Consider the following 144,179-nt stretch of genomic DNA (forward strand, 5'->3'; position numbering starts at 1 on the left):
ATGTATCATTGCCAAATATGTTCTTCCATACAGTGGGCTCCCTTTCCATTTTGTTGATGGTTTCTTTTGCTGTGAAGAAGCTTTTTATTTTGATGTAGTCCCATTTTTTTTTTATTTTCTCCTTAGTTTCCATTGTCCTAGGAGATGCATCCATAAACATTTTGCTAGGAGAGATGTCTGAGATTTTGCTGCCTACGGCTTCTTCTAGGACTTTTATGGTTTCATGACTTACATTTAAGTCTTTTATCCATTTGAGTTTATTCTTATGTATGGTGTAAGTTGGTGGTCTAGTTTCATTTTTTTTCATGTATCTGTCCAATTTTCTCAACACCATTTATTAAAGAGACTCTCTTGACTCCATTGTATGTTCTTGCCTCCTTTGCCAAATATTAATTGAGCGTAATGTCTTGGATTGATTTCTGGGATCTCTGTTCTGATCCATTGGTCTATATGCCTGTTCTTGTGCCAGTAAGTACTATGCTGTTTTGATTACGGTGGCTTTGGAGTATAACATGGTATCTGGTTTTGTGATTCCTCCAACTTTGTTTTTCTTTCTCAAGATTGCTGAAGCTATTCAGGGTCTTTTTTGATTCCATATAAATTTTTGGAGTCTTTGTTCTAGCTCTGTGAAGTATGCTATCGGTATTTTAATAAGGATTGCATTGAATCTGTAAATTGGGTTGGGTAGTAAGAACTTTTTATTGATATTGATTCTACCAATCCATGAACATGGTATATTCTTCCTCTTGTTTATATCTTCTCCTATGTCTTATTTCAATGTCCTGTAGATTTCTAAGAACAGGTCTTTTGTCTCCTTGGTTAAGTTTATTCCTAAGTATCTTAATTTTTTTGTTGCAATGGTAAATGAGATTATTTTTTTAGTTTCTCTTTCTGAGAATTCATTATTGGTATATAAAAAAGCCATTGATTTTGGGGTGTTGATTTTGTATCCTGCTACATGCTAACTTCATTTATTAAATCTAGTAATTTTTTAGTGGAGTCTTTAGGGTTTTCTATGTACAAAATCATGTCATCTGTAGCTAATGAGTTTTACTTCCTCCTTTCCAATTTGGGTGCCTTTTCTTCTTCTTGTCTGATGACTGTGGCTAGGACTTCCAGTACTGTGTTGAATAAGAGTGGTGAAAGCAGGCATCTCTCTCTTGCTGACGTTCTTAGGGGAAACGGTTTTAGTTTTTGCCCATTGAGTATAATATTGGCTATAGTTTTGTCATTATGGCCTTTATCATGTTGACATATGCTCCCTCTATTCCCACTTTGCTGAGGGTTTTTATAAAAAATAAAAAAATGGGTGCTGGATTTTGTAGAATGCTTTTTCTGCATCTATTGATATGATCATGTGATTTTTGTCTTTCAATTTATGTGATGTATCACATTTATTGGTTTATGAATATTGTACCAGCCTTGCATCCCTGGAATAAATCCCACTTGGTCATAGTGTATGATCTTTTTAATATATTGCTGGACGTGATTAGCTAATATTTTGTTGAGGATTTTAGCATCTATGTTCATCAGAAATATTGGCCTGTAATTCTCTTTCATTGTAGTGTCTTTATCTGGTTTTGGAATTAAGATAATGCTGCTTTCATAAAAAGAGCTTGGAAGTGTTCCTTGCTTGGGAATTTTTTGTAATAGTTTGAGGAGTATAGGTGTTAGTTCTTTGAATGTTTGGTAAAACTCCTCTGTGAAGCCATTCGGACTGGGGCTTTTGTTTGCTGGGAGTTTTTTATTACTACCTCTATTTCATCAGTTGATATTGGCCTATTCAGATTTTCTGCTTCTAACTGATTCAGTCTGGGGAGATTGTATTTTTCTAGAAATTTGTCCATTTCATCCTCATTGTCCAGCTTGTTGGCATATAGTTGTTCATAGTATTTTCTTATAATCTTTTGTATTTCTGTGGTGTCAGTAGTTACTTCTCCACTTTCGTTTCTGATTTTATTTATTTGGGTCCTCTCTCTTTGTTTCTTTATGAGTCTGGCTGATTCATCAATCTTGTTTATCCTTTCAAAGAATCAGCCCTTGGTTTCATTGATTTTTTTATATTGTCTTTTTTTTCTCTATGTCATTTATTTCTGCTCTAATTTTTATTAGTTCCTTCCTTTTACTTACTCTGGGCTTTATTGTTTTTCTCTTTCTAGTTCAAGTTGTAGGGTTAGTTTATTGTTGATTTTTCTTGTGTTTTGTTGTTGTTGTTGCTGTTGTTGTTTTGTGTGTGAGTGTGTGTGTTTTGGTTTTTTGTTGTTTTGGGGGGAGGTTTTGCTTGTTTGTTTGTTTTTTTGAGGTAAGCTTGTACCGCTATGAACTTCCCTCTCAGGACTGCTTTTGCTGTGTCCCAGAGATCTTGGGTTGTTGTGTGTTCATTTTCATTTGTTTCCAGTAAGTTTTTTATTTCTTTCTTGATCTTGTTGGTAACCCATTCATTGTTTAATAACAGGCTATTTAGCCTCCATGTTTTTGAATGTTTTTGGGTGTTTTTACTGTAGGTGATTCCGAATTTCATTCCTCTGTGATCTGAGAAGGTGCTTGATATGATTTAAATCTTCTAGAACTTGTAGAGACTTGTTTTGTGTCCTAATATGTGGTCTATCTTTGTGAATGATCCATGTGCACTTGAGAAGAATGTATATTCTGTAGCTTTGGGGTGAAGTGTTCTATAAATGTCAATTAAATCCATTTGATCCAGTGTGTCCTTTAGAGTCACAGTTTCCTTGTTAATTTTTTGTCTGGAAAATCTATCTAGTGAAGTCAGCAGGGTGTTAAAGTCCCCTACTATGATCTTATTGTTTTTAATCTCTACTCTAAAGTCCTCTAGAAGTTTTTTAATATATTTAGGTGCTCTTATGTTGGGTGCATACATGTTTACCAGGGTTATATCCTCTAGTTGGATTGACCCCTTTAGTATTATGTAGTGTCCTTTGTTGTCTCTTGTGATGGCCTTCATTTCAAAGTCTATTTTGTCAGATATGAGTGTTGCTACTCCAGTTTTTTTTCTTTTCCACTTGCATGGAAAATTTTTTTCCAACCCTTCACTGTCATCTTGTGTGTGTCTTTTGTTCTGTGGTGGGTCTCTTGTAGACAGCATATAGTTGTGTCATGTTTTTGTATCCATTCAGCATCCCTTTGTCTTTTGATTGGAGCATTTAATCCATTTACATTTAAGGTTATTATTGATAGGTATTTGTTTATTGCCATTTTAATTCTATACGTCTAGGTTTTTCTCTTGATTTCTTATTCTCATCACACCAGTCCCTTTAGCATTTCTTGGTGGTGATGTATTCACTTAGCCTTTTTTTTTTTTTTTTTTTTGGTCCGGGAAACTCTTTATTTGACTGTCTATTTTAATTATAGCCTTGCTGGATATTGTAATCTTGGTTTCACATCCTTGCTTTCCATTACCTTGAGTACTTCATGCCATTCCCTCTGACCTGTAGAGTTTCTGATGAGAAATCAGGTGTTAGCCTTATGGAAACTACTTTGTAGGTAACAGTGTGCTTTTCTCTTGCTATTTTTAAGATTATTTTTCTTTAATTTTTGGCATTTTAATTATGATGTGTCTGGGCATGGGCCTGTTTGGGTTCTTCTTGCTTGGGGTTCTCTGTGCCTCCTGAACTTGTGTGACTTTTTCCTCACCAGCTTAGGGAAGTTTTCTGCCATTATTTCTTCAAACACATTCTCTGTCCCTTTCTCCCTTTCTGCCTCTTCTGGAACACCTGCTATTCTGATATTGTTATGTTTCACATTGTCCCACAGCTCCCTTAAGCTGTCCTGTTTCTTGTTTTTTTTTTTTTTCTTTTTGGTTCTCTGATTTTTTTCAATCCTGTCTTATAACTCACTGATCTGATCCTCAGATTCCCCTAATCTGCTGTGTATTCATTCCAATGTATTTTTTTTATTTATGCTATATCAATCTTTATTCCCAACTGTTTTTCATAATTATTATATCCTTTCTCATGCTGTTGAACATGTTTACTATGATTATGCTGAAGTCTGTTTCATATAAGTTTCTTATCTCCATTCATTTATATCTTCTCAATAATTCTCTGGTTCTTTCATTTGTGGGTAGTTTCTTTGTTGCCTCATTTTGGCTACCTGTTTGGGTTTGTGACTATGTATTAGGTAGATCTGCTATGCCTCCCAATCTCTAGTGCAGGACAGTGTGAAACACTGTTTCTGACCAATTAGCTCAGGCAAGGACTCAAAGGCTCCAGAGACCACCTCTGGCTGAAGACTGATAGGATTCCTCTTGATCAGTGGTTCTCAACCTTGGCTGCACATTAGAATCACCTGGGAATCTTTTTAAAATCCTGATTTCTGGGCCTCATCCTCCGGAAATTCTGTTTCCTTGTTATGGTGTGGGGCCACAACATTAGTAACAAAGAAACAGAATTTTGGAGGATGAGGCCCAGAAATCAAAAAAAAAAAAAAAAAAAAAAAGATTCCCAGGTGATTCTAATGTGCAGCCAAGGTTGAAAACCACTGCTCTTGATCTACCCTCAGGCAATCATCCACAGATGTGGCAAGAGTTTTTTTTCAACAGGGTGGGTTAATTGTTTCTGGAGGCTGTTATTCTCAGTCTCTTAAGGGGCAAAGTATTTTCCAATAGGGTGTGTCAGCTTTCTTCCTTCCAGGCAATGGCAGCTGCATAGCAATTGTCTGCATGAGAAAGATTACCTCTTCAGCCTGAGGAAATGGCTCAGCACAGGAAACTGGGGTGTCTGCCTTCTGGGCTCTAACCCGAGAGCCCTCGATCCTGGCTTCTGCTCACCCAGCTCCAGTCCACTCTGCTGTTCCTCTGTCAGAGCACAAGATGGGTGGCTCCACAGGGAATTTTATGCATTGGCCCTTTAAGAGGATGCATGAATTTCCAGCCATCTCTCCCTGGCAGACAGCTACCCCACGGCTCTTCACAGCCAAATATTATGTGAGTACCCTTCTCAGTTCTGTTGCTCTCTGCTGGGGGGCCCAGCTTGGGAATTAGACCCCAGAGTTCTCGTTGGCAACCCCTTATAGCTGAGATATCTCTCTGGGACTTCAGTTGCTGTCTGTGGGGGCCCAGCCAGCCCTTTTGCACCTCTGCCCCTCCTACCAGCCTCTGTGTGGTCTCCACTTTTGGTCCTTGGTAATCAGGGTTCTCTCTAGTGAGTGTTCCATTGATTATTCAGTAAGTTTTCTCACCACAGTGAATTCTTAACAATACACACCTGTGAGAAGCACACAGAGCACAGTGTCTTCCGAGTCGAGGATCTCTGGTGAATGTGAAATGTGGAGGTAGCTCCTGATGGTAAGCCTCCCACCCCCTATGTCCCTGGTAGAAAGAGAAGAGAGAAGAGCCACAATAAACCCCTCATATTTTCATCCTTGGATGCTGTCAGATTGACGGGTCTCAAACTTAGCTTATCTTTTCTCTTACAGGATTGAAAGGACAGCAGAATGAGGTGGCAACGCAATCCACCCTCCTTAGTTTTTTCTCCCAAGGTACGATAGGCAGACTGACTGCTCTTTGTCACCAGACAAAAAAAATTCCTGCCCCGCTATTATTGCTCAGTGATTGAGTTATGACCTATGAACAAGGAGGTAACTGTTAGATTCCCAGTCAGGGCACATGCCTGGGTTGTGGGCTTGATCCCCAGTAGGGGACATGTAGGAGGCAGCCAATCAATGATTTTCATCATTGATGTTTCTATCTCTCCCTCACCCTTCCTCTCTGAAATCAATAAAAATACATTTTAAAAAGTTATCATTTCTAGGGAAGCTTTCACTTCTGACCACAGTTTGGCCAATCCACAGTTAGGGTCTGCCATTCTGAACACCCCACTCCTGGGATCGATCTGCATATGGGCTGTTCAGTGAGAAAAGGCAGCCACGGTTGGTTTACACAGAAGGCAGGTCATAGACTCCTGGAATCCAACCCCCAAAGGAAAACTAGTCTCTCTCCTGGGAACTGGAACCTTTTTATTTAGATTAGTTTATAACAGAGATGAGGACACAGAGTAAATATCTCTTTAGCATTATTCATGTGAGCGTGCACATGCAAATTCAGCTCTTTCAAAAAAACGGATGCCCAGAGGGGTCTGGGTAAGTATGAAAGCAGTCTGATCTGAGGGGAGGGAAGGAACCCTGGGAGGCCATGGCCCTTCCTGCCATTGTCTAAGGAAGGTTCAGCAGCAGTGCCCACAGCCCTCAACCCAGTTAGCCACAGAGGAGTCCGAGTCTGCAGGAAGGGCCTGCCTGTGTTTCTGGTTGACTTGGTGCCCAGCTGGGAACTTCCCATGGAAGTACAAGCTTACACATGGCAGAGGCTTTCCAAGCTTGGCAGGTGGGACCCATGGTCAGTTACACTCCCGTAGTTGGAGGTCTGCCAGGTGCATTCTTAGGGCATCCTATTTCTCCATGCAGGGTTGGTTGGACTCATCTATATGAGAGAAAAAACTCAGAAAAGAAAGTGAGTGGAGTGAGCCACAGCTTCTGTCACTGCATTGGACCAGAGGCAACCACTGGTACTCATCCTTTCCCTCCCTCACTATCAAAAGTGCCCTTGCCCTTAGTTATCACCTTATCAAGTATTGGGGACTCACCTGACAGTTTAACACAAATCTTCATTTTGAGTGATCTTTGGTAGCTTGGTATTTGACACCTTGACCATGGTGCTGGTCTGGGGCTGTGCACAGATCTGTTTACAGGTACAATGAGGCAAGAACACTTGAGATCATTTCAGTTCTCCTCGTACTCCTCCCTGCTCCCATTGTGTCCAGGCATCCCTGTCCCTTCTGCTGCCCAAGGGCAATTACTCCATCAGTATGGGGATCCATTCCTTACCTACTAGTCCAGAGAATCAGAAGATCTAAGAGCAACAGCCATTTGTGTCAGTTGGACTTTGCCATTTCCCCCAGGAAGATTGTGCCCCTTTAATGATTAGGACCTCCAACCCTGAACAGTCCAGAATTGCAGAGATAGGAAGAACAAAATAACTCAGTGGCCAGTGGGGTCATGACAAATGGGGCTACGCCTTTCATTCCTTGGATCCTAGTCAGCTTATCCTTCCTTTAGAACATATATGGGGTCTCAGATTTAATGGGGTGCATCCTACAGGATGGCACCCCATTGTTTTATAATGATTCCCTCAAGCCCATGTTTCACTCACCTTTAGAAAGCTGTTTACACGCTCTATGAGGCTGGCTGCCTCTGGGTCATGTAGTTTGTGCATGAACAGTAGGTCCCATGGTCATGGGCTAGTCTTTCAGCTGCTTCACTGTGGATCAGACCCAGATTGTACAGGATGTTAGAGGGTCAGACACTCTATAAGCCCTCAGAGAGTGCTTATATCCCAAGATGGAAGGGGGCCAACACAGTAGTTCCCTTGCTGCCAGTGGCCAGTGATGTACTTGGCTCAGTGTTCCTCCATTGCTGAGGCAGCAGCAGCCAGATCTGCTTTGGTAAGTTGGCATCCATGTTCTTGGGCCCATGTGTCACCCAAGCACTTTTCTTTTTTTTTTTTTTTTTAATATATTTTATTGATTTTTCACAGAGAGGAAGGGAGAGAGATAGAGAGCCAGAAACATCGATGAGAGAGAAATATCGATCAGCTGCCTCCGGCACATCTCCCACTGGGGATGTGCCCGCAACCCAGGCACATGCCCTTGACCGGAATCAAACCTGGGACCCCTCAGTCCGCAGGCCGACGCTCCATCCACTGAGCCAAACCGGTTTTGGCCCAAGCACTTTTCTTATGAGATCCCAATGCACTGTGATTCCAAAAGCTTTTTGGTAAAGTCCTAATGGAGCTACAGTTGGGTTGGGAGAATACAGAAATGCAATGGCTGATGGGATTAAGGTGAACATTTAGATGAGCAGTGGGATGTGTGAGCAGACGCCGTGGCTGTCTCCTTGACCAGAGTGCATCCTGAGATAGACATTGTGTCTGACTGGGGACGCTTACCTAGCCAGCTATAAAACAAGCCATTGATGTCTACCTCCAGGCAATAGTGATGGGGACTGGTGGACAAAACATGTTAGAAGACCAGCAACTGGTCAGTTTACTTGGGTTTTGAAGGACACATATCCCACATTTGGGAACACTGCTAGCTCCTATACATAAAACTGATCCAACAAAGCCTTGGAGTCCTCCCACAGACTCAGGCTTATGGCACAGCCTGCACATGCCACCCAGCAATACAGCCGCTAAAACTTGGGTTCAAAAATTTTCCATTGAGACAACTGGACATGGCCTCGACTGAGACTGCTCTTATGACTAAAAACCATACACTAGTCTTGAAACCTGAAATCCCCATCCTGTTGTGGGTGGTTTCAAGGAGGGCCAGTGAGTGTCGAGAAGAGCTCCGTGATAAAATGGACATGGTTTGTGCAGTAAGATACTACTAGGGCAGTGCTGGAAGGTACTCAGCATAATCACAAGCAAAGAGATGTGCTCCCTTCGACTGAGTCTGGAATCACCTGGGTCTGGAATCACCTCCTGCATGCCCCCTACTGGGGATTGAGCCCAAAATCCGGGCACTTGCCCTGACTGGAAATGGAACTGTGACCTCCTGGTTCATAGGTCAACACTCAACCATTGAACAACACCATCTGAAAGCTCTTGATTAACCAAAAGAGAGCTGCTTGGTTTATGGATGGCAGTTTCAAGGTGTATGGACAACATCCTGTTGGGAGGATGCCCCTCTGAGGGAAGCAGTAAAACAAGTCAGCAGAATAGGCTGGCTGCATGCCATTTGCCCAGTTTTTTTTTCATGGGTAGTGCCAATGGCATGGTCAGGAGAACAGCAATGAAAATGCGTCTATTAAAAGGGTGCCCATGTGGACCAGGCTCTATGGAAATCATTATGGGGACTTAAGGGTACATTAAAGTAGGGCATGATGATGCCCATCAGAAGAACTCCCTCCCAGGACCGGAAATAGACTGGAATTGGCAAGCAGGTGTACTAGTGTACACTGAGGTAGCCATCTGGGTTCACAAAACAAGGGAACCTATGGGGCTTCAGCAATGCAGGAACTGGTTAGAGATAGACACACTCCTCTTGTCCCTCTGACGCACAAAAAGTCAACAAGAATTGTCCTGTCAACTAGAGAGACAGAAATTGTAGATAGCTGTGGGGAAGATCTCCTGGGGAAAGTCTCGAGCACCGCTGGAGAATGGACTAATTCTGGAAGCCCCCGGATCTTGCAGAGGGATCCTGGCAGAAAGAGGTCTCTGGGCTGGGCCTCACATGGCAGCTAGTGGTAGAAGGAAATGCTTGATACACAGTAAGTTACTGGAACAACAGAGGTGCCTGTTTGGACCATCCATTCCCATTTCATCAGCCCAAGCAACACTCGTGACAGCTCAGTGTCCAACAATGAGCAGAGAGATCTTCCTTGGAGTAATGGCTAGATAGAGGATTAAAACCAGTTTTCTAAAACAAGGTGATGGAGATGCAGGCATGAAGGGCTGACTTACATGCTGTAGGCAGTGTGCTCACACTCACCATGAGGGGGCCAAGGGCGGGTGCCCCTGAATAGGCTCCTCTGCTTTTCTAGGTGATCTGGGGGGGCTGTTATGATGACACAATTCTTCCACAGAGGAAGGATGCTGGCATGACTATACTTTTCCCCTGCAACATCATCTCAACTTGATTTGTTCCTATCTGATGCTGTTGTCCCAGGAGCAAGGCTGCAACTATGGGTGCCAGAAGGAGGGAGAGAATTCCTAAGCAAGAAACGGTGACTGAACTTCTAATCATTGATGTCACAAATCCTAAGGGCCTAACAGGGTGGATACTGCTTTTACACCTACCTGGCAGGATCTATTCTAGACGGACAGTGAATGCGGCAGTGTGCCTGCTGGTGGAGCTGGCCCAGAAGGTCTGTATGACCACACCCTACCAGTGGAGGAGGGAGGCATTTGCTATTGCTGCTTGTAATCGAAACCAGCACAGGGGCCAAACCGAAGGCACCGTCCAAGGGTGGAAGAACTGGAGTGCGGGTGGAGAGAGCCGAGGGAAAAGGGGCAAATGGGTTATAAATGAGGGAAACCCAATAGAACATTGGGCCAGTATTATATTATCTAAGAGATTTGGAGAAAGAGGACACAGCCTCATCTCGATCATACCAGATACTTGAAAGGCAAAGCCAAGTCCACTCCTGCTTTTGAAACCTGACAAGGTCTAATGGAAGCGGCAAACCTGAGTGGCCTCAGGTGGGAGACCTTTTGATGGACTGGCTGAATGGCCGGTAACTGATTGGGCCCAGTCTCACTTTCCAGGTCACTTACCTGCTGCAGTGTGGAACAGCACTGGCATGGCTGGTGAGGTTATGCTTACACCACTGGCCACATGCTGGAGCACTGAGTTATGGCCTCCTCAGGATGGGAGATGTCTGGCCTGAGGAACCATTCACTCACTTCTATGCTAAATGGTTCTGCACATATTTATCATAAGGCACATTTAGCAGATCAAGAGAGGTAATAACAAGTAATACTAAGTGTAGATGCCTAAATACCATCATCCTATAAGAAAACCCACATCAGAGGCTAGAGGGGCTGGCCCTCTCTTCCCTGAAGTCTGGCTTTTGCCCTTGGTTCCTGGGAAGTGAGGTCTAGGCCCTTGGAAAGTCCTGACTGGAGTGTGTTTATCTGGGGTGGTTGGGCCCTGGATAGTCTAATACTGTGGCTTATGATAGGGGCTTTGGGACATGTGGCTCCAGGAGGGACTGGATACTGAAGGCCAGCCACGCTGACAGTATGTGACTGAGCTCCAATGAAAATGCTGGCACCAAAGGCTCCTGGGCTGGCAACACTAGGTGCATAGTCACCCATCCTGTAGTACAGTGACACATCCTGAGGCGAAAGCCCGATATTTGAAAGTGAGGGTGGTGGGGGAACCCTGCAGCTTCTGTCTGGCATCTGAAGCGAGGACACCCTTGTAGATTCTTGTTCTTCCAACTGTAGCTTGCCCAGCTCCTTGCAGCCTGGAATCCTGGAATCACCGAACCTTGGAAACTCTCATATCAGGAGAGCCTCAGATGAGCTGGTGCCAAGCTAGACTGTGTGTGCTGATTCCATGGGCACAACATCCCGGAGAGAAAAGTGGGGACTACCTGCTGAGGTAGACAAAACCCTGGGAAGTGATGTCAGTTGACCGTGGGCCCATGGGGAGCACTTGTCCCGTGGGCCCGGGACAGTGTGGGAGTCTGTTGCAGGCCTGTGGGGGCCTCTGCCAGGTAGTCAGTTGCTGCCCATCCCTTGCTGGTGTCCCCAATCTGCCTTTTGAGCGGAAGTCTGTTCCTCCCTGGTGAGTGAATGTGTCTGGCAGATTTGCCGGCTCTGGTTTCTAGAAGCAGAAGGAATGGAGGCAGCCAGCCAGTGAGAACGCGACCCTGGCTTCTGTGCAATGCCTCGGCCAGAGCCAGTGAAGAGCAGGGAGGGTCAAAGGGCACAAGGCAATGGGCCTTCCATGGCAGGCTCACACCTGCGGTTACAAAGTTTTAATTAATCACATCTTAAAATTGGGAGATTTTACATCAAAATGTACTTAGGGAACTTGCCCTGAAGAATGGGAACATTTGGCCTTCTGGGCCCAGATCTCCAGAAGGCGGCAGTTTCTGGAGCTGCAAAGTGCCACCATCCACATAGGGCATGAGCTCCCAGTTTGCCACAATCCCAATAGGCCACACACAGTAAGAAATAGTTTTACATCACAAGCCCAAGGCGGTGGCATTGGGGGTGTGACACACGCATTGCCATTTCCTGACCACGCCTTCTTCACCAGGGAAAGAGTACTGACAGTGTCCCATTCCATTTCTTCAACACCAGCTGCTGTCCACTACACATAGGCCCACGGAGCCACACACTGCTCACAGCTGGAATTCCTGCTTTAGAGAAAGAGCCAAGAGCAGTGGCAAGTGTGCACTTGGGGACCTCCCAACCTGAGGCATCCTCCTTACAGCAGCTCAAAGCCCCAGGTGCACAGTGGAGAAAAAATGAATTCTCTCATCTCTCAGGATCCTGCCCAAGGCCTCTGCCTGAGCTGATGTGTACAGGCCTTAGTGAGAGGGACCAGTACTGGAGTTTCTGGGCAATATCCAACGTGACATACTACCTGAGGGCCACACTTGGGGAGGTGGCACACCAGCCAAGGGCCACACTTGGGGAAGGGGGAGAAGAAGAGGGGAAAGGAGGGAGGAGAAGCATTGGTGAAAGAAGACAGGACCAGAATGCCAGCATGTTTACACCACAAACTTGTCATCTCAATGGGTCTCCTAGTTTGGAGTTACTCCTTTCATCAGACATCAAGGAGGTTCTTAATCAACTGACTCAACACCCAGGCTGGGACCCAGCGCCCTCAGATGCACCATCAGATTCAAACACTTGACAGAAGTAAGGGTTTTTCTTTTGTCACTTTTTACTTTATAACCTTTTTGTACTATTGGAAATTTTTTGCAGTGTTATGTGCACTACTTTTATAATTAAACAAAAACACTTAAGATGGTTTTTTAAAGTGGAGAAGTAATCACAGTGAAACATGAAATAGAATATCAACACTGGGGACAGGCTATCCAGTTGAGTCCAAAGCCCCACATGGTCTGTTTCCCGCCTTTAACCGTCATGTAGCCTTTAGTCCTCTTACTCTACCCACAGGCACCTGAAGTGCCTTGAGTTGCTTTCGACCTCCTGCTGCCAAGATCCCTCCCAGGAACCTGAGAGGAATCCATTCAGCAAAATTAGGCTATTTTCCAGTTGTAGCAAAAACCACCCAGATAACCAGGCCCCACTCACACGGTGCTGAGCACCCACAGAAAGAGTTGCACTGGAGGGTGGTGGTGTGGAGGGTGCCACAGGGACCATTAGGGGCACCCCAAGTGCTATGGCCCTGCACAGGCGCTCAGGCAGGCACTTCACAGGGCAAAGGTGGTAAAGAAGACGTGTATCTTGGCCAGGAAGGTGGTGACAGAGCCCTGCCGCCAGAGCTTCATCTCCACGTCCAGGGCGAAGTCCCGGGGCTCACGCACTGACTGCTGCAGGTAGACAACACCTGTGTAGGCATTGAGCCGGCGTGTGCCGAAGTAGCCCTCCTCGTTGCCTCTGGTGATGGTGAGGGCAATGGTGTCCCCTGCAAAGGCGGGCATCGGGCTGATGCGAAAGATGTGAGCCGGCACCAGGAGGCCAGTCTGGAAGTTGAGCTGATAGTACGTGATGTGAGCTGGCGAGCTCTGGCACTCCAAAAAGTCATGGCACGTGGTGCGCTCACATTTCCTGCAGGATGCACGGGGCTTGGTCAGAGGGCCAGGGCTCACGAACAACCATCCCGGGCTCTCCCACCCCTGCTGTCCACCATCCTGGACATGGTGGAGGCAGGCTCAAGGGCCAGCTGGCCCAGCTCTGCTCTAAATAGCCTTGTAGCATCTGCTAAGTCTCCTTACTATGCGGGTCTCAGCTTCCTCATCTGTAAGATATCTCCTTGGGAGGGTGGAGTGAGTTTATACAGCACCCACCACAGTGCCTGGCGCAGCTCTCGAGCAGCTCTGGTGCACCCTATGCTTCCTCCTCCCTGCCTTTTCTTTACTGGCACACTGATCATTGGAATAGATTCCCAGGCCAGAGTGTTTTTTATTATTGCAACCATTTTTCAAATTCCTTTTCTTCTATTAATTGACTGCTTCTGGGCCACTTCCTCCTCTGAGTTGGGATGCCCTGCCATTTTTCAGGTAGAAGCCTCAAGACCAACACTGCTGGATGAAGGTGGTGAGAAAGCCAAACCCTAGGGGGCCAAGGCCTCAATTTTTAAGCATAGCAACAATCTGACCTCATTTTGGACCTCTGAGCCACTGGCACCTCCATTGTTAAATCAATATAAAAGCTCACTACTTCCAAAATGGGATGCTATTTAGGCACCAGAGCTCAGCAACTCTAGAGATCTGAGCAGAATTCTCCAATTGGCCGCAGCACAAGGCTGGCACAGGAGCAACAGCCAGCAGCACAGATGCCGCATTTACGCCATGCCATCCACTGTGTGAAACTCGCATCTTCAGTCACCTGATGCTCACACCAACCCACAGTGCTGCTATCACTCCCATGCTGCAGATGCGGCAGCCAGGACCCAGAGAAGGGAGGTCACTTGCCCAGAGTCCGCTAGGCATACTCCCTAAATGTCCCAACACACATGCACATGGACATTTCCCATCTATAATAATAAAAGCATAATATGCTAATTAGACCAGGCGTCCTTCCAGACGACCTTCCAGACGAAGTGGGGCTGCGAGGGAAGCCTAGGTCCCGGGTGCCTGCCAGCGGCCGGAGGGAAGCCCAGGTCCCAGAGGGAAGCCGGTGCCGGCAGCTGGGGAAAGAAAGGCCTATTCTTGAACGAAGTTCCTGCATTGGGCCTCTAGTGTATAATAGTGGAAAATGTGAAACTGCCAGCAGGACAGTGGTAAATGAATTATGAACACATGCCTGCAGGAAACACCATTTGGGGCAGGCTACATGCAGACACAAGTGCTGCAAGGCAGAGAAAGCAAGATGAGAACGGCTGAATGCACCAGGGACAGGGCAGCTGTGTGCACTTTATGTTCAGACCAAAGAGAAGATGGACACACTCCAACCAGTCGGAGACTGTATGATTTGTTAGAGGGGCGGGACAAAAACTTTGGTTGGCACACTTTAATTGTTTGAAAAAATTTTTTTGCTTAATCCTCACCCGAGGATATTTTTTCCATTGATTTGTTTTTGGTTTTTTTTAGGGAGAGATGTGGGGAAAAGAGAAAAAGAAACCAACATGAGAGAGACACATGGATTGGTTGCCTCCCACAGGCACCCCAACTGGGGCTGGGGATTGAACCTGTAACCCAAGTACATGCCCTTGACTGGGAATCAAACCCAAAACCCTTTGGTCCACGGGCCACTGCTCTAACCACGAGCCACACTGGCCAGGGTCTATTATTTGAATGTTTTTATAAGCATGTGTCACTTTTGCAAAATGTCCCTCGCTCTCTCCCTGACCTGTGCTGGGGAAGGCATGTCCATGGACAGGCCCACATGGTGTGGAGCTGAGACCTCCTGTCCAGAGCCATGTGATTGGACGGCGGACTCTGCAGCCCATGAGACCCTGAGCCAGAACCATCCACCTAAGCTGTTCCTGGATTCCTGCCTTTCCAAAACTGTTTAAAGAATAACTGTTTGTCAGGTTAAGGTGCTAAGTGTTAGGATAACGTGTTACACAGCAATAGATGACGAATGTGGCATGTATGTGCGTGTGTGAGAAAGACAGGGAGGGAGAATTTCTATGCACCTTCTCTTCATTCTCTAGACTCTGAACTTTCTGCAAGGTGCTTTCATCTGTGCCATTTGTGGTCAATTTGACCACAGACTCAGCAGTGGGGGCAGGTGAAGAGCAGGAGGTGGTTAAGGCAGGGCCCACGGCCACTGGCCTCACCCCTGGGCAGCGTGGTGTCTGCAGGGTGACTGGGCCCAGGGCAGGGGGAGACACTCACGTTTCAGAGACTCGGATGTAGTTGGGAGGACACGTGAAGAGCAGGCAGCGGAAGCCGCCCTCAATGTTGTGGCAGGTCTCGGCCTCAGAACAGTTGTGCGTGCCCAGTGCACACTCGTCCACATCTGAGGGGAGGAGAGGAGAGTTATGGGAGGAATTCCCCCACAGTTGGGGACCCTTGTCTGAATCACCCAAGCTGGAGACCTGGGCCTCAGAGCAGCTCTTCCTGACTGCAAGACCACAGCTCACAGTTCCAGCCTGTGCCACTCACATCCCATCCAGTCCCCTCCATGCCCAGCAAGCAGCCAGAGGACCTGGCTTTAAAATGAAAAGTGTCTTTTGTCATGTTCGCTGAGGGCTTCCCATGCTCCCAGTATAAACACTCTGGCCCGCCTATTGACACCAAGCCCTACGGTACAACCCCTCTCCTTCCACTCGGGCTATAGTTCTGCTAGACCCCTCTGAGATTCCCCAATACTCTGACCTTTGTCCCACCTCAGGGCTTTGCACATGCTGTTCCCACTGCTGCAACACTTTCCCCACATCTTCCCGTGGTTGGTTCCTTCTCATCGTTCAGGTCTCAGCTCAGGGTCATACCCTAAGGATGTTCTCCCTGACTATCCTGCAGTGGCCCTCCTCCCCCACCACCCTCAATTTCAAGCCATTTTATTCTCCTTGTACTGCTTTTCCTGCTCTCAAACACACCTAGTTATTTTGTATGTCTGTTCAGTTTCCACCCTCCCTTTCCTCAGTGTGGGCTCCAGGAGGGCAGGGGGAGAGGGTCTTCCTCAGTCCTGTGGTGCCCCCAGCCCAGCAGAGGGCCAGGCACAGAGCATGTACTCTCCATGTATTGTTGGATGGGAGTTCAAGACTCATCACTTGTAAACAGACGCCGAATGCACAGACACAAATGTCCCATAAACTGCACAGACATGCTCATGCTTCCTGTGCACATGGTTGGGCACACACATGTGCTTAAGCACATCCACACAGATACACACACACACACCTGAAACACACACACACACACACATGAACACATGGGTAAATCTCTCTGAGGAACACTCAGAGAAGCAAGCAAGAGGTGTGTGTGTGTGTGTGTGTGTGTGTGTGTGTGTGTGTGTTCCACAGGCGACCCATGGGTCAAGTAAATGGGTTCCAGAGACCTTCCTGTAAAGATCAGCAGCTCAGCTCAAAGAGCACAGCTTCAACAGGCCCAAGGTTGTGCCGGGTGGGGGCATTGGGGGCTGCCAGGCACGTCTCTGGAGGACTGCAGATTTGTTCTCCAGTCCTCCACACTGACCCCATTTAGGGATTTCTCCTCACCCAATCCTCCTACCAGCCCATTGGGATAAGAGTCACTGGCCTACCAGAGGAGGAATTGGAAATCCGAGAGGGTATGACCTAGCTCAAGGTCACAAACAGTCAGCATGGCAGTGGGGGCTGAAGCCAGGTCCACCGAATGCCAAAATGTGGGCCCCAGTTATGATGCTAAGCTGACTCCTCACAATAGCAGCCACAGCATAAAAGCACTGACAGCAATAGCCAACTGGTACCCCAAGTTTACTCCAAGTCCTAATTTACCTATTATCTCTCAGAACCTTTTAATTTATTATTATTAATTTACATCAACCTACAGCAAGGAATCCTTTTGCATTGGAACTAAGGGCACACATGTGAACTGAAACAATTATTTAATGAAAATAATGTATTATTTTCCAGTCAATACTGAAGGCATGCCACCCTTAGTCACTCCTCTATCCTCAGACCCCATGAGGCAGGTGTGGGGTCACCTCCCATGCACAGACGTGCCCAGGGTCATACAGCTGCGGCAGGACAGGGCCATGGCTGGACTCCGGCCTGCTTCACTCTAGGCCAGTGATGGCGAACCTATGACACACGTGTCAGAGGTAACACGCAAACTCATTTTTTTGGTTGATTTTTCTTTGTTAAATGGCATTTAAATATATAAAATAAATACCAAAAATATAAGTCTTTGTTTTACTATGGTTGCAAATATCAAGAAATTTCTATATGTGACACAGCACCAGAGTTAAGTTAGGGTTTTTCAAAATGCTGACACGCCGAGCTCAAAAGGTTCGCCATCACTGCTTTAGGCCCTGCCTACCATGCTTCACAATGCAGACCAGCTCACACTATTCATCTCACCAAGCCCACTTTCCTCCTCTGCCAACTATGTCATGATCCCAATCTGGGAGAAAACAGTGGCAGGCGGCCAGAGCTGGTGGGGCCAGGATGGGTGTGGCTGCTGCCCTGATGGTTCAATAATTGAATGTACACGTAGGATGGCCTCCTCCTTTCCTCATTATATGCTGCTGGCCACCACAGAGGGAGCAGGAGGTGCTGACCCTGAAGCCGGGTGGGGTGGAGCAGGAACAGGGTGGGAGCAGTTTCTTATTGTCTGCCATGGCCCTATTGACAGATGTGTTCAGAAGGGACTTCCCCAGGACCCCAGGGTCCTTGCCCCTTGGTGCTGCCAGGCCCCTGGCATCTGTGGTGCTTTGACCCTGAAGCCTCTCCTGGAGAGCTGAAGCCAAAGGGAGAGCCAACAGGGCCGGACACCCAGGAGCGCCACTGTAGCCCCATCCGGGGTGATGATGCCACAGCAGACATGCAGAAATGGGGGACAGAGTCAGTGGGGAGACTAACAGCATTGCTAAAAGCTAGACCATATTGAGGGGAATGCTGGTAAGAGCTTCACATGCCCTAAGAAAGCAGGATTCCAGGTTATTTTCCCCATGATTTTAGCTAATATTATATTCTGTATATACAGGGTGGGGAAAAAAGTAGGTCTACAGTTGTGAGTAAACAATACAGAGTTTACTCTTGCATTATTATTAATTATTGTATTATTTTCCACAAAAACAACTGTAAACCTACTTTTGCTCTACCCTGTATATATGTATCTACACTAATAAAAGAGAAACATGCAAATTGGTGTCACTCCGCTAACCTTCCCATTGCCTAATCAGGGCGATATGTAAATTAACTGCCAGTCAAGATGGCGGCTGGCAGCCAGGCAGCTTGAAGGGAACATGAGGCTTGCTTGCTTCAGTGACAGAGGACTCCAACGTTCCCTGCCTGCCGCTGCCAGCCTCTGAGCTTGCAGTTTGAAACATTGTTACAAATACAGAAGCTAAACAAAACCCCAGAAACCTGCTTTCAGCCAGCCGGGATCTCAGAGCTGGAGTTGAAACAGTGTTTCGATTATAGAACCCAAACAAACCAGATACCTGCTTTCAGCAGCCGAGGTCTAAGAGATGGAGCCAAGCCTCAGAGCTAAAGCTGGCCCAGAATAAAAATAAAAAAAAAAAATAGATAAAAAGGAGCGGTTGGGAGCTTCAGTCACCTGCCAGCCTGAAAACAGCCCTCAGCCCCTCACCCAGACTGGCCAGGCACCCCAGTGGGGACCCCCACCCTGAAGGGTGTGTGACCAGCTGCAAACAGCCCTCAGCCCCTCACCCAGACTAGCCAGGCACCCCAGTGGAGACCCCCACCCTGATCCAGGACACCCTTCAGGGAAAACCAGCCGGCCCCCACCCGTGCACCAGGCCTCTATCCTATATAGTAAAAGGGTAATATGCCTCCCAGCACCGGGATCAGCGGAGCCGCGAGGCCTCCCAGCACCGGGATCAGCATGACAGGGGGCAGCGCCCAAACCCCCTGATCATCCCTGCTCTGTGCCTGATAGGGGGGAGCTCCCCAACCTCCTGATCGCCCTGCGGCTCTGTGTGTGACAGGGTGCAGCACCCCAAACCCCTGATCCGCCCTGCTCTGTGGGTGATAGAGGGCAGCGCCCCAACCGCCCCCCACGGGCCCTGCTCTGTGTGTGACGGCGTAGAGCCATAACCTCCCCATCGGCCCTGCCCTGAGTGTGACAGGGTGCGGCGCCCCAACTTCCCTATCGGCCCTACTCTGTGAGTGACAGGGGGGAGCTCCTCAACCCCCTGATGGGCCCTGCTCTGTGTGTGACAGGGGGCGGTGCCCCAACTTCCCTATCGGCCCTACTCTGTGAGTGACAGGGGGGAGCTCCTCAACCCCCTGATGGGCCCTGCTCTGTGCGTGGCAGGGTAAGGAGCCCCAACCCCCCTGATGGGCCCTGCTCTGTGAGTGACAGGGGGCAGCGCCCCAACCCCCTGATTGCCCCTGCTCTGTGCATGACGGGGTGGCGCCGCAACCTCCCCATCGACCCTGCCTTGAGTGTGACAGCGGGCGGTGCCTCACCCCCCAATCGGCCCTACCCTGAGCGTGACTGAGGGTGGCATCGCAACCTCCCGATCTGCCCTGCTCTGTGCATGACAGGGGGCGGTGCCCCAACTCCCCAATCAGCCCTGCTCTGAGTCCGACCAGGGGCTGCACCTAGGGATTGGGCCTGCCCTCTGCCACCCGGGAGCAGGCCTAAGCCAGCAGGTCGTTATCTCCCGAGGGGTCCCAGACTGTGAGAGGGCACAGGCCGGCCTGAGGGACCCCCCTCCGCCCCCCCGAGTGCACAAATTTTTGTGCACTGGGCCTCTAGTATATATATATTGGCAGAAAGAGAGACTGGAAAGAAAAACATCCAAATATCAGCAATAGTTGCCTCTCAGCTCAGTCGCATGGTGGAACATTCAATGAGCACCTATCATGTGCTAGGCACCACTCCACATGCTAGCAAATACAGTCAAGGCCCTTCCCTCAGCACATGTTCCAAGGACAGGCCGAGTCTCATGACCTAACCTTTTTCTTTCCAGTTTCTTATTCTGGAGAAGGACAGGTGCTGACATGGGACACTGGCCAGCACACACTGCTCCAGGAGCTTGTCCCACTGAAGCCCTAAGACTCAGTGCCTGGTCCAAGTCAGAACAGGACCAGGGAGCACAAAGGAGCATCTGCTCAGCTCGGAGGTCAGTGGCTTCAGACAGGGGCACCACAGGGACATGACCAGCATTCGAGCTCTGCCTTGTCCACCTGTGACACAGACTCTTCCAGCAAAACAGTTTGGACAGAAAATAAAAGTGGCATGTGTGGAGGACCTTTTGATGGTGGCTGATGATGCAGTTTGGACTACAGAGCAGACCTGCACCTCACCAGCTCTTTTGCATCTCAAAGAAGTGGGCCACTGGTTAGGTTGTGAGGGGACAAGAGGGCAAGACCAGCGCTGCAATCAGATGCGCCTATGGCCAGCACAGCCTGGGCCCAGTATGCCCTCTGGTATAGCACAGGCACCTTGGACGTCTGGGCAATCCTCTGACCCTGGCTAGCATGGGCCAGGGAGGAGGGGCCAGGGAGAGACAGTTTTGAATGTGACCAGGTTTTCTTGAAGTGCCATCAAGAGCAAAAGTCACTCGGTTCTGACAGCCTTCTTAGAAGTGACCACACTGTTCTTCCATCAAGGATAGAGCCTCGATCTCAAGAATGAAGTCATATTCTGGGAACATAAAGTATTTCCCATACAGCTCAGTTTATGGTGGGTAAAATCCCTACCTTTTATGAAGTCTATACCAATTATTTTTTTAAAATTAAAAAGCAGAGTGGTTTGCAGCTAGGGAGACCCAGGTCAGCTTCTGTGAGTGAGCCCAACAGGCCTCCAAGTCCTAATTTACCTGTTATCTCTCAGAACCTTTTAATTTATTATTACTAATTTACATCAACCTACAGTAAGGAATCCTTTTGCATTGGAACTAAGGGCACACATGTGAACTGAAACAAGCCTTATGGGCACAGTGCACTCTGACCTACATCATGTCTATTTCACCCTACCTGATCCTATATCCTACTCTACATTAAACACACACACACACACACACACACACACACACACACGGTTGGCTGTGACCTATGAATTTGATCTCAGGATTCACTTATAGGCAGCAACAATTGGTCTAGCTCTGTACCCTTCCAAGCCTCAACCTTGACCCCTGGCCACCGAGAAGCACAAGGAGACCAAAGCTGCAACCAGGGGCCTCGAGGCTCTCAGCTCCACCGCCTGGAAAGACTTGGTCATGCATGCCAGGAGGCACAGGTGGCCATGCTCTGAGGAGCTGAGTGGTTGGTTTTCCCAGGGGTTGCCAGTGCTGCTGCTATAACCTGCCCCAGGTGGATTCCAGATCATTCCACCTTGCGCTGGTCACTTGCCAGAATTTTATGGCCTCAGTATATTCCGATGGAAGTAAAGATCATAGCTCTCCAGCTTAGAAGATCAAATGTCACAGGACCTGGTTCCCCCTCCAGGGAAGTAGTCCCTCAATCGCACATTGAACAGGTGACTGCCCAGATCCTCTCTGCATGTCTCCAGTGCCAGGGAGCCCACTTTCTCCTCTGTATCCCTTCCCAGCCCTGCACACCTCTGACTGGGGAGTCTTTTCAGTATGTGGTTCTGAGATAAGCCTCTCTGTGATCCCTTTGCCGACACTTGGGGGACCCCCCTCACCCTCTGGGCCCAAAGACCTGGCTGGCCTGGTCTCTGGATAGCATCTGGAACACTTGGGGACAGAGACTGGGACCCCTAAGGCTGTTCTTCTGCACACCTCTCCCTAGACAGGTCTCTTGTGTCTTTTAGAACCACCCACAGGCTCTCTGCCCTGCTCCTAGGGCAAGGCACAGAGCTGAGTCCAAGTCTGGAAAATTCTAAGCTGGGTCAAGAAGCAGAAAGATTGTCACCTTTCCCATCCCAGCCACAGATCACCAGAGGCACTGGCCATTCTGTACTTAAGCCCTTGGTGTCAGACTTCCAAGTGCACAGAATGCTGTTTGAGGCTTTCCAAGTCTGCTAGGGTCCTGGCTGAGGCTCTGGTGGGCAGGGACCCCTTGCTTACCCTTGCAGGACCTGCCGTTGGCCATCATGGTATAGCCCCTCTCTGGGCATGCACACTGGTAGCTCCCTGGCACGTTGATACAGCGGAAGGCACAAAGGATGCCGGCACCCTGAGCACACTCGTTGATGTCTGCCAGAGAGAGGTTCACTCTGTGACACTGCCCAATGGCAGGGCCCAGCCACTCACAGCCATGTGAGCTCAGGGGTCCATTTTACAGAGGAGGACAATAGGGCTCAGAGAGAGGAAGAGACTTGCCCAAGGCCACACAGCAAAAACAGGACTCCCATTCTAGTGCTTGTTCCCGGGGGCTGCTCCACAAATACTACCAGCTAAGGAACAATCAGGTGCCAAACACAGGTCTGGATGCATTTAACTGAACCCTTCATCCCACTCAGGTCAGGAAAGGGGTGCCTCAGGGAAGGGGTGTTCAGGGAAGGGGTGCCTCTCAGGAAGGGGCCCTGGGCAGAGCTGAGGTACCTGTACAGGTGTGCCCATCCTCGGCCAACTGGTAACCTTGGCGACAGTAGCATTGGTAGGAGCCATAGATGTTGGCGCACTCCTGGCTGCAGCGCTGGGTCTCACACTCATTCACATCTGCAGGGAGACCAGCGGTGGTCACAGTGGAACCCCCTAACCCAGAGATGAAAACCAGACTCCAGGCTCACCTGGGGTGTCTCTTGTGAGAACATTAGCTCCAGCCTCCCTTCGAACAAATGAGGAATCACAGGCCCAGATAAGGACAAGTGGCACACCGGGGGCAGGCAGCTGAGGCAGGGGCAGGGCTGGACTTACTATGGAGTCCTGGCCTGGCCTGCTGCCTGGAAGACGCAGCCACAGGTTGGACTTAGGTCCCTGGTCAGGAACTAGATGCTTCCCTACTGAGGGTCCTCAGCACATGGCACACATGGCTCTCCAAGTGCCACCCAGGTGCTAACAAGGAACCCCGCAGGCCTCTAACATCAGCCACTGCATGGGGGAGGGGAGGCACAAGTGCTGGTGTGCAGGACAATGTGAGCGGAACAATGAGTGTGTGACTGAGTGAAGGGTCGCCTCCTGGCTTAGATGGAACATGGACTGGACTCTGTGGGCAAGATGGGTCTTTCATTCACCCAGCTAAGAACTTCTGGCACTGGGCATGTCACCGTGAACAAGAGGGATAAAGTCCCACTGATGTGTGCTGCAGAGGAATGGAGGAGAGATGGAGCTAATTAAATGAGTCGGATAACCAGTGTGTCAAAAGGTAGCAAGTGCAATGGAGAAAGAGCAGAGAAGGAGGCAGGCACTGTGTCTGGGAGGGTTGCAATTTCGAAGCCATGTGGGCATCGAGGGAAGCATTCCAGGCAGAAGAAGGTACAAGAGCAATGACCCTGAGATGGCGCATGGCACTTGGCACATGCGTGGTGCCCTCAAGGAACAGAGCGGAGGTGGGTGTGGTCAGAACAGAGTGAGTGGAAGGAGTGGGAGGAGGGAAATCAGATTGGGCAGGGCCTCCCAGGCCACTGATTCCCATCTAGATCCTCAGGACCTCACAACACACAGAATGAATGAACGAATGATCTCTGCCAGGCTCTGAGCTTCCAGGCCCAGAGGCCACACTGGTTTCATCTCTGTAGAGCCTAACCTGGGCAGATCAGACAGTAGAGCAGTAGACAAAGGGCATTAGGCAGGGATGGGGTGTGTGAAGGCTTAAGGGCCAGAAAGTGAATGAATGACCACAGCAATGCCTCGGAGGAAGAGGCCGCATCCCTACAACACTGCTGCCAGCCAGGCACAAGGAGGTGCTCACATGTGATTATAATAAATGAATGAATGAGTGAGAATAAGGTCAGGTTTCGCAGCATATTCAAATGCTGTCTGATGCAGCTGGGCCTGGTCACACTCCTCTGTCCTGTCCAGGTCCTGACCCATGGCAGGGCCAGTTCCTTTGCCAGGCCCAGTGGTCAGGGAGAGGTGCACAGCTTCCCCAAGGGTCTCAGCAGACCCTCTTTCCCAGGAGGAGAGTGAGGAGGGCCGGGGAAGAGGGCCGGGTCCAGTACCTTTGCAGTGCTTGCCATCAGCAGCCAGCTGGAAGCCGGAGGCACAGGAACAGCGGTAGGAGCCAAGCGTGTTCTCGCATGTGTGCTGGCACAGGCGGCCAGGGGAGGTCCAGCATTCATTCACATCTGTGGGCAGGCCACGAAGGTGGGTGGGCAACTCCCGGAAGTTGGCTCCCTCCACCCCCAGTATAAGAGGGGGCTGAAAGAGGGATCCAGGGACCCAGAAGAGATAGGGAGAGAGCCAGACAGAGAGTGGGGAGCAAAAAGGCTGAGGACAGGGGAGAAAGGCAGTGAGAATGTTGGAGGGAGACTGGAGGCAGACATAGGGACAGATAGACACAGCAAGGGGCAAGAGAAGAGGGCAATGGGGATGAGGCTGAGAAGAGCAGAGGGAGCAGAGCCACAGCTAGACAAGAGGCAGGAGAGCAGTCAAGCCCAGAGAGGGCAGGGTGAGGTAGGGGCTTGCAGAAAGGAGGCGGAGGCCAGAAGGCTGGCCTGGGGCAGGTGGGCACTGCTCAAGGGAGCTGGATAAGGGTCTTAGCAACCAGCCTCCACCTACCTACACAGGCCCGACCAAAGGCATCCTGCTGAAAGCCAGCTTTGCAGTCGCAGCGGTAGGAGCCAGGGAGGTTGTGGCACACCTGGCCCTCCTTGCAGTGGTGCATGCCCGCCTCACACTCATTCACATCTGTCAGGGGAAGGTAAGAAAGACACCCTGAGGCCCAAGCTCGCCCCCTACAGGGAACTCCCACAGGCCAGGAACCCAGGAAGGCCAAGGCAGGCTGGGGGTGTGGGGGCAGAGAGCTGTCTGGCCTTACCCACACATTTGGTTCCATCCTGGCTGGCGTGGTAGCCTCGTCTGCAGAGCAGTGGGTTCCTCTGGCATGTGTAAGATCCCACCGTGTTAATGCAGCTGAAGCCAGGGCGGCATGGCTCAGACAGTGATGTACACTCGTTGATGTCTGCAGAGGTGGGTGTGGGTGACAGGGAGCCTGCACAGCCCCTCCCCAGCCCCAGCATCTGGGTCCAGGGCTACACTGGGAGGAGGCCGGTCCTAGGCTCCAGATCAGCCCAGGTTAGGACTATGGGGTCAGATTGTTTCATAGCACAGAAGGCTCCAATTTTCAGAACCCACGGACCTGCCAGTTGCTTTCTAATGGAGCAGCTAAAGCCAGGGAGTGGGGGGAATCAAGGCTGACTTCTAGGGTAACTGTGGCAAGTCATACCCACCTCTGGCCTCTCCACACCTGCCAGCTTGTCAAATTCACCCTCTATTGCTATTGCACACTGTACCCAGCCCACTGGCCTCCTTCTCGTCCCACCAGGCCTGGTCACAGCACCACGCAGGGCCTTTGCACATTCTGTCACCCCTCCTCTGGCACACACTACCCCCTACTATTTTCATGGTTGGCTCCATTATTTCCTCAGGCCCTGCCCCGATGTCACCTCCTCAGGGATGCCCTGCCTGACCATTGTATCCCTACTTGTTTTATTACTGAGAAAAGCACCCCTGAATAGCTGCAACTTGTATAAATGTGTTTGCTTATTTAATCTCTCCCCTCTAAGATGTCTTGTTCCACCCAGACATCTAGCAGTGGTGAAGGAAATGTCAGAGAGTGAATCGCTGAGGAATGCTTCCAGTCGGGCAGACCCTGCCCCACCTTGCCCGGACCCTGGCTGGGTGTACCAGGGCAAACCACAGCAACCTTCTCATGTCCATAGCTTGTAGTGTCCTGAGGGGTTTCCCATGTCCTGTGACAATGTTGAGACACAGTTGTTAAGGGGGTACCTCAGGAAGTGCTCCACATCCCAGACTGGCTAGTGGGATCCCCGAAGAGTCTTAAGGAAGCTTTCAGATAAAGTGCCCACTCTGTAAGATGGGGACACACATCCCACAAGCTGTTGAGAGGGCATGTGACAGAGCTGTATTCTAACAGATCCATTTCTGTCTGCACCAGTGGCTGGCCCACACAGGGCCTGCCTCTCCACCTCCCTCTGTCTTTCATCCCTCTCTAGGTGAGCGTGGCCTTGATGGTGCCGGTCCTCTGGGATACTGGTGCTCCGCCTCCAGGTCTTATGATCAGCAGCCTTGGGTGGATGGAGCCTCCTGGCTGCAGACCACGGGCTCTTTGATAGCCGTGGAAGAGAGATGGGAAGAGCGTGAGACCTCATCAGGTCCACATGGGGACAACGAGGCCAGTATCTGTCAAACTGCAGGTCTCAACCCATGAGTACACATGCAATCGGCCTCCAGGTCCCATAGCTGTACCACATGCAGTAATGTTTTGTGAGGTTTGTGTTCCAGTTGTGTGTGTGTGTGTGTGTGTGTGCGCGCGTGCGCGCGCGCGCTCGCGCGCACCATGTCAAGATATAAAATATATCCTTCCTATTAACTGGGTTGAAAGAAACTGGGTACACATTCATCCAGTCCAACCCCACAGATGGGTAAACTGAGGACAAGAGAAGTAACTCAGCCAAGGTTCAACAGCTCAGGAAAAGAGCTTCTGATCTGCAGGTGACACCTGGAGCTGGGCGAGAGTAAGAGCAGCAAGCCAGATCTCTGATCTCTAAACCCTCAGAGTCTCTGGTACACGGCCCTTTGGAAAGACACCCGGGACAGGGCACTCTCCACCCCACTCACCCACACAGTTGCCCTCAGGGTCCTGGAGAAAGCCCTCCATACAGCGCCTCGCCTGGCAGTAGAAGGAACCCTTGGTGTTCTGGCACGTGAAGCCCGCTTGGCAGTTGTGCGTGCCCAGCTCACACTCGTCCACATCTGGCACAGAGGCAGGGAGTCAGGGGCTGGCAGGCTGGTGGGCCCTTGCCCACATATCCAACCATGAACTTGATGGTTACTAAGGTATTCTGCATCATGGGAATCGGGCAGAGCACTGTCGTTGCCAGCCCACACCCAATAACAATGAAATAATGGCATCGCCATATTTACTGAGCTCTTCCATGGTCCCAGGCACTGTCCCCAGCACGCAGATGTATTTATCTACTTAAGGCTCACAACAACCCTAGAAAGTAGGGGCTATGGCAAGCCCCTTTTTACACAGGGGTAGCCGACGCACAGACATGGTTCCATAGCTAGGGGGTGCTGGTTGGGCCTGCACCCTTAACCACTGCCCAAGCTTCCCTGGGTAGGCAAAAATGGGGACCTGAGCCCATATCCCTAAGGGCAAGTGCCCAGGCTTCTCTGGAAGTGGCGTTGGCAGCAGCCAGGCTCATGGCTTCTGAGGGTGGAGCTGCCAGACCTGGATGGAGTTGCTGCCCCTACCTACTATGGCACTGAGCAGGTGAATAGGCCCCACCTCTACACAGTGCTCCTTGGCTAACCTGGCACTGGCCCTCTGCTTTCCCGCACTTCCTGCACAGCGGGCACTCAGGCCGCTCTTTACAGACCAGGAAACAGGCAGAGCAGAAAGGTGACACAGAAGTAAGGGCAGGCTGAAACTCACTAGGCTTCACTGACAGCCAGACCAAGGCCCATGAGTCTATCTGTCTTCTGTCCATCCATCCCCTCTCTGGTTTCCAAAGCTTCCACCACTTTCCCACAGTAGCCCAGTCTCTGGGGGGCCCTGTACTGGGTTCCAGGCAGCTGGACATGAACATGCACAGCCCTTCTGATTACCACCTGGTGCTTGAGAGGCAGCCTCTCCGCACTCCAAGGAGCCCAGCACCCTGTGCTGAGAGAGGGTCAGGGGATGCTGGGGCATGTTCAGGGAGGTGGCACCCCTCCCCAGGCGTCTGGCTTCTTCGAGAGGGGCTGGCCCTGGATTTGCGTCTGCCCTTGTGAGTGGTCACGTGTGTGCACTCAGATAGGCAGAGGGGGCTGGGCTCATTTCTCCTCCCAGCTCATCCAACCTCCAACTCCGCGATCAGCTTAGAGCCAGCAGGACTGTACTAATATTAACCCACCTCCCTGAGCTCACACCCAACCTCAGGGCTCCTTCTCATCATCCTCGGGGACTTGTAACAAACAAGCGTTTCAGGAGGTCTTCCCTCCCTGATGATGTTCTTCTGGACATTTTCAGTTAAAAACAAAATGCTTCATATCACATGTGAAACAGACTCCAAGATCCTTTCCTAACAGGGTCTGCGGACCCTGTGCCCTCCTTCCAAGCTGTCGGCATGCTTGCTCGAAATTCTTTCTGTTCTTTGTGCCAAGATCTCTCTCCTCTCGAAAGACCTCACACTTGCTGTTCCCCTGCCTAGAACACCCTTCCCAGGAGCTTCTCATTATGTAGGTCTCCACTCCGACTTCACCTCCACAGGGGCCCCCTCTGAATCCCCAACTAATAGAGCACCCAGCCAAGACTGCTCTGCCATCTTCTTGTTTGCCTGTGTGGCTTCATGTCCCTCACCAGGAGATCAGGAACAAGGACACCATGCCTACCACATGTCCCTGCCACCCAGAACCCTATAGGCACAGGAAGAGGTTCAATGAAACTTCTCCCTCTTTCTAGGAAGCTAGAATTTTCCAGTTAAAGGGATAGAAGTGACCCATGGAGCTCCACCCCAACATACAAATGGGAACTGAGGCATGGCGAGGGGATATGTGGCACCAGACACCAGCCACGGTAGCAAAGCTGGGAGCACACCCTAGCCTAGCGCATCGGCCTCAGACACCCCCTCTACCTCAAACATCATCATTTGTGGGGTCTTCCCAGAGGCATAAAACCTAAATGCTGGGAGCACGTGACTCTGGGCAGGTCACGGATGGGTCTGAAGGGGCGGGAGGGTGGAGACAGCAGGTCAGGTGACAGATCAGGGGTAAGGCCTGCAGACCTGTCCTCACCTGTGCACTCGCCTTCCTCAAGAGTGTAGCCCGGCTGGCAGGTGAGAGCCTTGTAGCAGCGGAAGGAGCCTACTGTGTTCACGCAGTGCTCACCCCGGCTGCACGTGTGCAAGTCCGTCACACACTCGTTGATGTCTGCAGGGAGAGAGATGCCATCAGAGGCTGCATACAGGGTGCTTCCCAGGTGGTTGCTGAGCGCAGCCAGCACTGCCCTCAAGGTGCTCACTACCCAGAGTAGTACAGTGCTGACATCCACCTGTCTAGGCATCCATTCATTGGACAGAGATATACTGAGTACCTGCCAAGTACCAACAAGCACTGTTCTTGGCACCAGGGGTTCATTTCATGGTGAACAAGACAGACGAACAGGCCATCCTGGGGACACTCAAAAAGTGGAGGCCCAATGGCTGAGTAAGCAGACGTGTAATAGGAAGGGCAGTCAGGAGCACTGTGGGTGAAGGAGAGGAGGAGTGCTGAGGGCGGGTGGGCACACACCACATTAAGTAGGAGGTCAGGGGAGGGTCCTCAAAGAAGAGGATATTAGAGCAAGCACTTGAAGAAGTGACAGAATGAGGCCAGCAAATATTCTAGGTAGAGGGGACAGCCAATGCCAGGGCCCTGAAGAGGCCTGCTAGGCAGGCCCAAGGGCCAGCCAGGAGGGGTGTCCTGCAGGGTAGAGAACAGTGTTAGGGGATGTGGAAGGGGGTAGGAGCTGGCTGGATGTGAATACTCCAAGGATGAAAATGGAAGCTGTTAGGAGATGCTAGACTGCCATCCATGGAGGCAAGGAAAAGCAGTCGGTTCTGAAAAATATAGTGAAGATGGGACCGACAGGATCCACCAGTACCTGAGATAAGGTGAGAGAAAAAGAGGAGCCAAGAGGTCTGCAAAGCTTGCTGGTCAAGCAGGTGACAGGTGAGCACTAGCAGCTGGGACAGGGTGGCAGGAGAAGCAGGCTCACAGGGGAAGGTCGGGAGCCCTGTGGCCACAGTGAATTTGAGTCAAGAGGCAGCTGGAGACACACCTCTGAGTTCACTGAAGGGGTCTACATCAAGGTACTAATCTGAGAGCAGGAAGCTGCTGGGCTCATCTGGGGGGACAGGGCATAGAAGGAAGAGGCCAAGGACTGACTCCCAGATGAGCAGTGGGGAAGGGAGAGAGAAGCAGCAGCAACGAGGGTGAGGGCGAGGGACTGTGGAGAGTTCTCAACTCTGGCATCACCGCAGATCTGGTGCGAGGACACACGGACACATGGCAGTGCCGGCCTGCAAGCTGTGCCTGGTGGGGGCAGTCACTCACTGATTGTCATTCCTGGACACACATTCACTAGTGCCTGTTCTGTGATGCTAGGTCCAGGTGGTCAAGTGGGAGTGTCACCACAGCCCCTGCCTTCAAGGAACTGTCAGCCTGGCAGGGCAGACAGGAAAGGCAGGGTGGTGACTCGGGAGGAAAGCTGTCTCCAGGCCCAGGACAGAGCACCATCTCCTCGGGGCCAAACTGTAAGTCTCTGCTCAGGAGGAGCAACATCTGAGCCTAGTCCACAAGGATGACGGAACCAGGTGGAGAGGAGGGAGGCAGGGCTGTGGGCAAAGAGACTCTCCCAAACTCACAGGTGAAACAAATGGTTAAGGCCAGGCCAACCCTGGTTTGGATGGGGATGGGGTAGGAAAAGAGAGAGTTCTGGGTCAATGGCTTCCAAGGAAGGCTTGGTTGGCAAAATAAGAACTTCTGATTTGCAGGCTGGATTAACAAAGGGAGACATATTCCCAGGACCCTAGAGACACCGGAGCCCAGTAGCCAAGACAGGAGCCAAGATCCTGGGAGGAATCATGGTGTGAACAGCAGCAGACACCTCTGACTGAGGCTTGCCCGGCATCAGGCAGTACACAGGAGCTGCCATTCTGCCAACAGGTCTCCCAGAGGGTTGTGGCTGGACCAAAGCCACACAGCCTGCACGGGCAGCGGGCAGCGGCAAGAACAGATCCCTAAGGGCCCAGCCCAGAACTGTGCCCTTTCTCCTGCTGTGGGCTAGGCCACAGAGCTGGCGACTGCTCCCCTCCCATCTTCTCAAAGCCCAGCCCACCTTGGACACTTTTCCCAGGAGTCCAGACCGTTCTTAAAGGGCAAGGCACAAAAGGCAAACAGCAAGGCAGAGGGGAGTGCTCACAGAGGTCACATGTCCATTAGAGGGCCTCTGGACTTGGCACCACCCAACACTGTCCTACTTTACCTCTGGTGATGGAAAACTCACTACCTGAGCAGGCTGCCTCAGTATAACACATGTACTGAATCACAATAATGACATCAAACACTTGTAAATTCTATATATTTAACCTCCCAGTGACCCTTTGAGGTGGGTGCTATTACTATCTCATTTCACAGGTGAGAAAACTGAGGCTCCGAGAGGTTAAATGGCATGTCTAAGGTCTTATAACTAGAAAGTGGCAGAGCCAGGGTTTGAACCCAGGCAGTCTGGCTGCCGCAGACACACTCTTCATCTGGGCACCAGTTTCCCGTCTCCCAGCTTGGGCTAACAAACATGCCTGGAGCTAACAAGTGAACTGCAGAAGATACAAGTATACATTTGTGGATGAAGAATGATGGAAAGAATCATTGTAACAGATAAGACGGGCATGTGAGTGTATGAGGAGGACAAAGAAGAGACCCTGAGAAGTCTGTGCAGGATGAGTAAGGAGAGAAGAGATAAGTGAAAATGTGCACTCATAAACTTGATAAATGAAATGCACCTTTGCTCCTTTAATCCCAGAGCCTGCTTTCTGGCTGCCCAGGAACTCTTTCAGCACATGGTCTCTTCTCCAGGCCACTAGCGGAGCTGTACCCCTCGCCATGGCAAGAAGGCAGGCATCCTGGGAGGGGTGCTGGCAGGCTTGGGACCCGCCTTCCCAGACACACACACACACACACAGCCCAGACAGGAAGAACTGCCCAACCGCTGGCAAGCACATGGAGGGCACATGTTGTGCCAATGGCTGCAGGCCAGGGCAAACATGTCTGCAGTGGCTGCACAGCCCAGCACCACGGCCTATCAGTCCAGCAGCAGAGGTGCGAGGGAACAGACATGTTCAGCCTGGACATGGTCCCAAAACACACAGACGACGGACTGGGCTCTGGACATGTGCCCTGATCGCACCTGCACTGTTCCTACCACCACACCTTTGTGCGAGTTGTTCCTTCCACCAGCAAGTCCTAGCCGTCCTTGGAGGCAGGTACAAACAGGAGGCATGTGCAGACCCACAGATAGGATGGCCTCTCCCTTGGCCTGTCTCTTCCGTAGCACATCCCAGTCTGTCCAAGTCCTTGTGACTTCGGGTCTATGCCGTTTCCTCCAGATATGGGTCAACATCAAGTCCACCCACCTCACTGGCCACAGAGTACACTAGGAGCCCCAGCGCCCAGCTACACAGGCACCGCGAGGCAGGTAGGACAGGCTGTTACCAAGCACCATGTGCAGACCAGGAACGGACACCAGCCCTACCCAGTCCTCCAAGCTCTGAGGTTAGAGGGAAGGAAACAGTGTCAGAGGAGAGCCCCACGGCTCACGGTAACACAGCAAATGAATACTAAGCTGGTGTGCAAAGCTGGTCTTTCAGAACCAGCTTCATCCATTCACCTCTGGAGCGGAGTCTGGATACATCTACGGGCAATCTCAGCAGCTGCCATCATGTGGTCACTATGCCCAGCCTCCGCTGCACCACACACACAGGTAATACAACCTCTGAGGAGGATCAAGGCCCTCAGTGCCTTCTTTTTAGAGATGAGCCGAGTGAGGCTTGGAAAATGGAAGTCATTTATCCAAGGCCAGAGGGATACTAGAGGGTCCTGCTTCACACCCAGGCCTCTGCCTCTAGGCCTCACACACTCTCTCCTGCTGCCCACAGGTCTGACCTCCTTGTTCCAGTGATCCAGCCAAGTCATATTAGAGTTTTCTGACTCTCAGGCAGGTCCTTAAGGAAAGCAGCCTCCCACGGGTGTCAGTGGAGAAACAGGACAGGACACCAGGACACGCAGGACATGACATGGGGAGCCAGCTGTGCTGAGAGCTCAAGTGCAGAGGGCAGGCCCTGGAGCGTGTGATGGGCTTGGTGGCGCAGAGCGGCAGCAGGGGCTCTCGCTTACCCACGCACTTCCTGTGCACGTTGAGGATAAAGCCCTGGGCACAGAGCACTGTGTGGTTGACACAGTAGAAGGATCCCAGGGTGTTCACACAGAACTGTCGTCGGCTACAATCGTGAGCACCCAGCAGGCACTCGTCTCGGTCTAGTGACAGCCGCAGAAGGAAAAACAGAAGGGCCATTAGAGGGCATAGCCTGTCATGGAGCATCCAGTCACAGAGGGGGAAACTGAGGCCTAGAGAGGGGCGGCCCAGCTGGGGACCTCCCAGCCCATCAGTGGTACCTCTGGGCCAGCGGTCGGCAAACTCATTAGTCAACAGCCAAATATCAGCAGTACAACGATCGAAATTTCTTTTGAGAGCCAAATTTTTTAAACTTAAACTATATAGGTAGGTACATTGCTATTAACTTAATTGGGGTACTCCTAAGGCTTAGGAAGAGCCACACTCAAGGGGCCAAAGAGCTGCATGTGGCTCGTGAGCCGCAGTTTGCCGACCATGGCTCTGGGCTTTGGGCCCAAGTCTGAGTTTGTACAGTCAAAGCTGGAATCCCAGTAAGGACAGGTGGCAAGGTCAGGGTCAGAGAGGGTAAGCAGCCTGCCTGCAAACTGTCGAAGTGGGCAGATGCCGTTTGTCTGCCCCCACATCCTGGAGGTGCTCACCTCCACAGGCAGCCTGGGGGCCACACAAGCAGGGGCTGCAAACTCAAGTGCTCGGAGGTCAGGCTGGCAACATAATGGGAGGAGGAGCCAGAGGAGGCTCTGCAGGCACTGCGGGGCCTGTGCTCTTCAGAGGGAACGGGCTGTGGGCCCCTAGTAGGCAGTTTTTACAAAGTTTCAAGAGAAAACGGAAATGTGGACATTTTTAAAAATTCTTGAGGTTTTCATGGTTGGGAACTCATTTGATTATTTTAAATAGGATAGAGCCCAGCAGGACTCCCTGCTGGCTAAAGCTGCACCCTCAGAATGCCTGTCTGCAACCTCTGGCCTGGAACCCACAGCCTTCATTGCCAGGGACTGAGACGAGGGAGATCTGGAGAGACGCAGACACTGGCTGCAGCCTGGCCAGGCCCAAGGGGATCCCAGCCCAGGATGGGTACTTCCTGGCTTCAAGACCCCAAGAGATGGGAACAAAGCCCAGAGGGCACCTGAGATCTGACCCTACCACCTGCGATCAAGGCTTTCCAGTCATCACCATGCTGTGTGCCCTGGGCATGTCTCCTGTCCTCTTTGGGCACTGGATGGTTTTCATACACATCTCAGCCGAGGGCCTAGATATGGGTTTCCACTTCTGGCAGGGATGTGGGCATTTTTCTGGACAGACTTAGTCCTGGTACCCCCGAAACCCACCAGGGACACCTCTCCTGAACTTGAACCTGAACTGAAGTGTATGTTAGACCATGTGCCTGCTCCATGTCTGTCCTGACTCCAGACAGTGAAGAGGTGTAGTCTTGAGGCCTCTCAGGTTGTTCCCAAGGCACCATTCACTGTGGAAACCACCCAGCAGGTGTTGGGCCCAATGCCCCATCTCACAGGAGGAGGGCCGGCTGACAGAGGCCCCACTGAGATAAGATCCAGACCAGCAGGGTCAAAGGCATGAAAGAGACATGCTTTTGGAACCTCTTCAAACCCTTTGTTCATGGCAGAGGTAGCTAACTGTCACCAACATCCACTGTCCCCTCCTTGCTTTCAGTAACAGAACTGAGTACGCGCCATCCATTTGGGACTCTTACTCCCTAGTCTTGCCCCCTATCAGAGGCAAATGGGAGGGGTGAATACCACTTCCAGGTCCTGCCCTACAGTAATTGGATGTGCACTCCCTCTCTCCACCCATGGCTGGAACAGGGACAATGTGGTCAGAATAGACTTTGGTCATGCAGACAGGCAACCTTCAAGGATAGGGCAGTTGGAGTGTGGTCCAGAGACCTGGTGATAAATACAAATTCTCAGGCCCCACTCCAGACCTACTGGGTGAAGCTCTTGGGGATTCTACAGGACTCTCAGGATCCATCTGTCGTCAGGCTTCCAGCTGGCTCAAGGGTGGGAAGCACTGCTCTAGAGAGCAGCAGACATGACAAAAGAGGTGTGGGGTCCTGGCCAATCTGTGTGTCCACCCCAGACTGCACAAACACCTGTGCATGGCGACATGAGAGGAATCTCCGGGTAAGCTATTTGGGGCTCTTCATCAATGCAGCCAAACCTGTTCCCTCACTAACCTTCCAAGTTTTAGATCCGGACCACCTCCCTCATTCTGTTTGTCCGATCTCCACCCTGGGGCCCTGACCACAGGAAACTCAGGCTGCATGATACTCACCTTCACAGGACACACCATCCGCCATGATGGCATAGCCGGGAAAGCAGGAGCACATGGCTGTGTCTCCAATAATGCTGCACACCTGCTTGCAAGGCCCATTGTCTGAGAGGAAATGCACAGAAATCAGAGCAGGCTCATCACTTCTGACTCTAACCTACAGGCGTAGGGACTGGGCGCCAAGGAGCCTCACTCCTGCCCCCTTTTCCAAGTTCACTGTTAAATTGGCTCATACCTCAGCTTGTGTCTGAGATAATGGACTAGATGTCCTGCCACCACCACCACCACTCAGACACCAAAGCTTCCCTCAAGAAACAGGGATGGGATTGAGGAGGAGATAGGAAGAGAATACAGAGCAGATGCAGAGAGCAGGACCAAGAAAGACAGGAGCAGAAAAAGGAGCTTTGACACATTATTATCTGCATAACAGTTCCACAACAAGAACGTATCCTCTCAATTTCACAGGAACTAAGACCAAAAAAGTAGCTAAATGGCTGGCTTAGGGTCCCTTATAATCGCCCAGGCTGTCCTGTGTTTCCATATCCTCTCTCACCCCGGCTGACCCTCCCCACAACTCTCACCTTCTCAACTACACTGAGTTCTGATAGGCAAGACCAACCAACGCCCCAAGCAGAAGCACCCCATCTTGCACATGGCCAGACCCACCCCCAGACACAATTTACCTTTGCAGGTGTTGGGTTGTGGCCGTGGTAGCAGGATGGTGTTGGGGGCTGCTTGGGAGGGTTCTGACCTCAGTGCAGACTCCTCTGCAGCCGCTGGCTGTGGGGAGCCATTGTCTGTCCCAGGCAGAGCAGATAGGAGGGAAGGTCTGTCTCACATCCTCAGCCAGAACACAGGCTCTAACAGGCCCCATGCCAGCACTTGACAGGAATTGCCTCATTTAAATCCTCCCCCGCCCATTTCACAGGAGAGAAAACTGAGGCTCAGGGAGCAATGTACATGAGGTAGCAATCTCACTTTAGGTATGATATCTAGGACAGAGGAGGCAAGGAAGAAGAGGCGTGCATTTCTAGACTGACAAATCTATCCCTGGAAGCTGGCAGAGAGAAAGTCCTCCCAGACCGGGGCGGTGGCAACCTCCTGGGCTGCCTATTGGGGCTTAACCACCATGGGCCCCACAATGGGGACACAGATTAGGTTGATGGGAGTCTCTGTGGCTTGGGTCCTAGCTCTGCACCCGAACCCAGAGCAGGGCACTGGGGTGTATCCTGCAGACAGTTCTGGAGAGGAGCCTATCTGCCTGGCCTCACAAAGCCCACTGCCAGAGGCCCCCAGATCCTGCAGGTTCCAATATGTGGGGTGGCGGGAGAAGTACCCCGTAGTCCCCACTGCTGGAATGCCACAATGCCTGGCAAGACCAGCCCCGGCCCTGGCCCCGGACTATCCAGGTACTTACCTGGGCGGCAGGTACGGCCGTCATCCTGCAGTGAAAAGCCGGGAAAGCAGGCACAGTGGTAAGAGCCCACAGTGTTGATGCAGAGGTGCTGGCAAAGCTCCCCCGGGAGGAGCAGGCACTCATCCTGGTCATCACCGGGCAGGCTATTGGGCAGCTCAGTCTCCATGCCCAGTGACAGGGCCTCCCGGCTCCCCAACTGCACCTCTGAAACTGGGCAGGAGTCAGTGCTCATGATGGGAGCTGGGTTGGCCCCAGCAGGAGGCTGAGACTTCAGGCCCCCCGAAAATCAGTGCAGGTCCTCACCAGAACTCTGCGTGCCCAGTTGAGGCAACGTGCATGGATGAAAGATGGGTGGATGGATGGATGAAGGATGGGTGGGTGGACAAACCTCAGCAATAAGAGTGAACCCATCAGAGCCAGGTCCACAAAAGCCCTCAGGAAGCTTTGGCTAAAGTGATAAATAGGATTCAGACCTCTGACCTCAGGGACATCAGGGAGGACAACACCTAGCAACAGAAAGGGCCCCAAACCTGGATTCCATCAGATTAAGATCTGAACCATCACTCGGGCCTTCCCAGCTGTGTCACTTTGAATAGCACTAGGTCTCTCCATGCCTTCCAGGCTGCGTTGGGGAGCCGGTGAGAGTGGGAGAGAATGTTTCTAGGGCCAAGTTGCCTTAGAAAGCTCTTGATATACAGTCACGGAAAAGGGAGAGGCCAGAAACCCCTCCACGCTCCATGTCAGCCTGGGGCCCCAACTCTGTCTGCCAGCACCAGGCCACCAAGCCCCTCAAGGGAGCAACTGCATATGCTCACATCTGAAGAACATGTTTCATATTGAAGGCATTTACATTAAGCTCCGGCCCAATCAGGCCAGGCCTGGCACCTACAGGCGGGTCGTGATGGCTGATATTCCAGCCCTATGACCCTGTGCCCAGCTCTGCTGGGCAAGCTGCTGGCCATGCTTCAGGGTTCGTGCTCAGCCTGCTTCCTCAGCACATTTCTCACAATAATCCCCCCAGCAGCGGTGATGCTGAAGCCTGGAGGTGCATACTGATTTCCACAAGGTCACCTGAGCAGGACTGGCAACCAGGTTTATCTGACCTGCCAGTTGTGTCCTCTGAGGCCCAGGTTACCCACCAGTTAGTCACTGAAGGAGAGAAACATGAACCTCTGGCTCTGGACCCTTCTTGGCCCCGTGTCTACCCTCTGACCCCTGAAGCTGGACTTCCTCCCAAATTTTACCTTGAATCAGGCTTAATGGTTGCTACCCTGGCCTTCACACCCATGCTCACGCAGCCCCTAGATCTAACCTCATCATGTGGCACTTCCTTAGACTGACCAGCCTTTGTGTCCATGCTGGCCGGTGAGGCTAGCCAGTCCTTCTGTCCTGTCAGCTTCCCCTGGCCTGGTCCACCCTCTATATGCTTGCCACTGCCCCGCCCTGCTGGGAGACCCAGGTTTCTGTTGGGCCCACCATCACATCCAGCAAACTTTGTACCCACAGGATACAAGGTCTTCTCCCAGGAACCCCTGACTTTGGACAGCAGGCATCTAATTCCCATGGACAGCAGGGATCTAATTCCCATGGACAGCAGGCAAATAATTCCCATGCCCAGATTTCCACTGTTTTGCATTATCAAGACAGAGACCCAGGGATGACTGGGTCTGGTCAAATCCAGTACACCAGAGTCCAGGTCAAAAACAGGAGTCTACTGGTAGTCCCAACTATGCCAAGGACCCGATTTGCACAAGGGCAAAGTGAGGCTTCCTCATCTGGACAATGAAAACATAGTGACAGTAACAGGGTAAGGAACCACAAGCCCTTGATGAGCATCCTGTCATCCCTCCCCACAGGGAGTGAGGTGGAGAGCAGAATCTGTGTCTGACAAAGTTTCCAAGAAGGCCCATGACTTGCTGAGGAGAACAGTGGAGCTGGGATTCCAACCAGTCTGCTGGACTCCAAGGGCCACACGTTAACCTTGATGCTAGGACCACCTCTGGGATTTTCATTCCCAATCCTTGAAGTGCCCAGGACAGACCCACAGGTGCCCCAGATAGTCCACACAGCTGCAGAAAAGGCTAGGCCAGTGCTTCTGGAACCTTCCTGGGCACTTGGTCCCTGGCTGGCCAAGGCAGAATGTATGAACATCTGCAGAAGTGGCCAGCCAGGGCTTTCATGGCACCAGCCCCAGGGCTGCAGGCCCACCTCCACAAAGAATACCTGCTGCCTCACTGGCATACCTTGATTGGGCTCCTGCTGTCCCAGAGGCACAAAGAAGGCTAATGGCCCTGAGTCCAGGAGATAGTCTTAGATAGGGTGACAGAGACTGAACCTGGCAGCTGAAACAATGATCACAGCACATGGAGGGCACATGAGGGAGGAGACCCCAGGGATGCTGAGGACTGGAAGCTCTAAGACCTGGCTCCTGACCCTCAGGCAGGAGCAAACGCAGGCTCCAGGGCCCACACTGGTACCTAGAACTCCCTTCTCCCCTCCCCCCTACCTGCCCCCCCCCCACACACACACACTGGTCCCCCTATGGCTTCTGGGGACCAGTGCCAGGTAAGGATAGAGAGGGTAAGGGCACAGGTCTGATCAGCCCTCAGAGAACTCATGGTCTAGTGGTGAAGGGGGAGCTGCCAAACAAACCCATCATTCATTTAGTCATTTGCTAGTGACTCTTCTGGGACAAGCACAGGACCAGGCACTGAGAATATAGACATAAAAGACAGTGCTAGCCTGAAGGGGCTGACCAGGCAGGTGGGGCAACATTTATAAATGCATTCTCCATACCAATTATACCCTGTTCCCTGAGGACACAAGAATGGCACAGGTGAGAGGAATGGAGGATGGATGAACAAAGGTAAGTGAATGATGGATACGTGAAAGATTTGGGGGTGGTGAATACATGAGCAGATGAACGGACAGACAGACGAATAAGATGGATGGAAAGACCAATGGACAGACGGATGGATGGATGGACAGACAGATGGGTAGGTGGATAAGTAAATGAATGTGTGAGTGAATGGGTAGACAAATAGGTAAGCAGATGGGTGGGGGAGATGAATGGATGGATGAGTGGATGTGAGAATGGATAGATGAGGGATGATAGAGGAATGGTATAGTGGGTGGAGATATGGATGGTGAAATAGACCAGAGAATGGGTGGGAGATAGGTGAGATGATGGATAGATAAAAGCGTGGATGAGAGTGGAAGGTGATAGGTAGTAGGTAGTTGGTAGTTCAGTAGGTGAAGTGATTGGTACTTGGAAAACTGAATGAAATCACCATCTTGGAACTGACAGGCCTCAGTCCATTCTCAGCAGCCACTGAGGAACTATGTGGTGCAGAACTCGTGCCCCACGCTACAATGGCTGTGGACCCAGAGTCTCCACAGAAGGCCAGGGTCACCCAGCCTTGGCTAAAAGCCCCAAAAGCTCTCTGCCCCTCACCCAACTATCCTATAGACCCTGGCTCAGGGTGAGGCAACACCCACCTTTCTGTGGTGCAGACTCAGGCTCCGGAGCCTGGCGGACCTCAGGCACGATAAGAGGGTCTTCACCCTCACAGCAGGAAAGCATGACGTGGTTGCAGGGGTAGCCCAGGTTGGGGTTGGACTCGCATGACTGGCCCTCAGCCCGCACACGGAGCCCCAGGCCACAGCAGTCACAGCATTGCTGGAGAGAGACATGCAGTTACTGCTACAGCCTGGCCCCCAGAGCCCACCTGCCTTCCCCTGGGTCTCTGAGCCCCTATGAGGCTCACTGAGAGCCCCCAGGAAGCATCCTGGGTCAGGCTCAGCAGAGGAGCTAATAAATGAGAGTGAACTAAGCTTGTCTTGTTTCTTCAGTCCAGTATGTGCTCTCCATTCCCCATGTCTGGCTCAGAGTAGGGCTAATGCAAGTCTTTTGAAATAATTAATCAATGGCCTCTATGAAAAGAACTGCAAATTAGCCCGTCACATCCACTCCTCCCACCCTGTTTTTGCTAGCAACTGATTCTAGGAGACCACTGGGTAGCGCTTTCAGGAAAGCTTGAACTGGGGCTGACTCAACTTGAAAGCACATCCTTTTCACATGCCCCTTCCTCCTTTTTGGAACAAATATGGTGGCTGGAGTTCTAACAACCATCTTGGGACATGAAGTGACTGTCGAGATGGAAGGGAAAGCTAAAGATGACTGAGTAGAAAAATAGAAGCCAGAGTTCCTGAAGACACTGTGTAGCTACACCCCTGTCCCAGACTGCTCACCTCTAAAAAAGCCTTCAATTGTTTAAACTACTGTGGTTGACTGATAGTCCCAATCGTGTCCTCTTCCCTGTATTCATTGTCTTGCAATGTGATATTGCAGTTCCTCCGATCAAAAGGAAGACTATTTTCTAACCTCTTGGTGGTACCTCATGACTTGCTTTGGCCAATACGATGAGATAGAAGTTACAATATACCAGTTTTGAGCTTCTGCCCAAAAGGCCTTGCACACTTCTATTCCCTGTGTTGGAACCCTGGCTGCCACTAACTGAACAAGCCAAGGGTAGTCTGCTACAAGTTGTGAGACCACATAGAGTAGGGAAAAGTCATCCCAGCTGCAGCCATCCTAAATCATAAAGTGCCAGTAGAGCCATCAGCTGGCAGCAGACACATAAGTGAGCTCAGCTAAGATCAGCTGAGCATGGCCCACGTCAGCAAAACTACCTCATGAGATGAGCCAGTCATGAATCACTTGGTGCGGGATTGTTTGTTACACAGCAATAGCTGGTACTCCAGACCTGCATCACCCAATAGTGGCCACTTCCACTTAGTCAAGACCCACCATGTACTTAATAAATACTCAGTTTGTCTAACCTCTGATGCTCACAACCACCCCATAAGACATACATTATTATCCCCATTTTGTAGATGGACAAGCTGAGGCTCAAAAAAGGCTGGTTCAGGGTCAAACATACAGACAAAAATGGGATTCAAAACTTTTCTGTCACCAAAGTCCTTTCCCTAATATCAATTGTTTTTAGGAAAAATCAAGCCACCATGATAAAAATTAAAGTCCAAAGCAATTCCCAAATGTCACCCTCCTCCAAATGTCCCTATTATTCATCCAAGCTTGTGACCCCTCTTCAACTCCTTACACTCTCTCCTAAACATCTCTTTTGGTGACGCTCCTGACACTGTCCACTGCCCTAGTCTGCCCCGTCCTCTGCTGCACAATCAGCCAGGTGTTGGCCCCCAGTGTCTGCTTTCCCTTCTTCCCAATTTTCAGTGGAGCATGCGACCTCTCCAGAATAAAGACTACATTTCTCAGCCACCCGTCAGCTAGGTGTGACCACTGGCCCAAGTTCTAGCTAATGTGCTGTTAGTGGAAGTACTGTCTGTCCTCAAAGGAGGGCCTCTTCTCACACCTGTGTCCACAGCAGCATTGGTCCCACAGCCAAGAGGTAGAAACAACCCAATGTCCAGCAAAAGATGAATAGATGAACAAAATGTGCTCTATACATGTAATGGAATAGTATTCAACTTCAAAAGAAAAGGCATCCTGACACCTCCAACACCATAAGTGAACCTGGAGGACACTGTGCTCAGTGAAATAAGCCAATCACACAGGACAAAGACTGTGATTCCATACATATGAGGTCCCTAGAGTAGTCAGTCATAGAGACAGAAAGTAGAAGCGTGGTTGCAGGGGCTGGAGGGAAAGGGTATAGGGTGAGTGTTACACAGGACAGGGTTTCAGTTTGGGAAGATGAAAGAATTCTGGAGATGGATGGTGGTGATGGTTGTACAATACTGTGAGTGTATTTAATGCCACTGAACTATACACTAAAAAGTAATTAAGACGGTCAATTTTACATTCTGTGTATTTGGCACAATGAAAAATAATTTAAAGAGGGGCTCTTTCCCCATCCTTCCAGCCTGCTGCCTGGAGCTCAAGCAGCCATTCTGGGCCAGGAGGCAGCATATTCCAGTTGGCTGGGCAACAAGACAGAACAAACCTGTGTCCCTGAAGACCACAGAGCCACTCGTTCTGTCAGTTTTGGCCTGGCTGCCTGCAACCACCAGCATATGACAGAATAAGCAATGTTTAGGGAGGTTTCCATTACTTGCAGCCAAACTGACGTCTCGTCCCTAGACCTGCCACCTGAGGCCAACGTGAGCACTAGCACACTAATTGATCTTCTGTAAATCCCTCCCAGGGCCCTGCATATCTGCAGCCTGGAGCCCAAAACCCCAAAATATCTCACGACAGTAGTTACTGTCCTTCATGTAAGAGCCAGAGGACTCCTGGTAGCCTCTCCCCCACCCCCACCCACACCTCTTTGCCACAGGCTCTTGCCTCTGCACCTTGGCTCACACTGTTCCCTCTACTAGAAGTGCCCTCCTCTTCTCTCTGCTCCATGACTGCCTGGTGAGGTTTGATTCCGTCCTGATCACACTGTCCATGGAGAAGAACCCCCCCCCCGGTCCCCACAACTGCAGAAGGGACCCAGATAATGTCTGTCAAAACTCTCCGTGTCTCCCACCTCACTGAGAGCAAACCACCATCCTTATAATGCTGGACAGGGTCTGCCCCATCACTTCTCTGGCCTCAGCTCCTACTACTCCCTCCTCACTCACTGCACTCCAGCCACACAGGCCTCTTTGCTGCTCCTCACACATGCCAAGCATATACTTCCCTCAGGACTTTTGCACTTGCTGTTCCTTCTGCCTAGAATAGGGGTGGGGAACTTTTTTTTCTGCCAAGGGACATCAGATATTTATAACATCATTCGAAAGCCATACAAAATTATCAACTTAAAAATTAGCCTGCTATATTTGGTAAAACAGTTAATTAACTCATCCCTAATGCCTTGGCAGGGCCAGACCAAAAGATTTTTGTGGGCCTTATATGGTCCCCAGACCAGATGTTCTGTACCCCAGGCCTAGACGATACTTCCCATATAGAAGTCCACACAGCTCACCCCTCTCCTCCTGCAGGGTTTTACTCAAACATCCCCTTCTCAGTGCGGCCATCTCCAGCCACTGTAGATGAAACTCCAGAACCTCCCAATCTCTGACATAGCTTGTCCCTATCCTCTCTTCAGTTTTTCCTCCCTGGCACCATCACCTTCTAATATAGTGAGCATTAACATACTCACCTTGATCTCCATCTGTCTCCCTGACTAGAAGGAAAACCCAGAGAGAGCAAGGATTTTTGTGTTACTCGTTTCTGCATCCCTCATGCCTAAAATAGGGCCTGGCATACACTGGTGTTCAGTAAATATTCTGTGAATTAGTAGGTCAATATAATAACTGCTTATGTTCTCTATGCAGATGAAGAGACCCTTGACCCATGTGAGAGGGTCACCCTCACTGTGGAGTCCCACAGGGGAACCCAAACCCCAGTCCTCAAAGACTCTCAGGCCACAAAGGCTGCAGTCGGACTTGCCTTATACAAGGAGATGCCACAGGTGTCACTGTCCTCAAGCCCACAGGCCTCGCCCTCCTTGGCCCCCACAACACCGGCCATGCAGCTCTTCTCCTTCAGGTAGGATGCACAGCAGTGCTTCTGAGCTGTCCTGCAATAGAAGTGCCCTCAGCCCCACCTGAGCACCCACCCCATCCTCCCAGGGAAAGAAACCGAGGCTCAGAGAAGGGAAGCCCATATGAGCAGGGCAGTGCTGATGGCAGGTGCATTGGCAAGGCCAGCACATCCCCCTCTGAGTCACATGGGTTTGTTTCTCCTTAACCAAGAAGACTTTAGGTCTGGGCCCCACTGGTCTCAGTGCTGTGTGTCCTGACCAATGAGAAAGGGGAATTAGCACTCCAAACTCCACATGGGGCCAAGAAAGACAGGAAGACCCAATCCTGGTTGGCATGGAGGAGCGTAGCCTACAGGGTTCCTGGTCAAGCCTCCCAATCTCAGTAGGGCTGCCCTGGGGCAGAGACAGCTGATGAGCCAGCAGCATGAGGGCAGAGCCGGGACATAGAGGCAGGGGTTGTGGGAAAGCAGGGTTCAGTTCCGCTTGAGGAAGAGCATGTCCCAGGGAGAGCTATCCAGTGACAACCAGTTGCCCATGAAGCAGTGAGTTTCCCAACACAATAGGATTGTAAGCATGCACTACTTATAAGGGCTACTCAGCTCAAAACTCCAGGACTGTGACTGGTGCATGCTCTAACTCCTAAATAGCCCCAAATTGGTGGGACAACAGAGGAAAAGGAAAGGGACATGGTTAACATTTAAGGGTTTCTAAAGGAGGTATGGTGAGCTGGACATTAGGAAACATGGGGTCTACTCCTGGCCCTGCTCCCAATGAGTTGTATGGCTTTGGGTGAATCACATTACTTCTCTGAACCTTGTCTTCCTTTGTCTGGAAAAATGAGTAGGTTGGAAAAGATGGTGTCTCTAGAAAAAAGAAATAGTGAGTGGCTGATCAACACGTCTTCCAGGCCTGGCACAAGGCTGACCTGGGTGTAAATGATGCCTTTGCTGAGATACCAGAGACAGAAGAAACAATCAGCACAGGCAATAGAAGAGGATGGTGAAAGGCCACCCTCTTAGAGACTCCAGGGTAGCAAAGCGGGGAGAGAAAGAGGACTGAGCTCCCCAGCTCAAAGTTGAGTGAGTATAACCTGTGTGGGTGGAGCCCTGCCCAGCAGTTAGAGAAGCACACAATTACTCCTGGGTGCCAATGGTCCTTTAATACTTGCTCCAAACTGTACACTCCTGATTATGTGCATCAGGCCCACTATGAATTTATGTGGCTAGTTTACTTTGGGATCCAGTCTTGGGCTCTCTGCACCTGCAGAAAGCCTCACCAGCTGGGCCACAGCTGCCATATACAATCACCCTTGAGCACCTGGAAGCAGGTGAACCATGTGCTCACCTTGCACTGTCAGGGCCCACAGTCCAAGGCAAGCAGGGATCTGGAGAAGGTGAATGGGCAACTCTGCCTGCCCCAGGTTGCCCGCCCTACCTGCAGACATCACCCTCGGCGCCACTCTCAGGGACTTCCAGGCACTCGTCATTGTCGATGGCCCACTGCTGTCCAGCTGCGCAGCAAGTCTCGATCAGGTCCTTTGTGGAGACTGTGGGTGGTAACACAGGCAGAGTCACCACCCTACTGGAGGCATACAGTTCCAAAGTATCTAGGGTCAACCGATATAGCAGATGCTGCCGGTACCTGTCCACACCCCCATTACTGGGTAGGTAACTCACCCTCTGCATGTTGGCTGTCAGCACACAACTGCAAGCTCCTCTGGAGAAATGCCTGGGAGGTTAAGTTGGCCCCACAGAAGTGGGGGCTGGGAGGAGACCAGCCAGTCAGTGAGTATCATGGGAGCACAAAGGCAACAGCCCTGTGGGGCCACTCACACTTGAGCTCCCTGTGGGATCAGGAGCACTGTCCAGCTTCTTCCCTGCACCTCCCCGAACCAGCATGTGCACAAGGACCCCAACTCAGGCTCTGCTTCTAAGGAGCCTGACCTAAGTCACCAATCCAGGACAAGGCATAAGAAAGCAACAGCAGCAGCAAGGAAAGTTTACAACTCAACTAAGAAGTTAACAGAGAGAATCCCAGTGACTGGGGGGGATGGAAGGAGTCGAGGGCAGGGAGAACATCTTAAAACTCAAAAGCACAGACCATACACTAATGGATAATCTGACCACCTCAAAATTAAAATTCTCCGTATAACAAACCTCCATGAACAAATATAATAGACTAGAGGCCAGGTGCACAAAAATTTGTGCACTCGGGGGGAAGGGGGGTCCCTCAGGCCGGCCTGTGCCCTCTTGCAGTTTGGGACCCCTTGGGAGATAACGCCCTGCAGGCTTAGGCCTGCTCCCGGGTGGCAGAGGGCAGGCCCAATCCCTAGGTGCAGCCCCTGGTTGGGCTCAGAGCAGGGCCGATTGGGGAGTTGGGGCGCTGCCTCCTGTCATGCACAGAGCAAGGCGGATCGGGCGCGCCCCCTGTCATGCACAGAGCAAGGCGGATCGGGAGGTTGCGATGCCACCCTCAGTCACGCTCAGGGTAGGGCCGATTGGGGGGTTGGGGCACCGACCCCCGTCACACTCAAGGCAGGGTCGATGGGGAGGTTGCAGCGCCACCCCCTGTCACGCAGAGAGCAGGGCCAATCCGGGGGTTGGGGCGCCGCACCCTGTCACACACAGAGCCGCAGGGCGAACAGGGGGTTGGGGAGCTCCCCCGTATCAGGCACAGATCAGGGCTGATCAGGAGGTTGGGGCGCCTTCCCCTGTCACGAACAGAGCAGGGCAGATAGGGAGGTTGTGGCCCCGCCCCCTGTCACACACAGAGCCGCAGGGCGATCAGGGGGTTTGGGCACTGCCCCGTCACGCTGATCCCGGTGCCAGGAGGCCTCTCGGCTCCGCTGATCCCGGTGCTGGGAGGCATATTACCCTGTTACTATATAGGATAGAGGCCTGGTACATGGGTGGGGGCCGGCTGGTTTACCCTGAAGGGTGTCCTGGATCAGGGTGGGGGTCCCCACTGGGGTGCCTGGCCAGCCTGGGTGAGGGGCTGATGGCTGTTTGCAGCTGGTCACACACCCTTTAGGGTGGGGGTCCCCACTGGGGTGCCTGGCCAGCCTGGGTGAGGGGATGATGGCTGTTTGCAGCTGGTCACACACCCTTCAGGGTGGGGGTCCCCACTGGGGTGCCTGGCCAGTCTGGGTGAGGGGCTGAGGGCTGAAGCTCCCAACTGCTCCTTTTTTTCTTTTTTCTTTTTTATTCTGGGCCAGCTTTAGCTCTGGCTCCAGTTCTGAGGCCTCTGCTGCTGAAAGCAGGTATCTGGTTTGTTTGTGTTCTATAATCGAAACAATGTATAACTCCAGCTCTGAGATCCCAGCTCGCTGAAAGCAGGTTTCTGGGGTTTTGTTTAGCTTCTATATTTGTTACAATGTTTCAAACTGCAGGCTCAGAGGCCGGCAAGGCAGGCGGGGAACGTTGGAATCCTCTGTCACTGAAGCAAGCAAGCCTCATGTTAGCTTGAAGCTGCCTGGCTGCCGGCCACCATCTTGGCTGGCAGTTAATTTGCACATCACCCTGATTAGCCGGTTTCGCTCAGTGGATAGAGCGTCGGCCTTCGGACTGGGGGGTCCCAGGTTCAATTCCAGTCAAGGGCATGCACCTTGGTTGTGGGCACATCCCCAGTAGGAGGTGTGCAGGAGGCAGCTGATCGATGTTTCTCTCTCATCGATGTTTCTAACTCTCTATCTCTCTCCCTTCCTCTCTGTAGAAAACCAGTAAAGTATATTTTAAATATATATATTATATTCTGGATGAGAGGATTCGATACCTTAAAATTCTCCTCCATTTATATTTTCAATGCAATCCAAAGTCCCAACATTATTTTGTCAAACTGATTGTCAACTGATTTGTCAAACTGATCCTAAAATTCATCCAAAAAAGAAAAATTCTCAGCTGATCTGCCCAAGACCCCCTGAGAGCTAAGCCTCGTCCCCCAGTGCAGCCCTGTCTCCTCTCCACAAGGAGATGAAAGAAACTATCCTGAATCAGGAGAAGCTCGCCAAACTGCAGGCACCAGTGCACGATGATGGTAAAGGAACACTCCTAGGAAGAAGGCAGTTCACAGAACAGCTACAGGAGACATAAAAACTTCAGTTCTCCTTAAAGAAGTTAGGGGTAAACAATATCTCTGGTATTGAAAAGGTTAATATGTTCAAAAACTGGAACAATGTTCCCTTTAACAGCCCTAAAGTTCAGGCATCTCAGCCGCGACCACTTTCACTGTTACTGGCTGTGTGAAGACAAGGCAGCTGACAGGTGCTAGGACCCAGCATCTCAGACCAGCATGGGACAAGTCTGACTAGTTTAAGGAGACTGGTGAAGCTCTGCCCAAATAATCTGTGGATGGAAAAGCACCACTTGCTACCGGAGAGGATGGTGATGATGACGATGAAGTTCCAGATCTTGAGGAGATTTTTGATGAGGCTGCTAAGAATAAAGCAAACTGAATACAGTCAACTTCTGAAGAAGATTACCTTGAAGAAGTTACTGGGAGCTGCTATTTTATATTGACTGCTTGTTCACATTTTGCATATGGATCTGATAAAATCTAGATCGCTAATATTTTTAAGCCACTTAGATACTGCAGCTCTTTTCAGTTTTGCTTATACACAAATCACTCTTTGTAGCTAATTAAGCTGAAGAAGCCTGGGAATAGAGATTGAAACAAAGGTTAAAAAAAAACACCCAAAAAAGTTTCTGAACAGAAGGATATACTTTAAAATTCTAATAATTAAAACAAAAAATGCTCAGAAGTCACTAATCATCAGAGAGATGCAAATTAAAATGAGTTATCATCTCACACCTGTCAGAATGGCTACCATCAATAAATCAACATGCAAGTGCTGGCAAGAATGTGGAGAAAAGGAAACCCTAGTACACTGCTGGTGGGAATGCAGATTGGTGCAGCTATTATGAAAAACAGTATGGAGTTTCCTCAAAACAATTAAAAATGGAACTGACATTTGACCCAGTGACTTCACTTCTAGGAATATATCCTAAGAAACCTGAAATAACAATCAGAAAGAATGTATGCACCCTTATGCTCATAGCAGCACAATTTACAATAGCTAAGATCAGTAGATGAGTGGATCAGGTAGGGACCTAGAGAGTACTATGCTAAGCGAAACAAGCTAGTCAGAAAAAGGCAAGTATCACATGATCTCACTCATATGTGGAATCTAAAGAAATAAGCTGATGAGCAAAATAGATTCAGAGACATAGAAACATGGAACACAATGATGAATCAAAGAGGGAAGGTGAGGGTGGGTGGTGGGTGGGAAGAGATTAACCAAAGAAGATGTGTGCATGTATGCATAACCCATGGACACAGACAATAGTGCAGTGAAGGCCTGGGGGTGGAGGGGGGGGGGGCGTGGAGGCAGGCTAGAGGGGGGTCAATGGGGAAAAAAGGATACCTCTGTATTACTTTCAATAACAAAGATAAATTTTTTAAAATATATTTTATTGATTTTTTTACAGAGAGAAAGGGAGAGAGATAGAGAGTTAGAAACATCGATGAGAGAGAAACATCAATCAGCTGCCTCCTGCACATCTCCCACTGGGGATGTGCCCGCAACCCAGGTACATGCCCTTGACCGGAATCGAACCTGGGACCCTTCAGTCCACAGGCCGACGCTCCATCCACTGAGCCAAACCGGCTTCGGCAATAAAGATAAATTTTAAAAATAAAAACAAATAGAGACAAGAGGAATAGAACAGAGTTCGGAAATAGAACTGTGCATAAGGGAATTTAGTGTGCAATAAAGGTGGCATTCAAACCTTGTGGTAAAAGGATTCAACAGGTAATGCTGGGACCTACCTCACACTATACAAGAAAATAAATTCCAATTCTATAAAGGCAGTATTAGAAGAAAACCTAAAAAAAATAATTTTAGGATAAAGAGAGTCTTCTTCCAAAATAAGTCCACAGAAGAATGAAATTGGACCATTATCTCACATCATATACAAAAATTAACTCACAACAGATTAAATATATAAGTATTAAGGCCTAAAACCATACAATTTGTAGAAGAAAACATAGTGGAAAGCCCCCTGACAATGATTGGTCTTAGTAACAATTTTTTGGTAATGACACCAAAAGTACAAGCAACTAAGGAAAAAAAAACAACAATAAGGGGGACTACATCAAACTACAAACGTCTTTCTGCACAGCAAAGGGAACCATCAACAAAATGAAAGGCAACCTAGGGGATGGGAGATAAGATTTAGAAATCATCTATCTGGTAAGGGGTTAATATCCAAAATATGTAAGAACTCAATAGCAAAAAAGCAAAACAAAACACAAGTACATGTGTTTAAAAATGGGTAAAAGACCTAATAGACATTTTTATATAGAAGACATACAGATGGCCAACAAATACATGAAAAGGTCCTCAACAATACTGATCATCAAGAAAATGCAAATCAAAACCACAATGAGATATCAACTCAAACCTGTTAGGATGGTTATCATAAAAAAGGACAAGATATAATAAGTGATGGTGAAGATGTGGAGGAGAGGGAATCCTTGTGCACAGCTGGTGGGAACATAAACTGGTACAGCCAGTATGGGGCCGGAAGCCGGTCCATCCTTACTGCTTGACACAGTCGCTGCAGGGAAGAAACATCTGCACAGCATATGTTTCAAGGGACCTGGCGTATATGGCATACTGTTCTTAGTATGTTTGCTCACCTTCTTGGGGCTATGTGTTTTAACCAAGGTCACCTCTCCGAGAAAGGTTGTTTCCCCAGGTAGGGATTTTTCCCTGAAGTTAGGGAGGGAATAAAACCCCTTAACTAAGTGCCAGGCAGGTAGTTAATCACTTTAACTACCAACAATCACGCTTAAGCTACATAATCCTTACTCCCTGGAATGGAGATAAGAAACGCCCTAACCTTTGGAATAGAAATTGATAGGATTAAAATCAACTGGTATAAATACAGATGTAATAAGACAATAAAACACAGAACCTGGCTGGAGAACCTGGAGAGAACCTCGCTATGCTGATCAACTGAAACCTATCCCCGTGTCATTCCTTCTTCGCCGGCTCCATCCACACCTTTGGGAACCCCTGGACCTGCTGGGGTTGGACCCCAACACTATGGAAAATAATATGGAAGTTCCTCAAAAAATTAAAAATAGAACTATCAGCAATTCCAATTCTGGGCATGCATCCAAAGGAAATAAAAACACTATCGTGAAAATACATCTGCACCTCCGATGCTCGCTGTATCAGTATTTACAACAGCCAAGACATGGAAACCATCAAGAGTCCATCAATAGATGAATGAATGAAGAAAATGTGGCACATATATACAAAAGAAGGAAAACCTGTCACTTGCAACAACATGGATAGACCTAGAGGGCATTATGCTAAGTGAAATAAGCCAGACAGAGGAAGACAAATACTACTAAGTGAAATCTAAAATCACTGGACTGTTGGAAGCAGTGAGTAGACTGGTGATTACCAGGAGATGGAAGGGGGTGAGGTGGGGAGGGGGGTTTGAAAGGGTATTGGTCAAAGAGAACAAACTTCCAGTTATAAGATAAATAAGTTCCTGGGATCTATAGTTAACAATACTATGTTAATATACTGGAAAGTTGATAAGAGAATAGATCTTAAGTGTTCTCACCACAAGGAAAAAAAATGGTAACTATGTGAGGTGATGAAGGTGCTAACTAGCCTTATTAATTACATATACAAACACACACACACACACACACACACACACACACACACACACACTAGAGGCCCAGTGCACGAAATTTGTGCAGGGGGTGGGGGGTCCCCTCAGTCCAGCCTACAACGACGCCAGTGTTCCTCGCCCCAGCCTCTGGCCAGAGGCCCCTCTCCTCCCTCCGCACAGCTGAGGAGCGGACCCTGGACTTGCGTTGTCGGGGCGCCGCCGCCAGCGTCCCGCCCTGGCCGCTATGGGTGCCACCATCTTTGTCGTGGAGTGATGGTTAATTTGCATATTACTCTTTTATTAGCTAGGATACAGACACACACACACACACACACACACACACAGGAGGCCTGATGCATGAAATTCATGCAAGAGTGGGCCTTCCTTCCCCTGCCTGCCAGCACCAGCTTCCCTATGGCACCCAGGACCCGGGCTTCCCTCCAGTCGCCAGCAGGCACCCAGGACCCAGGCTTCCCTCTGGCCACCGGGAGGCACCCAGGACCAGATTTCCCTCACAGCCCTGGCTTCGTCCAGCAGGTCATCCAGAAGAACGTCTGAAAGGATGTCCAGTCTAATTAGCATATTATGCTTCTATTATTATAGATATGCATATATATATATATATATATATATATATATATATATATATCCTATATAATAAAAGGCCAAAGGCATCACAACCGAAACAACCAGAGACCAGACCACCACGGCTCCTAGTGAGCTGACCCTGCCCTCAAGCAAGCGGTTAGGAACAATCAGGCAGGCATACAGAGTGGTTAGGGATGATCAGGTAGGCAGACCAGCAGTTAGGGGTGATCAGGCAGGCAGGCCAGTGGTTAGGGGTGATCAGGCAGGTAGGCAAGCGGTTAGGGGCAATCAGGTAGGCAGGCCAGCGGTTAGGGGAGATCTGGTAGGCAGACAGCCCCCTCAGGGCTGAACCCACCTCCCAGCAAAGAAAGAGGGAGGCCCAGGCCAGCCAAGCCATCGCACCCCAGCCTATAGCCTACAGAGGGAGGCCACTGGTGGCAGGGGAGGGGGGGCAGTGCTGCACAGATAGCAAGCAGTGGCAGTGGCAAGGGTGGGCCAGCTGCCTGCAGCCGGGGAAAGAAAGCCCCAATAGGCCTGATATCAGGCCAGGCCTAGGGACCCTACCCGAGGGGTCCCGGATTGTGAGAGTGTGCAGGCCGGGCTGAGGGACCACCCCAAGTGCGTGAATTTTTATGCACTAGGCCTCTAGTGTGTGTATATATATATATATATATGTATATGTATATATATATATATATATATATATATATATATATATATATAATCATTACATTGTATACCTTAAACTTACATAATGTTATATGTCAATTATCTATAAAAATAAAAGCATAATATGCTAATTAGACCAGACCACAGAATGACCTTTCGGACGTCATTCTGGACAAAGCTGTGGCATCGGGGGCTGAGGCAGAGGTGGTTAGGGCCAATTAGGCAGGCAGGTGAGCAGTTAGGAGTGATCAGGCAGGCAGAGTGGTTAGGGGTGATGAGGCAGGCAGATAGAGTGTTTAGGGGCAATCAGGCAGGCAGGCAGAGTGGTTAGGGGCGATCAGGCATGCAGGCGAGCAGTTAGGGGTGATCAGACAGGCAGGTGAGTGGTTAGGGGTGGTCAGGTAGGCAGGCAAGTGGTTAGGAGTGATCAGGCAGGCAGGCAGGCAGAGGGGTTAGGGGCAATCAGGCAGGCAGGCAGAGTGGTTAGGGGCAATGAGGCAGGCAGGTGAGTGGTTAGGGGTGATGAGGCAGGCAGGCAGGCAGAGTAGTTAGAGGTGATCAGACAGGCAGGCAGGCCAGGGTTAGGAGCCAGCGGACCCGGATTGCGAGAGGGATGTCCGACTGCCCCGAGGGATCCCAGATTGTGAGAGGGTGCCGGCCGGGCTAAGGGACACCCTCCCCCGCCCCCCCCCCCCCGCACAAATTTCGTGCACCGGGCCTCTAGTAGCTCAATAAGGCTGGAGAAATAATGAAATAAAATCCACACAGGAGCCCTGGCTGGTGTTACTAAGGGATTAGAGGATCAGACGACACACTGATGGATGGATGGTTTGATTCCGTCAAGGGCACGTACCTGGATTGCTGGTTCAATCTCTGGCCCAAGTTGGTCAGGCACATGCAGAAGGTAACAGATCAATGTGTCTCTCTCACATTGCTCTCTCTCTCTCTCTCTCTCTCTCTCTCTCTCTCTCTCTCTCTCTCTCTCTCCCCACCCCCACCCTCTCTAAAAGGCAATGTAAAAAGTATCCTACAAACAACAACAAAACCCACACATGAAAAATGAAAACCTTAATACAACTGACTACATTAAAGTGTAAAATACCTAGACAGCAAAAGACAGCTTGTCCAGCCAGCCCTGTTACTCTCTATCATACCTCTGACTTTTAAACCCCCTCCGCATTTGTCACTATGTGATAAACAAGCGTTCTCTTTCCATTGTCAGTTTCCTCTGCAGTCTCTGCTCCAAATCTCAGGTGGTATTTGGGTCATATTTATCTCGCAGGCACCTGGTAGAGTGCAGATTCAACAAATGCATCAGTAACACACTGGGCAACTGAGAACCTGTTTCAGATGGCAGGACTGGGGCTCACCCTGGGAAGTTAACAGCACAGACACCTGGCCCAGGACTGCTGCCAGAGTCAGGACTTGAGTTTCTGTGGCCACTGAGAGTGACATCACCATTCCATGCCTAATCCTGTCTAATCACACTTGGCACATGGAGTCTCACCTTTGTTTAAATACTTCTGGGGAGGAAGGGCTCACTCCACACAGGCAGCTTGTCTCTTTTCTGCATAGCTCAGGGTCACAATGCCTTTCTTTTACTGGACTAAACTCTCTCACTCAGCCTTCTCCAAGATTGCCTTACAAAGAGATTAGGAGATTGCAATAGATCCCTGGGTCCTAGCCAGGCAACATGGGGTGCCCTATCTGGATAACAGTACCAGCTGAAATGAACTAGGTGTTAGCAATGAGCCAGACACAGGCCCAAGCACTCTGATTCTTAGCATGAGTGAGTGCTGTTATTATGCCCACTTGGCAGATCGGTAGGGGGTGAGAAGCCCCCAGCCTCAGCTGCCCCACCGCTGCTGTGCGGTGGATTGACACAGTTGATCCCAAAGGTCCCCTCTGTGAAACTGACCATTGCCAGCCTGAAAGGTGGTTCTGCTTCCTGTGGATTAAATGGTATGTGTTCCTGCCCCTCCTTGATCAGACGCCAGGTTTCCTCCTGTGCTTGGCAGACTGCCCACCATTCTCTCCTGGCCTTTCCCATTCCTGGCTCCCCTACTTTTCAAAGGAACTCAGGGGCTGAGACCCCTTATGTTGGGAGGACCACCCACTTGGAGCAGGAGAGAATTAGTTATAGGGGCCAAGAGGGCACTGCCCGGTACCATCCAGCATATAGGAAGTAGGGCCAGGCAAAGCCCAACACGATGTGTGCCCATCATGTCCTCATCCAGAAGACCCACCCCTGCCCAGCCCAAGGCTCAGCCAGAGGTCCTCTCCTCCAGGTCTCCTTCTCTGGCCATCCTTCTGAGGATCCCAGCACGCATTCATATTCTCTCTCTCTCTTCTTTTTAAGTTTCTGGGCATCAACCTTTCAGAATTTCAGTCCTGCGCTTCCTTTGTTCTCCATCTACACCCTGGCCCTAGCTGACCCCATCCAGTCTCTGAGCTTCAGTGCCTTCCCTTCACCCTACTGCACATCCAGCACAGCTGGTTAAGGAATTACCACATCTCCCTGGTGTTTCCATGGCCAGAATCTGTTCAGCAACTGATTTTTGCCAAACCAACTCTCTGAGTTTCCATTTCTTTGCGTGTAAAGTGGGTAAATGACCTCTCTTCACAAGGTGGGGAGGTGAGGAGATTCAGTGTCTGGCAAACAGCAGTTGCTCAGCAAAAAGTATACTCTGCCCACTAGCACACTGAAGGGGTTTGGTGACTACTCTCCAGTTAGCGAACTAAAAACAAAGGAAGAGACTAATAAATGCACAGATAAGACAGTCATCCCTTTAAGTAGAAGAAGCTGGTAGAGCTTTCAGCACCCCCTCCCTATCTTTTCTGCTTTCCTCTGGGTTCCGTGGACTCCATTTCTGTCTACTTTCCACCTTGTCTGAGCTCAGGCCGATGGGGAGCATGCCCCTCCTCACCTGTCAGTTATTCACAGCACTGTGCTCTCGGGTAGAAGTCCTCTCTTGCTCTGACTGCTGCAGTCCTGGCCCGCCAGGCTCACTCTGGCCTCCTAGGATTAACAGTGACATGGCTGGCACCCTCCCGGCTTCAGGATGAGCAGCCACATCTGCCTCATAGAATCAGAGCATTAGGCCCTGCCAGCATGAGCATGACGACCTTGACTCTGGCAGGAGCCCTGCCTCTGACATCCCTGCACAGCAGAGGGAGAATGGATCCCCTTCAGAAAACAATTTACCATCATCAGGTAATGCAGAAGATACACAAAGCCAATAACGCAGCAACTGCATTCTCAGGTACACGTCCAGGAGAATCAGGTGCCCGTGGTCTCCACTGGAGACCCACAAACAGTAGTCCAAACTAGAAATAGCTCAGTAACCATCAACCAGAGAAAGGGTGATGAGCCGTGGCATGAACACATAGTGTGAAGGAATGCACTCCAACCACATGACCCAATGCAGATGAAGTATACAGACATGACTATGGGGAAGGAAGCAAAACCACAGAAGAGGAATGCATACTACCTTGTAGATGAAGTTCAAAAACAGGAAAAAAGCAAACTACTATTTAGGTGGTAAACTCTAAAGAAAAAGAAGGAACTCCTGATCACAGAAGTCAGCACAGTAGTAACTGTGGAATGGGGAAGGGTTCAGGGCAGGCCAATCACGGCTTCTGTCCCCACTGACTTGTGCCTTCCTGAGTGCCCACTCCCCCGCCCCCCACCCCATTTTCTCAGTCTTTATTTAATAAACTCTGTTTCAATTTCACTTTTGAAGAAGTTTTTGTTTTGTTAATCCTTACCTCAGGCTATTTCTCCATTGATTTTTTTCTTTTTTTTTTTTTTTTGAGAGAGAGAGAGAGAGAGAGAGAGAGAGAGAGAGGGGAAGGGAGGAGAGAGACAAAGAAACATCAATGTGAGAGAGACACACGGATTGATTGCCTCCCACACACATCCCAACTGGGGCTGGGGATCTAGCCTGCAACCAAGGTATGTGCACTGGACCAGAATCAAACCTGCGACCCTTCAGTCTGCGGTCCAACACTCTATCCACTGAACCAAACCAACAAGGGCCTTGGTGCCCACTTTAAATTTTCTTTAACTGTTCGCATAAGTTCTCACACTCTTCTATTCACAAATACTTCACAACAAAAAGATTACTTAAAAAGGTAGTATGATTAGAAAATTCTAAGATTAACGAGTAAGTCTTTAAAATGTGTTCCAAAAAGTGTAATAAGCCAGATACAAAAGGACGAATATTATATGATTCTACCTAAAAAAGGCAAATTCATAACCATAGAAAGTAGAATAGAGGTTTCCCAGGGGCTGGGGGTGGGAATAGGAATGGGGTGTTAGTGTTTAATGGGTACAGAATGTCAGTTTGAGAAGATGAAGTTCTGTGGATGGATAGTGGTGATGGCTGCACAACAGTGTGCGGGAACTTAATGTCACCGAACTGGACATTTAAAATGGTTACATTTTAGCCCTAGCCAGTGTGGCTCAGTTGGTTGGGTGTCATCCTGTGCACCAAAAGGTTGATGGTTTGATTCCCAGTCAGGGCACATGGCTTGGTTGTGGCTCAATTCCCAGTAGGGGCTGTGAAGGAGAGGAGGCAGCCAATCGATGTTGTGTTCTCACATCTATGTCTCTCTCTCTCTCTCTCTCTCTCTCTCTCTCTCTCTCTCTCCTCTCCTCTCCTCTCCTCTCCTTCCCTCCCTCCCTCTCTCTCTAAAAATCAATAAAAATATTTTTAGATGGCTACATTTTAACACAATAAAAATAGAATAATGCATTGCAGTGTTTAAAAAAGTGACTCAGCATTTCCCCTTCTAGACATCTAATCTGCTGTCAGAAACCCCCTAGGCACAATCAGGCTCATGGATGTTTACCGGAGCTGAATTTGTGAGAGCAAAGGTCCATAAACAACCAAAATCCCATCAGTAGGGCAGTAAGTAAACAACTGAAATTATATCCATCCAACTGAATGCAGGTATTAAAAAGAATGTTAGATCTTCATACACTTACATAGAACAATTTCTGAATACTATGAAGAATTAAGAAGGAAAGGCTCAATGCTGAATAGCATGGATAATAAGCCACCATTTATCTTTTTAAAGGGATGCATGTATATACATGGAGTGTTTCTGGAAGAAGACCAAAGAAACTGGTCAAAGTAGTTGTCACTGGGGAGGGAGGAAGCAAACTGGCATTTCACTGTTTTCCCCTTTTGTATTTTTGTGTGTTGCTTATCCTATGCAGCTACTGTCCATTCAAGAAGCCTCAGTTATAAAAAGATTCCGAGACTCAGAAGGTGCTAGCTTCCTTTGCTCACAGGTCAATAGGTGTCCTAAACAATCCAGCCCAAAGGTTGCAACCCCTCCAGACAGTCCCCTCTCCTGGACATCAGGACATTAAAGCCCTTAAGAACTGTGAGATTAAGAAATACAAATTGCAGGTATAAAATGGCCATGAGGATGTAAAGTCAATATTATTGACTATAGGAAATATAATCAATAATATTGTAATACCTGTGTATGGTGCCAGGTGCATACTAGAATTATTGGGGTGATCAGTTCGTAAGGTAAATAAATGTCTAGTTACTGTTATATAACTAAAATTAATATAATAGTGTATATCCTATCTAATAAAGAGGTAATATGCAAATTGACAATCACTCCAACACACAAGATGGCCGCCCCTATGTGGTCAAAGATGGCCAGCAGGGGAGGGCAATTAGGGGCAACCAGGCCTGCATGAGAGGGAGGGCAATTGGGGGTGACCAGGCCTGCAGGGGAAGGCAGTTGGGGATGACCGAGCTTGCAGGGGCGGGCAGTTGGGGGTGACCAGGCCAGCAGGGGAGGGTAGTTGGGGGCGATCAGGCCAGCAGGGGAGCAGTTAGTGTCAATCAGGCTGGCAGGGGAATGGTTAGGAGGTGATCGGGCTGGCAGGCAAAAGCAGTTAGGGGCAATCAGGCAGGCATGCAGGCGAGTGGTTGGGAGCCAGCAGTCCTGGATTGTGAGAGGGATGTCCCAGATTGGAGAGGGTGCAGGCTGGGCTGAGGGACACACCCCCCCCTCCAGTGCACGAATTTCGTGCACTGGGCCTCTAGTCAATTATAATTGAATAATTAATTTTTAAAAAGAGAGAACTGTGGATTTAAAAATGCTGCAGAAAAATGTCTGTCCCTAGCAGGAGGGTGATGAGCAGGCTGTTTCTACCAAGCACCCCTTGGGACAATGTCTGTGGGCCTGAGCAAACAGCCTAGAGGTGCTGCAGCCTCAATGTCCCCAGCAGCCTGGGTTTCTGGGAGAGGGGGTGGTGAGCACCTGGAGTTCTTTACAAAGAGAGCAGAGCAAACAAACAAGGATTACTGAGCCTTGTCCTCCTGCCCCAGGATCACAGACACAGATGGCCGGCTGAGAAACAGCAGGAGCTGCTGGATGAGCCTACCCACCAGGGCCCACCCAATTCACTCCAGCCAATTCAGCCCCTTAGAGATACTTTCCTCAACTGGCTCCTCCTCCCCCTGAGGGCAGCCCCAGCCTCCACTGACTTTGCCGCACCTGCTCATCACCTTGTTTCCTAGTATCTGCCTACCGCTACCCAAGTCAGCACCTGGCCCACCTGCTCACCACCCCAGCCTAAGGAGATACTCTGCCACTCTTGCTGACTGGCTGGATCTCTGCCCTGGCTGGGCCGCCTGCAGGGCCCCAGCTTGCACCCACTGCATCTTCCCTTCAGCTCCAGAGCGTCCTCTCCCCACCCACATTTTACAGAGAGTAGGCAGCAGCCCAGAGAGAAGGCACAACTTGCTCCAGACCACACACCCCAGTCAGGGACACCTCAGGGTCTACACCAGGCTATGTGCTCCACAGTGCCTGCTTCTGAGCAGAGCTTCAAAGGAAGCAAAGAGAATCCCAGCAACAACACAGAGCGGGTAACTATTAAGGAACCAGCTCTGGATAGTTGACTTCTCCAAATCACTTTTAAGTGCGATAGAGATGCCGTATAGCCTCAGAGGTCAACCCCAGAACACTGCCACCCAGAGGCTGAGCCACAAACTGACTCTTTGCTAAACACAAAATAAGGCAGTCTGGGAAACAAATACGGCCTGCTTTAAAAAAAGGACTGTGGTTTACAACACAGAGGAACAGTGTATCGCAGGGAAACTCATCACTCTCCTGAATACCTGGCAGGACTAAAGGCGAGCCAGACTGAAGAATAGAAGAACCGAAGGACCTTCACTACTGCAATTTTTTTTTCGTTTTTCACCTTTTAACTAAGAAACCAATTTTTTTTCCTTTTTTTTTCTTCTTTTTTTTCTTTTTTTTTTCTTTCTTTCTTCTTCTTTTTCCATCACCTGATTTTAACCTTTTAATTACTACCTTCTTATTTTTAACCAGTATTATTACTGCTACCATTTTACCATTTTTTAAAGTGCCATTTTATTTTCTCTTTATTTTATTTTGGGATTAGTGTTCTCCATTCTATTTTCATCGTTATATTATTGGTTGTTTCTAGTTTGCATCCATCTCCAGGGAGCTGTTGCTGGGATTTGTTGGGATTAATGGCTGTTCTATAGGAGTATTCTCCTCATATAAAAAGTATCTTCCCCTTTTCCACTTCATTCTCTCTTTTCGCTCTTTTTTTTCTTTTCTTTTCTCGCTTTTATTTTCCCCCCTCCTTTTTCCCAATTTCATTTTTGCACTCCTTTTTTTGGTCCCTACTTTTCTTTTCTTTTTTCTCTTTTATCTTCCTTCTTCCTTATCCCCTAACTCTCTTAATTCGGGTGGTCACCTTTATTTGGGGTTATTAATATCGTGAATATATTTGTGTTTAGTGCCTGGTACGTGGTGCCTTGTTGTGTTGTATTTTGTGCCTTTAAATCAACGCAGCAGATCCAAGCACAGCAGCCTCCTGAGCACCACACCCTCTTCTGAGGAACAGCAGCTGTACATGAAACCTCCCCCACCAGCCAGAAGAGCCACCACAGCTGTGAACAGCACCCACCAGAGGAGCTGCTGCCAACTGAAGAGCAGCTGCTACCACAACCGCCCGAAGAGCAACCACAGACCAAGGAGTCACTGCCACCCAGGGAGCAGCCACTGAATGACTCAACGTCTAGATATGTCAGTGAGATCAAACATGGGTAGACAAAGAAACCCCGAAAGAAAAGAGAAGGAGGACTCTCCAGAAAAGCAGCTAAGTAATACAGAGGAATGCAACATGACAGAAAAATAATTCAGAATAAGGGTCCGAGAGTGCATAAACCGGATGGAGGAAAAAATTGACAACCTCTGCAAGAAGCAAGAAGAAACAGATGAAAAAATCGATAACATATGGAAGAAGCTAGAAGAAACAGATGAAAAAATCAACAACTTAAGTAAGACCCAAGAAGAAATGAAGAGTGATATAGCTGAAATGAAAAACACCATTGAAAGTATCAACAGTAGACTAGGAGAAGAGGAGGACCGAATTAGTGAATTAGAAGACAAGGAAGCAAAACACACCCAAAATGTACTGCAATTGGAGAAAAAAATTAAAAGACAGGAGGAGAGCCTAAGGGAGCTTTGGGACAACATGAAACGAAACAACATACGAATAATAGGGGTACAAGAACAACAGAAAGATGAACAAGGATTAGAAAACCTATTCGAAGAAATAATATCAGAAAACTTCCCTGCGGTGGGGAAGAAAAAAGTCACACAAGCCCAGAGAGTCCCAAACAAGGTGAACCCGAAAAGACCCACACCAAGACACATCATAATTACCATGGCAAATGTTCAGGACAAAGAGAGAATCTTACAGGCAGCAAGAGAGAGACGGAAAGTTACATACAAGGGATCTCCCATTAGATTATCAAATGATTTCTCAACAGAAACACATCAGGCCAGAAAAGAATGGACAGAAATTTACAAAGTGATGCAAAGCAAAGGACTGAATCCAAGAATACTCTATCCAGAAAGGCTATCATTCAAACTTGAAGGGGAAATAAGAAGCTTCACAGACAAAAAAAGGCTAAGGGACTTTATCACCACCAAGCGAGCAATGCAAGAAATGCTAAAGGGACTGGTATAAAAAGAAGAAATAAAAAGCTCAGAAAGAAAACAGCCACACACAAAAAGAAATGGCTACAAACAAGTACCCTTCAATAATAACTTTAAACGTAAACGGACTAAATGCTCCAAACAAAAGACATCGAGTGGCTGAATGGATAAAAAAACATGACCCATACATCTGCTGTCTACAAGAAACCCACCTCATTAGAAGGGACTCACACAGACTGAAAGTGAAAGGATGGAAAAATATCTTTCAGGCAAATGGAAAGGAAAAGAAAGCTGGGGTAGCAATACTTATATCGGACAAAATAGACCTCAAAGTGAAGGCCATAACAAGAGATAAGGAAGGCCACTTCATAATACTAAAGGGATCAATACAACAAGAAGATATAACCCTGGTAAACATATATGCACCCAATGCAAGAGCACCCAAATTCATAAAAAAAACTCCTGGAAGATATCAAAGGAGAGATCGACAACAATACAATCATAGTAGGGGACTTTAATACACCACTGACAGCACTGGATAAGCCCTCTAGACAAACAATCAGCAAAGATACAGCAATCCTAAATGACTCACTAGATCAGATGGACTTAATAGACATCTTCAGAACACTTCACCCCAAAGCCAGGGAATATACATTCTACTCAAATGCTCATAAGACATATTCAAAAATAGACCATATATTGGGTCACAAGCAAAGTATCCCCAAATTTAAGAAGATTTAAATCATAAAAAGCAACTTCACAGACCACGATGGCATAATATTAGAAATAAACTACAATAAAAACAACCCAAAATACTCAAACACCTGGAAGCTGAATAGCATGCTATTAAATATTGATTGGGTTCCCAATGAGATCAAAGAAGAAATTAAAAACATCCTGGAAACTAATGACAATGAAAACACAACAATCCAAAACCTATGGGACACAATGAAAGCAGTCCTGAGAGGGAAGTTTATAGCTCTACAGGCCTATCTCAAAAAACAAGAAAAAATGGTAGTAAATCATCTAACTCTACAACTCAAAGAATTAGAAAGAGAGCAACAAGACAACCCCAGAGTGAGCAGAAGGAAGTAGATAATAAAGATTAGAGCAGAAATAAATGACATAGAGACCAAAAAAACAATACAGAAAATCAATGAAACCAAGAGCTGGTTCTTTGAAAGGATAAACAAGATTGACAAACCTCTAGCCAGAATCACCAAGAAGCAAAGGGAGAGGATCCAAATAAACAAAATCAGAAACGATAGAGGCGAAATAACAACAGACCCCACAGAAATACAAATGATTGTTAAAAAATACTATGGACAGCTCTACTTCAACAAACTAGACAACATGGAGGAAATGGACAAATTCCTAGAAAAATACAACATTCAAAAACTCAATCAGGAAGAATATAAAAATCTCAACAGGCCAATAACTATGGAAGAAATTGAAGCAGTCATCAAAAAGCTTCCAGCAAACAAAAGCCCAGGCTTCACAGGGGAGTTTTACCAAACATTCAAGGAAGAACTAAAACCTATCCTCCTCAGACTACTACAAAAAATTCAAGAGGACGGAACACTTCCAAGCTCATTCTATGAAGCCAGCATCACCCTAATACCAAAACCAGGTAAAGACAACACAATGAAAGAGAATTACAGGCCAATATCCCTCATGAACATAGATGCCAAAATCCTCAACAAAATCTTAGCAAATCGGATCCAGCAGTACATCAGAAAGATCATACACCATGACCAAGTAGGATTTGTCCCAGGGATGCAAGGATGGTACAATATCCGCAAATCAATAAAGGTGATACATCACATAAACAAATTGAAAGAAAAAAAACCACATGGTCATATCAATTGATGCAGAAAAAGCATTTGACAAAATTCAACACCCATTTTGGATAAAAACTCTCAGTAAGGCGGGAGTAGAAGGATCATATCTCAACATAATAAAAGCCATATATGAAAGGCCCACAGCCAGCATCATACTCAATGGACAAAAACTAACACCATTTCCCCTAAGAACAGGAACAAGACAGGGATGTCCCCTCTCACCACTCCTGTTCAACATAGTACTGGAAGTGTTAGCCATTGCAATTAGGCAAGAAGAAGAAATAAAAGGCATCCAAATTGGAAAAGAGGAAGTAAAACTGTCCTTATTTGCAGACGACATGATATTATACATACAAAACCCTAGAGACTCCATCAAAAAGCTACTAGACTTAATACATGAATTTGGCAATGTAGCAGGATACAAAATTAACCCCAAGAAATCTGAGGCATTTCTATACACCAATAGTGAACTTTCAGAAAGAGAGATTATAAAAACAACCCCGTTTACCCATCGCACCAAAAAAAATTAAGCTACCTAGGAATAAACTTAACTAAAGAGGTAAAAGACCTCTACTCAGAAAACTACAGGACATTGAAAAAAGATATAGAGGAAGACATAAACAGATGGAAGAACATACCGTGTTCATGGATTGGTAGAATCAACATCATTAAAATGTCCATACTAGCCAAAGCAATCTATAAATTCAATGCACTTCCCATTAAAATACCAACGGCATACTTCATAGATCTAGAACGAACTCTCCAAAAATTCATCTGGAATAAAAAAAGACCCCAAATAGCTTCAGCAATCCTGAAAAAGAACAAAGTAGGTGGGATCTCAATACCAGATATCAAGCTGTATTACAAAGCCACTGTTCTCAAAACTGCCTGGTACTGGCACAAGAATAGGCATATAGATCAATGGAATAGAATAGAGAGCCCAGAAATCGGCCCAAACCAATATGCTCAATTAATATTTGACAAAGGAGGCAAGAACATACAATGGAGCCAAGATAGTCTCTTCAATAAATGGTGTTGGGAAAATTGGACAGATATATGCAAGAAAATGAAACTAGACCACCAACTTACACCATACACAAAAATAAACTCAAAATGGATAAAGGACTTAAATGTACGACAGGAAACCATAAAAGTTCTAGAAGAATCCAAAGGCAACAAAATCTCAGACATATGCCGAAGCAATTTCTTCACTGATACAGCTCCTAGGGCACTTAAAACTAAAGAGAAAATGAACAAATGGGACTACATCAAAATAAAAAGCTTCTGCACAGCAAAAGAAACCATCAACAAAACAATGAGAAAACCCACTGTGTGGGAAAATATATTTGCCAATGTCATATCTGATAAGGGCCTAAATCTCCAAAATTTATAGGGAACTCATACAACTTAACAAAAGGAAGATAAACAATCCAATCAAAAAATGGGCAAAGGACCTAAATAGACACCTTTCAAAAGAGGACATTCAGAAAGCCAAGAGACATATGAAAACATGCTCAAAGTCACTAATCATCCGAGAGATGCAAATCAAAACAACAATGAGGTACCATCCCACACCTGTCAGACTGGCTATCATCAACAAATCAACAAACGACAAGTGCTGGAGAGGATGTGGAGAAAAAGGAACACTTGTGCACTGCTGGTGGGAATGCAGACTGGGGCAGCCACTATGGAAGACAGTATGGGGTTTCCTCAAAAAACTGAAAATGGAACTCCCATTTGACCCTATGATTCCACTTCTAGGAATATATCCCAAGAAACCAGAAACACCAATCAGAAAGGATATATGCACCTCTATGTTCATAGCAGCACAATTCACCATAGCTAAGATCTGGAAACAGCCTAAGTGCCCATCAGTAGATGAATGGATTAGAAAACTGTGGTACATCTACACTATGGAATACTATGCTGCTCTAAAAAGGAAGGAACTCTTACCATTTGCAACAGCATGGATGGAACTGGAGAGCATTATGCTAAGTGAAATAAGCCAGTCAATGAAGGAAAGATACCACATGATCTCACTCATTCCTGGATAATAGAGACCATTATAAACTTTTGAACAATAATAGATACAGAGGCAGAGCTGCCTCAAACAGATTGTCAAACTGCAGCGGGAAGGCCGGGGAGGGTTGGGGGGCAGAAGGTAGGGGGGTAAGAGATCAACCAAAGGACTTGCATGCATGCATATAAGCATAACCAATGGACATAAGACACTGGGGGATAGGGGAGGCTAGGGGACTGTCTAGGGCGGGGGGGGAGGGGCGGGAATGGACACATATGTAATACCCTTTGTCATACTTTAAGCAATAAAATAAAAAAAATGAAAAAAAAAAAGAAAAAAGAAAGGGTAGAGGGAGAATGGGGAAAAAAGGGGAAGCTCAAGTCTCTCACTCTGCACCAGTCAAGGATAGCTGGCCCACCACTCCTCAGGATCCTTCCCAAGCCCACTTCCATAGCAGGTTTAGCATTGACCACTGCCCCTCCACTACGCACAGGGCTGGGAGTCAGGGGGTGGAGGGGGGACACGACAGGCTCTGGTGTCACTCTGCTTCCCCTACACCTGGAACCAAGCCTCACCTTAAGCTCTGTAGCCCAAGGTGCTGGTCCCCAAGCAACAGTGGTTTCCTGCAAGAAACCAGTCAGCGGGCTGGGCCTCCCCTTCCACTGGAGCCTGCAGAGCTCCTTAACAAGGCTCCCGAGGGGACTTTCCAAACCCCGAAAGTTAGGGATCGATATCTTCCTCTTAAAGGTGGAGGAAAGGGACAGAACCAAGATTGAAACTCATCTCTGCTTGTCCCAAAGCACAGGCTGTTACTTTCTGAAACCATCTTGAAAATATTTCCATGTGCTCTTTATCATGTGGGCATTCAGGGTTACTTTAGCCCATGCCTGGCTAGTTAACATGTGAAGGACTTTAATGAGGAATCAACACCCGGGGGTGGCTGGCAAACTTAGTATAAATTCTGCCATCCCACTGTGAAGACTGCAAAAATAGCCACCATTCTTTGCAGAGGTGGCACTACTGCATTCTCTGAATATGGGCTGCCTCATGACTACGTTGCATATAACAAAAGTGAAACCTGAAGAGGCCTTGCAGCTCTGTTCTCTTTTTGGGGACCCTGCCATGAACACATTGAGGCTAACCCACTAGAGGATGAGATCACATGGGGCTGAGACAAGACTAAGCCTGGCTCAGGTCGGCAGAGCCAAGCCCAACTGTTGACCCACAGTGGTTACAAAACTAACATTAGCCTCAAGTAATTACCTAGGAATAGATCTAATTAAAGACATTGGCTGACTTATAGCCTCAAAATAATAAAAACACTGCTGAAAGAAATAAGAATCTGAATAAATGGAGAGATATACCATGCTCATGGATTAGAAACTTAATATTAAGATGACAATTCTCCCAAAATTGATACACAGAGTCAACATAATATCAATCAAAAATCCTAGCAGGCTTCTTAAATGTAGAAATTGGAAATGCAAATTCCTAGAATAGCCAAAATGATCTTTTAAAAGAACAAAACTGAAAAATTCCCACTACCAGATATCAAAAATTATTATAAAGCCCAGCCGGTGTGGCTCAGTGGTTAAGTGTCCATCCAGAAACCAAGAGGTCATGGCTGTATTCCTAGTCAGGGCACATGCCCAGGTTACAGGCTCGATCCCCAGTAGGGGGTGTGCAGGAGGCAGCAGAGAGATGTGTCTTTCTCATCAATGTTTCTAGCTCTCTATCCCTCTCCCTTCCTCACTCTTTAAAAAAATCAATTAAAATTTTTTAATTTACTATAGAGCTACAGTAAGTCAAGACAGTATGCAAAGATAGTCAGCTTGACAGAGTAGAACAGAAGAGGCCAGAAATAGACTTCTTTCTATATTCCTGACAAAGGTGACAATGCAGGGAGGAAAGACATCCTTTCAATAGCTGGTGCTGAGTCAACTGAACATGCATTTGAAAAAAGAATGAATTTTGACTCCTATTCACACCACTCAAAGAAATAAATATAAATGTGATCTAATGTAAAAAGTGAAACAAGTTATAATGTTTGGAACATAGGAAAACATCTTCATGACTCTTGGGTAGACAAAGGTTTCTTTAAAGAAGATAAAATGTACTAACATAGAAGATCAATAAATTATATTTCATTAAAATTAGAAATTTGTGTTTCTCAGGAGACAGTGTTTGCATATACCAGTGGTCAGCAAACTCATTAGTCAACAGAGCCAAATATCAACAGTACAATGACTGAAATTTCTTTTGAGAGTCAAATTTTTTAAACTTAAACTATATAGGTAGGTACATTGTTATTAACTTAATTAGGGTACTCCTAAGGCTTAGGAAGAGCCACACTCAAGGAGCCAAAGAGCCTCATGTGGCTCATGAGCCACAGTTTGCCGACCACTGGCATATACTATCAGAAAATATCACTAAGAGAGTGGAAAGAAAAGCCACAGAATGAGATAAAATACTTGTGATCCAAAAAAAGACACATAATCAGAATACATAAAGAACTCCTATGAATCAGCAAGACAAAGAAACCCAATTTTAAAATGGCAAATAACAACAAAGTTGCCAATGGAAATATGAAAATGTGCTCAGCATCATAAATTATGAGGGGATGCAAATTAAAAAACCATAATGAAACATTACACATCCACCAGATTGGCTAAAATGAAAAAATAATGACAACATCCTGTGTCGGCAAAGATGTGGAGCATCTGGCACTCTCACTAACCACTAGTGGAGATATAAAATGGTAACAGACTGGAAAACTGTTTGGTGGTATCTGCTAAAGCTAACCACATCCTTTGATGCAGCAATTCCACTCGTAGGTGTATATCCAGCAAAAGCCTTCCAGAGACTCCCACTTCTGAGTGTTCCCAGTAACAGTATTCATCGCGGCCAAACACGGAAAACAGCCCAAATGCTCATCCACACGAGAATAGACTATGATTTACTCCTACAATGGAATAAAGAGCAATTTAAAAAAACAAACTACTGCTACATGCAACATGAATGAATCTCAAACATATTATCCTGTATTATTTTGCAAAATACAAGCAAAATCATACTGTATGGTTCCCAAATCACAAAATAAATTCATAAATAGATTCATAAAATAAAATCACCATAAGAATAACTGATGGTGATTAAGGTCAGCACTGTGGTTCCCAAGGGGTAGGGAGGCTAGAACTGACTGAGCAGGGGTACTTGGAAAACTCTGAGCACCTGAAATGTTTTATATTGTGACTGGGATGGAGATGCCCAATTATACCTACACTAGAGGTCAGTGCATGAAATTCGTGCACTGGGGGGGGGGGGGGTCCCTCAGCCCAGCCTGCACCCTCTCCAATCTGGGACCCCTCGGGGGATGTCCGACTGCTGGTTGTGGGATCAGGCCTAAACCGGGAATCAGACATCCCTCTCACAATCCAGGACTGCTGGCTCCCAACTGCTCACCTGCCTGCCTGCCTGATTGCCCCTAACTGCTCCCCTGCCAGCCTGACCAATGCTCCCCTGCAGGTCTGCCCCCCCCCCCAACTGCCCTCCTCTGCCAGCCATCTTGTGGCAGCCATCTTGTCACCTCATGGGGGGCCATCTTGTGACCTCATGGGGGCGGCCATCTTGTGCGAGGGTGTGATGGTCAATTTGCATATTACCTCTTTATTATATAGGATGAAAATCCACTGAGCTGCTCTAGGAAGACATGTGCATTTTACTATCTTGATATTACACTTTATAAAGAAAAAACAGAATAAAAATGTAAAAACAAAAAGGTTTATAGGGAATGCTGTTATATTAATCTAGATCAAACAATACTCAAGAATACCTATACTATACTTTCATACAAACTTTTAGAAAGAAAAAAACTCAGGAGATATAACAAGCAAACATTGATTAGATATGACTTTACAAAACAAGCAATATTTAATACACTTTGGGGACAAGTAGAAGAAAACAAACCTGGCCTGAGCACTAGATGGCAGCAGAGACTGGGTATGTGGAAATGTAGGAGAGTTTATTTTTAGACTTGCAAAATAAGTGTCAAGATTGAAATGTTTCCATCACACATGCACACGTACACGCACACACTAGACCTCAAACAAGAGAGAAAGAAGGGCGAGCACTGACCGGTATGGGCCTGAGCCGTCTTCTCTGAGCCCCGCACCAGGAGCGGCCTCACTGAGGGCCTGGTGTGGGGGAGGTTCCAGCTGGAACCCCCAGATGCTGATGGCTGTGGCTGGGGGAGCCACAGCTCCGCGGTGGGTTGTGTGGGCTTTGGCCGCGTGCGGAGGCTCGGAGGCCTGCCATGCCTGGCTCAGATCGGGCCCTGGGGGCTTGGGGAGGCGGTGGCTGCGAGGCTGACGGCCCAGGGACAGGCTCCCATGGCCCCCAGTGGGGGTGGTGAAGAACTCTGCCATCTGTGTGGCAACTTCTGTTCAGACTTTTGCGACTGATGAGAAGCTGATTCTGTGCAAAAAGAGAACAGCAGCTTGCATAAAATGGCAGCCCTCGACAAGCTTGGCTCTGCTCAAAAGGAGCGCGTGGACCTGGCACCACTGAGAGGGTGCCACCGGCGTGGAACCCGGCCCGTTTTCAGGCACACTCTGAGAAGCTAGACGGAATTCCTGGACTCCGGCACCTGCTACACACGGCCTAGGCCAGTGATGGCGAACCTTTTGAGCTCAGTGTGTCAGCATTTTGAAAAACCCTAACTTAACTCTGGTGCCGTGTCACATATAGAAATTTTTTGATATTTGCAACCATAGTAAAACAAAGACTTCTAGTTTGATATTTATTTTATATATTTAAATGCCATTTAACAAAGAAAAATCAACCAAAAAAATGAGTTCGCGTGTCACCTCTGACACGTGTGTCATAGGTTCGCCATCACTGGCCTATACACATTCCATGAATGAGTGAGTGGGCAGGTGAGAGGGTGGGGACTGGGAGTGAGAGACACTTCATTCACATACTGGAATCTGTCACCCTCTCCCCCACCTCCCAGGCTCTGGGAGCTCTCGGTGCCCAGCACAGAGTCAGTACTTGGCCAACACCTATTTCATTGCCCTCAGTGACCTTGGGCAATTCACTTAACCTCCCAGTGCTTGTTACCCTGTCTCAAAAATGGGTATAATGACAAGTCTCCCTCTCACAGGGGTGTCGTAAGGCTTAATGCACCAATACATGCCCAGTGCTAAGCACAGAGCCTGCCACATAATGAAGGCTCCCCATGGAGGGCACTCCTGCGAGAGTGGGCCATGGAGACCACCCTCCTCCAGTTTTGGGGACGTCAGCCTCACAGCCAGGCAGTGCTGCTGAGGAAAGAGCTCAGGACTAGAGCAACTGCTGACTCAGTTGGCTGAAGCAAAAGCCAGGGAGGAACACTGTGCTACACAACTGGAGGCAGCTGGAGTGACGCAGATGGGGAGCAGGGAGTGCACCAATGAACATCCCCACCCAACCCCCCAAGGCCTGGCTCCTTTGCTTTCTCACCAGAGGGGACAGCTCCTGGCCGCCAGAAAAGACACACATCTGTTCACTTAAATAAAAACACAAATCCTCCCCGCACCTTCCAGAGTGCAGTGGCCCGATGGCAGGGCACAAAGGAGCGCAGTGTGCAGAGGACCTCTGTCCTGTCTGCCATGCTCTCACCTACTCTCCTCAGTAATCCTGGGGGTGGGAGGGAAGAGGTTACTCTCCCACTTCTGAGCAGAAACTCGGGCTCAGAGAAGGTGAGTCGATTGTCTGAGGTCCCACTGCCAGCAGAGGTAGTATTCACACCCAAGGATACACTCTCTGAGGGCCAACTGGGCTCATTCCCCAGTGTGACTCAGCCCCTAGCCCGCTTTCCCAGTGTGGAGACCCTGCAGTAGACAAGGAGGTCCCAGCAAATCCTCAACCCACAAAATGCTGACCTCAGCCAGATGGAAGCTCCCCTTAAAGCCTCAGACACTACAGGACAAAGGAGCCCATGGCCACATAATCGTGGCCCAGCTGGAAGGATGTGCCAGCAGGCAGGCACACAGGCTGCCACTGCCCCAGGAGAGCCCGAAGCAGACCTCTGAGCTCCAGTTCACCGAAGCACCCAGGATTCTGGACGGCTCAAGGTGCAGTAATTCTGGACGACTTGGTCACCCTTGGTTCACAGGCCACACCTGCTGTCTCAGGCTTGGCATGTGAACAGGAAAAAGCCCAAGCTCAGAAGCCACTGCCCTCCCAGCAGAGCCCCCACGGCTGAAATCATAGCACCCAGGACACCAGCTATGAATAGAGCCCGACTGTACCAGCACCTCGTGCCCTACGCCAGCTTTCTCCCAAATGAGAACACAGCTCTGGGAGAGAGCTCTCTATAAGCCCATCCTACAGTGAGAAACCTGAGGCCCGGGGCAGGGGCACAATATGCCTAAGTCTCACAACTAGTGAAGGACAGAGCCAGACTCAAACCTGGGGAGCCTTGTACCCGGCCTACCTAAGCAGGAAATCCAGGGATACTTAAGCACAGGCAGGCCTGGGTTCAGGGCTGGGCCCACCACTTATCTGTTGCTGGGCCCTGGGCCAGGTACATGTTCCCCCAGCCCACCCCCGGTAGGAAAGGACTAGTAAGGTCATTTGGGAACTAAGTGAGATGAGATACATGGAGCACCCAGCCCAGAGCCTAGGGTACATTCACTGCTCTGACTGCCCCAATTCTCCTCCCTTCTTTTATCCACACCCTTGACAATGCAACTTCACAGCGGTTCCCATTAACAGGAGCCCCAGAACCAGGGCTGGCTTCCAACTGGCTGGCAATAGGGTGTGGTAAAATCAACAGTTCTGCTAGTTCCCAACCCAGGCTCATGAGCCCTTTGAACTCCTAACGTTTCACCTGGGGCCTGCTTCCTGGAGGAGGGCAAGCAAGGCTAAGCCACTGAAATACGAGAGCACCAGGAGTAGAGAGGAGCCCTACCAGTGAGGCCATCCCAACCAGCCCACCCCAGGAGCTGCCCACTGACCAAGGACACGCACCGATGGGAGCCCAGCTGACATCAGCCATGCCAGGCCTCTGGACTTGGAACCAACACTAAATGTCTATTGTGTGTGCTACAGAGGTTCTGGGGTGGTCTGCCACTCGCATTCTTGAGGCGATAAGTAGATGGGTCATATGGTGACCAAGGTGTGTCCCCAGCAGAAAGGACTGGCACCAGTTTGGTGAGAGTAGCAAAAAGACCCCCACAGCCTCACACAGTATTCGTGGGAGTGAAGCCAGGCTTTCTGAAGAGCCCTTGATCATGGCAGGGGTAGAGACTGCACACGTGCAATCTAAAATCACTGCAGGACACCAATTCTACCTCCCAGATCGCCATGCGGGGAAGTTTTATGGCACCCTGCTTACTTCTCTCCTCAGTTTACATAGCCAGTTGATTGACTCTGCATCCCCAACACAGAGTGGAAGCTGCATGAGGGGTAGGAAGTTCATCTGCTTTCATAACTACTGTACTCCAGCACCTGTATGGTGGGCACTCAATACATATTTGCTGAATAAAGAAATTGGGGAAACAGGCATTCTCCTACATTGTAACTATAAATGAAAATGGTACACCATCAGAGAGGACAAGTCAACAACATCTACCAGGTTTAAACTTGCATTCTGTGTCTTCTATACTGAGCACATACCAGCCAACACCTCCCAAAAGAAATGCATGTGGCTGCCTGGCCCAAGTGGCCCATGGTTGAGCACTATCCTGTGCACCAAAAGGGTATCAGTTCAATTCCCACGCATACCTGGGTTGCGTGCAGAAGGCAACACATTGATGTTTCTCTCTCTCTCTCTCTCTCTCTCTCTCTCTCTCTCTCTCTCTCTTTCTTTTCCCTGCCCTTGACCCCGCCACCCCCTTGGGTGATGATTAAAAAAAATGTGTGTGACTGACCATCTGAGCAGATATACAAGGCAACACTCTCCCTCATGACACCAGGCTGGAATCAATCCAGGGCCCCTTGACAGGAGAATGAACAGCCAACCTGGGCCATACAAAGGAGCACTTCTCAGCAATAAAAAGGATCAACTAGCCCTAACTGGTTTGGCTCAGTGGATAGAGCATCGGCCTATGGACTGAAAGGTCCCGGGTTCGATTTTGGTCAAGGGCATGTACCTTGGTTGCGGGCACATCCCCAGTGGGGGGGGGGGAGGGGTGTGTGTGCAGGAGGCAGCTGATCGATGTTTCTCTCTCATAGATGTTCCTAACTCTCTATCCCTTTCACCTCCTTTCTGTAAAAAAATCAATAAAATATATATTTTTTAAAAAAGGACCAACTAGGAGATGGGCAATCGATGAACCTTAGAAATGCTGTGTGAGTGAAAGTCAGACACCAAAGAGAACCGCCTGTATGGCTCCCTTTATAACAATCTGACAGCTACACTGCTAAGAAGTAGGGCAGCAGTCCCATGGGAGGGCACTGAGAGGCAACCTGGGCTGTCTCATGATGGTTCATGACCTAAGTGATGGCTACATAGGTGTGGTCATTTGTAAAAATGTATGATTGGGTATCCTATCTAATAATAGAGAAATGTGGTAATCAACCATAACTTCACTACCTTTCCCATTGGCTAATCAGCAGGATATGCAAATTAACTGCCAACAAAGATGGCAGCTGGCAGCCACGCAGCTGAAGTGAGCAGAAGGCTTGCTTGCTCCAGTGATGGAGGAAGCCAAGGTTCCCCACCTGCCTCAGCCCAGCTCTGAGCTCTGGATGCAACAATATTGCAATTATAGAAGCTAAACAAACCCAGAAACCTGCTTTCAGCCGTCCAAGGGCTCAGAGCTTAGAGCGCCAGTGATGGTAACAGAGTTTCAATTATAGAAGCTAAACAAACTCAGATACCTGCTTTCAGCCGGCAACAGCCTCAGAGCTGGAGCCAGCTCTCAGCTCCAGTGACAGCTATAGAAGGTAAATAAATCCCAGGGGAAAAAAAGAAAAGAAAAAAAAAAAGAGGCTGGGAGCTTCAGTCACCCGCCAGCCTGAAAACGGCCCTCAGCCCCTCACCCAGGCTGGCCAGGCACCCCAGTGGGGACCCCCACCCTGAAGGGGGTGTGACCAGCTGCAAACAGTCATCATCCCCTCGCCCAGGCTGGCCAGGCACCCAAGCAGGACCTCCACCCTGATCCTGGACACCCTTCAAAGCAAACCAGCCGTCCCCTCCCATGCACCAGGCCTCAATCCTATATAGTAAAAGGGTAATATGCAAACTGACCCTAACAGCAGAAAGACTGGGAATCACTGGTCACTATGACACACACTGACCACCAGGGGGCAGATGCTCAATGCAGGAGCTGCCCTCTGGTGGTCAATGCGTTCTCACAGGAGGGAGCTCTGCTCAGCCACAAGCCAGGCTGACGGCTGCCAGTACAGCAGTGGTGGTGGGAGCCTCTCCTGCCTCCTCAGCAAAGCTAAGGATGTCTGACTGCAGCTTAGGTCTGCTCCCCGCTGGCAAGTGGACATCCCCCGAGGGCTGCCGGGCTGCCAGAGGGATGTCTGATTGCCATCTTAGGCCCAATCCCCCGGGCAGCAGGCCTAAGCCAGCAAGTGGTCACCCCCGAGGGGTCCCAGACTGCGAAAGGGCACAGGCCGGGCTGAGGGACCCCCTACCCCCGAGTGCACAAATTTTTGTGCACTGGGCCTCTAGTTATAAAATAAAAATAAAGAAATCATACACACACTGACCCTGTGATTCCGCAGTGTGGTGTGGCATAAAGATGTTCAGGAAGCTCGCTATTTTTTTCCTATTAAATTTTTATTGTTGAAAGTATTACATATGTCCCCCTTTTCCCTCCAATAACCCCTTCTAGCCCACCCCCACCCCTGCCCAGGCCTTCACCATTCTATTGTCTGTACCCATAGGTTATGTATATATGCATACAAGTTCTATGGTTGATCTCGTCCCACCCACTCACCCTCTCCCACCTTTCCTCAGAGATTCCAAAGTTTGTTCTATTTTCTATGTCTCTGGATCTATTTTGTTCATCAGTTTATTTTGTTCTTTAGACTCCACATGAGTGAGATCATGTGATACCTGTCTTTCTCTGACTGGCTTATTTCATTTAACATAATACTCTTCAGGACCCTCCATATTTTCTCAAAGAGTTCCTTCTTTTTCACTGCTGCATAGTATTCCATAGTATAAATGTACCACAGCTTTTTTACCTACTCGTTTACTTGATGGGCACTTGGGCTGTTTCCAGATCTTAGCTATTATAAATTGTGCTACTATGAACACAGGGGTGCATACATTCTTTCTGATTGGTGTTTCAGGGTTCTTAGGATAGATTACAAGTGGGATCACTAGGTCAAATGGCAGTTCCATATTTAATTTTTTGAGGAAACTCCATACTGTTTTTCCATAGTGGCTGCACCAGTCTGCATTTCTACCAGCAGTGTACTGGGGTTCCCTTTTCTCCACATCTTCACCAGCACTTGTCATTTGTTGATTTGTTGATGGTACCCATTTTGACTACCTCATTGCTATCTAAATTTCCATCTCTCTCATGATCAGTGAATTTGAGCCTTTTTTCATATGTCTCTTGGCCATCTGTATACCCTCTTTGGAAAAGTGTTTATTTAGGTTCTCTGCCCATTTTTAATTGGATTGTTTGTCTTTCTTTTGTTGAAGCTGTGTGAGTACTTTATATATTTTGGATATTAAACTTTATCAGATACATCATTGCCAAATATATTCTCCCATACAGTGGGCCCCCTTTTTGTTTTGTTGATGGTTTCTTTTGCTGTACTGAAGCTTTTTATTTTGATACTAGAGGCCCGTGCACGAATTCGTGCACAGGTGGGGTATGGCTGGCCCACCCCAATGGGGGCCCATTAGGCCAGGCTGGTGGGGGGTGGAGGTGGGGGAGGGGCCATAGGCAGTTGGCCAGCCGGCCCCGCCCCCAATGAGGGTGTTGGGGGTGGACTGGGGGCCGGGTCAGTTGGGGGGTGCCGATCGGGGCCTGGATCAGGCTGGTTGACTGGCACAGTGTACGTCATAGCCACTGGTTGTTCTGGTCGTTCTGCTGTTCCAATCACTGGGCTTTTATATATATAGACTAGAGGCCTGGTGCATGAAATTCGTGCACTTAGGGGGGTGTCCCTCAGCCCAGCCTGTGCACTCTTGCAGTCTGGGAGCCCTCGGAGGGATGTCTGACTGCTGTGGAGGCAGGAGAGGCTCCATCCACCACCGCTACACTCGCCAGCCATGAGCCCAGCTTCTGGCTGAGTAGTGCTCCCCCTGTAGGAGCGCACTGACCACCAGAGGGCAGCTCCTGCATTGAGCATCTGCCCCCTGGTGGTCAGTGCACATCATAGTGACCGGTCATGCTGCCATTCGGTCAATTTGCATATTACCCTTTTGTTATATAGGATAGTCCCATTTATTTTCTTCTTAGTTTCCTTTGCCCTAGGAGATGTATCTGTAAACATATTGCTACTAGAGTTGTCTGAGATTTTGCTGCCTATAATTTCTTCTAGGATTTTTATGGTTACACAACTTACATTTAAGTCTTTTATCCATTTTGAGTTTATTCTTATGTATGGTGTAAGTTAGTGGTCTAGTTTCATTTTTTTGTCCAATTTTCCCAACACCATTTATTGAAGAAACTGTTTTGATTCCACTGTATATTCTTGCTTCTTTGTCAAATATTAATTGAGCATAATGGCTTGAGTAAATTTCTGGTGTCTCTGTTCTATTCCATTGATCTATATGCCTGTTTGTGCGCCAGTATCAGGCTGTTTTGATTAGAGTGCCTTTGCAATATAACTTGATATCCAGTATTGTGATCCCTCCAACTTTGTGCTTCTTTCTCAAGATTGCTGTGGTTATTTGGGTTTTTTTCTGGTTCCATATAAATTTTTTGAGTATTTGTTCTAGATCTGTGAAATATGCTGTTGGTATTTTAATAGGTATTGCATTGAATCCTTAGATTGCTTTAGGCAATATGAACATTTTGTTTGGAATATGAAATAATGATGTTGATTCTACCAATCCATGAACACAGTATATCCTTCCACTTATTTATATCTTCCTCTATATCTTTTTTCAACATTCTGTAGTTTTCCGAGTACAAGTCTTTTACTTCCTTGGTTAAGTTTATTCCTAAGTATCTTAATTTTTTGTTGCAATGGTCAATGGGATTGTTTGATTAGTTTCTCTTTCTGAGAATTCATTATTGGTGTATAAAAATGCCATAGATTTCTGGGTGTTAATTTTGTATCCTGCTACATTGCCAAATTCATTTGTTAAATCTAGTAGTTTTTTTGATGGAGTCATTAGGGTTTTTTATGTACAATATCATGTCATCTGTGAATAATGAGAGTTTTACTTCCTCCTTTCCAATTTGGATGCCTTTTATTTCGTCTTCTTGACTGATCACTGTGGCTAGGACTTCCAGTATTATCTATATACATAAAAGGCTAATATGCAAATTGTCCCCACGGGAGTTCGACCAGGAGACTGGAATTCAATCGCTCACTATGACATGCGCTGACCAGGGGACAGCACGGAACAAAGGAAGGCCCCGGCTGGCAGCTGGCAGCTGGGGAAGGGAGGCCCTGGCCAGCAGCTGGCAGCTGGGGAAGGGAGGCCCCAAGCGGGTCCAGCAGCCAAGGAAGGGAGGTCCTGGGTGGCAGCCAGCAGCGGGGAAAGGGAGGCCCCAGCTGGCAGCCAGCAGCCAGCAGCCAGCAGCCAGCAGCCAGCAGCCAGGGAAGGGAGGCCCCAGGCGGTGGCCGGCAGCTGTGGAAGGGAGACTCTGGCTGGCAGCCGGCAGCTGGGGAACAGCAGCCGGCAGCCAGGGAAGGGAGGCCCTGGCCAGCAGTAGGAAGGCCCTGATTGGCCCTGATCACCATCCAGGCCTAGGGACCCTACCTGTGCACGAATTTCATGCACCGGGCCTCTAGTGTTGAATAAGAGTGGTGAAAGTGGACATTCCTGTCTTCTTCCTGTCCTTAGGGGAAATGGTTTTAGTTTTTGCCCACTGAGTGTGATGCTCACTGTAGGTCTGTCATGTATGGCGTTTATTATGCTGAGATATGATCCCTCTATTCCCACTTTGCTGAGAGATTTTATCAAAAAAGGGTGTATATTTTGTTGAATGCTTCTGCATCTATTGATATGATCATGTGATTTTTGTCTTTCAATTTGTTTATGTGATGTATCACGTTTATTGATTAGCGAATATTGTATTCCAGTAGGCCCTGGAATAAATCCTACTTGGTCATGATGTATGATCTTTTTAATATATTGGTAGATCTGATTTGCTAATATTTTGTTGAGGATTTTAGCATCTATATTCATTGCTTTTTAATGATAAAAGACTGGAAACAGCCTGAGGGCCCATCACTAGAGACTGGTAAACAAAAGATAAAGGGAGCCCACAGTGGAGCACCAGCTGGTAAGGGAACTCTCCACATACTGCACCAAGATATGTATCTGTGAAAAATAGGTGCACACCCTACACTACTGTAGTCATACTGACCAGTGGTTACCTGGAGGGTCTCTGAGGCCTTTTTTTGGAGCCATGAGCTCAACATGACTTTCACAACAACACTATTTAGTTGCCTTCTTCATGCTGTTACTCTCAGGAATATACAGAAGAGTTCCCCAGAAACTACTTGACAATGTGATAATGTCATCACTTTGATGGTTAATGGAATGTGTGCTTATATATTTTGTGTTTTCTAGAATTTTCTAAAGTGAGCTCATGAAAAGATAATCAACATCAATAGTCATCAGGGAAATGCAAATCAAAACCACAGTGAGACACTAACTCACACTCACTAGGATGGCTACACTAAAAAAGACAGACAATAACAAGTGTTGACAAGGATGTAGATAACTTGGACCCTCATGCATTATTAGTGGGGAAGCAGAATGGTGCAGCTGCTGCAGAAAAACAGTTTGGCAGATCATCTGGTAGTTAAACAGAGTTATCATACGATCCAGCAATTCTACTCATAGGTATACTCCCAAGGAAAATGAAAACACACATCCATGAAAAAATACGGACATATTCACAATAGCTAAAAGGTAGAAACGCAATATCCATTAATGGATGAGTGGATAAACAGAATGTGGTCTATCCATAAATGGAATGTTATTCATCCAAAAAAAGGGATGAAGTACTGACAGTTGCTACTACATGGATGGACCATGAAAGCACTCTGCTAAGTGACAGAAGACAGTCACAAAAGACCACATATTATATAATTCAGGTCCAGGAATATCCAGAATATGCAAACCCATACAGACAGACAGATTGATGGTTGCTGGGGGCTCAGAGGAGAAATGGGAAGTGGCTGGTACAGGGTGCAGGGTTTCTTTTTTGGGATAAAAATGTTCTAAAATTAGAATTCTGGTGATATTTGCACAACTGTGCTAAAAACTACTGAGCTGTACACTAAAATAGGAGGATGTTATGGTACAAGAATAATATCTCAATAAAGCTGTTTTGAAAGAAATAAAGAAAACATAGTTTTAGGAGTTAAAATGAAGAAACCTACCTGTTAGGTCTGATCAAACAATCACATTTATATCTCCTCCCCTGGAAAACTGACCTTTAGATCATTTTGCAACCGACCCCATTCCCTTTTGCCTTAGACCACATTCCATTTGCTAAGACCAGTAACTTTCCCCTCCGGATTTGCCCAGGATCGGACCTGTCCAAAGAATTCCCCACAAAAAAGCTCTCCTAGTGTCCCTTAAGATCTCTGACTCCCTGGGTGCTGGTGCCATTTGGGAGCTCAGTCCATCTGGTTCCAGATGATCTAATAAATTTATAATTCTTTACCACTTTTGGCCTCGTATGTTCCTCCTTCGGCGACCCTAACACTACCGAAGGCCTAGCCTTGGCCCCAGACACTCACAGCTGTGCAGTGAGCCTGTGTGCCCAGGTGCCTGGCACAAGTCATGCTCTGGGAGGCAAACACAGGGAGAGGTTGGCTATAGGCAACATGGACCCACTGCTGCTCCCAGGCCTCCCATGGAGGCCATGAACCCACCCCCTCTACTGGGACACTGGGGCCCCCTGCCTAGCCATACTGTGACCTCCAGAAAAGCCCATTCCCCTCTTGCAATGCCAACTTCTCTTCCATAAAATAGAAGGACCACACAGATTCTCTCAAGGTTGCCACAGGGTGAAACCCTAAGCTCTGACAGGTGTCCCAGCAGAGGACCCAACCCAGCTGCCAACCAGGGCTGGGCAGGCAATAAAGTTGATGCAGGCTGGCCCAGCAAAGTGCAAAGCACCCGCCCAGTCTAAATGGAGCCTTTTCTCAGCTTCCCTGATGGCCAGCCTATGGCTATGGACCTAGTATGCCCACAATTACCAATTTTCAACAAAAGCCACAAAGCTGAAATTTATGTGAAGTTTTCCAATTTGTAAATGTTGTAACACAATTCTAATACTTACAAACATGCTTTGCAGAAAGAAACTAACGGGGACAGATGAGAGGTATGTGCACCCTTTTAGGAGGGCAGGAAGGCCAAGGTGGGGCAAACACTGGCTTCCCCCCTCCCATCCATTTTACCAATAAGGAAACGAAGATTCAGAGGGATGATGTCCCAGACCCCAGGTCACACAATGACTGGGGACTCACTGTGGACCTGCAGGGGCTGGTGGGAAGCTCAGGTTTCTTGTCTGTCTGCCCTGGTTCAGGTTGCTCCCAGAAGACCCCAACAGAGTCAGACTCCCATTTCAAGACCCACGGGCTAGGGGTGATGAGGGGCAGGACCCGCTGGGTCCAACTGTAAGCTCTCCTCCCAGTATTCTCCTGCTGATCAGAGCAGTGCTCCCCACAGGGTGGCCCTGCCCCAGCCTGCCTCAGGAACCTTGAGTTCTTGCAGGAGGTAGTTCTGTTGTATCGGACTCAAGCTCAGGTGTCTGGAATCACACCCTGGCTCCTGCAAGTCCCCAGGCTGTGCTCATGGGCTCCTCAGATCTCACACAAGTTTAGCCTTCCACAGGCCAATACTAGAGGGGAGAGGGCAGGGTCTACAGGATCCTCTGGGAAACAGAGTCTAGGTGAACCCCCCCTCTCCTACTCCCAGGGAGCCTTGGAGACCCACAGACCTTGGGAAGGCCCAGGGCTAGCTCCTGGGGCTGCATGGTGAGGGAGGGAAAACCCTGCTCCTTTAGCCTCCTCCCTGCACCCAGAAGGGTGCTGTGCAGCACAGATAAGATAATACCATCTCCGGTCTGGCACCTAGTGGTCCCCGACACAACTAAGTCTTCATCCCAACAGCCTCACCCCTGCCCCTCCCAGCCGTTTCCAGCACCAGCCACACAGCCTCCTTTTAATCCAATGAATTCCCTCAGGTGCAGGGCCTTTACACATGCTGTGTCCTCTGCCTGGAACACTCTCTTCTCTCTGCTTCCATCCCATCACCCATTAACAACTCCTCCTGCTCAAACATAATTTTCCCTACGGAGCCTTCCCTGATCTCCAGGAAGAATCTGGTTCCCCACTCCCTTCCCCCCAACCCCCCCCCCCCCACACACACACACACACACAAGCTCACAGGGCACAGAAACTCCACACCCAGTGACTAGTGGGTTCTTTACCTCGTCCATAAGCCATAAGCTTCCAGAGGGCAAAGACAATGTAGATTTTGTTCAACACTATGCTTTCTTCATCTGTCACAGCCTGTGGACACCCTGGCACTCAGGAATGACTGTCAGGGATAAAGACATGAAGGCACACAAGGGAACCTAGACCCACCATTCCTACACATGTGTCCATGGGCAAGTGGCCTGCATCCCCTCTGTAAACTAAGGGAGTGGATATGAGGATTAAAGGGTTAATAATCACACAGAGCTTACAAAAGTGCCTGGCACAGGCATAAGCACTATATGGTGTCTGTGATTAGCATAAAGTTATTTGAGTTTAAATAGCTTCTCTGCTAACCAGACCGTCAAAGCACTCAGAGATCCCTGCCCTGCAGAATCTGATTAACTGAGGCCCTGAGGAAGGGGCCTCTTTCCTGCCGCCGCCCTGGGACCCTGCAGAGGTGGTGCTGGAGTCTTTTCCAGGAGGGGGCTGCCTCTGGATGCTCTGAGAGTCTCCACTTCCTGAGGGTCACCCTGTCCGAGGGTTCCCACCCTGTGGCCCAGGAGGGCAGCAAAGGTTAGGGGTGGTGTGCTTGCCAACCCCCTTCATCATGCCAGCCCAGCAATAGAAGCCCCCCTCACAAAGCCCCCTGAATGACAACAGCCATCACACCCCTCTGCCGGGCCCAAAGAGCAGGCATGTGGCTTCCATTAGGCCACATCTGGACATGCTCAGAGGCAGCCTGGATCCCTGGCAGGGTTCCAGCTCAAAGACAGGAACCCTCCCCCCAACCTCTGTTTTTCCCTGCCTCTGCCCCAGCCAGGCCTTGGGCAATGGCTGGAAACCTCCTTCTCTGGGCCCCAGGGCTACCATGGCAACAGGGCTGGGGGTCATTTCCGACCCCATGTCCTACCTCTCAGCAGGCCCCCGGGCAAACAGGACAAAGCCACCTCCCCAGCTTCTCCTCACAGAGGGCCCTTCTATCACTGGGGACCCCCCAAGTCCTCCCCCACAACAGCAGTCAGAGGCCTCTAAGGGCCCCCACTTCTCCCAAGATGCTCAACTGGACACCTGACCCAGCCCCTATCAGGCCTCCTACCAACTCTCCCTGCACATGGTTGTGACCATGGATAAATCTGTGTGCCTATCAGTTCAACGCCTCCTCCCCAGCGAGACCTCAGTGGGGAGGCTACGCCTGCCTTTCTCACTACACAGCCCTTGGCACAGACAGAGTGCTCCCTAAACATCTGCTGAAGAGATGCGTGAACTAAAGAAGGATAGTGAGTAATAATGGCTAATATTGTAACTACTCTGCAAGTACTAAGTTCCCTGCCAAGCACTGGACATGAAAAGGACACGTACATGGGCCTGTGTAGGAGAGGCAACTAATCAATGTGTCTCTCTCACATCTCTCTTTGTCTCTCTCTCACCTCTCTCTCTCTCTTCCTCCTCCTCCCGCCCTTCCTCCCTTCCACTCTCTCTAAAAAAAATAAATGGAAAAAAATATCCTCAGATGAGGATTAAAAAAACAACAGCCCCATGAAGCAGGGACTTCTCTGCTGCTTAAAGAGGAGGAAACTGAGGCAGGAAAAGATAAGCCATTTACCTAAGTTACACAGGTGACAGGTGGATACTGGGTAGGTAGGAGGACAAAATATATTTGGGGGTGGTGGATAGTAGGCCAGTCTTTGTGTATCTGACCAGGGCCAAGCTACCCCCTTTAAAGCCACCCCCTTCTCCCACCCCCATATCAGCCTCCCATTCCTTCTTTCCCCACGCACCAAAAGCTGCAGCAGCCTGTCCATCCTCATGCCCTGATCATTCTCTGTGCATGTGTGGGGCCTCTGCCAGGACAGCCTTCATAGGCAGTAAGGGGCACTCAATCAGAGACCCCTATCCACAAGCAGCCTCATCAAAGGCCAGACTCCAAAATCCACTGAGAAAGCCCAGGGCAGAAAAGAAAAGAAAAAAACAGGGATCCTGAGAACAAAGCAATTCTCCAGGATTCCAAAGCCCAGAAGCACAGAGGCCTCTGGAGGCAAGAGGTGGGTAGAAGGCAGGGCTGAGTCTATTTTGGAAACCCTAGGGCAGCATTTCTCAACCTGTGGGTCGAGACCCCTTTGGGGATCGAACGACCCTTTCACAGGGGTTGCCTAAGACCAGCCATGGGCAAACTACAGCCTGCGGGCCGGATCCGGCCCGTTCGGCTGTTCTATCCGGCCCGCGGAGCCGAAAGAGCGAAGGGTTCTCTTGCTCTCCCCTCCACTCCTTCACCAGCAGCAGTGTTAACATGGCAACGTCAGGAAACACGGCCACAGCTCCTTCTTCTGAGTCCAGTTTAAGAACCCATTGTGGCCCTCGAGTCAAAAAGTTTGCCCACCCCTGCCTAAGACCATCAGAAAACACATATATAATTACATATTGTTTTTGTGATCAATCACTATGCTTTAATTACGTTCAATTTGTAACAATGAAATTGGGGGTCACCACAACATGAGGAACTGTATTAAAGGGTTGCGGCATTAGGAAGGTTGAGAACCACTGCCCTAGGGTCTGCATGCTCTGGAGCCAGGACCCCAAGCCCTCTCATTACAGCCCCACCTCAGCCCACACATACTCCTCACTCCCCACAGGCTCTGGGTGTGGTGGGAAGGAGGCCCCCGAAGCACAAGGGTCAGGTCCCAGCCCACCACTCCCATTCTGTGACCTGGAGCCACTAGAAACACCTCTCTGACCTTGAAATGAGAAGAAACGTACCTCCCTGGCTTGGGGGGAATATCAAGTCACAGAAACAGGGCCTGGAGTACCAATAGGTGCTCTGTGAGGATGAACTGTGTGCCTACCCACTGTAAGCAGGCTGGGTGCAGAGCCCTCTGGGCTTTTGGACCACTTGGCCTACAGGTCAGAGGAACGTGCATGTGCACAGGCTTTGCACACAGCTGCTGCCCAGCAAGGTCTATAGCACTTAACAGATGGGAAAAGGGGCCCAGGCCAGTTAAGAGACTTGCCCAAGGCCACACAGCTATGGGCATCAGGGTGGGTCAATGGGAATGCTGCAGAAATCCCAGAGTCCCCTCATGCCCCATCCTCCAAGAAGCCTTCCCAGATACCTCCCAGGCATCTCCCCCTCACAGCCCCCCGCCATAATGGTTCATTCCTGCCTCCCCAGGGCCCACCAAGACCTGCTCATTATTTATACCTAATAAAGGTTTGTAGAGTTATTGATAAGAGACTGAACAAGACACAGACCCCTAGCTGTGGAGAGAGATCACTAGACAACGAGGTTAAGTCCCCAGAACACCCTCAGTGGAGAGAAAGAAAATGGAGCTGAGGGGAGGGTCAACAAGACACTAAGATTCAAGGAAGGCTCCTAAAGGAGGTGCACCTGTGCTCGTTGAAAACAGTGAACACGTGTGTGGAACAGAGGGGGAGACAATGCTGCAGGGTTCATGGGACGGCAGGGGAATTAGAGAAAAAAGGGATGACTGCTGGAGGGGTGGCCACAGAGCTTGTATTGATTCACTCATTCATTCACCCAGGCCCTGCTGGAGGCTCCTGTACACAGCAGAAAGACGACAGATGTGGTCCCTCTGCCCATGGCACTCACATTCTACTAGGAAAAATTACAGCAAGGTAAGAGGAAGGTATGGTGTTCTTTTAGTTCGGTGCCCAAGGAAAGCCTCTCTGGGGAGGTGACCTTGAACAGAGAGCAGAATGGAGTACAGGAGTGAACCAAATGGACACCTGGGAGAGCATTTCAGGAAGAGCAAGTGGCAAGTGCAAAGGCCCTGGGACTGCTATGGTATCTAGACAGATCAGTGGGGCTGAGCACAGTGGGTAAGAGGAAGGGTTGCTAGGAACTGAATGTTTATTCCCCCACCCCCATACCTGTGTTAAAACCCTAATCCTCAATGGGACAGTATTGGAGATGAAGCTTTTGGGACGTGATTAGATGATGAAGGTGGGGTCCTCATGATGGAATCAGTGTCCTTCTAAAAAGAAACAAGCAAGAGTTTGCTCCTCCTGTAATGTTATCTCAGATGAGATGTATCCTCACCTGCTCTGCCATGTAAGGACACAATGAGAGCCTGGCCATCTGCAAACCAGGAAGTAGGCCCTCAACCCAGCCTTCACCTTGGATTCCCTGCCCACAGAACTGTGAGAAATAAGTGTTTGTCATTTCAGTCACCCAACCTGTGGTATTTTTTGTTACAGCAGACAAGACAGACTAAGACAAGGGTGATGGAGATGAGATGCAAGAGGTCGCAGGCAGGTTGTGCAGGGCCTGTGGCCGGAGAGGGCTGTGGATTATACACTGAGTAGGTGGAAGCCACGGCAGGTGCAGAGCAGAGGAATGAGAACGACTTGTGTGTTAACAGAACCAACCGGAAGATGTGCCGGACACAGCCCTTGACCCTCAGAAAGAGCTCTCATGTGAGACTGCATGCCCTAGGCTGTCTCCTCAGAGACCAAGGTCACAGCCATGCCTGGAAGGATGTGAAACTCATCACCTCCTTCTGAGGTACTGTGGACACTCCAGGCCCCACCTGCACTTAAGCAGGACCCTCCTCAGGACCCCCAACCCTGTGAGGGTACCTATTGGGCCTTTGACCACAGCCATACCATGCATATAACCCAGCACTGACTTCAACAGGGACCTCACCTGCACCCACCCACTCCATTCCCAGGAGCTAAGCCAGGGAGAAAGTGGTATCTAAGCTCATGCCCTAAAGTGTGGGGCACTCAGACCCAGCTTCCCCTGCCCCAGGCAGCTGTACAGAGACCTAGGCAGTTACAGGGCCCAGGGCTGCCTTCCCTGGACTGAGTGCTAGGGAGAAACTTGAAAGACGCTTACCTTCAGGGTCACCTCTGGGGACAGAATGGACAGAGTTGGGGTCAGTGTCCTCCTCTGGCCGAAGATGGGGCAGAGCTGGTGGCTGCTTGGGCACTTCCTGGATAGGTGGGACCTGGGTGGCCTCATGGGGAGGTGTGGTCAGGATGGTGTGGCTGCTGGGCTTTGTTGGGTTTCCGGGAGAACTCGATGTGGCCTGAGACTGGAGGACACTGGCCGTGCTTGACCCCAGCATGGGGCTGGCTCCCCCCTGTCCAGTACTTTGCGGGGTGGCCTGGGTATCTGGGATAAGGTTATCTTCAGGCCCTGCCCTGGCATCTGCCTTCTCCTCTTGCAAAGGAAGACTGGGCCCGGCTGGGCCTGCACCAGGAGGCCCATCGAGTCCCCTAAGGCCACCTGCTGCCAGTGGCTCCCTGACAGCGATGTCCTCCCTCTCCTCCTCCTCTGCCCCCTGGCTGTCCTCCATCACTCTCCTGGCTTTGGCTTGAACAGGAGCTGGCGGACCCAGGGCAGCAGCCGCTGTTGGCCTGAGGAGAACGGCCAGCCAGGGGGTGGCCTGGATGGCAGACAGTGGCTGACTTCCGCCTCCCAGGGTGGCTGGGGCCCCTGTGCTTGCCTGAAGCTCGCCTGCCAAAGCCGCTGCGGCTTCTGCTTCAGCCACCTCCTGGTCATAACTGTAGGGGTCTTCGTAGTGTCGCTCAGGTTCATTCTCCTCAGCATCTGAGAAGTTCCCACTGGTGGCAGTGGGCATGGCCTTGGCATCTCCATGGCAACTGGGGACCTGGTAGCAGATGAGCTCACCACCAGTGTCAGGACAGTGGCAGGCCTGGCACGGTGGCAGGTGGACTGTGTGACCAGCAGCATACTTGCGGCCAGCGTGCACACAGCCCACCTGGCCGCACTGCGGGCAGCTGTCAGCTGCCACCACAGTCTCGATGCAATTGGGTGGGAGCTCGGGGCACAGCATGAACTGGCAGCTGATCTTGCCGCCACCTGGTGGGCAGGAACACTCAGTGCTGCCAAAGTCCACAAAGTAGGACTGGCCTGCGGGTACACGGCCACGCACGAAGCCACCCTGCAGACAGTCATAGTACTGGTAGCCCTCGCAGGCACAGCCCTGCTGCACGCACGTGGCACAGCAGGCGCCCGGCTCCAGCGCCTCCTCGATGCAGTTCTCCAGCGGCGGGCACTCGACACCCGTGCAGTCCTGCCGTGGGGCTGCTGCACCTGTGCTGGCACCCAGGGCCAGGGCCAGGGCCAGGGCCAACCAGGCTCCTACAGGCTCCCAGAACATCACCATGGTCCCACCGCCAGCCCAGGTGCAGCCCAGGTGCCACCTCGAGCCAAAAGGTCCCCTCTCCTGCGAGGCCCTGGGGAAATCAGAAAGGACACCTGTCAGCACCATATGGGGCCTACACATGAAAATACATGCACTGCCTAGTCACACACACACCTGCACATGGCTGGATGAAGCCTCAGGCTCTTTCACTCACACACATGCCCTTATCCCAATGTCCCCATGTCCCCAAGCATAGTGTCTGGTGGGGCAATGACAGAACAATGGCCACTTAGTGTCTGGCACAGCCAGGAAAGGAGATCTGCCTCTGCTAGCCACTCAGCCAGCACCAACCAAGCAGATCCTCTGTGCATGAACCCTTCTAGAACTTGGGGTTTATTAGCAAACTAGAGGCCTGGTGCATGAAATTTGTGCACTCGGGAGGGGGATCCCTCAGCCCAGCCTGCACCCTCTCGCAGTCTGGAAGCCCTCAGGGGAGCGAGCCTAAGCCAGCAGTTGGACATCCTTAGCACTGCCACAGAGGTAGGAGAGGCTCCCGCCACAGATGTTGTGCTCGCCAGCCGGGAGCCTGGCTTCTGGCTGAGTGGCGCTCCCCCTGTGGGAGCACACTGACCACCAGTGGGCAGTTCCTGTGTTGAGCATCTGCCTCCTAGTGGTCAGTGTGCATCATAGTGGCGGGTTGTTCTGCTGTTCGGTTGATTTGCATATTAACCTTTGATTATATAGGACTAGAGGCCCGGTGCACAAAAACTTGTACATTGGTGTGTGGGGGGGTGTCCCTCAGCCCCACTTGTGCCCTCTCACAGTCTGGGACCCCTCGGGAGATAACGACCTGCTGGCTTAGGCCCGTTTCCGGGTGGCAGAGAGCAGGCCCAATCCCTAGGTGCCTGCCCCGCAGCCCCTGGTCGGGCTCAGAGCAGGGCCGATTGGGGAGTTGGGGCACCTCCCCGTCATGCATAGAGCAGGGCAGATCAGGAGGTTGCAATGCCACCCCCAGTCATGCTCAGGGTAGGGCCGATTGGGGGGTTGGGGCGCTGCACCCTGTCACACACAGAGCAGGGCCGATCAGGGGGTTGGGGAGCTCCCCCCTATCAGGCACAGAGCAGGGCCAATCAGGCGGTTGGGGCGCCTTCCCCTGTCACGAACAGAGCAGGGCAGATAGGGAGGTTGTGGCCCCACCCCCTGTCACACACAGAGCCACAGGGCAATCAGGGGGTTTGGGCGCTGCCTCCTGTCATGCTGCTCCAGGGGCCAGAAGGCCTCGCGGCTCCGCTGATCCCAGTGCTGGGAGGCCTCGTGGCTCCGCTGATCCCGGTGCCGGGAGGCCTCGCGGCTCCACTGATCCCGGTGCTGGGAGGCATTTTACCCTTTTACTATATAGGATAAAGGCCTGGTGCACGGGTGGGGGCCGGCTGGTTTGCCCTGAGGGTGTCCTGGATCAGGGTGGGGGTCCCGCTTGGGTGCCTGGCCAGACTGGATGAGGGGATGATGGCTGTTTTGCAGCTGGTCACACCCCCTTCAGGGTGGGGGTCCCCACTGGGGTGCCTGGCCAGTCTGGGTGAGGGGCTGAGGGCCGTTTTCAGGCTGGCAGGTGACTGAAGCTCCCAACCTTTCCTTTTTTTCTGTTTTTGTTTTGTTTGTTTTTTATTTTATTCTGGGATTTATTTACCTTCTATGGCTGTCACTGGAACTGAGAGCCGACTTTAGCTCTGAGGTTCGGCTCCAGCTCTGAGACCTCGGCTGCTGAAAGCAGGTATCTGGGTTTGTTTAGCTTCTATAATTGAAACATTGTTGCCATCACTGCCACTCTAAGCTCTGAGGCCAAAGCTGGCTGAAAGCAGGTTTCTGGAGCTTGTTTAGCTTCTATAATTGCAATAATGTTTCTTAGACTGCAGCTCAGAGGCCAGCAGCGGCAGGCGGGGAACCTTGGCTTCCTCCATCACTGGAGCAAGTAAGCCTCCTGTTTGCTTCAGCTGCCTGGCTGCCAGCCGCCATCTTGGTTGGCAGTTCATTTGCATATCGCCCTGATTAGCCAATGGAAAGGGTAGCGAAGTTATGGTTAATTACCATGTTTGTCTATTATTAGATAGGATAAGACAGGCTTCATGGCCATTCTGCTAGCACTGACCCTCTGATGTAGGGAGGGAGATCATAAACCCACAGCAATTCAGTGGGTTTCTGAATGTGATAAGTACAATGAAGAAATAAATGAATGAGAGCAGGGAAACAGAACAGGGAATAACCAGGATGGTGTAGCTGCTGGGTTTGGGTGGAAAAGAGCTGATTTTAGCCAGGGTGGTCAAGCAAGGCTTCTCTAAGGAAATAGCATTTGAGCTGAGATCTGAGTGAATCAATGGAGACAACCACCTGAATGTCTGTAGGCAAAGTATGTCAGGCAGCAGGAATAGCAGGTACAAAGGACCTGGGGCAGGACCAGAAGGAGGGAGAAGAGGAACAGTAGAACACCACCACTGCTGAGCAAATTGAGCAAGGGTGAATGTGATGGCAGCCAGATCATGCGAGATTCTGATTACAGTGCGGGCTGCTGGAAGCCATGGCCTGGAATGACTTGATGGGCTCTGTTAGGGCTGCTTTGTTGAAAACATGGGAGCCGGGCCAAAGCCAAGAAGCCAGTCATAGGAGGCAGGAGAGGACAGTGGACAGGGGAATTTTGAAGTAGAGTTGACAGGATTTGCTGCTAGACTGCATGGGTGTAACAGGAGAGGAGTCCACGATGGGCCCAACTTTTGGCCGAAGCACCTAGAAGGATGGAGCTGCCGCTTCCTGAGGCAGGGAAGGCTGTGGAAGGAGGGCCATGGACCCACAGGGGAGACATGCAGTTCAGTTTGGCAGTACTGAGTTTGAGAAGCCCAGGGATCATCCAAGTGAAGATGGTAAGAATGCTACCGGGGACAGGAATCTATGCCCAGGCCAGGAGGCCAGGGAGGTTGCTGGACTCCAAGAGGTAACATGCACATCCCCCAAGCTGAGAAGCCACAGGAAGGGGGAGGGCTCCGTACACCCAGGTTGATTCAGAATCGGCCTCAGGGAGAACCAGGCCTGCTGTCCCCGTAACAAAGTCAGCGACTCTCCATGGAAGTAGAGTAGACAGCACAAAGACCTTGAGTCAATGCTCAAGTGTCATTTAAGAAAAGAAACATTTGCAGACCTAAATCCTCCTCCCACCCTCCATCTGCCTTTCCATTCATCACACACTCACATGAACAACACATCCTAAGAGGGAAATATTCCCACCAGAGGTTGGCAGGCTCCTACCAGAGGACCTTTGTTGCTAGCCAGGCCCGCTATACCCCACCCACCCCACCATGCATTCTCCTACAAGTCAGTCCATTAGTTCTGCTCACCCTCTCGGCCCCCACAGTGACCTGGCCCTGGGACCCTATCCCCCAGCATCATGCTCTGCCCATACTCAGATGATTCTATATCTTTTTCCATTGATTTTTACAGAGAGTGGAGGAGTCCTGGTGGTCAGTGTGCATCATAGTGGCTGGCTTGAGGCACAGGCAAGCCTCAGATGTCAGCTGCCCAGCCGCCCAGGGCTAGCCTGAGGTGCAGGCAAGCCTCGGATGGAGGCTGCCCAGCCACCCAGGGCCGCCCAAGACTCAGGTAACCAGGGCTGGCTGAGGCTTGTGCTGCCGGCAGTGGCAGCAGCAGAGGTGTGATGGGGCGTCACCTTCTTCTGATCACCGGGTTGCCTCCTGCCCCTGAGGGCTCCCGGACTGTGAGAGGGGCCAGGCCGGGCTGAGGGACCCCCCCCTCCAGTGCATGATTTCATGCACCGGGACTCTAGTCTTAAATAGTATTATTATTATTGTTAATCCTCACTGGAGGATATTTTTTTCCATTGATTTTTACAGAGAGTGGAGGGGAGGGAGGGAGGGAGGGAGGGAGGGAGGGAGAGAGAGAGAGAGAGAGAGAGAGAGAGAGAGAGAGAGAGAGAAACATTGATGTGACAGAGACACCTTGATTAGTTGCCTCTTGCACATGCCTCAACCGGGGCCAGGAATTGAACCTGCAACCTAGGAACATGCCCTTGGCTGGGAATTGAGTAATCATATTATTATTAATATGCATGCATTATCCAGCTTTTTAGTTGGCAGGAATAGGGCAGAGACTCTGTGGGTTTTGCTTTGCCTTTCCCTGGGCCTGGTGAGCTCCCATCTTGGGAGTGTGCCTGTCCCCCACCCCCCACCCACCACATACACACCCATGGACCCATGAAACATTCAGAGCAGTTGTAGAGATGTACCAGGGCCTCTTGAAGCTAACTCCCCCCTTCCTTACTGGTCCACCTCCTCCAGATACATCCCAGCTGGCCCCATCCCCCTCATGGATGGGCACACAACCTTTAGATAGCACCAGGGGCTCTGAGCAGCATGCAGGGCCCAGACCTCCACTCTCCCAGCTGGAGACCACAGTGGGAATGACCATGGGTTCCCAGTCCAGAGGTGAGCCTGGGGAAACTCTGATCTCAAACAGACCCTGCCACCATGAGTGGAGAGGTCATATGGCCTTTGTGGGACTGAGAGTCCCATGTCCTGGGTGACATCTTAAGGTGACCAGGGTTCAGTGGTTTTCAAGAGGAGTTGAATTTTCATGTGAACATTTTCAATTGGTAACTAATTTAAAACTAAAAACCCAGCATGTGGGATAAACAAGTGCAGTCATGGGCTAGATCAGTGATGGTGAACCTATGACATGCGTGTCAGAGGTGACACGCAAACTCATTTTTTTGGTTGATTTTTCTTTGTTAAATGGCATTTAAATATGTAAAATAATATCAAAAATATAAATCTTTGTTTTACTATGGTTGCAAATATCAAAAAATTTCTACATGTGACACGGCACCAGAGTTAAGTGAGGGTTTTTCAAAATGCTGACACGCCAAGCTCAAAAGGTTCGCCATCACTGGACTAGAGGCCTGGTACACAAAATTTGTGCACTGGGGGGAGGGTGTCGCCCAGTCCAACCTGCACCCTCTACAATCAGGGACCCCTCGGGTATGTCCAACTGCCGGTTTAGGCCCGATTCCACAGGGCATACTCTCACAATCCAGGACTGCTGGCTCCCAACTGCTCACCTGCCTGCCTGCCTGATTACCCCTAACCACTTCTGCCTGCCAGCCTGGTTGCCCCCAACTTCCCTCCCCTACCAGCCCGATCGCCCCCAACTGCCCTCCCCTGCCAGCCTGAGCACCCCCAACTACCCTCCCCTGCTGGCCCAGTCGCCCCTAACTGCCCTCCCCTGCCGGCCCGATCGCCCCCAACTGCCCTCCCCTGCCGGCCCAGTTGCCCCCAACTGCCCTCCCCTGTCGGCCCAGTTACCCCTAACTGCCCTCCCCTGCCAACCCGGTCCCCCTCAACTGCCCTCCCCTGCCAGTCTGGTCACCCCTAACTGCCCTCCCCTGCTAGCCTGGTTGCCCCCAACTGCCCTCCCCTGCAGGCCTGGTCACCCCCAACTGCCCTCCCTGCTGGCCTGATCGTCCACAACTGCCCTCCCCTGCGAGCCATCTTGTGGCTGTGGGCGCCGCCATCTTTGAGGGCGGGGCAGTAATTAGCATATTCCCTCCTTATTGGCTGTGGGCACTGCCATCTTTGAGGGTGGGGCAGTCAATTAGCATATTCCCTCTTTATTAGATAGGATGATGATGATTATAAGGCCAGCTGACCTAAGTGACCACTGGGCGGACACTCTGAACAGCAACATATATGCAATTAAGCCTATCTGAGCAGTGTATGATGCTGAGTTCTCGTGCCCAGTGAGGTACCTAAAGACATCACTCCAGGTCCACACATCCATGGTGGTCCTTGGGAATTTGTCTGGTGGTAGGAGGAAACATGGCAGAGGTAGGCCACCATGCCAGTACCTGTCCCAGATCCACCCTGCTCTCCACTGAGGATGCTAACCTGGTCAGAATGTGTCCCCAGGTTCCAGCATTCTCCAATGGCAGCCTCCAACAGGACATCACAGGATGGGAGAGAAAGGTTGGGCTGTTCATTTCCCACCCCTTTCTCCTTCCCTCCCAGGCAAGGGGTTGGTGGTGGCTGTCCCTGCTCCCCCAAGGCCATAGCTCCTGGAGGGTGACCCTGCTGGGTTCTAAAACCTGCCTCTCCCCCACGCATGCAGGCCCAGGGTGCTAAGGACACCCACCCATCCACCCACCATTGCTACTCCAAGAGCTGGTTCCTCCCCTGTAAGTTCCCACAACCGTGCTCCCACCTGTTCTAAGTCTCTTCATTAACTACTCTTCCCATAAACCCGGTATGGACCCTGAGAAAGAAGATATCTACCAAGAAGGGTTCCTGGTAGTTTGACTGACCTCGAATTTCAAAACAGAGCCAAACAGCCATTTCTGCACAAGGGCCTCTCACACAAAATTCACTTCAGGGAGAAGCCTGCACTGAACTACCTGCCTGCACTGTGTTCCTGCCAGCTAACCAGGCTCCTTATCAAGGAGTTCCTAGAATTGTATTTCAACCAATTGGATTGAGGCTTTCCCAGTCCAGTCCCAGCTGTGCACCTATATCCCCCATCAGCATTTTTACCAGCCAATACCATTCAAACTGCAAGGACTCGGAGTTTTCATTTGCATGAAGATGAACCAATCGGAAACCAGGCAGGGACTTCTGTCTATATAAGCCAGCAGCCCTCTGGCTCTGAGAGAGATCTTTCCCTTTCCATCAAAGACTGAAGACTGCATTCCAGGCTGAAATGTCAAATGTCTTGCTCCAGCCTAGCTGAATAGGGGCCTTGCCCCTGGGCCACCTCACCCAGGGCTTCTTCACAGCATATTCCACAGCCGTGCAGTCTCCTAATTGAGCTGTAACACTACTGAGCTGTTTTCACAGCCCTGCAATATCACAATTGAGCTGTTTGCACTGAATAAAGTTTCCTTCTTCACTGAACCCCAAATTGGGGATTTCTGTTGGTGTTGAAATGGCACCAAAAACCACCAGCTGACACCCATGCTGGGACCCCGAGAGTCACACGCCTGTGAGGACCCCACAGAACTAGAAGCCAACGATTCAGTGTACACGATGCAACAAGGATGGACCTTAAAAATAGAGCACTAAGCGGAAAAGGTAAGAAATAGAACAAGATAAAGAGCCAAACACTACTCATGTCACATAAAAATGCACACTCAAGGTAAAAAAATAAATAAATACCACTTGCAAAACATGAGCACATAAACAGATTCACACAGAACAGAACTGGAGGTCAGCCTATAGTGAGGAAGGGAAGGGCTTAGGAGCAGAGATTGTAGATAAACCAACCAATAAAATACAAGCAGTACCTTGCAGAGAGCAAGATAATAGTGTGTTATTAGTTAAAGAGTGTACTAACTCAATTCTTAGCTGGGGTCTAGCTGAGAAAACCAAAAATATTCCATACTGGGCCCCTGTCTAAGCCAGAACCCCAGCTTGGGAGGGAGGGGGCTGCATCCAGCTGAGGTGGCCAAGAAGGTGTGACCACATCCAGCCAATACACAGACCTCATCTGTCACTTAGCTGGAATTGGCTGAGGGATGGGTCTGGAACCACGCCTAACCAATGAGACTCAGAGCTATGACTACTCCTACCAAACCCCTCCAGGAGGTATGGCAGCCTCTACCTGTATGTCTAAAAGCACTGAACCACCTGGGAAGATGTGGGGCCACCCTACTGGAGAGACCTGATCACTGCACTGGGCTTGAGCAGGAGGCCATTTGGGAGACCTTCTCTGTGAGGAGGCAGGTGTACCACCATTGTGCCCAGCTAATGCCACATCAAGCTAATAAAGGAGCCTGGCCTTGCCCTGAGCAAATTATATGACTATTGCTGCTTTCAGCCTCCAAGCGTAGCTGGTTATGCAGCAATGTCTCTCCTGAACCACTGGTATCTAAATCAACAATTATTAGCAGACTAGAGGCCCTGTGCACAAAATTCATGCACGGGAGGGGGCATCCCTCAGCCCTGCCTGCAGGATCCCTGTAGGATCAGGCCTAAACCAACAGTCAGACATCCCTCTCACAATCCAGGACCACTGGCTCCTAACCACTCACCTGTTTGCCTGCCTGATCACCCCTAACCACTCTGCCTGCCTGCCTGATTGCCCCTAACCGCCTCTGCCTCGCTCCTGCCACCGTGGCTTTGTCTGGAAGGATGTCCAGAAGACATCCAATCTATCCGATCTAATTAGCATATTGCCCTTTTATTAGTATAGATAACCCAGCAGTGAGGCATTTCTATAGGACAAACACCCACCTCCTCAGCACACAGGAAAAACAGGGAGAAGCTGCTCTGGACTAAAACAGGTCTGGGATATAACCACCAGAGCATGTGAGATTCCTAATGGGACTCAGCATGAAGAAGCCTATTGAAAGACATGGGGACTAAGTGAGGGACCCCAAAGACAGACTGAGGACCAAATGACCGCAAGGAGCAGCAATCATTCTGTGAGGTGTGACGTCTGGCAAATGCTGGCATTTAAAAAAAAAAGTTAACATTTTTAAATATAATCATGTCTCTGACATACTATAACATATTTCATCATGAAAAATAGCCAAAGACAATATTATGCCAAAAAAGTTAACAACTCTTGGGGGAAAAGGGGGGAGGGGACATCTGTAATAGTGTCAGCAATTTAAAAAATGCTAACAATTGTGAAATCCAGATGATGGATATCTGGGTGTCCTTTCTGGGCTTCTCTATTTTTTTGTTTTGTTTTGTGTGTGTGTTTTGCCACTCTCCACAATAAAGAGCCACAAGGACAGGTTCAGGTGGGAAAGAAAGACAGGGAGCCATCACCATGCAGAGTCTAGAAGTGTGTCCAGCCCTGTAAAGGTCTGTGACTCCCAAGCTGAAGATCCAAAGTGAATTCAAGGCAGAAGCAGAGGGCAGGTTGAGGTCATAGTCTGGGCTTTTGCAGCTTTGGTCTTCATTGATCAGATCCCTGCTGTGGGTGGGGGCAAACCTGGAAGGGATGTCTGTGGCATATCAGTGTCAGAGGTGCCTCAGGGTGCTGCTCAAACATCAGCTACCTTCACTCACCCTGGCTACAAGTTCCTCTCCCTGCTGTTCCCCCTACACACACACACACACACACACACACACACACACACACCTACAGTATGGTAACACCACCTCCTTTGACAAATTAACCTCGCACCCATCCATAGCAGTCCCAGATGAAAACTCTCTGGGCTGGCAAGGCCACCTTGGTGCCTCCTAGAGGACCCCAGGGGACATAAATCCATCACCAGAACCACCATTACTAAGAGTAGGGTCTGGCCTCACATAACTTCAAATCACAAGGTAAGGAAATTCTGCCTTTTTCCACTTCTCAGATCCTTAGGATACTGACAAGAATATGCTTGCCAGAGCTAGCAAATAAAAATACAAAGCATACAGCTATACTGGAATTTCAGATAAATACTGTGTAATTGTGTTGTATAAATTGTCCCATGCAACACTTGGGACCTACTTATTCATCGTTTATCTGAAATTCCAATCCAGCTGGGAACCTACATTTTCACCAGGCAACCCTGGATAAAAGCAGCATCAGGGTGGTGCTGGCAACACTTGAAAATGCCTTGAATACTTGCAGGGGTCTCTCTTTTAAATAAGACACTGGGCCTTCCACACAGCCAGGGGTGACAGAAGGGAAATCAACATACAGGATACCTGTTGACAAACCAATTACAAACACAGGAGTATCAGGAGCACCTGGCCTCCCACAGTCTCCTCTAAAGGCAGCACTTCAGCATCTACACAGCAGCCCTTTCCCAAGTCCAACCAGGAGAGCAATCACCAACCAGCTGCCAGGCCATCCATCCACAGACCATGTTCAGGGCCCACATGGTACTTTTGAAATTAGTTGCAAACATTATAATATTGCAATGTTATTGATTTAGGTTTTAATATTTAAAATCAGGACATCTTGCCCAGGCCAGGTAGCACAGTTGATTAAAGCATCCTCCCAATACACTAAGGTTGCAGTTCGATCTCCAGCTAAGGCACGTATAAGAATTAACCAAGGAGTCCTGGCCAGGTGGCTCAGTTGGTTAGAGCATTGTCCAAGAGGTTGCAGGTTTGATGCCCAATTGGGGTGCATTTGGGAAGCAATCGATCCATGTTTCTCTCTCATATCAATGTTTCTCTCTCTTTCTCTCTCTAAAAATTAATAAAAAACCTACTTTTGGGTGAGGATTTTTTTTAAAAAAGAATTCATCAATGAATGCATGAATAAGTGGAACAACAAATCAATGTTTCTCTTGCTTTCTCTCTGAAAAATCAATCAATAAATAAATGACTTTTTAAATAAATAAACCCTGGCCAGTGTGGCTCAGTTGGTTGGGTGTCATCACATGTCCATGCACCACAAGGTAGCCAGTTCGAATCCCAGTCAGGGCACATGCCCTGGTTGTGGGCTCCACATCTGGTAGGGGGCATGCAGGAGTCAGCTGATCAATGTTTCACTCTTATCTCTCTCTCTCTCTCTCTCTCTCTCTCTCTCTCTCTCTCTCTCTCCCCCCCCTCCCCCTTCCATCCTTCCTTCTTCTCTAAAAATCAATTTTAAATATCTTTAATAAATAAATAAGTAAATAAAATCAGAACATTTTACAATGAAGCTGAATTTCTTTTTTTATTAAATCTTTATTGTTCAGATTATTACATTTGTTCCTCTTTTTTCCCCCTCATAACTCCCCTCCTCCCAGTTCCCACCCCACCCTCCGCCCTCACTCCCCATCCACTGTCCTCATCCATAGGTGCACGAGTTTTGTCCAGTCTCTTCCCGCATCTCCCACACCCCTTACCCCACCCCCCAAGAATAGTCAGTCCACTCCCTTTCTATGTCCCTGATTCTATTATAATCACCAGTTCATTCTGTTCATCAGATTATTTATTCACTTGATTCTTAGATTCACTTGTTGATAGATGCGTATTTGTTGTTCATAATTTGTATCTTTACCTTTTTCTTCTTCTTCCTCTTCTTAAAGGATACCTTTCAGCATTTCATATAATACTGGTTTGGTGGTGATGAACTCCTTTAGCTTTTCCTTATCTGTGAAGCTCGTTATCTGACCTTCAATTCTGAATGATAGCTTTGCTGGATAAAGTAATCTTGGTTGTAGGTTCTTGGCATTCATCACTTTGAATATTTCTTGCCACTCCCTTCTGGCCTGCATAGTTTCTGTTGAGAAATCAGCTGACAGTCGTATGGGTATTCCCTTGTAGGTAACTGAGTTTCTTTCTCTTGCTGCTTTTAAGATTCTCTCTTTGTCTTTTGCTCTTGGCATTTTAATTATGATGTGTCTTGGTGTGGTCCTCGTTGGATTCCTTTTGTTTGGGGTTCTCTGTGCTTCCTAGACTTGGAAGTCTATTTCTTTCACCAGGTAGGGGAAGTTTTCTGTCATGATTTCTTCAAATAGGTTTTCAATATCTTGCTCTCTCTCATCTTCTGGCACCCCTATAATTCGGATGTTGGTACGCTTGAAGCTGTCCCAGAGGCTCCTTACACTATCTTCGTATTTTCGGATTCTTTTTTCTTTTCCGGTTGGGTGTTCTTTGCTTCTTCGTATTTCAAATCGTTGACTTGATTCTTGCGATCCTCTGGTCTGCTGTTGGGAGTCTGTTTAATATTCTTTATTTCAGTCAGTGTATGCTTAATTTCTAGTTGGTCCTTTATCACAACATCAAGTGTCTCATAAGATTTCTTGTACATCTCATTAAGTTTATCGGCAGTCTCTAGAAGGCTCTTGAAAGACCTCAAAAGTGTGGTTTTGAATTCTATATCCAGCAGCCTGCTTTCCTCCATTTCTGTCATTTGTGTCCTGTTTCTTTGTCTCGGCATTTTTTATGCTTCTCTGTGTCAATAGAGTGGCTTTCTGTGCTAAGTGTCCCAATTACCTGAGGTAGACACTCTTGGTGCACCCCCTTGTGGTCTTTGTGCACAGTCTTGTTGTAGTTAAGCCTTGGTTGTTGTAGGTAACACTGGGAGGGATTTTACCTCCAGGCCAATTGGCTGTGAGAATCAGCTGTGTCTGCAGTGGGAGAACTTCTGTCCTGGATCTCTAGGGCGGTGCTAATCTAGCCTCTGCCTGAGGCTATCCAGCAAATGCCTCTGTGCAAGGCTTGGGCTGGGCGGGTCCCAGGGGATCAACAGGGTGGGCTGAGCTAGCAGTTATGGCTGCTCTCAGTCCTGTCCCCAGAGGCTCTGCCTCTCAATGTCCCAGCAACCGCTGCAAGTACCTCGGAGAGAAAGCTGCCGTCGAGTTCCGACCGATGCCAGTTTGAACAGTCCTGCTTCTCCCATTTGAGTCTGGGTCCCCAGAGACTTGTCCGGAACTGGAGCTCAGAGCCTGAGACTCCCTCCCGATTGAAAACGACAACCGCGCCCTCAGCAGCCAGCCCTCTCCGCACGCACCTCCGCACCTTTGTATTTTACTTCAGCACCGCACCTCCTCTGAGTCTCGGTATGCTTTTCTCTTTCCTTCTAGTTGTAGAATTTCCCCTCAGCCAGCCTTCCTGTGGTTCTGGGTGATGTCCATTCCGTCTTTTAGTTGTATTTTTGAAGTGGTTGTGCGAGGCAGCAATCTCCGGTGTTTACCTATGCCGCCATCTTGGTTTCTTTCCCTAAGCTGAATTTCTGACTTCTCTAGGAAATCAGAAGGTGGGGCCTGACAGCAGAAAATCACTGGTCCATGTGATCCACACCAATTCTCCACTGCCATCACTAGGCTCAGTGCCGTCTCTCTGTCCTCCTGGAACCTCCTGGGCTCTGGGCTCCTCTTGTCCACACCCAAAGGAAAGAGGCCCAGAGGAGGTAGGAGTTCCAGTTCCCTCCAGCCCAAGGTCACCTGAATGTCCAGGTTTCCTGGGTTAAGACTGCCTCTTCTCTAAGTGATGGACAGTAGACATTTTGTCCCTTTCTAAGGAGCCTACTCCTACATAGATAGCCAAGTAGACCTTGGTATGTCAGTCACAGAGGAATCCAGTGGCATTCTCCCAGCCATACAACACACACAACTGTAGGAGGGAATACAGGATTCACAGTCTTAGCCCAGGACCTCTAGAAGCAAAGCTGAGATGGATTCTTGTGTTTGTGGTTTACTGGGCGGGGGGGGGGGGGGGGGGGTTGAAAGATGCTCACAAGAAGGAGAAAAGGGGAAGCAGGATAAAGGAAAGGATGAAACTGGGCAAAGATGTGGCCTCCGCTGAAGCCTGGCACCAGCCTGATCCCATGGGAGCCCTGCAGTGTGACTGGCACTCCAGGGCTCATCCTACTCACAGAGGCATTACTCAGTCACTGTCATGGACCCAGATAAGGAGAAAAAGGAAAAGTTATCTCCCAAGCATGTGGGGGAGGCAACTCCTGTGGACCCAGGGAAAGCATTCCAAACCTGGGGCCATTAGCAGCCCAAACCTGGGGCAGCTGGGAGAAGAGTGCACCTTCAAGGGATGGGGAGCCACACAGGACACCAGCAGTGGCCAAAGCGTGTACCACACAGACACATACACACACCTGGGAAGATGCTGGTAGGACAGTTTGGTCTTAGAAACTGTCCAAAAAAAATACCTTTAGTTTATAATTCAGACTGTCCTCACCTCAGCCTCAGAGAGGTAAGAAAGTAATGTACTAAAATAGTGTTCAATCCCCGGTCAGGGCGAGTACGGGAGGCAGCCGATCAATGTTTCCCTCTCACATTGATGTCTCTCGCTCTCTCTAAAAATCAATAAAACATGTCCTCAAGTGAATATTAAAAAAAAACAATTTTTAAATGGTTAAATTGTTCACTTTTGTGTTATATATATTTTACCATAATGAAAAAAACAACAGTAACACATGTGTACTATGGAGCTAAAAGCAAATAATCAAAGAGCAGAGACAGAAAAGGGAAAAAACCACACTGAAGACCCAACAGGAAACAAAAGGCTGTTCCTGAGACCGCCCCTTAGTAGTAAGCTTCCTGGCAGCCAGGACCAAAAGGAAATTAGAAGATAACCCCACGCTCCTTGTCTGATAAGAGGAAGTCATCTAGTTCACTGGGGAAAATAAACTTGTTTTGGCACAAAATGTTAGGAGGAATTGTAACTGGTGATAGGTTCATATTTATAACCATCACTTCCTCAGTGCTGACACAATGCCAAACACTGGACTGAGAGTTTCCAGGAATGTTTAATTACTTAGCCATGCTCTACAGATAAGGAAACTCAGGCCCAGACAGGGTAAATGATCTGCCCAAGTAAACGGTGCTTCGCTCTCCCTCACTTAGAACCCAGGTCTGTCTGGCAAGGCAATATGTATGCCAGCGTCCTTCAGTATGTAGATATTAATCAGGCACCTGCTATCTGCCAGCCCCTATTACAGGTACTGGGATGTGGTAGTAAACAAGACCAACAAAATTCCTACCCTCATGTGCCCATCATTCTGGTAGAAGGAAGAAACAAGGAACAAATAAATAACAAGATGATGTCAGGGTTGTGAAGAAGAGGGCCCAGAGTATTCCTTTGGCAAGAGTGGTCAGAGCAGGCCTCACCTAGGAGGCAACAGTTCAGTTGAAGCTTGCCTGTCAAAAATGTGGTGCCATGCAAAGATCTAGGGCCGTGGTCGGCAAATCGTGGCTCGCAAGACACATGCGGCTCTTTGGCCCCTTGAGTGTGGCTCTTCCACAAAATACCACATGCGGGTGCGCACGTACAGTGAGATTGAAACTTCGTGGCCCATGTGCAGAAGTCGGTATTTTGTGGAAGAGCCACACTCAAGGGGCCAAAGAGCCGCATGTGACTCACGAGCCGCAGTTTGCCGAGCCGCAGTTTGCCGACCACTGATCTAGGGGAATGGAATCCTAGGCAGAGGTAACAGCATGTGCAAAGGCCCTGAGGTAAGAACCAGCTGGACACATTGTAGTTGGCATGCACAGAACAAAGGAGAGAGTGGGAGTGCAACAGGACAGAAAGAAGTTAGGGAAAGCTACCAAGGAGTGGACAGACGTCACAGGCAGAGAAGCCACTGGGTGCTCTCAGCAGAGCCCCCACCTGTGCACTTGATCCAAGGGAAGCAGTTAGTGGCAGGAACCCCTGCCGTGGTGGCAGAAGCCAACAACAGCAGAAACTCCTAAAACCAGGTCAGTACAAGATGGAGGGAAACTTAACCAGAGAGGGCCCCAAGCTCATTATGGTGAAAACTGATACCACAAGTACAAGGGGAAAAAACAAACTTGGAACAAGGCCCTTCCCAACCAGGAGGCTGGCCGAGACAGAATTTAGTGCCACAAAATTCAAAAACTGGAAGCATATAAAGTCCCAAGAACTAACTGACAAGCACACAACTTGGACATGCACAGCGGCACCGTTGCCCAGCCCTCCCTTATCTCTACCTGGAGGAAATTTGCTTCGTTCTCCCTCACTTGGACGGGCACTCAGACTCATTCTTGAAATCTGTCCTGCAATGAGTCAAGAACCTAAAGGTCCTGGACCTGCCGGGGGCAGGGCCAGGCACCAGCACAGAACCAGTTGGGTGACAGGAGGAAATGAGGTAAGCAGCAGAGGAGAAAAAGTGAGTGAGTGGACATGAAAATCAAGAAAGGAGAACCCCGGCCGGCGTGGCTCAGTGGTTGGAGCGTGGGCCCCACGCATCGAAGGGTCTCGGGTTCAATTCCCAGTCTAGGACATGTACCTGGATTGCAAGTTAGATCCCCAGCCCTGGTCGGGGTGTGTGCAGGAGGCAACCAATTGATGTGTCTCTCTCTCCTTCTATATCTGTCTCTCCCCCTTCCTCCTTCCTTTCCACTCTGTCTAAAAATCAATGGAAAAAATATCCTGGAGTGAGGAAGGAGGAGGAAGAGGAGGGGGAGGGGGAGGGGGTGGGGGAGGGGGAAGAGGAGGGGGAGGGGGAGGGGGAGGGGAGGGGAGGGGAGGGGGAGGGGGAAGGGAGGGGGAGGGGGAGGGGGAAGGAGGGGGAGAAGAGAAGCTCAAAAGAGAAAAAAGGTCAGCCACCCACATCTAGTGCTCCAGGAACTCCACAAAGCATCCAGTACATTTAGTGGAAGTTGTTCCGATGGAGTGGTAGGGGCCATCCATCAGGTCACAGCACACTGGAAACTCAATAAGGAACTGAAGACACCCATTTCAAGAAGTCTGAGGAAGACTCCAGTCATATAAAATACAGATTAAACCTAAACATCATTTAAGGCACACAAATGTACAAGGCAGCCCCAGAAAGCCAGCCAAGCCAAGCAGTCTCCATAAAAGTTTGGCGGTGGGTAGCTAGGTGGAGAGAGGCAGATCCAGGAGATTCCCAGGAGCTTGTGGGGGTGGGTGGTGTCCTTCTGGTGATTACTCCAGGGTTTGTTCAACTGCTTGTATGTGCCTTTTGTATGTGTGCTTTTTCACAATAAAAGAGACTTTTTAAAGAAAAGAAAAAAGAGCCGATGATAGTAGTCTATAAAAAGCTAACAAAGGCCAGACAGGGTTTTAACACAAGATATGGAGAAGAGGGGAGGGAGGTGAAAAATAGTCACAAATTATCAAAAGAAAAGTGATCAAATTTGGCTTCTGTCTTTAAAGTCATATTTCCCTTCATTTCCTTGTGGGCAAAAGTCTGACTAATTGATGGCTTTATTTGCAAAAAGACAAGTCATGCTGTGAAAGGTAGGGTTCAGGGCAGGGGCCTGGGAAAGGCCTGTGTCCTTGCAGGTGGGAGAGCTGGAGCAGGCCAGGCCAGGAGACCACCAAGGAGGAGGGAGGAATATGTCTGGGGTGCAGGGGGACACTGGGTTCTGAGGAAACACTAGGTATAAAGTGCTGAAGAGAAGCGGGACCCCAGGTGGCAGGCAGAGAAGGTGTCAGGAGCCCCGAGTCCTCACACGCTCACTGGTCCCTGTGGACCTTCAATGGGTGAGCTCATGAAATCACTAGGGAAATTCACCCTTCAAGAGGAATAGCCAGGTTTTTTCTCCCGAATAAAAAGCTTCTTATATCCTGTGTGAGAGCTGGCCCTGCATATGTAATAACTACCTCATTACCAACATAAGCAAGTAAGAAATTACAAGATGAATGTCCAGGATTTACAATCAACCTTTGAGAAGAGAAACTATGTTGCTGTCACCGTGCAGGGAGCTGAAGCCTCCTCCCCGTGAGGCAGGATGCTGGAAAGAAGAAACACCCAGGCGGGTGAGGAAAAACAGCCCCACTGGCAGCCAAGGCTGAGCTCACTGCTCTCCCCACCTGGCATGCCCACACCCTCCACGCAGCCCCAGATGGACAGGCGGCTTCGCACCCTGACCTCCCCCTCTCCTGGTGGTCCTGTCACTCAGGACTTCTCATCTGTTCTCCCACCTTTACTCAAAATCCTGAATGGGTCCTGGCCAGGTGGCTCAGTTGGTTAGAGTATCGTCCCGATACACCAAGGTTGTGGGTTCAATCCCAGGTCAGGGCACATACAAGAATTAACCAATGAATGCATAAATCAGCGGAACAACAAATAGATGCTTCTTTCTCTCTCCCTCTCTCTCTCTCTAAAATGCATAAATAAATAAAATTGTAAATTATATCTTTTTAAAAATGCAAGGGTAGTTCAATATTAAAATATCAATGCAACCCACTAAAAGAAAAATTCTATATGATCATCCCACTAGATCCTGGAAATAAGTACAGTATTCAATAAAATTCAACATTTTGTGATTAAAAACTCTGATAAAAGTAAACTTCTCGTGATAAAGAGGACCATTCTATGGGAATGACCCCTCCCTAGCAAGCACTAAGAATGAGTTCACCCGTCTCCCCTCCCAGAGAATAAACTGGCCTTTAAGGGTTAAATGCCTCCCTTCGGGAGCACAAAGGTGGGATTTTAGGGGCTTTGCCAGGCCAGTGGGAGATAAACTTTGGAGTCTACCCCTCCTCAGTAGCCTCTCAAACCTTGACTCAGCCCCTTTCACCAGAGGTGAGCAGTCCCCCAGGAAGTGCCTGAACTAGGTTGTACCCTGCCTCTAGGCTCAAGCAGATACTCTCCTGCTTTCTTTTCCCCTTCTCTTTTTGATACAAGAAACTTTTTGCAAGGGAAGCCAAAAGACAGAGTCCTTTCTAGAAGAAATGAGAATACTTGTGAGTGAGTGTGTGTGTGTACGCGCATGTGTGTAGGAGTTTCAGTGTGTGCATGCATCTGTGTGCATGTGAAACATAATTGTATATGAATGGGTATGGAGTGGGTGTGTGTATAAGGTGTGAGTGTGGGTGTAACTATGTGTGTGACTGTGAGAAATGTATATGTGAAGTATAAGTGTGTGTATATGAGTGGGTGTGTGAATGTGAAGTGTGTTTAAGCATGTGCAAGCATGTGTGAGTCTATATAGGTGTATGACGTCAACTGCGAGCATGCATGTGCATGCTCACACACGTGCTGAGCCTGGCGGGTCCCTGCCCCATGTCCATTCTCAGCCAGTGGGTCACTGCTCCCCATGGATCCAACCACTCCCCTCTCCCTGCCTGGACACTGCCTCCTCAGGCCTTGCATGACTGGCTTCCTACTCTCGGGACACATCCCTGCCCCTGCCTCATTCAGTCCATCAGAGTCCATCCAAACTGTGGACCACCACTTCCACTCCGGACCTAGGTGCACAGAGCCCTGCCAGCACCACTCTATGGGGCTCCAGAGTGCCCTGAACACATACACTGTGGGCTGCATTCCAGAGGGCCCGCCTCCTCCCTCCAGCCACAGGGTGATTATCAGGAGCTGGGGCTGGCAGGCTCCGTCCTTGTTCCTCGGAGCTGAGAGTTTGTGCTGCCCTGTCCACCTGCTCATCTCCCTGACTAGACTGTGGCTCTAAAGCAGGGACCCACTCTCCTGCTCAGCCGGACTGAGGGGCTGGCCCATGTGGACACTGGAGAATGCTTTTTGTGGGTGGGTGGAGATGAGTGGATTATTTAATTTGTGCGGCCCCAGCGCAGGGCTAACAAAACATGGAATGAGTCACAAATGTGTGTCCCTGGCTGGTGTGGCTCAGTTGGTTGGAGCGTTGTCCCATGCACCAGAAGGTCAAGGGTTCAATTCCCAGTCAGGGCACATACCTAGGTTGCAGATTCGATCCCCAATGGTGTGTGTGTGTATGTGTGTGTGTGTGTGTCCTCTCTCCCGCCCTTCCTCTCTCCACTCCTCCCTCTCTAAAAATCAATTTAAAAAAAAGATACAATGAAACTAGACCACCAAATTATGCCATACACAAGAATAAACTCAACATGGATAAAATGTAAGTCATAAAACCATAAGTATGAATAAACCATAAGTTAGAAGAAAAGAGTAAAATCTCAAACATCTCACATAGCAGTATTTTCACCAATACATTGCATAGGACAAGAGAAACAAAGGAAAAAATTAACAAATGGGATTACATCAAACTAAAAAGCTTCTGCACAGCAAGAGAAACCATCAACAAAATGAAAAGGTCATAGTATAGGAAACCATATTCACCAATGATACATCTGATAAGGGTTTAATTTCTAAAATATACAAAGAACTCATACAGCTCAACAAAAGGAAGACAAACAATCCAATCAATGGCAAAGGACCTGAACAGACACTTCTCCAGAGAGAACAAACAGATGGCCAATAGACACATGAAAAAAATGCTCAAAGTCATCAGAGAGATGCAAATTAAAATGACAAATGAGTTATCACCTCACATCTGCCAGAATGGCTACCATCAACAAATCAATAACAACAAGTGCTGGAGAGGATGTGGAGGAAAGGGAACCCTTGTGCACAAGGGTGGACAGTGGCAGACTGGTTCAGCCACTGTGGAAAACAGTACGGAGTTTCCTCAAAAAACTAAAAATGGATTTGTCAGTTGACCCAGCAATCCCGCTTCTGGGAATATATCCAGAAATCCCCAAACACCAATCAGAAAGAATAAATGCACCCCTATGTTCACAGCAGCATTATTTATAATAACTAAGATCTAGAAACTGCCCAAGTGCCCATCAATAGTTGAGTGGATAAAAAAGCTGTGGTACATTTATACCATGGGATACTATGCAGCTGCAAAAAAGAAGGATATCTTAACCTTTGAGACAGCATAGAGGGACCTGGAGTGTACCAGGTGTCGGGTTAATAATTCGGATTTTGTGATCAAAGAAAACATGATAATTTCAAGAGAAACATCAAAAGTGCTTTATTCAAAGTAATGTCCATCGCTAGCTATATATTTCCCCCATCTTTCAGGTAATTGGTGGATACCGTCCCAATAGAACTTTTCTTGTTTTGAGGCAAACCATTCAGAGACCCAATTTTCCACTTCTTTGTACATTTTGAAGTGCTGCTCAGAAAGTACATGTACCATCTATTGGAACAAGTGGTAATCTGAAGGAGCAAGGTCTGGTGGATACAACGGGTGGGTTAATACTTCCCAGGCAAAATCTTTTAACGTGTCTTTAACTGATTTTGAAGTGTGTGATGGTGCGTCATCATGAAGCGAAATTACTTTGCCATGTCTTCTGGCCCATTTTGGTCATTTTTACGATCAAAGCATGGTTCAAATTGATTATTGGTTGTCAGTAGCTATCAGTATTAATGGTTTCACCTGGTTTTAGAAGCTCATAATACACCACATATCTCCTGATCCCACCAAACGCAGAGCATTGTCTTCTTTCCGAAGTGATTTGGCCTTGCAGTCAATGTTGATAGTTGACCTGGATCAACCCATGATTTTGTGAGTTTGGGATCCTCAAAATAAATCCACTTTTCATTGCCAGTCACAATTCGATGCAAAAAAGACTTTCTTTCGTGCTATTGAAGCAACATTTTACTGATAACTTTTCGGTTTTCCATTTGTCTTTCGTTCAGTTGATGTGGCACCCATTTTCCTTCCTTTAAAATCTTTCCCATTGCTTGTAAACAATTGGAAATTGTTTGCTGAACAACGTTTAATCTTTCTGCAAGTTGTTTTTGAGTTTGACATGCATCTTCATCCAATAATGCTTGTAATTGTTGGTCTTCAAACTTTTTCGGTTGACCTGGACGTTCTTTGTCTTTCACATCAAAATCATCACTTTTAAAGTGTTTAAACCAGCGTGCACAAGTATCTTGAGATGGAGTATGTTCACCATAAGCTTTCCAAAGTATACAATAACTTTCAGCGGCACTTTTCTTCAAAATAAAGTAATGAATTAAAACTTCCCGCAAATGCTCTTTTTCTTGGCATGAAATTTGACATTTTTAAGCATAATATCTATGATGTTAACACCTCAGAAAATTTGACATATGAACTTTTGAAGCTTGCAGTCAATACAACAAAATAGCATACATATCAAATCACATATATATCAATATATGTGTAACTCCATCTATTGAAAAAAATCCGCATTATTAACTGGTACACCTGGTATTATGCTAAGCAAAGTAAGCCAGTTAGAGAAATACAAATATCATATGATCTCACTTATAAGTGGAATCTAAAGAACAAAATAAACTAAATGAATAAAATAGGGCCAGAGGTATGGATGCATGGAACAGAAAAACAGACTGCAGCCAGAGGGTGGGGTGAGGATAGGAGAGATTAATCAAAGAACATATATGTATATATCCATAACCCATAGACAAAGACAATAGCATGGGGAAGATCCCCTGATGGGATGGAGGGGAGCAAAAAGGGAGAAAATGGGAGACATCTGTAATACTGTCAACACTAAAATAAAATAAATTTGTTTAAAAGACCCGCCCTGGCCAGTGTCCTCAGTGGTTATAGTGTCAGCCCGCACACTGAAGGGTCACAGGTCTGATCCCCAGCCCTGGTTGGGGTGTGCAGGAGGCAACCAATCGATGTATCTCTCACATGTGGTTTCTCCTTCTCCTTCTCCCTCTCTCCCTTCCCCTCTCCCCCCTCTCTCCCTCCTTTCCACGCTCTAAAAAAAAAAAAAAAAAAAAAAAAAAAAAAAAAAATCAGTGGAAAAACTATCCTTAGGTGAGGATTAACAAAAAGAAAAAAGAAAGAAGACCCATAAAGGTGAGTGCCACCAACAGGGCCTCCATAAATGGAGAAACTTGCTTGATGTCACCTGCAAGTCAGTGGCTAAGCTAAGCTGGGAGCCTCAGGTGGTCACAATCCCAGTGCACATCTACCCTTCGACCTCATCTCACACGTCCTTCTTTCAGCATCACAGGCCTGGGTAAGGTGAAACAGGGACAGGCAGAAATACCGAGAGAAGCAGACCGAAAGCCAAGCAGACACACAGGGACAGAGAGAAAGCAGTCCCTCAGCTCTGAGGCATATGGAAAGAGGCACTATCCAGGGAAACTCTGCACGTTCCGCAGGCCTGTCCCATGCCAATGCCCCAATTTATCGGCATGGCCCTGAAATTAAGTAATTTCTAGGGCTGCCTGCAGGGCCACTGGTGTGTAGCAAATGGCAGTGTCTGGCCTAGGCTGTCACCGCCAGGCACCCTAAGGCCATCAGCAGCCACTGCCAGAGCAACCTCTAGACTCCCTGAAGTCCAAGGTTCAATTTTTAACCCAGCTCTCCCCTTAGGCTGCTGGGTGGCTCAGAGCATGTGACCCCCTGAGCAGCCATGCTTTTGTCTGCACATGAGCCCCATTACGGTAGCCACTTGGCAACACTGGAAGGACTCAAGGAGATGATGATCACAATGTCAAACAACAGCTGAAAATACATGTTCAATGTAAAAAACAATTACTGGCCCCAGCTACTCTAAATTTCTCACAGTGCACCCAGCCAGTGGTTGAGTATCAACCTATGAACCAGGAGTTCACAGTTCCATTCCCGGTCAGGGCACATGCTCGGGTTGAGAGCTCAGTCCCCCGCAGGGGATGTACAGAGGCAGTGATCACTGAGTCTCATCATTGGTGTTTCTATTTCTCTCTCTCCCTTCCTCTCTAAAATCAATAAAAATATCTTTTACATAAATAAATCTCTCACAGCTCCTCAAGTCTGCACATTCCTTTGTTCCCTCTGCCAGGCACACTCTCCTGCCTCTTAGCAAACTCCTATTCATCCCTACAGACCCAGCTCAATATCCCCTCTTCCAGGAAACCTTTCATCAGAGTTCTCTGCTTCCTCTTTTGACCTCTCTACACTCTACACAGAGTTCCTGAACCTTCAGAAGTCACAGAAAAGAAAAAAAAAAGTTTTAGAGCAAACTCTCAGAGAATAACTGATTCTGCCCACATCCTCACCACTCCGGGTGAATATGGTTTGGTTGGAAATCAGGACCCCATCCATAGCCCTTACCACCTCTCTTCAACTCCCTATTCTAACATGAGCCACCCAGATGGTAAAGAACTTCTATGACTCATAGCAGAACATTCTCACATTCTCTGCAGGATGGGTCCCCCGTGTGAGATAGGGGTAGGGAAAAATACACGGCCATTTACCTGGAACAGGCCAGAGATGCTGTGGGGATCTCCGCCCACTTCTCCTGGTATGAAAACCCCAATTTTCCTCTGGGAGCCACCCTCTCTCACCCTCAGGCCATGTGGACTGTTGGATGGCCAAGAGAGTGACTGGTAAGGAACAGTCATACCAGCCAGCCATACCAGCCATGCTGAAGCTCCTGAGCTCAAAGGAGTGAGCCTGGACCTGCTGGGCCACCTGACCATCCCATGGCAGAGCTTACCTTATAATTGCACAACTTAGCGAATGCAGACACAGCCCTGATGGCTTCTTCAGAGCTCCTGGAAACAGCCAAGCCTGAAGCTAGTCCCCTGTATATTTTTTGCTTAAGTTGTACTTTCTATCACCTGCAACCAAAATAATCCTTAAAACTATGACAAGAAAACAAGAACGGCAACTGTGTTATGTCTGTTGCTGACTAGACCCCAAGAATGCTTGAGTTTCTGAAGTTACTAAACTTTGTCTGTATGGTGGACACCTCTTAGGCTGCAGCCTGCTTCACTGAATGCCTATTCTCAGAGAATGGATGGAGGCAGCCCCTAAAGCTACATCAATATCATGACTTGGTGACCCGGCCCCTGGCCGCCGATTAGCCCAGGGTGCCTGTTAAGCTGGGCCAATCAGAGCGATTCCCCAGGACTTTGATCTTGGAAATAAAAGAAAACACAGACCATTTCTAGCAGAAAAAAAACTTTGAGCCAGGATGCCTCCCAGCTGAAAGTGGGCACATTTAAATCATTTTGAGAAAATCAACTAGAGAAAGTGCAGACAAAGAAAGAAGGGTATGAGGAATCCCTAGCTACTGCACTCCCTGGAGCCAGCGCCCTTTCCTGATGATGCAGGGAAATCATAGTGAGGGTTAGGGCCAGGTCTTGGATGCATGTGCTACTGTGCCATATGCTAAGGAAGGGCCACTCCTCCCACCCCTCGCATGGGAAACCGCAGCCAATCCAAGGGGTATACCTGGGTCAGGCACATCTGGCCTTGGGGTCTTAGTGGGGCATTTCAGGGATAGGTAGCTAATGTCACCACAACCTTTCCATTCCCAGTAGTCCATTAAATGAGTTTCTTGCTCTCATGAAAGCCTAAGATTGGGTACTCAGTTCAAGAAAACAAGTGGGAAAGGAGAGGGTATGGTAAGAGGACTAGAGCAAAGTTCCCTCACACCAGGTCCTGTAGCTAATTAAGAACCTGTAGCCAATTGGCTATCACTGTGGGTGTTATTGTATTGCCCAGGAAAAGTAATGTTAGTGAGCTCTGCTCACCCAAGCTCAGCAATTTACAGTGCACAAGGCACTTCCAAATTGGCCAGGCTTAGATGCCCACTTCTCTCAAGCACTAGACCCAGCCCAGAGATCCCCACAGCCAGTCCCCATTGTCCTCTCCTTCAGAGCTGGAGCCCAAACCTTAAGCCCCAGCCAGCCTGCGGCACAGACCCCAGGCTGCAGGACACCCCGGCTAAGCTGTTTTCCCCTCCAGAGCTCTGCACAGCCAGCACAGGGTGTAGAGTAGGGGAGTATGAGCAGCAGCCAGGTCCCCTTTTCCCCATGAGAACAAGCACCAGCCACGACCTAAGAATCAGGACTTAGTTTTGGAGAAGACATCCTCACAGCCCCACCCAGCAGGAAACATGCCAAGGAGGGCCCAGAAAGCAGGAGGTTCTGAGAAGAAGTGGTGTGTGATGACCCCAGAGGGGCCTTTCCAAGTGAGGCTAGAGACCATGCTAGGTGCAGCCAGAACTCAGGGCAAGGCCTATGGTGAGTAAGCACCCTGTTCATCTTCTCTTTCAACTAGTCACAATCACAGAACTCTCAGGGCTGTGAACATGTGCCTGCCACTTGCCAATGTTCCTTTTCAACAAAGAGAGGGCAGGACTCACTGGCTCAAGGCTGGGGCGGGGAACAAAAAGTGGTGAAAATTTGGTCCTACTTTGCAGCTATTTTCATGGGTATTGCTAATTCCAAGCAAGTGAGCCTCATTTCTAACTACAGTTATGATAGAAGGTCTCCTTTTAAAATAAATATAAATAAAGCAGGGGAGGGATTTTTTTAAAATATACTCGGTATAATGTAAAGGCATGGAAGTAGGACAATAGATCGAATTATGCTAATCATCACTTTATCAAAAGAGGAAGTCAACACCCATTGGATTCTTTTTCTTTAATATATTTTTATTGATTTCAGAGAGGAAGGGAGAGAGAAAGAGAATCACTGATTGCTCCTGCACACCCCCACTGGGAATCAAGTCCACAACCTGGGTGTGTGCCCTGACCGGGAATCGAACTGTGACCTCCTGGTTCATAAGTCAATGCTCAACCACTGAGCCACACTGTCTGGGCACCCATTGGATTCTTTCCCAGGGGGCCTGCCTATATCAGCCCTGTAATCAGACAACAGCAGATGGGGATCCTGGGGTGTCCATGGTCAGGCAAGGTGGAAGACTTAATCTGCTATGAAGATACATAGGGGAACAGTTAAGAAACACTGATATGCTATGTCAGCACCAACTACCATGAGGACCAAGAAAGCTGAGAGTGTTGGGGAGGCAGGGGTAAAGGAGGATATACGTAGTTTGGTGTGCTTTTGAGGGGTTGGCTATGTGTCAAGACCCCCTGCTTCCTGAGCTGGCCCTGATCCTCCCCATCCTGCCTCCACAAGGTCCCCACTCTGCCTGTCTAGTGCATTCCCCAGCAGGCTACACTCTCCTGCTCAAAACCCTCCCCTGCCTATCACTCCAACAACAGGCCACAGGCCCCTGTTGTGTTCTCAGGGGTCCCAAGAGTTCTCTACCAGAATATTTTTTTAATGTTGTGTTTTCATTGTGAGGAGAATCTAAGAATAGAATTTTCTGGATCACCAAAAGCTCACTTAGTGACCAACTACATGGCTGGAAATTTAGGGTCCTGATGGAGAACCCAGGCTGAGGAAGAAAGAACGCTGGTAGACTTATCAAGAACTGGTGTGTCCCGTTCACTGTAGCACTATTTATAATAGCCAAGCTATGGAAGCAACCTAAGTGTCCATTAATAGTCGAATGGATAAAGAAGAAGTGTTATATATGTATATATGACTAAGCCATAAAAAAATGAAATCTTGCCATCTACAACAAGGATGGACCTAGAAGGCTGAGTGAAATGTCAAAGAAAGACAAATGTCATATGATTTCACTTATATGTGGAATTTACAAAACAAAATAAACAAACAAGCACAACAGAAACAAACTCATAGATACAGAGAACATCTTGACAATTGTCAGACAGGGGTGACTGGGGATGAAAAAGGTGAAGAGATTAAGAAGTACAGATTAGCCGAAACCGGTTTGGCTCAGTGGATAGAGCGTCGGCCTGCGGACCGAAAGGTCCCAGGTTTGATTCCGGTCAGGGGCATGTACCTGGGTTGCGGGCATATCCCCAGCAGGGGATGTGCAGGAGGCAGCTGATCGATGTTTCTCTCTCATCGATGTTTCTGGCTCTCTGTCTCTCTCCCTTCCTCTCTGTAAAAAATCAATAAAATATATTTAAAAAAAAAAAAAAAAAGAAGTACAGATTAGCTCAGTTGGTTAGAACACTATCTCGATATGCCAAGGTTGCAGGTTTGATCCCTGATCAGGGTGTTACTGGACAGGGGACCTGTCCCCGAACAGGTCTGCCTAGGACCGGCCAATAGTGTATGGGTTCTTCACTTTGTGAAGGAAAAATTTTATAACACGAGTCCAGGTAATTATGAGGGTATGTTTATTAAACAGTAAAAACAAGGAAGGGCTGAGGATAGAAGCAGCAGCAGGAGAGCCAGGCTGGCTGCTGGGCTCACTGGGAAGTCAGAGGAAAAGGGCCTTGGAAACAGGTTCAGGGAGTGAGCCCAGGATGAGCTGCTGCCACCACTGCTCCCCTAATTGCAAGCCTCATCGGGACCCTTATAGTTTACAGTGGTTGTCAACCTTGGCTGCACATTAGAATCACCTGGGAATCTTTTTAAAATCCTGATTTCTGGGCCTCATCCTCCGGAAATTCTGTTTCTTTGTTATGGGGTGGGGCCACATTAGTAACAAAGAAACAGAATTTCCGGAGGATGAGGCCCAGAAATCAGGATTTTAAAAAGATTCCCAGGTGATTCTAATGTGCAGCCAAGGTTGACAACTGCTGGTTTAGGAGATGCGTACCTGTGGGGGAAAAGAAGGGGAAGGGAAAGGTGAGGGCACTGGGTCCTTTGTTTGAGGGCTTTTATCTCTCTCTTGCAGGGGAAAATCTTAGGAAAGGTTCAGGGGAAGGTTTCAGCAGAATAGTCATCAGTTTTCCAGGTGTGCTCCTCCGGGTAATTGTCTCTACTGATTGGTCTGTGCCAGGGCAGGGGGTCATTGGACCATTGATCATCGCAGCTGGTTCTGGTGTTGTCCATCTGATTTTGCTGCTTTTCTGGGCCTGGAGCTGAAATACAACTGAGGCCTAGATGTTATCCCTAGGGAGGTGACCCGTATCTGGCTGAAAACTGTTTGGCCGGTTTGTTCAGTGACCAGTCTCAGTTTCCCCATTCTACTTGCCAAGAAATTTCTCTAGCTTCTTAGTATCCTGCTTCAAGGGCACGTATAAAAATCAATTAACCAATGAATGCATCAATAGGTGGAACAACAAATAGAGGTTTCCCTCTCTCCTTTCCTCTCCATCTAAAATCAGCAAATAAGCAGTTTTTTTAAAGAAGTGCAGATTAGTAGTTACAGAATAATCATGGGGATGTAAAGTACAGCATAGGGAATATAGTCAACAATATTGTAATAGCTATGTATGGTGCCAGGTGGGTACTAGGGTTATCAGGGTGATCACTTAGTAAGTTATATAAATACTAGAGGCTTGGTGCACGAAATTCGTGCATGGGGGGTGGGGTGCCTCAGCCCAGCCTGCACCCTCTCCAATCCAGGACTCCTAAACCATCAGCCTGCCTGCCTGGTTGCCACTAACTGCCCCTCATGCCAGCCTGATCACCCCTCACTGCCTATGTGTGCTGGCCTGATCGCCCCTAACTGCCCCCCGTTGCCAGCCAGGTTGCCCCCAACTGCCCTCTCCCTGCCGGCCTGGTCACCCCTTACTTCCCCCCCCCACCGGCCTGGTTGCCCCCAACCGCCCCCCCATTGCCGGCCTGGCCGCCACTCACGGCCCCCCTGCTGGCCTGGTTGCCCCCTGCAGCCTGCTTGTTCAGTCATTTGGTCGTCCCTCACTAACTCCCTGCCAGCCTAGTCATAAGCAGCCATCTTGTGAGGGTGTGAGGGTTAATTTGCATATTACCTCTTTATTATATAGGATCTAATCACTGTATTGTACATCTGAAACTAATAAATATAATGTTGTACATCAACTGTAATTAAAAAAAATAAAAAAAAATATTTTTAAAAATAAAAGAACTGGTGTGTCTCGACAGTGCCCAGGGCTGGCCCCAGTGCACACAATGCACCTCAGTGAACAGAACAGAGAAGAGCAAGAGGACAGGACAGCCCACCTCCCCTCCCACCCCCGTCTCCAAAAGAAGCCAGGTTTTCTCCTGTCACTGTGTCCCCCTCACACTGCTTTCACATTACAGTGCCAGTAAGACCTCGTCCAGGAAGCCCCCCTCCTCCCCACCATCCAGGACCTCTGTGCTCTCCTCCAGGACAGCCCAGGCAAAAGCATTTCAGAACCTACGTAACACGTTCATTAAGCACTGTACACTTGCCAAGCCACACCTGGGGCTTTCCATACATCCTTCAGACTTCATGCCAACCCTACTAGGTGGGCACTACCACCAGGTCCCTTTAACAGATTGAGAATCTGAGACTTGGAGAGAAAATCCTCACTCTCCAGGGTCATGAGACTCAGGCCAGGCAGGCACACTAGCGCCCCCTGTGCTTCCCACATATCTGGCCGGGCCTTCACCCACTGCCCTCTTCCCACATTTCAGGCCATTCCTGGGGACTAAATGATAGCAGAGCCGGTAGGGCTGTTTCCAATTCACAGACGAGAAAAATGAGAACTTACAAGGTAAGGTGGCCTAAAGTGCAGGGTCTATCTGAAGGCAAAGGCCGCCTATGCCTAAAAGCAGCCATCACACTCCCTAGGCACATGGCTTCCCACCCGCTTTGTCAGGCAGAGACTCCCAGAGTCCCCTGGCCCCAGCCGGGCGCAGGCATGCAGCACCACTTCCTCACCAGCACTGTGACTCGGGCGGGCGAGGTCACTCTGGCCTACAATACAGCCCCTGCACAAAAAGCCAGGCTCCCCACCCTCAAGGAAGGAAATAACCTTTCCTCAATTAGTACTTTCATTGCAGCAATCTCCATATATGAGAAGGCAGAGGCATTTTTGCAATGTTTCCAACTTGCAATAACTGTGAGGACAATGGTGTACCATGATGCATGGCTTGACCTGACAGGGGTGCTGGGAGGGGACCAGACTGGAGAAGTTGAGTCAGTGGTGTGTACGTGCCAGTGGTACTCTGTAATCAAGGGGTGGCCTGCCTGGGGCAGGACGTAGAGATGGACAGACCTGGCTCCCATTCCAGTTCTTCTTCCTCCCACTTCCCCTCCCACCCACATCTCCAAAAGAAGCCAGGTTTTCTCCTGTCACTGTGTCTCCCTCACACTACTTTCACATTACAGTGCCAGTAATACCTCTTCCAGGAAGCCCCCCTCCTCCCCCCACCCCCCTACCCCCGCTGACCACTCCCGGTTCAGCTGAATGCTCCCCCGTCCCCAACCCCCCCATCCAGGACCTCTGTGCTCCCCCCAGGACAGCCCTGACAAAAGTGTTTCAGAGCCACATGTGTGAGTCCCTGCAGCCTTCAGGATGGCCATGGAAAGGACCATGGGCTGGCCCACACTAGAGGCTACTGCTAGAGCTGTGTGTGAGAAAGAGAACCCAAGACCTTGGTCACATATCCCTGGCATGCATGCCACTAACCAGAAACCCCAATTCCACAGCCTTCCCTGGCTGCTCCCCATAAGGCATGGTCATGGTTGCTAACCCTCTGGGAGGAAGGTCACAACTCCACGACTCCCCACTACCCCATAAGGACTGGTTGTAGGCCCCACCCTCTTCCCCTACCCAGAAGGGGCTGGAGGGAAGCTTTAAAATCCCATTCAGACCTCACCTCTCTGGGAATTGAATCCTCATCACACCCAGAATACAATCAAAACCCCAGATCAGGCCCATCTCAACTGCCCTTCCTGTTCACAGGGATCTTGTCAACCAGCCGCTGTGGGTCACTTGCACCTGCTATGCCCTGGGCCTGATTGTCCCCACTGCACCCCAGGCCTGCTCTGCTAACCTCCTCTGACATGCTCCCTAAACAGCCTGCCCCCCACCCCAGCACCAGGCCAGCTTGTCTGCTCTACCTCAAAGGCATGGAGGCACAGAAAGCACCCACTGGGCTTCTTTGTCGCCCACCAGAAAGCAGGCTCTTTGGATGCAGAAGACATTGCCTTGGTCACTGTTTTATCCCCAACACTCAACACAGTGACCAGCACCCAGTAGGTTCTCAATAAATATCTGCTGAATAAAGGAATGAGTGGTCTCATTTCCTCTTTCCAAAAACTCTGAGAGATATAAGTATGGCAACCATTTTACAGATAAGAGAATTGAGTCTCAGAGGGTGAGTCACTGGCCCAAGGGAACACAGTCTGTGAGTGGCAGAGCTGGATCTGAATCTTGCAAGGTGCCAAAGCAGGGACCACCCTGTACCCACTGCCCCTGCTCTGGCCCCATAGGGTCTGGATCTGTCCCAAGTTTCCTGGTCAGCAGAATGTGGAAACAAGCTCCCGACAGAATGGTAAGCCCTACAGTGCCCACCCCAGGAAGAGCCAGTGGTCTAATCACCAAAGGAAACACACCCACAGGAAAAGGGGGAGGAGAGAAAGGGTGGGTTTTTTGTTGTTGGGTTTTTTTTTTTGGTTTTTTTTTGACCATTTGCCAAACCCTGCAAAAGTGACTTTGTTACCATCTCATTTTAATCAAGTGGAAACTTTTGTATACCAAGGCAGGAAGAAGTCAGTGTGCTCCACCACAAGATCATAAAGCAGGGGATTTAAAAACCATCCTTAAACACTTAGTTCAGTTGGTTAGAGTCTCATCTCCATACACCAAGGTTGCAGGTTTGATCCCTGGTCAAGGCACATATGGGAATCAACCAATGAATGCATAAATAAGTGGAACAACAAATCCATGTTTCTCTCTCAAATCTATTTTTTTTAACTCACAAATGAACAGTCACCCACCAACTGCCCAGTTGCTTTTGAATTTGATGTAATGTTTTGAACAGGCAATGCAATCACATAGTTCAAAAACTAGAAAATATAAAAGACACAGTGGGAAATGTCATCTCACCTTTGTCCCCCACCTGCCCCACATCCCCAGGTAACCATAGATAACCACAACATGCTCCTGCTGTCTCCTCCAACTTTGTTTTGTACATCCAAGCAAATCTGTACTTATATATCTTATTTTACACAAGAAGTACCATGCTTTACACACCATTCAGTACCTTGTTGACGTGTGTGTAACAGTCACGTGTGTAGCAGATATGAATGCGTTAGAGACACGCGCATTTAACAGAAACACAGCTGATTGATAAAGAGGCAGGTATGTCTGAGAGAAGCCCGTGTGTAAGGCACGCATGTATGAAACATGTGTGCACAAAAGGGCAGGGTGGGAGAGATGAGTGTGAGGAGCCCAAACACATGTGAGGGCGATTTGGGGCGGGGGTGGGTCCTGAGCATTGGACTAAGAGCCCGGTAGAATGGTGTGACAGGGATGGCGGTGGGTGCGCCCCATGCAGGGGGCTTCTACTGGCCACTAGTGTGAGTGCGTCTGGCAGTCAGTGTGACTGGGAGAGGGAGGGGGAATGGAGGATGTGTGAAGGCGGGGTGTGCCTGACCTCGGGTTCCAGTCATCCCCTCGGGACAGCAAGGTGGGGGTGGGGAGCGGGCCTCGCGACCACGGGGACAGTGGGGGAGCAGTGGGGTCGGGAGGGGAAGGGGGGTATAACCGGCGGGACGCTGCACCGGAGGGCGGCGGGACCTGGCGGGCGGAGACCCTGCCGCGGAGCCCTAGCCCACTGCAAAGTGCCCGCATCCCTCCAATGGGCCCCGCGCGCTGCGCGCGGCGCCGTCTCCCCCGCTGGGACCGGGACGCAGAGAGCGCGGCTGTGGGGCCGCCGAGCCGTCGGGGCGTCCAGGCGCTCAGAGTATCGAGCAGCGGCTGGCGAGGGCGCCGAGACGCCAAGGCCAAGGGAGGCCCGGGCGGGGTCCGTGTGCACTCACCGCGGGGCGCTAAGCACGTCTGTCGGTCGGTGTGTCTGTCCGCCGGGCCGTCGGCGCGTCCAGAGCTCGGCGCGAGGCGGGGCGGAGGCTCGGAGGGGCGGGCCGGAGCCGGCTCTTGGGGGTGGGGGTGGGGGTGGGGGGGCTGGGGGAGGCTGCTCCGCCTCCGGGGCGGGGTCTCCACCGGGCTGGGGTGGTGGGGGGGCAGCCTAGTCTGCTCCCTCCAGGCCGAGGCCCAGAGAGGGCTGGGCTGCGCGTTTGCCAAGCACCTCGATCCCTTACCTGCACCCCATTCCCCCGCCTAGTCTAAACTCTGAGTTCCAGATTTCGCACTGTTGCCTTCATCGGGGGGGACTTTGTTCCAGCCACCTCAGCGAGCGTGACCCTCCGTGTCCCCACATGGATGATGGGCTCAGAAACTCTGGGCGGCTGGGAGGACCTGAAGGGCCTTGGTACAACACTGCAAAGAGGCAGGCCAGCTTGGCCCCAGCCTCCACTGGCCTGCTGGCACTTAAAACCGCGACTACAGGTCCTTAGCCACATGGTTTCCAGCCCCCAGCTTTGAGCCTAAGTTTGTCAATTTTCTCAGCCCACACAGCTGCCTGTGACCTCAACCACTGCCTAGACCTCTCTGAACCCAGCCTCTTCGTCTCTTGAAAGGGTTAACCCCTGGCTGTTGATGGGGAGACATAGAGAGCCCCTTGTCATGCCCTCAGCAAGGGCCCACCCAACAGCTGGTGAACAGCCTGCAAGTTGTAGCTCAAAACATGAATTACTGTGACTCAACCCCTACCCAGGGTTGGCATCCCATGGTCTGGTACCCACTCACCCTGTTTGGCAAACTAGGTGCCTGTACCTGCTAAGAGGCCCTGTGGGGAGCGGGCAGTTGGCAAGGGACTACCTCGCAGGCCCTTTCCCCTAACCAGGGGCTCAAAACCCCACCCCAAAACCTACACAAGCAAAATCCAGTACTGCCAGAGCAAACGCTGTCCCCAGAGCAGCCCAGTGGGCCCTGCAGGCCTGCACAGAGCCCCCTCCTCTCAATCAACTTAAGAGTCCCAGAGTCAGGCCCAAAAAGAGTCAGGACCCTGGAATTCTGTTCTTCCATCCATCCGTCACTGTTTGCCATCTTCTATCTTTGTCTATTTATTGTAGTGAAATTCATATAGGGTTAGCAGGCAGCCTGGGGTGATAGAAGACACCTGTGTCACTCACCCGGGCAACTCACTATCCTTGATATGGTTCCCTTCCCTAAAGCAGGTTCCTGAAGCCTAGAGGAGAGATAATAAATGGAGATTTGGCCTCACAGCAGCCTGCTGAGCCCAAAGCCAAGACAGCTTTCCAGGAGATAAAGTGGAGACATGTTGCCAGTCTTCTGTTATCTGAGCCGGAGACGCAGGCAAAGCAGCCATGCCCTGGGAGCCCTGCCAGGTCTGTTATCACAGACACGGTGCACATCACCCACCAGGAATTTGGGGCCCGGATCTGGCTGAGATGCAGTTGGAGGAAGTTCCAGGCTGATAAAGTCTGAGTCAGAATGCTCAGAGTGGGCAGCAAAGTTATTCACATCAGTGACACTCTCACCAGCCCCTGGGCATCGTGGCACCAGGGCTGGCAGGTATGGGGCTCACCTCACCACCTGGCAACCCAGATGGGGAGGAGAAGGCTCACTGGGCTTCTTGGGTCTGCATCCTTGCCAAGTAGCCTTGGGGAGGTCACTGCACCTCCCCTGGCATCTGAGAAATGAGAATAACAATAATAATCACCCCACATAACAATAACATGGGGTTTAGAAGCAGGGACTCTGTAGCCAGGTGGCTTTGGTTTAAAGCCACATCCCCCTGGGTGACATTGAGCCTTAGTGGCCTCCTCTATAAAATAGTTTCTGCTTCATAGGATTGTTTTGAAGATGTTTAGAGCAGAGTCTGGCACATGATAAGCCCTGGATTAAATGTATATTGTTGTTGTTATTGTTGTTGTTTTTTCTTCACCCAGATTAAACCAACTTGAGTCAGCAACAGCACCCAAAATCTCCCTGCACACCTGGGTGCAGACAGCATGGGGGCTGCCCTCTCCTTGAATGGTGGTCCCGGACTCCCCACCAGAACTTCCCCTGCTGCTGCCTCTGAGGGCTGATATGGCTCCCTCCCTCCAGGAGCGGGCTCTGCACTGGGCCTGCTTCCTCCTAGCTCTTGCCTCCCATTGAGCATCTGTTGCAGGCACACTAACTGGACGGAAGGGGCAGCTGTCTCTCCTGGGCTGCAAAGGACACTAGGAAATAAGTGGGCCCAGCAAAACTCCGGAATATTCCACAGTCTAGGAAAGATATTTCAAAAGGACGGGCAGTGATTTGCAGGCAGAGGTGGGGCACCAGCTGCCATCCTGCTTCTCAACAAACCCTGGCAGCACTGCCCAGACCCAGGCTTTAGAACGTGGCCATCCTTGGAATCATCTGGGACCTTTTTTGGAAACATCAACATCTACACTCGACTCCAGAACCATTAAACCTGAGTCTCCAGAGGGCTGCAGCTGGGCATGAATGGCTTCTGGAGTCCCCATTGACTATAAGGTGCTACCGAGTTTGGAAGCACCTTATTCAAACCTCCCTCTGTCCTCCTTGCGTCCTCCCCAAGGAGTGAAGGGTCTGTGAGAACAAGGGTCTGTGAGAACTGGATGCTTCATTCCAGTTCCTGGAATTCCCTACAGTGGAAGGAAAAGGGCTCTAATAAATCTAGCAGGTTCAGTGTCTGAAAGTAACTCACAGGGTGACCTGATCATAAATTCCCAATTGGACAGGTCATGGGGAGTAGGCCTATAACTTCTTTAGTAACAGGCTTATCTTTTCCTTAAGCAAGCCTTGTCCATTGTTTCTGTGCATCTAGGTTAACACTCCTTTGCAATGCCTCTTTTTCAGACCCCTCAGAAGCATAACCTCCGTCAAGATAGCACATGAACTACCAAGCAAAATAGAGATAGACTCATAGATAGAGAGCAGGCAGACAGCTCTGGAGGGGAAGTGGGTTGGGCGGGGGGCATGGAGGGATTGAGCGAAAAGAAAAAAGAAAAAAAAGAGAGAATTCATGGATGTGGACAATAGTGTGGTGATTGTGGGGGAGGAGGGTAGAGGTGGAAGAGGGTATAGGAGGGATAAATGGTGATGGAAAAATAAAATAAAGCACATCATCTTGTTAACTACTCTGCAACTCAGTCCCCACCTTGCTTTTTCTCACCTCCATGTAGTCCTCCTTAGTTCCCTCGTAAATCCCAAATGCATAAAAGAAACTACAAACTCTCATCGTGGGGAGTATTTGAGATCTTGCTCTCCAGCATATGTTGTCAGTTATAAAAATTCTCTACATGTTTGGATGTCACTTACGTTTCTTACATTGACACTGCTCAAACTGCCCTGAGCCCAGGGTCTATGTGGACCTCTTCCCTGTCCCTCCCCTCAGGAGTAGGCGGCACCACTGTGGACACACCCCAGGCCTGAGGGGTGGCCAAAGGCAGCTGATGGCTAGTGGTGTGAATGGAGCTCAGACACGTGGGCACACAGTCAGTCCTTGGAAACTAGGTCTGGCCCTCTCTGGTCTGAACACCACTCACCTCTCCAGCCTCTTTATCCACACACACTCCTGTCCTTAACCCCCAGCATCCTACTCTTCAACCCAAAAAGAAGCTGATTATACACCAGGAACTTCCCCACCTCCCTGCCTTTCCACCCACCATGGATGCTGTTCCACTTAGGGCAGAAACTACTTACCTCCCACAATTCATGTCAAAAACGTAACTACAGGAACTGTGCACAGACCCAGGACTGCCCAGCTGAGACTACATTTCCAGTCTCCCTGGAAGCCATTGGGCAGGAGCAGAAGTGATGTAGCCCGCCCCTTCCCACTGGCTAAAGCGAGGACCTGGTTGTGGACCCAGAGCTTGAGTAGCCGCCTAGTAGACTCCTGGGTGGAAGGATTCCCTGAGCCTCATGAAGCCATCATACCTCTCCTGGACCTTCACATGAAAGAGAAATAAGCTTTCAAATATGCTGAGCCATTGTCTTTTAGGGCCTCTTTGATATAGCAGCTTAAATTATACCTATTAACCTCCATCCCCCACTTCAGTTAGCTATCCACCCACTTCATTTAGCTATCTCAAAAGTTCTACTAAGCAGTTGTAGCACACATCTTGCACCCATCAGCACAAGAGCTCGGGTTCAGAACCCTCGGGAAGACTGGTGCAGTCTGCACCTGTGGCTTCCACACATCCGAGTCCCCTGCTGCAGCTACCGGCCTGAGTCTCCCCTGCAGAACCCTCTTCTCTCCCTTCTGGATCTATGTGGTTCCTTCAATGGAGCTTATCCTCCCCCTCCTCCTGGGTGTGGCCTGCTAGAGTATTCCAGGGAAGGGCTTGTGACTCAAGAGAGGGGACCTCTTTATTTAAGGCCCACTGTGGGTATGAGCCTGTGGCTTACAGGCTATCTCCTAGGGCAGGAGTGGGCAACCCCTGGCACGCGTGCCAAACATGGCACGCCAGTAACTTTTGCTGGCACTCGAAACCCTCTCTTATAATCTTCCATTTACAGTTTTTTTCTTAATATCGACTTTTTTATTTTTTAGATAAATTCAGTGTAGGTGCATCTTAGATAAATAAATAATTTTACATAACAAGTTATCTTAAAGACCATAGACATGGATTGACGAGAGAGGGGAAGAGCAATTTCTATGCCTCTGCCTTAACTCTCCCTGCCTTCCTAGATCCAACCAGTGTTTTGGTTTCATCCACATACGCTTGTGAATCTTTGTTCTCAGTGATGAATTTTGTTAAGTCTCATAATAGGAGTAGCCCGACGGATGAAAGTAGTAGCTCATGCATATCTCTGAAGGTCACGAAATATAAACCTGATGTAAAATCTCTGTCATCGGTGATGCAGCAGCAAAAGTCCCACTGATAATATCAAACGGAGTCATAAAGTTTTCTGTCGTACTATCAGTGTACATGTATACATTAAAAAATAAATGTATTTTTCATCATCATATACTGTGTTTTTGTCTATCGAATGAATTTTATTATTTCTTCAAGGTTCTTCACATACGTATCAAGTAAGCATAACATGTTCTCCAAAAATTAGGGTTGGCACGCAGAAGAATTTTGAGTCAGAGATTTTGCTGGTTTTGGCACGCACTCACAAAAAGGTTGCCCACCTTTGTCCTAGGGAAACCTGCAGAGAATGAAGCCAGTTCAAAGGAAAGCAGAGCTGAGAGGAAGAGGAGGGGGAGGGGCGGGGGAGGGAAGGAGAGGGGAAGGAGGAGGGGCGAGATGGAAGGAGAGCTTTTTGATGACCTAACATTTAAGCACCAGATTATAGCTTGGCTGGAACCCCACCCCTAGATTTTTCAGTTACAAGGGCCAATAAATTCTCTACAGGTTTGGAGTTTTATTATTCACACCAGAGAGTCTTTGCTAATTTGTTTCATTGATGCAACATTACCTACCGAATCTGGAGCCTGCACTTCCCAGGCCCTCTTTGGACACAGGTGAGCTATCAAGGATCAGCGCTTACGATGCCCAGACTCTCCCAAGAGTGTCTTGCCTTAAATAAATGGGACAACAATTGGAATGAAAAATAAACTCCTGTTTGTTAATGCCCAGCATTTTAATAGACACCCTACATTGATTAATCCATTTCATTCTAAAAACAATCCTAGAGGTGCTAGATATTATTACTCCACTTCACAGACAAAGAAACTGAGGTTCAGTGACATAGAGGGCCCCAGCCCAGCAGTGTGACTGCAGAGTCCCCACGCTTTTCCCTGCCCTTGCAGAGGAAGGAATGGAGTGCACTGTAGGAGGCAGCGGGTTTACCATGCCCAGGGTTTGTGAACAGGGACTGGGTGACCCCCTGGCAGATGGAATGGGGTGTGTGGAGAGAGGGGATAGGGAGAAACATTACAATTTTTTTCTCACTGGGGTTTCTCTACACTTTCCCAAACTGTCTGCTTATTCCTGGAGAGCTGCCCGGGCTGATGCCTCCCATCTGGGAATGATTAGCTCCTACCTCCTATGGCCCAGCACATTCATGACTCACCCCCAGCCCAACCCTCGCCTGGCGTGATGAAATTTCTGGCGCTTCAGAAAAGTTCTGGTCACCCTGGACAAGACTGGTCCCAGCCTTGCTGTTCAGTCCAGCTTTCCTGGCTTGTTGAGGGCGGCGGTGCTGAGGGGTCCAGGGGTGCTGAGCTCAGGGGCTGGAACCTCACTAGTGGGCTGGAAAACTAGGCTGAAGGTTCTCAGAGACTGTTCCCTACTGGAGCAGCCCAGAGAGGGAAGGGATTAGCCTATGGCCACACAGTGAAACCCGAAGGAGCTGAAAGGGGCCCCAGGAGAGCAAAGGTAGCCCAGAGACAGGAAACCTGGTCCCAGAAAGCCTCTTGCCCATTCTGAGCCTCAATTTTCCCATCTGTGAAATGGGAGGGGCTGACACTAATTTTATTTAATTGATTTATTTTTAAATCTTCACCAGAGGATATGTTCCCATTGATTTTTAGAGAGAGTGGAAGGGAGGCGGAGAGACAGGAGAGAAACATCGATGTGAGATGTGTCAATTGGCTTCCTCCTGCATGCGCCCGGACTGGGACAGGGATCGAGCCTGCAACTGAGGCACATGCCTTTGACCCTTCAGTCCTCAGCCGACACTCTATCCACTGAGCCAAATTGGCCAGGGCTGACTCTGATTTTAATAAGTAAGTCAGGAAATACAAGAATAAATCTTTCAACACCAGCAAATCTACCTCCACAAGAGACTCTCTTCCCACCACTGTTGTCATATACGTATGTATGCACACATGAAAGTATTTATGTGTGCCCACAATCAAATTCTAATGAACATGTTTAATGCTACCTTTTTATGAGGTATATATTGGCCATTTTCTAAATCAAAACATATATCTACATACAACAGTCAATAGCTGTCCAGCATTTGACTGTCTGCTATAACCAGTTATTTCTCTGATCCTCCATTGATCATTTCCAATTTTCTTTAGTATAATAAATGATTTGAATATTTTTGGCCTTGGCAGGGTGGCTCAGTTGGTTGGAACATCATTCTATGCATCAGAAATTTGTGGGTTCGATCCCTGGTCAGGGCATGTCTGGGAGGCAATCGATCAGTTTATTTCTCATATCAATGTTTCCCTTTCTCTCTCTCTCCCTTCCTCTCTTTCTAAAATTAAAAAAATATCTATTTTTGAATCTATATTTTTGGGTACTTGTCTACCTCCAAGGAAAATGTAAGGGCAAAGGGCCTGTACACTTTTAAATACTTTTTAGCAAGGCCCCCAAAAAGTTGTACAAATCTCCTCCCATCAAGCATGGATGATGCCCTAGCTGGGTAGCTAAGTTGGTTATAGCATCATCCCCATACATCAAAGTTGCAGGTTCAACCCCTGATCAGGGCACATACAAGAATCAACCAATCCTATCTAATAAAGAGGGAATATGCTAAGTGACCATCATGCTGTCGCAAAGATGGCGGCACCCACAGCCAATGAGGAGGGAATATGGTAATTGACTGCCCCACCCTCAAATATGGTGGTGCCCACAGCCACAATATGGCCGGAAAGGGAGGGCAGTTGTGGGCAATCAGGCCAGCAGGGAAGGGCAGTTAGGGGTGACCAGGCTGGCAGGGAGGGCAGTTAGGGGTGATCAGGCCAGCAAGGGAGGGCAGATCGGGGGACCAAACCTGCAGGAGAGGGCAGTTGGGGGCAATCGGGCTGGCAGGGGAGCAGTTAGGCGTCAATCAGGCTGGTAGGGGAGTGATTCAGGGGTGATCAGCCTGGCAGGCAGAAGTGGTTAGGGGCAATCAGGCAGGCAGGCAGGTGAGCGGTTGGGAGCCAGCAGTCCCAGATTATGAGAGCCAGCAGTCCCAGATTGTGAGAGGTATGTCCAACTGCCGGGGGTCGGACATCCCTGAGAGGTCCCAGATTGGAGAGGGTGCAGGCTGGGCTGAAGGACACCCCCTATGCATGAATTTTGTGCACCGGGCCTCTAGTCTATATATATAAAAGCCTAAGAGACCGTTATGGTGGAATGACTGGAACAACTGGTTGCTATGATACACACTGACCACCAGGGGACAGACAATCCATGCAGGAGCTGCCCCCTGGTGGTCAGTGCACTTCCACAGGGGGAGCGCTGCTCAGCCAGAAGCCGGGCTTATGCTGGTGAGTGCAGCTGCCACGGCATTAGGAGCCTCTCCTTACATGGTGGCAGCACTACCGAGCAGCGGCAGCAGGTGCAGCAGGCCAGGATGAGTGAGAGGGGCACGGCACCTGGCCCTGATTCGGGCTCCTTCCTGGCCTCCTGCCACTTGGTGCACTGCTACATCCCCCGAGGGGTCCCAGACTGAGAGAGGGATGTTCGACTGCTGGCTTAGGCCCGATCCCAGTGCCGTTCTCTGTAAAAGGCAGTCAGTCTAAATAACTCAGGGACTCAGGGAAGCACCGGGAACTCAGGGTGAGCCTGCCTCCGTGCTTGACTCACCCACTCAATGGTGTTTGCAGGACCGACCGTGGTGGTCCAGCCTATGCATGTGCAACAGCTGCTGAAGCTCAAGCAGCAGGCCGTGCAGCAGCAGAAGGCCATTCAGCCACAAGCCAGCAGGTGGACATCACCCGAGGGGTCCCAGACTGTGAGAGGGCATAGGCTGGGCTGAGGGATCCTCCTCCCCAGTGCACGAATTTTGTGCACCAGGCCTCTAGTAAATGCATAAATAAGTGGAACAACAAATCTCTCTCCCTCTCTCTCTTTGTCTCTCTCTCTCCCCTTACCCTCCTTCCTCTCTCTCTCTCAAATCAATAATTTTTTTAAAAATGCATGGGGAGGGTATCTTTCACACATATTGGCCACACCACCAAGTACACCAGGCACCATCAGCCTTCCTAGTTGAGGTCAACCTGTTAGGTGAAGATGGTGTCCATTATTTGAAGTTGAATGTCTCTTTAAATGTTGATTAGACATATGTGTTTCTCCTGAGAACTCAGTGTGCATGATCTTCATTCATTTTTACTAGTGAGGTATTCATCTTTCTTTAATAAGTTTAAGAAATTCTTTGTATAGTAGAAGTGCTCGCTTTTTGTCTGCTAAATACATGCTGCAGTCGCCATAAGAAGCATCCAAACCTTCAGATGCCTCTGTTTTAACTTTGGTTTTGTATTTATTTACATATAGAACTTATAAAATTTGATGTAGAAAAACTTACCAGTATTTATTTTTGTGCTTAGGTTCTTTCCCATTCTAAGATAGGCTTAGTAACTTACATATATATTTTTCCAGTTCCTTTTTTATTCATTCACTCATCCATCCTTCATTTATTGTTGCCTTTGAATCCAATCCCAAGGCCTCTGGCTACCCCATCCCACATAGCTGGTGGTTGGGTCCTGTATGTGGCAGGCTTTTACAGTAATTTCTGGAAGCTTACCCTTCTAGGAAAGTGGGGGGAGAATGGGCAGGTACACATCTCTGTTTAAATAACAAACATTGGCTTCTAAGGCTCCAAATAGTCTCCAGGTATGAGACAAGGTTCTACCCAGCCAGTCCTTGAGCACTGAGAATTTTAGGATAATACTGATTCTAGTGGCATGAGAATGCATCGCTCAGATCTGCTCCAAGCAGCGTGGGTGATTGTCCTCCCCTCTAGATCTGCCACCTTAAGCTCGGTGTCCCCCACAACCCAGCACTCCCCATCAAGAACAGAGCACAGTGGTTGCTGTCACCATAACAAGCATCCAAACCTGCAGAGAATTCTTGAGTTTACTAGTGGCCCAGTGCACAAAATTCATGCACATTACAAGGGATTAATTAGAGGAAATATTTTAATATTGCTATTTGCCCTTTCTCAATAATAGAAGTGTCAGATATGAAAGAAAATTAGTAAAATGTATGTGAAAATCTTCCTCTTGTCAGAGTCTGGGGCGTGCTGCGGGACCCAGAGTCAAGGCCTCGCACACCCACGGTGCCTCAAAATCACGCAAGACCCAGACCCAGCTAGCCCCACCCTTGTCAAGCCCTGCCAGGCAGGGGACACAGCCTCAGGTCCCCTGGCCCAGCACCGGGCAGGGGGCACAGCCTCAGGTAACCCATCAAGCCCCGCTGGGGCAGGGGGCGTGGCCTCAGGTCCCCCGGAGCCAGGATGAGGGGTGTGCCTTGAGGTCTTCTGTCATGCCCTGCATGGCAGGGGGCACAGCCTCAGGTCGTCTGGCCTGGCACCGGAGGTGGGGGGTGCAGATCAGTTCCCCAGTCAAGCCCTGCCAGGCAGAGGGTGTGCCCTGAAGTCTCCTGTCAAGCCCCACCATGCAGGGTATGGCCTGAAGTACCCCGGCCCAGTGCCACACAGTCTCAGGTCCCTGTTGATTGCTAGTTAAGGCTCGTTATGGGACCTCGGCATCCACTGTGGGTGCAGCCATCTTGACCATTATGGCGTGGTGGTCAATTTGCATATTCCCTCTTTATTAGATAAGCTTTGCACTAAACTGATGACATATGCTGGGAAGCCAGACCTCAAACACTTCTGAGAATAACAACTTTGCAGCTTCTTTTATGTGTTTGGAATTAAGAAGGAACCTAAGGAAGTTGCATGAGAGTGGGAGAAAGCAGCAGAAAGAGCCCAGGTCTCCTGCCCAGATGAAGCCAGAGCCAGAACTCAGCTCTGGGTGGGAGCCCAGCACCTTTCATTCCGGGACAACTTCATGTGCTGAGAGAAAAGTCTTCACACAGACAGGCGACTCCCTTCTTGAGTGCTGGCCCTGCCCTCTGCTCCCCTGACTGTCCTGTTCCTCCCCAGTCAGGGCCTCAGGCTGTTATTTTCCAGACCGGCCCACCCCAGCTCCCCCTGTGTCCTGGGGCCAACTCAGCCTGTCACTCTCCCAGTGCTGAGCACAGGGCCTCAGGGCAGTCTGCACAGTCCAGAGAGAAGCTTCACCTTCCACATTCCAACCTTAACTTCAGGTAACCTGACCCCAGCTGGAGGTAGATTGTGTTGAAGTGTCAACACACACTGGCTTTAGGGCTCCTCAGTTGCCCAGCCAAACATGCAGAGCTGCTTCCCTGTGCTAACCCAACTGGGTTTGGGAACTAGTGGGCAGGCTGGCCCATCTGTCTTGGGCATCGGCACTGAGTTGCCCTCTGGTCTCCTTCCAGCCCATCCAGCTCTCCCTGGAGTCTGCCTCAGCCTCTTCTTCCTTCGAGCCTCCTCACCAAAGCCCTGCTAGAGGCATCTGGTGGGAAACCCACTCCTTCGCAGCACACCAGTGAGGAGGGTCCTTATCCTACATTGCCATTTGTTCAGCCCCAGTCTTCTGACATGCTCAGACTATAGGTGCAGTCCAGGCTCAGCACTCCTGATCTCCACTCACCTGAGCCCTGTTGGAACATGACCTCAGTGCCCGTCCATCCATCCACGCATCCATGCAGAGGCGATGCAGCTACAAGCACAGACTCTGGATCCAAGAGGCCTGGATCTGCATAATAACCACATGGCCTGAGGGAAGTCCCTTCTCTGTGTCTCTGTTCCCAGCTATAAAACAACTGCCAAACTCAGCATGCAATTGTGAGGCTAAGTGAGCTAATGTATGGAAGGTGCTAGGGGAGGGGCTTGTACAAGGTAAGTGCTCAAGGCCTATTAGCTAATATTACTCACTCAGCAACTCTTTCCTGGGCATTCAGTCTGTGCCAGGCACTGGGCATCCCACTGGGGGTCCAGCAGGAGGGCAGAGTCACCCCTGCCCACATGGAGTCCACACTCTAAGAAAAGACAGATACAAATTGAAAACCAAAAGTAGGAACTGCCCTAAAGAGAAGGTGCAGGGGAGGCAATGTGGTGCAGTGGTTGGCTTATGGAGGCTGGAGCCAGAATACCTGAGTTCTAACTGAGTCCCAACCTCTCTGGGCCTTGTTTCCTCCTCTGTAAATAGGGATAATAGGGCCTATCTCATTGAGTTTCATGAGGAATCCTATATAATAAAAGGCTAATATGTAAATTGTCCCCTTGGGACTTCAACCAGGAGACCAGGAGTTCGATTGCTCGCTATGCCGTGCGCTGACCACCAGAAACATGGCAGGTGACCAGCGGTGGTGGCAGCAAGGGAAGGAGGAGGTGGGGAGGCCGGGGGGTGGGAAACCTGATCAGCTGCTGGAGACCAAGTCCAGCATGACAGCAGGGCTGCATCTGGGAATGGCTGAAGGCATTTCCTCAAACCTGAAAAGGGATTATTGCTTGGCTGCCAGACAGCTAAAAGGGCATCTCAATCTACATGTTATTGCCTCCTACTGGCCAAACACCTGAACAACCATAGGCTAATTCCCCCATTCTGACAATGAACTCTGTACTGAAACCCTGACCATTTGAAGTATATATCTCTGCCTTGCCTCAGGACAAATTGTGTTAATAAAAAGCATGGAGTCCTGGGATGAGGAGACCTGAGAATTTAGATCTTGGATCTTAGCTCCTTTAGCTAAGCTCCTCTGACTCCAAAATGCCTTTCAAAATTATATTTCGTCTCTGGACTCTTACTTAAAATCTACGCACAGCCTTCTCCAGATTCCTGAATCCTTCTTGATGTTGGGACAAGAACCCCGACAATCGGCCCTGATCACTGGCCAGGCCTAAACACCCTACCTGTGCACAAATTCTGTACACCAGGCCTCTAGTAAATGAATAACAGGTGGGAAGGAATTTTGCAGGGCCTGACAGACACAGTAAGTTCTCAAGGAACGTAATTTAGTGATATAGAAGCTAAGGAGTCCCTTGAAGGAAAGGTTGAGGGAGGACTTGAGGGTCCCAGTGGGCTGCAGGAGAATTTAGTGTTTATTCTGAGAGCTATGGGCAGGTATGGTAGGATTTTAAGGAGGAGCTGGGATTAGAGTCCAGGGAGAGCTGATGGAATCCCAACAGGGTAGCTTCATGGAGAAGTGATAGAACTGGAGAGATACTGGGTAGAGAGACTATGCAGACTGGTGTGATGTTGGGAGCCAGGGAGAGGGAAAGCCAGATAACTCCCTGGTTTCTGGCTCAGGAGGTGTTATTGATGAGTTGGGAAGGGGAGTGGGTTTGGCCTTTCAGTAAACTTGACTCAAAGAGGCTAAGCCAAAAAAGGGGACATATTGAATTCCATAATGAAAGAGTAGAGATGAGAAGTGGATCTAGGTGCTCAAACGTCTCCAGAAACAAGTTCCTCCCTCCTGTCCCTCAGCTCTCCTCCTCACTCCTCCATTTTCCATCTAAAGCACTTCTCTGGTGGCCAAAATTCCCAGCAGCTCCAGCCCACAACCCTCAAATCCAGGCAGAAGGAAGCAGTAGTCCACTGAGTTTCAGGTTATCTCAGATGGAAGGTTTTAAGACAGATGCCCAGGCCTGAACCCTTGCAGCTAGGTTATCTGCTCTCCAAAAAGCTCTAGGAGGGCAGGGTGAACCTCTAAATGGAAATGGGGTTGTTGCCAGATGCTACAGAGGAATTCGTGAATGTCCCCAATAGGGCGAGTGAGTTTGCATCCCTGGGTTTGAAGTCAATTTCTTCTACACCAGATTCAGACACTGTTAGATAATAGCACCCATTTTTAAAACAAGTTCTCTGTGAAATCCCCAATAGGCACGTGGTGACATCATGATGCTTGCCAGTGATTGGCTCAGTCTGTCTAATGAGATGCCCAGCTCTCACTCTGTCACTCTGTCGTTGACTCAGAGGCCAGGCAAACAAACACGGGTCTGATGGGAAAGTGTTGTCTGGGGTTGGTGACTAATAATACAACAATGAGGTTACACCCATTACAAAAATGTTAAGCCAGAGAGAATGTGACAGGAGCCCAGTGGCTGATTCCAGTTATGTGAAAATACAAGAAAGAGGGTCTGTGAAAGGCAGAGGCTGCCAGATCGAGGAATCCTGCGTTTTCTTAAAAGCATGACCATCTCTGTATGCATCCCCAAAGTGTTAATTAGTTTGGGCTGTTTTGAAGTTGATATAAACAGACATTCTCTAGTTATTCCTATTGCATTGAGAACACCCATGTCAATCCCAGCAGCTGCTCTTACCTCTCTAGCACATATAATGGTCCACTAACTGACACATCGATGGATTCACTTGTCTGTGGATATTTAGTTTGCTTTCTGGTTTTCTCTATTGCAAATAATGCTGCTATAACTATCCTTGTGCCAGTCTTCCAGTGACATTTGTATTAGCCTTCCGGCCATCCAGGAGCCAGAGTGCTGAGTCATGGGGTGTGCATGTGTTCAAGTTGATCAGCTCATGTAAACTGTTATTTCAAAGTGTTTGCGCCAGTGTGCGCTCCCTCTGGTTGCTGGTGAGGCTGCACCTCCTGGCTAACTCTTGTTAACGTACCTCGGAGATGTGAAATGGTGTCTTGGTGTGGTTTCAATTCGCATGTCCCTTGTCACTGAGATAAGATGGACATATGTTTATCAGACATCTGCATTTCGTCTTTTGTGAAATTTCTGGGCATGTCTTTTACCCCTTGTTGTTCTCTTCAAAATCACTGAGCACAGTCAGGCCATGTGACTCTGCCTGTAAGCCCTTTCATGGCTCCCTAGGCGCCTCAAAGCAAAGCCCACGCCCAGCGGCCTGGCCAGCAAGGCCTTACAGTGGTTTGGCTCTGGTCTGTATCTCCACTCTCAATAGGAGCATTTCCTGAATCCCTCCTCTCATATTCTCTCCTCCCCTCAGCTCCTACAGAACTTCCTCCACTTCTTTGCCCACATTCTACTCTGTGCCACCTTATAGCTCCTGCTTGTGCTGTGGCACCTGCCAGCAAAACCCTACTTCTCCCACTGACCCTTGCCTGGCTGCTTGTTTCTTAGTCTTCAGATCTTGGCTAAAACATCACTTCCTCCAGGGAGACCTCCTGGCTTCTCCCCACCCAGACTTCGTGGCCACAGTGCCTGTACACTCTGTCTCAGGGCACTGCTCCTGTGCCATAATTGTTACCAGGCTCATCAGCCTTTGCCACTGGACAGTAAAGTCCATGAGGGCCAAGACCGTGACCATTTTGCTCACATTTATATTCCTTTAACTAAGAATGTGGCTACACAGTTAGAAGGGTGGGAAGACAAAGAGATGGACGAGGCAGTGTGGGGCTGTTGAAGCACTCACTGTGCTTTCTGGGATCACCTCCAAATAAACTCTTTGCACCAACACAGACTGTGGGAGGGACTGGGGATCACTATGAGCCCATATTAGAGTGGAGGAAGGGGAGCACTGCATTGGGAGCCAGGGAGCTGGGTTCTAGTCCTGCCTCTATTGCTGGCAGGCTAAGATCTCTCCATAAGTGTCTTGTCTTCTCTGCCCATCTAACGGAGGGGGGGCCTGGCCTTCTTTCCATCACAGAGAGTGCCCTGTCAGGCCAGCCCAGGGAGCAGGCAGACCCCTAACCAGACAAAGGGGCCTTGTTCCCGGAGCTCTTTCACGGAAACTCCTTCTGCAGCAGCTTGGCTCTAACTGAACAAAGCAATATGCCAACATGTAGGAGGAGGAGCGGTGGGCAGGCAGCATCACAGCACCCCTCTCACTGTCCAGACCCCACCCAAATGCCAGATGCCAGGATCTCACTCTGAAGAATTCTCCCCTACTGTCCCTGGCCCCACCCTCAGCGGCACCAGGCCTTCGTCTGAGAGTCTCATGGAGCTGAGGGAGCCAGGTGAGGCATGTTCCCTTTTTGCCTCATGCAATACTCAGTTACCCTCCGGGCGAGCGTTTTCCCAGGTCATTTCAACAGATGAGGAGCTTGAGAGGCTTGGGGGACATGGCCATGAGCCAGCAGGATCAGTGGCCGGTCCACACAAGGGCAGCCCGCCTCCATGGGTGCACTGCCTGGAGCCTCCCCCTGGGACCACGCCACAGCACTTCCAGAGAACTCAGGAGTCGGGGATGGGGGTTCTCTCTTCACCAAATCTCACGCTGGCCTTCCCATGAGAAAATAAGGCTCAGTGCAGCCTGCCCTCAGCAAATCAGAAAATGGACAGGGACAGATGTCATCACCTGGCCTGCTGGACAGCTTCGGGGAAGGAGCAGGCCTCACCCCACCACCACTTTGGAAATCTGTTGAGCATGTCCCCCTGGCTCTCCACCCCGGCGTGCCAGCAGCAGCAGATCTCCTGTGGAGAATCCTGGCTCATTCCCCATCCTGCCACCTGCAAGTTGTGTGCCATTGGGCAAGAGGCTCGCCTTTGAAGCTATCTGTGAAGTGTGCCCAAGGCCTCTAGGGAGGACAGAGGACCTGGTGCATGTGAACAACCAACATGCCCCTAGATTTGTAGAAGGAAAAAGATGGAAATATTGTGAGCAAGGAAGTGAAGCAACTGCAATTCTTGTCCACTCTTGGTAGAAGTTTCATTTTAGAAAACTGTGGGATGAAACTGACTAAAGCTGAACACATGCTCACACGAGGACCAGAAATCCCACTCCTAAATTTCTGCACAGGAGAAGAGCACGTGTCCTCCAGGATCTGGACACATTGGTCGCCTGCAGCATTGCTCCTAATTCCCACACTGGGCACCACCTAAAAGTTCTTGTGCAGCGGGAGGGAGAGGATGTCATGGATTATCCACACTGCTGAGCGCTGTATAGCAGTGAAAACAAAAACTTTATGGCCACACGGATATAGTTCACAAATTCAACTCTGAGCCAAAGGAATCAGGTGCAAAAGATTGCACACATGTGAGTCCATTTTTTAAAAGTTCTAGAACAGTCAAAACTAATCTGTGCTTTTATTTTATTTTATTTTATTTTATTTTATTTTATTTTATTTTATTTTTTAAGTCCTCCAGTGGCGACTCAGTGAACATACCCTTTCCCTGCCTCACCCTCTCACTGTGCTTTCTTCCAAATAAACTCTTTGCATCCGAATCCTTGCCCTAGGTCAACTTTTGTGTCCCTAAATGTCTGGACAAGAGGAGAGAAGGGGGATTGTCCTTATCTGGGAACTAAGAGGCCAGGGAGCTAATTCAGATCTAATCAAAACACTCCTTGCCCAAGACCACAGCAGCAGAGAACCATGCTTTAGCAGGAACTGGGCACATGAGAAGGGGTTCCAGGTCAGGGCCTCTGCAGAGAGGCCTCTCCTGGAAGAATCACACGTGCCTACAAGCTGGTGGGATGGAGGCCACACCAGGACACTGCTGGTATTGATGGCACGTCAGTGCAGCCCAGAAGGCTATAACGACTGGCTATGAGAGCACAGTAGAGTCAGATGCTGGCCTCCTCCAAGCAACCTCCTGACTCCCCATACTGGATGCAAAAGAGGCACAGAGAGTAGGGAAAGACAGATTACACTGCCTTCACCCAGTCCCTGGACCATGGACCACATCCAACCTGGGGAGGGAAGGGGAGAGAATTCATAGTCCACAGTAGCCCAAACACTGGGATTTGCCAAAGATGGCCACCAGGAAAAGTGGGGTCCACAGGACTGAGGAACAGCACCAACAGGAGATGAAAATCCTTTCCCCTTCATCCTCCCAGAAAGTCCAGGCTGCTCAATAAACTGGTGGCATTTGAATTGGGCGGTTGTACTGCATAAAGGAAGAGCAGAGGTTTGTGGGGAAAGGCCTAGCCCCATCCTCCCTTGCAGGCCCCCCTCCCCCCCGCCATGCAGATTGAGGTTGTCTCTTACCCACTCTGTGGCTTTGCCAGCAGTCATCAATCTCACACACCATGAACGGTGCCTCCAGGTCCCCCCAGGCTGCACAGATGGCTTCATGCCTCACCAGGGCCCAGAAAGCTCTGCCCCCAGCCCAGGCCCCCTTAGATGGCTGAGATGGTGAGCACAGCCAGGGTATGGGGTGCAGGTGGGCTGAGAAATAGAACATTTCTCCCAATGTTTTCCCTATGAAGAAGGAAAAGCATAGTCCAATCTCATCCAGAGACACAGATGCAAACTTCCTAAACAAATAGGAAGAAACCAAACCCAGCCATCTCTAAAAGGCAATGCACCACATGCAAATACGGTTTATCCAGGAATGCCCATTTGGCTTAATCCTGGAAAAACACATCATCTGGTTCACATATTAACAAGTAAATGGAGAAAAAACATTCAATCATCTCAATCGGAACAGAAAAAAGATGTGTCTGGTAAAGCCAACATCTCACAAAGTGGGAGTGGGAAGAAACTTAATCTGATAAAGTATGTATCTATACTAATAAAAAGGTAATATGCTAATTAGACCAGACATCTTTCAGACATACTTCCAGACAAAGCCATGGTGGCAGGGGCCGAGGCAGAGGTGGTTAGGGGTGATCAGGCAGGCAGGGGAGCAGTTAGGGGGCAATCAGGCAGGCAGGCAAGCGAGCAGTTAGGAGCCAGCGGTCCCGGATTGTGAGAAATATGTCTGACTGCTGGTTTAGGCCCGAGGGGTTCCAGATTGGAGAGGGTGCAGGCCGGGCTGAGGGACCACCACCCACCCCCTGTGCACAAATTCGTGCACCAGTCCTCTAGTATGTATATAAATTCCCTTTCTACAGATGACTGAAGGTGAGTTAGAGATGCAAGTCTCATTTCAATACCAATTCCTTCTTCCAGACTAGGGTCCCTCATACCTCCCACGCCAGAGATCATAGGATAGCACAGCGTCACTGCCCTCCTGGAACTGACCGTGCCAAACCATTGTCTTGTTGCCAAGGTAGCTTTCCTTGAGGTTGGAGAGAAGGCAGGATTGGCCCTGGCACTACCACACCAGCCTCAACAGCTTGCCCTTCCCTTCCCTATGTGAACAACTTTGCAACTTTTAAAAAAATGTTCAATTATGGTTGACAGTCAATATTATATTATACTAGAGGCCTGGTGCATGAAATTCGTGCATGGGGGAGGGGTGTCCCTCAGCCCACCCTGCACTTTCTCCAATCTGGGACCCCTCAGGGGATGTCTGACTTCCAGTTTAGGCCTGATCCCAGGGACATCCCTCTTGCAATCTGGGACTGCTGGCTCCTAACCACTCACATGCTTGCCTGCCTGATCACTTCTAACCACTTTGCCTGCTGGCCTGCTCCTCCCCAGGTGCCCCCCCCCCCTGCTGGCCTGCTTGCCCCCAACTCACTCAACTGCCCCCCTGCCAGCCTGCTCACCCCCAACTGTCCCTTCCCCCCCAACCCCCCACTGGCCTGATCACCCCTAACCGCCTCTGCCTTGGTCCTGCCACCATGGCTTTGTCCGGAAGGATGTCTGGAAGGTCTCCCAGTCTAATTAGCATATTACCCTTTTATTAGTATAGATTAGTTTCAAGTGTACAGCATAGTGGTTAGACATTTCCATAATTTACAAAGCGATTCCTCTGGTAAGTCTGTACCACCTAACACCATACCATAGTTATGACAATAATGCTGACAATATTCCCTATGCTGCACTTTACATCCCTGAGACTGCTTTGTAACTACCAATTTGTGCTTTTTCACCCAGCCTCCCACACCTCCTCCCATTTGGCAACTATCATTTTGTTCTCTGTATCTATGAACCTGTTTATTTTTTGTTTGTTGGTTTATTTTATCCTTTAGATTCCGTATATAAGTGAAATGATATATTTGTCTTTGTGTGACTTATTTCACTTAGAGAAATACCTTCTAGGTCCATCCATGTTGCATAAATGTAAAGATTTAATTCTTTTAATGGTTGAGTAATATTTTATTGTTTATATGTACCACCTATCCTTTATCCAATCATCTATGGTTGAGCTTGGCTATTATAAATAATGCTGCAGTGAACATAAGGGTGTATATATCTTGTTAATTAATATTTTGGATTTCTTTGGATAAATACCCAGAAATGGAATTGCTGGGTCATATGGTAATTCTATTTTTAAGTTTTTGAGTAACCTCCATACTGTTTTCCATAGTGGCTGCACCAATTTACAATTCCAACAACAGTGCATGTTGGTTCTCTTTCTCAACACTTGTTTGTTGATTTATTGATAGTAGCCATTCTGACAGGCCTGAGGTAGTATCTCATTGTGGCTTTAATTTGCATCTCTCTGATGATCAGTGATGTTGAGCATCTTTTCATATGTCTATTGACCATCTGTATGTACTTTTTGGAGAAATGTCTATTCAGGTCCTCTGCCCATTTTTTTAAGCAGATTGCTTTTGTGGTGTTCAGCTGTATGAGTTCTTTATAAATTTTGGATATTATCCCCTTATAGGAAGTATCATTGGCAAATATCTTCTTTCAGTTGGTAGGTTGTCTTTTCATTTTGTTGATGGCTTCCTTTACTGTACAAAAACTTTTTAGTTTCATACAGTCCCATTTATTTATTTTTTCTTTTGTTTCCCTTACCTAAGGAGATATATCAGAAAAAATATTGCTAAGAGAAATGTCAGAGAGTTTAATGCCTATGTTTTCTTCTTGGAGTTTTATGGTTTTGGGTCTTACATTTAAGTCTTTAATTCATTTGAGTTTATTCTTGTGTGTGGTGGGAGAAGATGGTGTAATTTCTTTTTTGTTGTTGCTGCATGTATCTGTCCAGTTTTCCCAACATTCTTTATTGTCTTTACTCCATTGTATATTCTTCCCTCCTTTATCATAGATTAATTAACCATAAAGATGTGGATTTATTTCTGAGCTCTGTATTCTGTTCCATTGATTTATGTATCTGTTTTTATGCCAGGACCATGCTGTTTTTGTTTGTTTGTTTTTTCTGGAGTTTTGTTTTGTTCTTTCATTTGGGACATGTTTCTTTATCACCTCATTTTGGCTGCCTCCCTGTGTTTGTTTCTATGTATTAGATAGAGCTGTTTTGATTCCCTGCCTTGGTAAAGTGGCCTAATGCAGTAGGTGTCCTGTGGGGCCCTGCACCACAGCTTCCCTGGCCACTGAGCCAGACACTCCAGGAGTGTTCTTGTCTGGGTTGTGTGTGCCTTCCTCTTGTAGTTGAGCCTTGATTGCTGTGGCACATTACTGGGTGGGGTTGACCCACAGACTGACTGTCTGTGAGGTTTGGCCGGGAACACAGCATAAGAGCTACCACTGTGCAGGGGCTGACCCCCATGGAGCAAGATTCACTCCTAGTGGGCTGTGGTGCCGGCAGACATCTCTCTATAGGTGACCAGGTGTGCCGCTTGTGGAGGTCATCAGGTGGTACTCGGCTGTGGCGTGAAGCTGGCTGGCAGATCTGTTGGTTCTGGGACTTCTTGGGAGAGGCTTCTATGTAGGCCAAGGTCAGCCGCTCTCTGTGAGTGGCTGGGCTACCTGGTAGTAGCTACAAAGTGAACTGTAGTTGTTAGCTCCCTGCTCTGGGTCTGGAGGCATGTGGGAAAGGCCACCCTGCAAGCCAAGGCTGGCTGTCACTAGTAGCAGGCCTGGGGCCACTCAGGAGAAGGCACAGGGACCCTGAGGCCTGTCATCACCTGTGGGCTTCCCATAGCCTCGGTGCAGAAAGAGCCTGGGTTGTCATGTGAGTTGGTTGGGGCAGGATCTCAGGGAGGCACCAGGGTGTGGCAAAGTGGAGTTCACCTGGCTGATCCAGACTCAGATTCGGCTGGGTGGGGGGGGAGAGCTCAACACAGGAAAGGTGGCGCCCACCTGCCAGCTGTGTGGGAGGAGGTTCCATCCAGGGACAATGGCAGCTGTCCCTCCAGCCCTCACCCAGAAACCACCAACTCAGTTTCTCCCTGTATGTCTCTGGGATCCAGAGCCTGAGCCCAGAGTGAGTGCCTGCAAGTGCCAGTATGTGTGTGGGCCCTTTAAGAAAACTCCTGTTTTCTTTTTAAAAACATATATTTTTATTGATTTTTTAAAGAGAGAAGAAGGGAGCGAGAGAGAAAAAGAGAAACATCGATTGACTGCTTTCCGCGCACCCCCCACCAGGAATGGAGCCCATACCCAAGCATATGCCCTGTCCAGGAATCGAACTAGCAACCTTTTCCTGAGCCACACCGGCCAGGGCGAGGATGCCTGATTTTCCAGTAGCTTTCCATCTCCCCTGGATGGGCGAGACCCCACTGATGTCATGTGGGCTCCTTTTCCTGGCACTGGAACCTCGGGCTGTGGAGCCCAGTGTGGGGCAGGGATTCCTCTACCCTCAGGGAGGACCTCTGCCACTGAGATATCCCTCCCGTTTTTCAACGGCCACTCGTGGGTTGGGGCCAGTCCATTTTGCATTTCCACCTGTCCTGCAAGTCCTGATGTGGCTTCCGTATTTCCTTAGTTATAGGACTTTAATTCAGCCAGTCTTCAGGTTGATTGTTCTATAATTTATTGTAATTTTGATGTGGTCACTGGACAAGGCGAGCACAGTGTTCACCTACTCTGCCATCTTGACTGCAAACCTTGGTTTAATGGATCAGAGATTTCTTAGAAGAAGTGACATTTAAGCTTATAAAGAAAGATGTGATTAAGGACCATGACATGAGGAGATGCACCTAGGTAGTTTTGCCATAAGCATCTTTTTCCAACTTCTTTAAAA

General features: G+C 49.2%; 1 protein-coding gene and 1 pseudogene across 3 annotated transcripts; one reads left to right on the forward strand and one right to left on the reverse strand.

The window, feature by feature from the left end:
• Positions 1-12,390: 12,390 nt before the first annotated feature.
• Positions 12,391-89,079, reverse strand: FBLN2 (fibulin 2; the record flags this gene model as incomplete). 2 transcript variants are annotated; one of them, XM_081086164.1, is made up of 17 exons in its annotated part: positions 12,391-13,264; positions 15,499-15,622; positions 22,313-22,441; positions 22,790-22,906; positions 24,349-24,474; positions 24,908-25,036; positions 25,167-25,310; positions 26,990-27,124; positions 29,150-29,284; positions 33,287-33,427; positions 35,595-35,696; positions 36,275-36,388; positions 37,009-37,218; positions 40,507-40,687; positions 44,426-44,555; positions 45,954-46,065; positions 87,768-89,079. In XM_081086164.1, 17 exons carry the CDS (start codon positions 89,062-89,064, stop codon positions 12,907-12,909), a joined length of 3,684 nt encoding a protein of 1,227 aa, XP_080942290.1. In that variant the 3' UTR covers positions 12,391-12,906. The 2 variants fall into 2 exon arrangements, with proteins under 2 accessions (XP_080942290.1, XP_080942289.1); XM_081086163.1 differs by lacking the exon at positions 33,287-33,427 and having other exon boundaries at positions 87,768-89,064.
• On the forward strand, positions 48,488-48,969 carry LOC308515656 (transcription factor BTF3-like; annotated as a pseudogene). Its single transcript has one exon. The product of its transcript is annotated as a transcription factor BTF3-like (transcript).
• Positions 89,080-144,179: the final 55,100 nt, after the last annotated feature.

Source organism: Myotis nattereri (assembly GCF_964212035.1).
Source record: "Myotis nattereri genome assembly, chromosome: 3".
NCBI lineage: Eukaryota > Metazoa > Chordata > Mammalia > Chiroptera > Vespertilionidae > Myotis > Myotis nattereri.